Source organism: Acyrthosiphon pisum, chromosome A3 (genome assembly GCF_005508785.2).
Source record: "Acyrthosiphon pisum isolate AL4f chromosome A3, pea_aphid_22Mar2018_4r6ur, whole genome shotgun sequence".
In the NCBI taxonomy this organism is placed as follows: Eukaryota; Metazoa; Arthropoda; class Insecta; order Hemiptera; family Aphididae; genus Acyrthosiphon; species Acyrthosiphon pisum.
The window spans coordinates 17336139-17480317 of NC_042496.1; the positions used below are offsets into that span (position 1 = coordinate 17336139).

At 27.6% G+C, this 144179-nt stretch overlaps 3 protein-coding genes across 4 annotated transcripts; 2 read left to right on the forward strand and 1 right to left on the reverse strand.

Annotated features, from left to right (window-relative positions):
* Positions 1–2379: 2379 nt before the first annotated feature.
* LOC100162640 (chaoptin-like) lies at positions 2380–85548 on the reverse strand. Its single transcript, XM_008189611.3, has 7 exons — positions 84861–85548; positions 70200–70298; positions 11600–11747; positions 10814–10961; positions 5789–5899; positions 3093–5565; positions 2380–2955 (listed from the first exon to the last, which is right to left on the reverse strand). Exons 3-7 carry the CDS (start codon positions 11745–11747, stop codon positions 2419–2421), a joined length of 3417 nt encoding a protein of 1138 aa, XP_008187833.2. The 5' UTR covers positions 70200–70298; positions 84861–85548; the 3' UTR covers positions 2380–2418.
* Positions 85549–92206: 6658 nt separating this feature from the next.
* LOC100164722 lies at positions 92207–95009 on the forward strand. 2 transcript variants are annotated; one of them, XM_029491718.1, is made up of 9 exons: positions 92207–92289; positions 92381–92553; positions 92878–93074; positions 93125–93225; positions 93282–93438; positions 93782–93963; positions 94348–94544; positions 94601–94690; positions 94785–95009. In XM_029491718.1, the coding sequence occupies exons 1-9, from the start codon at positions 92238–92240 to the stop codon at positions 94956–94958; spliced, it is 1323 nt and encodes a 440-aa protein (XP_029347578.1). In that variant the 5' UTR covers positions 92207–92237; the 3' UTR covers positions 94959–95009. The 2 variants fall into 2 exon arrangements, with proteins under 2 accessions (XP_029347578.1, XP_029347579.1); XM_029491719.1 differs by having other exon boundaries at positions 94601–94722; positions 94785–94889.
* Positions 95010–116839: 21830 nt separating this feature from the next.
* On the forward strand, positions 116840–123705 carry LOC100573113 (facilitated trehalose transporter Tret1-like). The gene is made up of 3 exons (XM_003247714.3): positions 116840–117007; positions 119499–120241; positions 123000–123705. Exons 1-3 carry the CDS (start codon positions 116953–116955, stop codon positions 123555–123557), a joined length of 1356 nt encoding a protein of 451 aa, XP_003247762.1. The 5' UTR covers positions 116840–116952; the 3' UTR covers positions 123558–123705.
* Positions 123706–144179: the final 20474 nt, after the last annotated feature.

Genomic DNA, 144179 nt, shown 5'->3' on the forward strand with positions numbered 1-144179 from the left:
GTGCTATGGTTCAAATACTATAAGTGCCGCAATATTGTATTAATATACTAACTAGTAAATACCTTTTACTAATATTATGCTATTAGGAATTGAGTAGTAGCTTACATAAATTATTAAAATTACTTATAAATTTACGATTCTTATAATTTAATTTCTGATTCCAATGACATATTTTAACATTTGTAGAAAATAATAATTTTTGGGGTGATACTGAACAGTATTAATAAAATATTGATAGTTTTAATTGTGAGGTTGTGGTTATGTTTTTTTCAAAACAGTAAGCCATATAAATAGAATAAAATAAATCGAATGCGCTAATCCCTCAGGGTTTACTCGTAATAGAAATAGAGCCAAGAAGACAAGTTGTTTATGTTTTTAAGATTTAAGCATTGGTTTATTTTGAGCCGTTAAAAGCTCGTGCAATAAAACTGTCACAATTGAAATGTCTAGTAAAATATACATTTAACATTTCCCTCAATAATGACGAACACGTCTGTCCCTTAATCATACGTTACACTGGCACGATTATAATGAAAATTGTGATTGTTATCGGGCATGTGTCAATTGACCCGCCTCTAGTCATCATCGATATGAATAAATTATTAACAGTAAGGAATGAATATTACATTATACCTACTATTTTGATAATATTTTTTATTTACATCGACATTAGAGACGCTCGCACAATATAATATTCTCAGTATTAAATGTGTTTAACAATAATAATAATAATATGGTGAAGACATATTTTTAACTTGTCATTTCTACAACTCTTTGTGGTCGTATGTGTGTGTGTGTGTGTGTGTGTGTGTGTGGGTGTGTTTGTGTTTACTCATATCGACCAAACGGAAAAGCAAAAATACGCACACGTGTATAGAGGAGTGAGAGAAGAAGGAGCGACCGAAAAGAAAATCGCGGTGCGACAAAAAGTCGTGCGTTGGATGCCGTGGGGGGTGGAAAATATATCCTACCCGACACAGATGTGCTTTAATATAACCCCTATTCCTCACTCGCCCCAATGCCACCACATACTCATTCTTTTCAAGCGGCACTTCGTCAGCACTTCAGTTCACAGTAGCGAACACAGCCATTCTGGAGGAGAAACAAAAAAAAAAAATATAAAAATAAAATAATAAAAATAAATAAATAAATGTGAAAAAAAATACAACACAAACTTCCGCACACTAGCACTCTTGTCAGCCTAAATACTCGAAGTGCTTGGTACTTTTTTTCCTCTCTTAATTTTTTTTATTCCTGTAGACACACACATATACACACAAAAAATACCATTATGTTTGCATGGCATGAACAATGACCGGTCGGCAAATAAACCGCGTGTGACATTGTTTAAATTTATATACATATTATATTATAATTCTATGGTCACCCAATTTGCTCGAATCTCATGTTTTCTTTGTATTCCTGTCTTCTTTTATATTCCTTTTTACACTCGTCAGACCCAGCACAAACGTATATAAGCCGTTGTTTTTTTGTTTCTTTTTTTTTTTTAATGAACTCATTATGCAGCCAGGAACAAAACCATAAATGTAAATTAGAGTATAAATTTACACGAATGAGTAGCTAAATCATTATCTAAAATGTAGAATGTAAATCATGAGTCAGTATAAACATCTAATGAATGAAAAAAGAACACTGTCACCTGATAAAAATAAGGTAGGTATGAACTATTCTGATAAATGTTGAAGTCGGCATACCCAATGAAAAGGACTATAATATAATATATCATATTTTAATAATACAATTATTTACTTTTCAGTGGTACTTAAATTTGTTGATAGTATTTTACAGTATAATAGAACAATTTAATAATAAATATGTAATTAACTTTATAAAATTATATTAGGACACATGTTAGACTTTAGAAATTCTAATGTTATTAGAATTGTGAAAACTGTGAAATGTGACGAGTAACGAATAGATTATTGCTTTGTCATAAGAAAATGTATGTGCATTTAGAATACATTTATTAGGTATTAGAATTTATATATATTAGTTAAACAACGAAATTAGTTTTTAGTACCTATTTCACACGTTAAAATTAACAATTATATTATTATATAATATTATATGATATTCATACTTCATATAATATTACATAAAATACATATTATATTGTAAATATCAGCATTATTGTCACTCGGTCTCTAAAATAGGTGAATTGGTAATGGAAAACGTATGTTGGACCTAACCTTTCACAAGCTATAGAGAGTAAAAAAAAAATGCCTGAATGTAAAATATGTGTGTGGGAAAATATTTAATATATTATTTTATTTTATACAGTTAATATATTATATTACCTATAAAGTTATAAAATTAATGTTTTATTCAGGTTGAATCATTATTTTAAGTATGATTTCGTACACACATTCATTATAATATGAGGTCAGTGTAAAATATTTAATTAAGAAAACACTTGCCTTTCAATATATTTGTCCCAGAGTTTTCCCATGTGGTGTAATTGGAATATATGGTCAGTGGATTGAACGATGTAAGCTTGTTACCAGTCAAATCCAATGCGAGTTTTGGTACGCCAACCAGTGGTAGCAATAGATCGGCAGGCAAATCTTCAATTGCAGTGTGCCGTATGCTGATTGTTAGTCGTTCACCGACCCCACGCTCTAGACCTGAGAATACCTGCCGGTCAATGAATTGCAACTTTGATCCCGTAATGGCCACGGATTCTAATTTGGGACCGCAGGTGTCGACTATTGGTCCCATTAATTTAGAACCTTTCACGTGAACCGATAGTCTGCGGATTGACTTAACAGCAGCGCATACGATTTGTCCAAGGTTGGGTCGCCAATCAGTGGCTAATGACCGGAGCGTGGACAACTTGGATAGTGATCCCACATCAAAACGATCTAAATAATTGAGTTGTTGGACTCGTAAATGCTGCAAACGGGACAAGCCCGAAAAACTTGCTTTGGTTATTGTCTGAAACAAAAGTATAAAAAAAAAATGAATTATTGAGAGCGAAAAAATTTTTTTCCAATTAATAATAATAGTTACTTAAAATGTATGTATTTTTATGTTCATAAAAAATTGAAAATAGTTAAAATTGAAGGAATTACTTTTATAGGATTTGAAGATAGATCCAATGTTTTCAATGATGGTAATAATGACCAAACGTGTGACGGAGAAGAACTTAATTTATTGTCATTTAGGAACAATGTCTTGAGCCGGGTCAACATTTCCATTGAAGATCTGGATATTTTTTCTAATTTATTTTTTGACAGTCGAAGAGAAATTAAACTGGGAAGTGGTAAAGGTGGCGTTTCGATTAGCCCCGTATCTTCCAGGTTTAAATGCCTAACGTTTTGTACATAGTGGAAAAGTTCTTTGAAATTTGCTCTTAGGGTATTTGAAGACAAATCTAATGAAATAAGATTTGAGAGTCCAACAAAAGTGTTGTCTGGAATTATTGTCAATTTGTTATTTGCCAAACTTAAATTAGCTAATCTGGGCACATCAAAAAACGTTGTCCCATCAACATGATCTATCCGATTACCAGCCAATAAAAGATGTCTTAGAGTTGTACCAGTTTTCAATAATACACCAGCTGGCACTGCGAGTAATTCATTATTGGATAGATCAATATACTCTAATGGCGTTCCTGATAATACATCCCAACTTAATGTGCTTAGCCGATTCCGGGCTAAAGATAATACTCTAAGTTTTGGTAATGTTGCAAACTGTTCGGACGATAATTGTTGTATCTTGTTACCAGATAAATATAGTATTTGCAAAGAAGTTAAATTACTAAATGCTTTTGACGCTATTGATGTCATACCATTTTCGGTGATTGAGAGTACTTCCAAGTTCGTTAAATTTATGAACTCAGAGTTATATATTTTGGTTATCCGATTATGATCTAAGTATAAGTTTCTAAGTGAGCTAGATATAAAATACAACAATTTAAATGGTAAATCTTGTAAACTATTATGACTAAGGTCTAAAATCTTTATGTGAACGGGCGTCAATGAATCATCAATAGGCGTTCTTTCGATACAATTGTTGGATACGTTTAAAGACAATGGCGTTTTTGAATTAGTGCAATTTACAAATGACGTCATTCGCAATTCCTTCAGTTGATTTCCTTGCAAATCAAGACGTTTAAAATTTGGTAAACTGTCAAATGCCGATGGCTGAATGTATTCGATTTGATTATATGATAAGTCAATATTGAGTAGTCTTGGAAGTTCTTTAAAGGAATGTGACATTACTTCAATAATTTTGTTTCTAGATATAGTAATTGTCTGTAGTTGCTGTAGATTGGAAAACGTGTTTGGTTCTAAGGACATTAAATAATTTTGATTCAGTCTTACTTCACGAAGATCAGTTTGGTTAGGTGAGCTAAATGTCCTAGGAGCCAATACAGATATTCTATTAGACTCCAAGTTCAAATATTGAAGACTATCTAGCGAATGCAATGAATCAAATGGCACAGATGAAATATCGTTATTATCAAGTACTAACCACAACAAAGACTTGAGATGTCTAAGTATTTTAACTGGAAAGTTGTCGTAGTAAACACCGAAACTAATTTCTAAACTTTCTAATGATGTTGCTAAATCTAAAAATACGTCGGCATCTACGTAATGAATATTATTAAAAGATAAACTTAATTCCCGAAGAGAATTCGTGTTCTTGAAAGGTCTTCCGATGAGTTCTTTTAACTTGTTGTTCATCAGTAGTAAAGTATCAAGGTGCCTGGCCCATTCTCCAAAGTCGTTTTCTTTTATTTCCCTAATGAAATTATATCCTAAATTTAAATGTGATAGTTTAGTGCAGTTCATCAATGCATGGCTTGGAATTTCCGTAAGGAGATTTCCAGATAGTGAAAGTGACCTCAAGCTTGATGACACGCCTGTGAAATCTGCTGAATCTAATTTATTGAGATCATTTGATGATAAATACAAAAATTTTAAATTTTTCAATGTTCTTATTGCTGTAGGTATTATTCCTAAATTATTATGTTCCAAATCCAAATACTCTAGTATTCTTTCAAGGCCTTCAAATGTTTTGTGATTCAAATTTTTTAACTTGTTGTATGACAGATACATCCGAACAGACCGCAATCCATCAAATGCATTAGCATCCAGTGACTCTAATCGATTCATATCTAAGTGTAGATTTCGTACTTCTGAGCGACCACCAAACATTCGACCTGACCAACTCTCTAATCGGTTCATGCCAAAATCTAATACATCTAATTTAACAAATCTATTTGGAATTATTTTTGTCATATTTTCTATATAATTGTCTCGGATGTATAATCTGTTTAATGCAGTTCCAGTTTCTAATAGTGACAATGGAAAATCTTGTAGAAAATTGTTTGATATGCTTAATGTTTCAAGCGTTGGAGGAGTTCTAATATTAGATGGAATAGACGTGATCAAATTATTATCTAGATTTAGTGTAGATAAAGTTCGGAGTTTTGAAAATTGTTCTGGAAATGACATTAAATCATTTTCTCCAATAAACAAATGTTGTAGCGTATCTTGCAAATGATTCCAGTGCGTTTCCACAACCTCTATGTTATTTCTGTAATTAGAAACATATTAACGTAATTAATTCAAATATTAGTTAATTTGTGTACATATGTACGTATTTGATGTATATACACAGACAGCATTTTGTAATGATAATATTATAATAGTATTATAATAACGTTATACTAATATTATTCTATATTATAATGTTATAATAATATTATTAAACAAAAAATTGCTGTCTAACTATATAGTTATGGACATATAATAATCACCCGTGTAAATTAAGCCAATCCAAATTTTTTATATTGGAAAATGATTTAAGTGGCACTTTATCCAATTGGTTATAGCTGAGATCCAGGGCTCTAAGAACTGTGCCGGATGACCTGTAATTATTAAAAATAGAAATATTTATTATACATACTACCAGGCTGCCTATTTATGCGTGTATTTTTTATAATCGACAAAATAAAAATATTCTTCATTAGAAGATATTATAACATCATTACGGATTTATACAAATAATCATTTATGGCAAAATAATTATAAAAGTCAATCTCGTCGATATTTGTAATTTTATATACTATATTAATAGTAAAAAAATTTGAATAAGTACCTAGGTACAAAGATTTTTTTAATTCAAAAAGGATAAAAACCCTGTTATAATTAAGTTTTAATTTTCCTCAGAAGCTAAAACAAAATAGAAACCTTACTGAACGCGCGATAAAGATATATAATATATCTAATAAACTAATGGAAAAACCAAAAATAACCTTTCTGTAGCCGATGTAAAAGTCTAAGAATATTATGTCTGTGTTAAAAATATTTTTACAAAATATTTGTATAAAATATGTTTGAAATTTAATGGTAGCAAAAGCACATATATGTATTTTGTGACTTGTGTATTGTTAATCGTTATCTTTATGTTTAGGTATACATTGATTTAATTTAATATTGTAGGCTATAGAAATGATTTACAAGTAAGATTTTTCCACGTTTATTTTAAGGTAAGACTGATTGCTCAACTGAGTTAAATATACAATCGTAATAACAAAAGGTAAGCGTTTTAATCGAGTTTCAAATGAATCTAAATACCTTGCATCAATATTAAAATTAAAAAAATATATTTGTAAAAGAATCTAATATTGAAATTAAAAAAAAACACTCATGTGTTCTAAAAAATAAATAGTAGATTTCAATTCGTCTAGACGACTAAAAAATAAAAGTGATAACTTTATATTGTTCATTTGTGTCATTCAAAAGAGCCCAATTTCAATTTTATAGAACTGATAAATAATAATATTTAGATCGAATTGATCTTATAGCAGAAACTCGGCTCACTAAAATTATTGTTACCTATTGATATTTTGTAACCTAGTACAATATTTTAAATATAGATAGTAATCTCTCAGCTCTCTAACTGACTGGCATGTTAAATATACGTTGAATGATATTAATAAACATACCTGTAGTAAAATATGTATGCGCCCTGCAGTGACGCCGAAGTAGTATAACGATACCCAATAAAGTAAAAGAATGATACGCACCAAATTATTATGCCCTTAAAAAAACTTCAAGTAGAACCATGGGGGCTTTTCCTGTGAGGGAACAACACTCACTCCACTTTGCTGTGTTTAAAATAATTATTAACTATCCCGTTAGAAAATTAAAGTTTTTTTTATTAATTTATGAATTTGTTTAAAAACTGATGGTCTAGTGACCAAGTACAAAATTGGTACAAATTCAAAAAAAAAAAAAATAAGTAAATAGTTAATTAGCACACTATAAGATAACATGTGTTAGTCAAAGTATGTCATAAAGTTGAAGATCACTGTAATGGGATGTATTAAATTTGAATTCAATAATAAACCATTGCATGCGAAAAACGAATGTCTATATCTCTAAAGATATTTTATTATATATTTATATTTTATCAGTAGTTTATTTTTCTATTAGGAATACGGTAGATTCATTTTTATTATTATTTCTTATAATATTACTAGTTGTTATTAACTTATGACTTATAAGTCAATACCGGCGTGCCGTAGAACGGTGTGAATAGGTAAACCGTGTTTTCAATATTTTTTTTTATTGGAGTATGAACTATGAGAAAGAGCTAAAATATTTTTAAAATTACGTAAAATCTTGAAATTGCTATTATAAATATCAAGTGAAGTAGGTACAACAAAAATTCAGAAATTGGTTTTACGTAAATATTATTTTACTGTGTTTCTTGATTATTTTGAATAGAACATACTGGGAATTTTCACGTTTGACCTCCCAAAATGTACCAACTTAATCCTATTTGCTAACAGAATCTGAAATTTTACTGCTCAAAAATGAGAGACATACACATAAACGAAAATAAAAATTAATTGAAAAATAATCATTCTAAAACTAATGAGTGGGAGTGATAACTAGTTAAATAGCGGAGGCTCATCTAGGACTCTTCATATTTATATTTTTTTATATATTTAGTATTTAATATCTTGTATTGATTTGGTTATATCCCGTGTCATAATAAAAATAAAATAATATGAAAGTATATTAACTTTTTCCACTAATCAGTGTACTTAAGTTTGTTAAAATATGTAACTTGCTAACTACCAAGATGGATAATTGGTTGGATAATTGTATGATATTTTACTTGACTAAGAGATATGAAAACAACAATTAATATTAAACGGAGAGTTAGGAAACTTAAAGCATTCCGCATTAATATATAGGTAGGTATTACATACATGATACATATTACACATGATTGTATAAAATATGTTTATAATTATTATTCTAGAATATCCAAATATTTTTGTGCAATTACCTACTTTGAAATTGCTTAAATAATTATACAATTTTACTACATCAAATCTTTACCTACATCAAAATTTTTTTAAAGTCAAATATGATATTTAGAATAGGAATTTTGCTGTGCGCCTCCCCCAAACGACAGGTTTTTTTGGTGACGGCCACATTTCAACCCACCAATAGAAAACCTATTTTTTTTATAATAATAGTGTTATAAATAAATTCGAAATATCCTTAGAAAATAGAAGTAGAGGCTGACATACATCCTCACTAAGTATCGTTTTTCTTGAGCAATATTTTATCATTGAATTACAGTTGAATACACCCATTACTGTAACCTACTCAATGACATATAAAAAATTTAATTTTAGCTTAAAAATTTACCTTAGAATGAAAATAGTTATAATATATTCATATCAATACCGAGAATAATAATAATAATAATAATAATAATAAAAAAAGATTGAATTAACAAAATATAATAATGTAATAGATATAATAATAAATTTAGATTTTTTTAATTATTTGATTTATTGTGATAACTCTACAATTGTAAAATATAAAACAATAAGATTACAACATTTTTATAGTTTTTAGAATCCAAAAAAGTTAAAAACATTTTTTGTAGGTATTTAAATTAATTCTTGCAGCCATAAATATTTTAAAAATACAATGCAGACATTTTGAACGTTGGTTAAGTATCCTGTTCTAGCTATTATAAGAAGGTGTACCTGACGATACCATAATACTTCTAAGGTATATCAGAATAAAACAATGCATTTGTCTTGTCTCTGATTATTGTAGAAACAATGGCACTACATCAACTCAAAACGTTAATGAAATTATAATACCTTTTAATAATATTATGCAAAGGATCTAATATAGTAATATGTTAATGATAATACCACTTCTAATATTACAACGGTTATAGAAACTGTGTTGAATTACGTGAAGAAATGAGATATGCGTGTTAAGTAAAATTATATAACCTAAATAGTAACTCATTAACATTATTAATTTACAAATTCAGTTAAGAATTTGAATTTAATATGCAATACACTTTAAATTAAAAATGTACATTGATATGAATTTGTCAATTAATTGATAAAATTATTATGATGGTAATCAATATCATTATTCATTAACGTTGAAACACTTGAAACTATTGTGTCCGAAAAAAAAATTAAAAGCCAAATGTTGGTTATTTAAGAAAGTGATAGTTATTTGCTACTATAAATGGTTAAAGCCTTTCTCCATAAAATTAGTATTGACAGCATAAGGTAATAGCTTTGTATTTATGATTAATAAGGCCAGACTTAAGCAAGATGTTTGCAAATAAAACTATATAGCGTTTAATGTTATTAACACTAATGTAATGCAGAAGACGAATGACAACAGATTGTAGGACTACAGTTAAGTTTGGCAAACATAAATGGTTTAATATGCCATAATATTATCATTTGTGCAGAAATGCTAATAAGTTCATAAGTGACTTGACTTTACAAAATGTATAATGTATAATCTCTATATTTTGGGTATAAACTAACGTTACAATTTTATATTCATATTATATTAGATTCTGAGTGGGATGTATAAATGTATTGATATTACAATGTGGTACCTATGTATTTTTATCAGGGACAAACGCAAGAAAATAATTCGGGAGGGAGGGGGAGTCGAAAAAAAATGTACAATGTCCATTGGGTTGAACCCCTCCTCTGCATTCGCCACTGGTTTCTTTATTTTTTGTGTCTATTAACACTTTTTATAGTATAGAAAAAATTCTTCGATCGTCAATTTTGAGGGAAGTCTCTGGTAAAAAATTGGATCAAGTTTGTATTTTGATGGCTAAAACTTTGAAATTACTTTGTACATTTTTAAATAATTAAAATAATAATAATAATCAAAATTTAAGGGGGAAAGTATGTAACCTCTCAACTGCACAGTAGGTGTCGAGTGTAACTCGTCGTCGAGTAAGTCTCTGTAATAGTGTAATGCATGTGTTAAATTTGAAATGTACGATAAACAATTGCATAGGTACGAAAAAGGTTTTGAGTGAAGATATACCGTCAAATAATGATATTTTTATATTGCTGTTAAAGTAATTTATTTGACTACTGAAATAATATGGTAAATCGAATTAATTTTTACCAAAAACATTGCTTCAAATATGTCATTGTGTGTACAAAATATGATGATATACGTAGTATAGGTTTCAAGTCCATACGAATAATATTTTTGAATTATAACAAAAGAACGAACATTTTTATTTTCGTTCAAATATCTGATTTCATCCAAACCTAAAAATGTCTATAAAAAACTGTACTTTTATATGTTTTTAAATTTAAGTGCATCATGGACTACTTATAAGAAGTACATAAATATTATTAAAATTCGTATGAATATTAAACGTTCATATAATTTAATCAAACACTAGGTACATATTTTACATTCAATGGTTATTATAGTTATTATAATAAATTGTTTAAACTTACGCGAAGGCCCTTTCAGAAATTATTCCTATTTTATTGCTCATCAACCGTAGTGATTCGATGTGTGTTCCTTGTAATATATCATTGTCCACAGCCTCGATCTCAGATGACATGACATCCATATGACTTATCCGAGTACCAGTTGCTACTTCTGTAAAAAAAAAAAAAATGTTTCGAAAATTTAAATATAAAAAATGATATTATTATATTATAATTTATAAATGCGTTTGTATCGTTTAAATTATTGATGTGCATTATAATTGATATTTATCCATGATATTAGGCAATTAATATAAAAAGTTACACATATTTTGATTAATTTGTTAGAGAATGTTTAGATGTTTAGTTAAATCACTAGAAAACTGATTTTGGATTATTGAATATAATAAATAACATAATGTATTATTATGTATTTTTTAATAAATAATATTCAACTTTTAAATTATTAATATAATATTTTTATTACTAAAGTTCCATAGTACTCATGCTCTAGTAATCTTTACTGGAATAAAATAAAATTAAAATAGTAATTTATAGAGCACAAATCATAAAAAAATCTATTTAATTATATATTTTTTTACGGTTCTAACACCACTATTTAGATGGTAGCTTTGTAAAGCCATATTTCATTTATTTTAATTTATCCTATAATATTTATTCGAAAATAAATACTAGGTATAAAATATGCATATTTTACCTACTTTCTCGGTAAAAATTGTATCGAGTTGGTAGTAACTTGTAATTATTTTTTACTAAAGTTTTGGATTGGATATGTATATTTTTAGTTACCTGGGATTGTGTACAAAGGAACTGCAACACATGCGATGTGCATTCTTAATGCTTCGTCTGTTTTGCATGTACACATGCTGTTGAATAAACAAGGCGTCGCTGCCACTGTAGTGAGCATGATAACTAGAAGTGGAAAACATGATAACATCTGAAAAATAAATTGATCGATTAGTGTTATTATATTATGTCCGTTTAAACTATCAACACGGGTAATAAAATGTTTAAATGATTTACTGCTTACATGGTAATGCCCCAATTTATAACATATTATATAGGTCCATTATATAACACGGTATGCATTCCAAAGTCACCACCAATAGTCGAATTAATTGATTTTTATTTATGCAGGTTAAAAATGTCGTTATTATATTATTAAACACAATGGGTTGAACACAATAGGTAGCTGATTTTATACAATATCATCATTTTTATATTATATAGTGGTCCTTATTATCACCGCCTACGCGTTATAATATTTTATTATTCATCTCGCCGTGTTAAATATTATATAATAATATACAGTTCCACCGGTACCTACATAAGGTTTTCACTACTGTATTATCCAATGCAGCTAGCGGAGTACGTAATACATATCGGCTTAGGCTATAGCGTTTGAGTTCTATCACTCAGTGTTTCGACGTAATATAGACAGACCTATTCAGCTTCAGTACGACAGCGTTTTTTATAATAAACTACAGTTGTAGAAATTATAAACTTGCTTCCAGAGTAAAATTTAAGGGGGCGAGGAATGCTCCTATAGTTTTGACATTTTAAAGGCACGGCAAATCGTAATTAAGTGATTTAAGTCACCCAGCGTATTTCAATTTTAAATGTATGAAACTAGTTTTATTTTTTTGTTCGTTGACGAGTTTGAATAAAGAATAGTAAGACGGTTTTTTTTAAATTTATAATTTTGTCATGCACAAAAAAAAAAAAAATAACTCGACAATTTGTTATGACAGTGGACGTGGGGCGGCTCAGTTCTGTGATCCCCAAGGGTGAAAAGTCTAAATAACAGGCGCCTGTTGAGATTACAGCTACAGCCTTATTCAAATATATATATTATACACCCACATTGGCGTTGTCATTATGTGCAATCACACGCAAATTGGAGAGAAGAAAATGTACTCACGTCGCGCCAACGACATATAGCTATGAATGCTAATGATGTTTTGCTACAAGTATTTACTATACAGGGTGATTTACTAATAATTCATACCTCGTATATAGCACCTTTAGTTTAATAATGCGTAATATTTTATTGTAATAATTATAGTCGTTATATTTAATATAATATATTATCATCTAACGTGTGATACAAATTAATTTTTCAAACGAGAACCACCCTTTGTCATCGCAAGCTGGTAAGTCGGTGACTTTTTCAAAAATGTTTATGTATTAATTGAACTTTAAACGATTAAAACGTAAAAATGAGTGCTTTGAGGATAATTGTCCACGGTAATAGATTAAGACATTCGAGCAATGATTATTTTAAATTTAAATTTCTAAACAACAACTCTTATAAAAGTTTTTATTTGTTTAATTTAAAACGTACAAGAAGTTTGCATTACCGCAGAAAACTCCTTAAATGGTATAACAATCCAAGAGCTTAAAAATATATGGTCTCTTAATATATTTTAAAATTTAGAAAATCAAAATATTTGAACAAACGCATTATATAAGGATAACAGAGTGCAGGTGAACATATGCTTGTTGAATCACCTCGTCTACTGCACTTAGTGGACGAGAGTATGAGACTCAACAGTATAATATTCATTTATAGCTGACGGTAGATACGCACAGTAGACACTACCGGAGATTGGGTGTACGCGATATCGCTGTTTGTTGCCGGAAGACGGAAACATTTCAAAGGTCGCTTATTCACCCCATCCAAAAGTCGTATGGACGAAAAATCCATCGTTCGCTTGTGCGTTGAAGATTGCTTATAATCAGGACATACCCGCATGTGACATTACGTTTGTCATAAAAATAATTACGAACATGACGTAGGCGCGGTACTCACGAATAAGAGTACAAATGGTAAAATCTATACTAGGGGATAAATTAATTTGGGATATTAATAGGACATCGTTATTTTTTTTTTTATGGCTTCAATTACAATGTTTATTAGCCAAGATATAGTACAAACTAAGAGTATTCAATATTAAAAAAGAGAAAAATTATGTATGGAAAAAAATTGTTATAATATACACGAGTACTATAATTTTTTACTAATTGGCTTAAAAAAATTATAAATATTGGCGGTGTTGTTTTGATTGAGGGGTTCTTCAAGTGAAGTTGCATTGTTGAGGCGATGACTTGAGAATGCGAATTTGGGGTAGTTGATGATTATAATATTGTGTTCGATTGTAAGGGCGTTGCATGTGTCGCACGTCGGTTTGGGTTCCTTGGCGATTAAGTAGGAGTGGGTAATATTGAAGTGACCTATTATAGCTCTTTTTATTATTATTTGTTCTCTCCCAGAGTGCATCATTATTGTATCATCTAGACTCTAGAATAATAAACCTAGCAGATTTTCGACTGTTATATTAACAGTTTATTATTTATGGGGTATACCGTATGTGTACATATATACATTATATAACAGCAATAATACTTATCGAGATCGCATAGAAACTTTTAGTGTAATATAATGGTATTTTGTAGTTATCAATAAAAAGGTAAATATATTAAAATAATTACTTAGATAGTCCTCACAGTATGATATATGATATGTTATATTATGATATTATCATATAAAACCTGCGAGAAAACTATTTTTTCAAGTGTATTTTGCCACTGAGCATCTGCGCGGCTGTCGAGTTGACAGTTTTATTTTTATGACTTAGAAGAATTAAGTATAATTGTACGTTATTTTTGAACCTGAGTTTTATTTAAATATATCCATTTTTAAGTCTACAATATTACTATTCTATATTATACTTTTAGTATTCAATAAATCTCAATACACGTCGACATTTGTACAGGTCGATTGGCGGGCCGCAACATATAATAAGTTTGAATGGAATTGAACTTGAACGTTTATACCTAACAATAGAATATTGATTATTTTACTGTACTTAAAATCCGGCACAATTAATATTATTTCATCAAAATTCTTTTTTTGTATTTTGCATTTAATTGAGAGTTTGCGGAGTGAACAACAAGCGAAAAACGATAAAACAAAACTTTACCATGATTATATAACAACTGTTCTATCGGACCACTTATTGTTTTCGCCACAAACACCGCAACGAACAAACAATTTCATAAACTCGTCGTCAACTTACGCATTTTAAAAGATAGGTAGTTGTAGACAGAGGTACACGACAACAATATTTGGATCTATCGGAGTCATGTGTACATCGTACTAACGTAGGTATTCACACGTGGCGCACGGGGACGGATATAATTGGCCGTTGCAAAGGAACGACGGATGAAGTCTTAAACCGAGTAAAAGTTTAACCATTTCCGTCAAAGGCTCTTAGAGAGCGTATTACGCGGGAGAACGGCAAGTGCTGTTATAATAATAACGTAGGGCAGGTAATTGGTATACTAGATAATAAAACATCGCGACTTTTTTTCCACTAGACTATTATAATATTATTATCGTTCGTACGCAATTTGTACTATATCGCATTATCATAATACTGTGGACGTTAAATATTGTTAAAAATATTTAATAACGACAATATTTTATACTTCCCCCCCCCCCCCCCAAACATATATCAGACACTTAAATTATATAATTAGACGATTGTGTGTACGGTGTATCTACTATAGGACCAGCTGGAATTGTATGTATAAATACTATCTATGATATTATATTGTCATACACTCATACCTCGTTCAAGTTCAGAGTTATTATTTCCGTTCAATTGTCGACTATTTATTTCTATTCGAAATGTTCATACACACACATTTCGAATTTTTATTATATTTTTTTAGTCGGATGTGCAACAAACACCGTTACGCAATAACGTAGACAGACGCGAGTAAATCACTATTTATTTCCTGTTAAAATATCGAGGAAGCGTCGCCCCATTTTTCTTTCCAGTAATAATGATATAGTTATGTGACAAATGTTTGTTATAAAAAAAAGTGCATCACTATAACAACGTTAAATTATAAGACCAATCAAAGGATCATTAATGTCGAATATTCAGTGTTTATTACGGTTTTCTGTATCGAAAAAAATATAAAATTGTACACAAGACGATAAATTATTTTTTACGGTAAGTAATTCGAGTTATTATTAACTGACACATCAATAAATAACATTAAAATGTTAAATAAAATTATACAGAGATTTTTCGTCAGAAATTGAAAAAAGACATTCGTTGTTGAAGTATAAAAAAATATTAAAAATAGAATTAGTATTTCAGCTTTTAAAGTAGATTGGCTTGAATAATAATTTTCTAGCCGTTATTTTAATCTTTATAAACTCTAAATACTATGAATTTTAATTTTATCTTTAGTCTCATTAATTAAAAATGATTTAATAAACACTACAACTATTTAAAACAAATCGTTTGAAAATTATTATATGTGATTAAATTAAACTTTATTAAGTTTAATCTAAATTTGTTTTTAAAAGTCCTTTGATTTACTTACCTTTATGAAACACTGCGGTGATGTGATTAAAACATTTAATCAGTGGACTTATATTTTTATTAGTTTAGTATATAAAAAAAATTAGCAACAACGAAAATTATAAAATAACTAATAATTAATAAATTACTGTCAATTTATTAATTTATTTTAATAATTACATTTTAGTTTTTACAACGTGTCTGACTTTCAACTTCAAATTTTTTTTTTTTAAGTATTTGATTAAGCCAAAATGGTTATACTGACTTATGAGTTATGAAATTAATATACAGTAATAAGGTACAATGGTTTATAGTACCTACGATTATGATTCATTAAATATATGTTATATGAGATTGTACAATTTAATTAATTCTAAGTATTTGAGCATTTTTTTGGTGTTTTTTTAATATTAATATTTTTAACATGATGAGGGTAACTGTAAGAAGTATTTTAAAATAGCGAAAAATAAAGTTTTCAAATATTTTCTAATATATATTGAATAATAATTTGTTTTATTTGTGAATAACTGATATTTTTTTTCTATTTTTCTTTAATTTAATAATCGAACTATTTTGTTTGTACAAGCATATTGACAGAATACAACTTATGTTTACTGGAATACCTAAGGCTTTTGAACAATTTGAGAATTATTTTGTGGAAAGAGGAAACATAAACTAATGTAGACTTAAATCAGTATGTGGTCCATCGATATCTTGAAATTTGTATTGTGTATTTCTAGAACTAATAATCCAACTTCGGAGACAAGGTCTATGTGCTATTTACAATCGACTATCACACATTATGGTAATATATGTGTATCTGAGAGAAATTTGCACTAGAATGAGTTGCATTAATTTAAATTTGATTTAATTGGATCAGTCATCTAAATCAGGCACCGGCAAACCGCGGCCCTGGCGAACTTTTTTCTGCGGCCCTCCAAATATATTTCATGGTGTTTAAAATTTTAATTTCGAAAAAATAAATATTGTTCACGATTAAGCGACAAACACGTGGATACAGATTTAAGAATATCAACATCCAATATGAAAGCGGCTATAAACGAACCAGCGGGAAAAATTCAACCTCAAAAATCACACTAGCAACTAAATTTTATACATATATATTTTTTAATTAAATTTTTTCTGTAAAATTTGTATTTTTTCATACTTATATTTCCATGTAAAATAACTAAATATAATGGGAATAAAATTATTAGTATTATATCATATTATGTACAATTTGTTTTATTAATGCGGCCCTTGATGAAAAATTGAAAAAAAAATATGGCACGCATGGTTAAAAAGGTTGCCGACCCCTGATCTAAATAAACAATGTTTTCAGTATAATGTATGGGTTTTTAAAAGTATTATTAAATTTTATAGACCTCAAAAAGGGATAAGAATATTAATAATAATTGTATTGAGTAGAACAAAATGTTGTGACCAGGATGTGTCGTTTTCTAAATTGAACACATAAATAAAATGACAGAAAAAAAAAAACAGTTAATGGCGTTGAAAATTGTATCGTACTGGGAGAGAAATTTCAAATAAAGGAGTCGCGGTAATATTTTCACTTTTCGCTCTTATTACAGTTTTGTTTTTTTATATTACATTCCACATTTATTATTAAGTAATTCTTCCAATATTGCCGTTGAAATTCTCCAAAAATGGTCAGTAATATATTATCTCAGTTGAGCTACGTAAATGCAAGTTTCATTTTCTGTACATATTAGTAAGGGATTTCATTGGTCGTGGAATTTCATAGAACTACTTTCTCTTGTTAGTCATTAAATACCCTTACTGTATAAAAGTTTGAGGAACACTGCGGTTGTATCCGTCATAATACTGTAATTGTTTAATTTTTACTAAATAATCCTTTCCGATAAGCTTCTAAAAATATTGATTTTAACATATTGTAGATGTAGTTTTTAAGCATGTTCAAAGGCTTCATGTGTATTATGTCCACTCAATCTACCTATCCATAATTCATTTTGAAACACTTATTTATCTATATCAGCGTTTTTGCAATGTTGTTGTTAACATTTTTAGTTTGTTACACTTCACACCAAGTCAGGCGTGCTGACATTGTTCAATGAATGGAACATATTAAAAATTGTCCATTTATACTAGACTAAAACTAAATTGTACCGTTAAACTAATGTATTTTTCAATCGTGTAGGCCATATTTAAGAACTGTACGACTAAAAATGGCACATTAAGTAATAACTAATTTCAAATTGTAAATAATATGAAAATCTATTTCATGATATTATATAAAATATGCATAAGCTAAAAATATATTTTGTAATATTGTACACAATGTCGGACAATATTTACAAATAATAACCACTAAAAGTTAAATTTATAATGAATATTTTATAATTTTGTTTTTAACTATTGCAATTTAACCTATATGCAATTCAACCTAAATGTTAAGTTTTACATTCAGATTAAATATTTATAATAATTTAAATTTGTATAGTTATACATAGTTATCATATTGACATAATTTACGAAGAAGTTAGCAAAATTGTGTTTACTATTTACAATATTAGATTTTACCTATATTATTCTATACCTTTTAATTATTTTTATATAAAATTGTTTTATTTTTTATTAGGATTTTCAATAATAAATGAAAACAAATTTAAGTAAAAATATTTTTGCGCAGTACAGGAAATTGTCAATTATACATAGTAAAAGTTGAGTTAATATGCTTGGCATAAAAAGATAAAAACGATTATATGAAAACTAGCTTGTTATGACTAGGTACCATCATTATTTTGTAAATTAAAACAAAATTAGTAGAGTATTTTTAAGATCTCAAGACATGCGAAATATAGAGGAATGAAAAATGCATCATAGTTATTTTAAAGTAACTTCAGTTAATGACGTACAATTTATTTTAATAGTCCGCGTCTTTAGTCATACTGAATGTTATAACTTATAAAGTATAACAATAATTATTATTATAAAAACTTTGAATTAAATTATATATACGTAGTAGGTACTTTTCAAACAGTTAAACGACTGAGTCATGTATAAATAAATAAATGTTCCATGCTACGTATCATACAAACGTTTTCTCATATTTAATATATATCACTGAAAAAAAAATACAATTGTAAATGTTATTATAAGTTGACAACGTTCGTAAGCACAAATGTTTCAATTAAATATTTTTTATTAAGACGTATTTCTCGTATAGCACATGTTGTTTAAATACCCAGGTAAGTACAACGATATTATTTTGGTTTAAACAGTTCGAGTAAGCATGACGAGTGAGTTTGTGACTTTGTTGGGTTATTTAGTGCATAAAAAAGAATATCTAGTTAAAAACAAGTATATTAAAAATCATTAGAAATTTAATTTAATACAAGGGTAGACAAACTGTAAACATCATAAAAATCATAAAGGTTAGGTCACTTAGGTGTTTACAATATTATCAGTTCTAACTTCTAACATACACGGGAGTTTTCATAATTCATAGTTTGTGCACTGAAATCAAATATTTACATTTTATACAAATGAAAAAAAACGCAGAACAAATTAATTTCTGCTGTATTAAAATATAATATGTACTATTATTAATTACGACCAATTCAAGTATATAGGTAGGTATAATCGATCGTTTTAAAATATAATCCATACCGTTTGTTTTATTAGCAAAACATTTTCTCAGATTGTATTTAACGATTACTATTTACGTTATTTCTTAAACATAAATTTGTATGTTGATTAACACGCCCAATACTTGTATGCAACAACACTAAGATAATAATTGTATTTCCTTTTTACTGATTGCATTTTACTTTCAGGATTAGAATGTGTGTGAATAATTAACTTTTAGTAAAGTCAATATTTGAACAAACATACATTATCCACTCAGAGTCCAGGAATATTCCCAGGTTAAGTAACTCTTCGCCTACACGTATGAAAGCACAAAGGGTTTTCAAACCATTAATAATATATCCTCCAAGAACACTTTTGACATAAAGACTTTAATTTTCGGAGTACCGAATCGAGCTTTACTCGTTTATTGATAAAATCCGTTATGCTGTTGATCCAATTATTTTTGTATGTATAAAAGGATTATATATTAATTCTCCTTTATAGGTGGGTACCACATTTTGTTTATAGGTATAACATAAAGGTACCATGTAGGTATATTATATTATAAAATATGCCATATATGATTATATTATGTAATATACTTGGAAAAGTGGTATTATGCCTATAATTTATACCTACTTTGATGTTATTTTATAAAAGACAATGTTCTATATTATAATTCGTCAAATAAATATTTTAATTAATATATTTACTGCTTTCTTGTTTTTAATGATGAACGGATCTTTTAAATGTTACATAGGTATATTATGTAGATTCAAATTTATTTTAACTGTGTTAAAAAATTTAAAAAAAGTAATTCTAAATATTTTATCAAAAAATAAATATAATTAGAATATATTTTTAAATATTACTTTCAAAATATTTGATTAAATCATTTTTAGAATAAATTAATAATTTATAAGTTATAATTATAGATCTATGATGCAATTATATCTGAATGTAAATTGTAAATACTTACCATATTAGTAAACCACTATTATTAGAACTGAAATCGGTAAAAAAAATATAAATATAAATATAAATATCGGTAGACTGATTTTAAGAAATTCGGTTCTAGCAATAGTGGCTGGTAAAAATAAATCAAACGAAATCAGTGCAAGTTAGCTTTGGCATAGGCATGAAAGTCTGAAAATTAAAACAGTAAACATACTTCCAAACTATGTTGTATATAGCTACAGGCGACTCCGTGACCAATTAACCTAACTGTAGAAATCCAGAGAGTTTCAGAAATATCCTCAAAAACCCATCCCAGGTAATGCAAATAGCAGACTCTCAAAAGAAATTGGCCTGGGAGAACATCTATCGCTTAAAATTTAATCAAAACAAACAACAACCAACCATTGAAGTAGTTACTATGAACGGATATAGATTCTTCAATTAAATAAAATTCAATGTTATCATTTATCAATAATCACGATCCATAGTTTTTCATATTCTAGCTTATATTGTACATAGATTGTTAAATTATTTTAAACAATAAAAACAATATTTAAAAAAAACGAAAAAAACGAAAAGTGGCTTAATGAAAACATTTTATTTTCTAATTCGACAAACCTGGACTCAACAGGCATTTATTGTCCGTGTAAAAGTTAGATATTATATGTGACGAAAGTCACACCTATACTTTTATTTAATTGTGCGTTTAAGGTTCTCTATAAGTTTGATGAATGACCAGCTGATAATATGACCTATGCAATTACGATGTGTACAAACAAACTGTAATGAGTTTAATACTATATCACATCCCGGAAATAACAGTTTAAATAATTAATAAAAGTAGGTAAATAATTATTTAGCAAGTCATACATTAATCCTTAGACAAAAATACAAACCATGACGTGGTTAGTGGACATGTACAATTAATATCATTTATTATTTGGTCTTGAAGTTTTGTTTGGCAGCGAAAAAACAAAATCAAGAATGTGAAACCGTTCGATGCAGAAAACACAGAACTTATATCACAAACTGGATAACAATATGACTATTATGGTGAGTGTGTCAGAGTTTTAATGTTCAATGAAACAAATCATGCTACGATAAATTCATTTTTATCCACGCTACATTACACATATCCCGATGATTTTTTTACGTTAAAAGCTCGACTTGAATTCTGAGAATAGATTCTTTCGGCATTTTATTTGTTAGACAACAAGTAGTTATAGTCGACCAGTTTTATAACAATAGTTCTGTGATCGACAGAGAATATAGCACAGTCATTGACAAACATTTTTTTTATTTTTTTTTTCGATTTTTCGCCATATTGGAACTACGCATTATTATACTTCATTGAAGTGCTTTGATAACGCGTACGATCAACAATAACGTTACTGTTGTATTTCGTATTTATTATTAATTAAATATTCAGCCTTATTGTTTGAAATCTAAAAATCAAATGTAAGTCGTTTAAAATCAACGTGAACAACAATATGAGATAATTGTTTTTTTTCCTGGTATATTTGTGCTTAATTTTCACTGAAAGTCATCGTATCTAATACCAATAAAAAATAAACTTATTGTTAAAAAGCAATAAAGTAACTAAATACATAACAAATAATAAATACGTTCTTTACTAGGTAATTCATGATAGTTCATGATAATACATATTGCTTATCCATATCGTGTTTATTTAACTAACTTCGTGTTGACTTGATACATATATATATTATATATATAAGTACCTAGATCATAATATTTGTGTTTTAACGTTGGCAGTCAATTTATCTAGATTAAATTTTATTTTCAGATCAATTTTAATACCACTGAACACTTTTAACATGTCAAACAGTCACAATGTCAGTAGTTGATCTTATACCTATTTACGCACATCAAATTGTGTATCTATTTATACACATGAAAAGACATTTTAAAGGTCGAGGAACACTGCAAACTACAATGAATGTTATAAAATATTATATTACTCATTCCTGCGGTACTATTTTCAATACCAACAAATACAGCAGTAATAATGCCCCTATACAGCCACATCAATTGAAAAGTACTTACCTATGTAGGTAATTATGCCAATAATTTATTATCATATTATGTAAAGGCACATTATAATACACATCCCATGTATGTATTATACATTTAATACTTGTTAATAATTAATTTTTAACATAAATTATTAGAATAAAATCCTATTTGTTTGAATTTACTTGATGAAACAATAATGTCAATTTACCTTAGTCATCCAGTTCCACGATATATTCTTACTTAAGATATATAATCTACCCAAAGTTCTATTTTATGATTCCTATCTATTAAATTACCCTCTCCTGATTATTTCAGATTCCGGTTTTGTTTTGTTTGTTTAGTTTTTTTTATGGCCCTTAAAAATATAGAAAATATTTCAAGATTTTAAAATTTTTATTTTAATTACATAGGAATGAAATAGATTGTAATTCTTCATTAAAAAAAACTTAATTGTAAAATCAATTTTTAGTAATAATAAAGTCTCTTTAATTATTCTAATTAATTCACCGGCAAATATGTAAATATTAATTGTTAATTCCACTCATTTAAATATTTTTGCATGTAATGTTGATGATATTATATGCATGTATAGTTAAACTTAACATTATGATATCATACATGTTATTCTTTTTTTGATCCGTTTTTATTTAAATCTCGATATTTTCTCGATAATATATACAGCTATTTATACAAAATGTTATACATAATATATTAATACATTTTAGTAATTTATTCGAGTAGGTCCTTAGGTACATATAATGTACCGTACGTATGGTATAATATTGTCTACAACCATTTTTTTTTTAAATATGGTTATCCATATAATATAATTTTTTTTTGCTTTTACAGACTATCTATAGGTCCTTTGCAGTCAATACTAATATTGCTTCCACTCATCGCAATTATACCTATAGTAATTATTTCGTAATAAGATAATGATTATAAATATTGTAAAATGTATGTAGAATACATTTCAAACTTAAAATAAAGCGGTTGTATATATCTGTACATGATCTCTTCATATGTGAGGCAGAAATGTGGACCATTACATATTAATGTTGGTCGAGGCAGTTGGTTTGTTCGAGACATCCAAATTGTAAAGCTATATCTAGCAGTAAAGAAAACCGACCTCTTAAGGAATATTTTAGCCACAGGGAGTTGCCATGGTGCACCCCAACCATTCCACTCCTAAATGAATGAAGGCGTCTTGTCCGGTAACAGAGACCTCATACAATATTCAAACGCATCGTCGCATTGGTCTTGTACCAAAGTCGTTACATTGAGAAATTATTCACCACTGTAGACCAAAGTAACGCGTTTGTAGATATAATATATTGTATTGTACATGATTTATTTATTTTTTTTTTTACTGTGCAAAAAGGCGCAACGTGTAAAATTACAACAATTAATTAAATTAATTAAATAAATATAATATAATTATTATATATATATATTGTATTATGTAAAAATACGTATTAAACAAATTGCTGTTAAATTTGACGAGTTCTATACGAAAACTTGCAAAATATTTTGTATAGTTCAAAATACACGAAATTAATAGTTTTAACACCTACGGTTTGAAAATGTAATACAAAATTAATTTTCATTTAAAATTTTCAAAATATTTAGGTTGATTTTAACTTTGTATATACATATCTTAAATTAAAATTGAATTTAAATTTAACACAGCCGATAATGTGACCTCCCCAATGCCGAGGTTCACTCGAAAACTACCTACAACTATACGGCCGCGCCAGAGCAACTTCTTCGGTTTTGTTTATATTTTGAGTCGGTCATCGCCTTTTGGAGCGGTAAAAAATATGCTTCAATCTTTAACTTTGAGTGTACAGTTTCTTGTAAAAAATTGAATCAAGTTGGCCCATAAGATATCAGTGGTCTTAAAAACCACTTTATTAGTTGAATGTAATCTTCCGCGACATTTTGTGAGTTTGCATATTACACATTTCCACACATCTCGAAATTATTTTATTTTCAGTATTACGTTCTTTTTGGAATACGGAAGAGTTAAACTTCAGTAACTTTTCGATTTTTGGTTCGAATAATAATATGGTTCATGACGATTATTACGATTGTTATTACTAGTTATATTTCAAAACGAATACTTGGGTTAAATATGTTTAGAGAATCGATGTATACCTACATAATGCGATAATGGGATAACATGGCGCGAGACATTAATGACGTGCGATCAAGTGGCCGCGACGTTTTTAGTGCGATCAACTTACCAGGCCATTATTGACGACATATTTTGACGTTACATAATTTACCTGACTTGAAAATTATTTGATGTGAAATTGCACAAATCGACTACACGAGTATTTCTTAGTTGGTTAAATGCTCGAAAAACACATTCATTATAATATATTGGTACCTACCTGTTTTTTCCAAAGTAAAATTATTCATTTATTATATAATTGTATTGTGAATATCTGCCAACATAACTTTAACTCATTTTAATTTTAAGGATAACCCGTATATATTTACTTGAATTTTTACCGAACAATTCAATTGTTATATTAATTAAGTAATTAAATAGAAGGTATAGGACGTATATTGTAACACTTCATTTTTATTTAGATGCTTAATAAACAATTTATAATCGTCGAGGAAAAAATGTGGCCATATTTAATTATATTATAATAATGTTGTATATATTATACTTTATACAATTCAGCGACTTTAATCAATTCGCTTATGATAAATATTTAGGTATATATATATAAACAGAGCAATTCACCAAGTATTCTCACCTCCATTTTTTTCTTTAATAGTGAATTTATTTAAATTCTGATTTTAGGAATATTTAAGTATTCATATAAGGAGTAAGGACCATATTATTTTCAATTATTTAGATTGGTTACATCATTTAAGGAGTGTCCTGTGGCTATATAAACTTCTTATTTTAAAAATGAGAAACAACCTTTTGGTTTTTATACAGGTCCTGTAACTTATTAATCAGGTGTTTTTATTGAAAATGTTGATATATTTATATCAACATTTGAACGAGTGGTTTCTGAGTTTTTTTTTTCTGGGCTAAAATGTGTTTACTAAAATGATTATAGTTTTTAAAAATGGTTTTACAAAAGTATAAAATCGATGTAATATAAGGTCTAGTATTTATTATATAGCACAAAACACAGACGATTTTTACCAACTATAAAATGTTTATAAATTAATATTAATTACTAAAGTTTTCTAATCATCAAATCTCCCATATACGTATTCCAAACCTATTATCATGAACCCATTATCCTTAGTACACAAAGTTAAATAACTCAAAAACTACTCGTTCGAATTTCGAATTAGATACAACAACATTTTCAAAAAGTTATCTGATTAAAAATGTACAGGGAAAAGGGTGATTCATGTTTGAAAATAAGAAGTTTGTGATCGTAGTAAGTATGTATATATTTAAAATTTCCAAAAATCATAGTTGGAATATAATCATTACTTAAAAAAAATTGGGGCGAGAATACTTGGTGTCTGGTGAATCACCATTAATGTAATCGTATAGTTCAATATGACGTAATACTAGTTAATTGAAGTTATAATATCATAAATTTAAAAAGAAAAGAATAGGCAACCGATAACGGTAAGAAATACCCAATAGATACCTTTATGACTATGTTGCGAATTTGTTCCGGTGATAATAACTCTGCAGATATTACGACGAATATTATATACCATAATATTATATTATGTTAGGTATATCAAAACTTAAATTAAAATGTTCATATTTGGCAAATGTTTTCATTAAATACCAATATATTATTATGATATAATATGCGTATTATCGATCCATTTCAATAAACAAAATGGAAACGGGTATGATGTATAGGTACTTTGTGGGTAGATAGGTACACGGATGATTACAATAGTTCCGGACATCAGTTTAAGTACGTGATTATGGTTGTACAAATAATGTATACCTACTTTAAACTGTTTACATATATAATCCTTTGTTAAATAAAATTATTTATTTACTGTTACGACGATGTTGTAGTGCAGTGCTATAAATAAAATATTATCATAGTCAAAATGCCTACTTAAGTATGTAGATTTCTGAAATATTATAGAAATCTAGTAATAGATACATTTTAATAAATAATAATCATAATATTAAAAATACGTATTATAATATATAATGGAAAATATTGATATCACACTATACGCGTTGTGTTTATAACTGTATTTAAATATTTTAAAATCAATGTAATATTGTTATTTAACTATCTACATAAACCATAGTAATTTGTTAGGTCATAGCATTTGATATTGTTTTATTATGTGTAATATACCGTAACCCCAACAGTGGCCTTCGACAATGACCACCACTATTGTATATGATAAGCGAGAATGGTTATAGAAACGCATATTATTTATACTATAATAACATTAAAGTTGTACAAAAAAAATAACATTAGAGTCGTTAAAAATTCGCAGAAACTACCCTAGGTTATGTTGTAATCTAAAACCTAGATCTTAAAATTACGAAACTCTATAATGGTTGTGGTTAAAGAAAAAGAGATCATTAGTGACCGACTAAGTTAATTATTGAGGTCAACTTTTTAAAACTTTTTTTTTTTATTTACCTACTCTTATTTGGGGGCGGTAATCTAGTTCGTGTATATTTTTTTTCTTAAAATCCAGCTTATATGTTTATTTTTTTTTTACGTGCGGGATATGCTGAGTATGCTTATTGCGACTAAAGTAAAGTCATGTAGGTAAAGTATAATATTATAATCTATATTATTGAATTTAGTATATATTTAGTAAATTATTCAATCGTCAAGAATAACCATCAGACTTAGATCTATTTTGTTCTGTTATAACCTCGTATAAATAATAATATATTTTATTTATTAAAAATAAAATACATCGATATAAAATTAATGAAACATTTTTACTTATCTTTTTATAGTAAACATTGCAATGGGTAGGTTAGTTAAATTAATAGTACCTATTTTAATGAAAATGATTGTATGTATAATTATTTCAAATATTATTACAGGTGAATGTAAGACGTTACGTTTATTTTGATGTGGATGTTTAAAAATGTACCTAATCAATTTAAGAAGTTTATAACACATTTGCAATAGTATTATTCTTATATTTAACTAAAAAATAGATATTAAATTTAAAACGAAAAAAATGTACTATTAAAACATATACATAGGGTATTTAAAAATAATAATTCCTATTAGGGACTTGATTAACAATACAATATTATTTCATAAGTCAGTGATATAAGTGTTAATTAAATTTAAGTTTTGTTTGTATACTAAATAAATATTGTATTTCATAATATTAGGTATGTAACTTTATGTAGTACCAAATGTTTTGACTATACAATCATTTATTATATCTGTAATACTTGTGTGGACCTTATGTATTTGTAGTTGAACATTAATTCAAAAACTTTGAAAAAAATGTGCTAAAACTTTGTTTAAGACGAAAATACTAGTTAGTATAATACTAATCAATGGACTACAGATACAGAATATCGAGGTAATATTGTCTGTTTATAATTTTACACAATACTAAATAAGTTAAATTATGCAAATATTAGTAGTTGTATTAAAAAAAAAAAATACTCACAAATCAATGTAACTTCTCGAGTGAATAAAATAGTCATGTATATAATATTTAACAGTTGTGTACAACATAAACCGGAGATGAATAAGTTTTACACAAGCGTACAGATCGTTAACGGCAATCCAATTAAACACCGTAAAATTTAATAAATCTGTACTTTGAATCTTTTTTGAATACTGCATACATTATATTGTTACGTGAAAATATTGTTTGTTTGTTTTACAAATGCCACGTTAACTGATCCTCTCGGTGTGTATACCCATAACTAACTATTTTAACAAACCGAGAAGTTTTTGAATAAAGTTCCAAACTGTTTTTTTTTTCATGAATGTGGGTACCTACCTAACTAACTTTGTCAGGATGACATTCAAAAAAAGGAAGAAGGTTACCACTCGAATTTTAAGTGTGACATTATCAGTCTGATCACTTGTAATATTTCAACACACGTGGTTTAGAGGAAGCAAAAGGAGATTATCCGTTTAACCGGACCTTTCCCTATACGTACCCCTTAGGGGTATGGGTGATGCGCTAAAACTTCATGGAGGTATACATAGCTACTGTATCGGTTAACGATAAGGGAAAGCAATAGCTGGGTAGATTTTGCCTCAACATCGGGTATGACACAAGGGGTGGAAGACATCCGATCGATACTGGTGGTCGGCGTTACTCTAATCTGGTACATTTTCAACTTCCTGTCTCCTACCCTCGTCTTTCGTGTATGACCTGTCGCCCTCGAGCCGCCTGAACTCGACTTGGCAACCCCATCCCCCCTTGGAGTCGTTACAAAAGTTTGTTTTCATAGATATATCGAATTTACTCACATTTTCCGCCTATATCTCCACTGGGAAAAGTGTTAGAATGGAGCAGCAATCAATCAACTAAACATATAACTAATATCTTATAAAATATTCTTTTGGGCTTAAATTTACAATTTACTTTTCTTAGGTTGTCAAAACGAACGAACAAACATTGTCAATTGTTAAACTTGGTCTGTACTAAAAATGACCTATACATTGGTTTCATTATTTTCCCAACGAGATGACATTGTTATAGTTGTATATTCTAGTAAAACTGATTTTTACTTCGTGAATAAAATATGATGTCCACTTTAAAACTTTAAAAAGTGTATTGATAAATTCTAAGAAACTCGCTACCAGCGTGAATAACATTTTTATGTGTATTTAGAGTTTATTTATCAACTTTACAAACTCTTTTACCTCTTTCTTAAGTTATTTTTATTATATTGGAAGGCTTTTAGGACTTAGGTAGGTACAGCATTTTTATGGTCAAATAGTATTTGATATTTTATACAGTATGGATTTAAAATCCAGTTTATTGTGAATCAATTTATTATTGTTTTTAAATGCGATTATAATATAGTATATTCATATTTAACATAAAAATTAACCTGAAGTGTCGTTTACGACAATGGTAACATTGCTGTTGATAATATGATAGTGTAATTCTACTATTTGAGAGGCGTATAATCCGCAAAATAAATTTAATTGATTTATGATTTGGAAGATGACCTAAATATATAAATAAACCAGCAAGTATATATTATTATAGCTGAATATGATTCATGGAAATTACATGTTATTAATGATATTATTAATTTAATATTTTTCATGTAAATGTAAGATTTTAGGAATTGAGTAAAAATATTTTATTTACATATAAATAAAGGCGACAACTATGTTCAAAAATGTTAAATATAAATAAAAAATAAAATTACTAGTATCCAGCAAAAAAAAAATGCATAATATTTACAAAGGAAAATGTTGGGAGTTAATGATCGCCCCTTGTGCACGAATAACCGTAATTGTTATACCGGACTCGTCTGAGTCATAACATGTTACCCTAAAGTCCCTTTAGTTGTAGTCTTATAGATAGTCGCGTACTTGACACATGTCCTCCTTTATTTCATCATTGGGTTGTAGGGTAGAGAAAATGACACATACTGTTGTTGTCCTGACGACGGCACATAACCACTAAACCTCTTTGCCGTCCCACCGAAACCAAACAAAAAGTTTCCGAAAAATAAATTTTCTCTCGGTCCTCCTCTATTTTTCTGCTAGGATTTGTCAACGCCGGCTTCAGTTAATCCGGGTTCTCGATGTTTTGATAGGTTTCAGTGAGATGATAACATATCAAACTCGCTGCTTTTCTTTTCACCGCTTAGACTTGCAAAGTGAATAGCGCCAGAAATCAGAATCCTTTACCGGTTTTTATCATTGTATCCGCTGGCTCAAGTGCAGTTTCTAATAAAGAAGTTTATCCGTCTGCCAATAAATTCTGTAACGATATTGAAATACACACATGTGCTCGCCAAAACAGGAAAATAAAATGGTGTAAGATTGATTGGTCGGCATCATAATGTATAAAACCATTCTTATTACATCGTATAATACGTAAATAAAACTATGATGAATATAAATTATATACGTTATACTTTATGGAAAACAATAGAATAAGTAGATAAATAATTATGCATTGACGAATGTGTAAAAATATAAGCTTTTCATAAATATTTTTTGTCGGTTCAAATTAAATATAATTTGTAATAATTGTAGTTAAAAAGTGTATATAAGTAGCTATACTTTTGATTATTTAAATGTGCCTACTGAAATAATTAATCGTTATATTTTCGTATGAAAACAACGTTGTTAGTGAAATCATATTATACCAATATTATAAATTGCATAAAAATCAATTGACCCACAGAAAAGCCTGTATTCTCTTTATTATAAAGCTATAAATCTACTAAATATTTTTGCCATAATATAAGCGTGATGCTAAGTCATTAAAATTAAAAAAAAAAATACGCATACATATTTGTAATAAATTATATTTTATACTCGTCTGTATAAATTACGTAAAAAAGACCACGTGTGGGATACAATACCTATATTGCGTTCAAACAATAAAATAACAATAAAATAATAATAATATATAGGTACCTACGTAATATATATATTTTATTCCGCATGTTGTCCATGTCGTTTCGTTATAATAACAAAACACGGGTTTCTCGCAATTTTACGTTCACCCAGAGTGCAACTGATAAATTGGGGAGAGACAAATGTCTTATTATTTATGCTTTGGAGAATGGAAAGGATAGTGGAGGTCCACGGTAAAAAAAAAAAAAAAAAACGTTTGTGGTGGCAGGAAAGAGAACTACTACACAGGTTGTTAAGAGTGGCAATAAATCAAGACAGTTTTATGCGGGTCGGCGGCAAACCCCTCTAGTCTCCCTCGTGACCGTCATTGGGGCTGGAGTGGAGCACCTTCCGAACAAAACTAATTTCCTGCGGGAGCTTTCGTGCAAGCTCGGTTTTATTATTTTATTTTGCTTTTTTATATATACGAAAGGGAGAATGTGTTATGTTAGCGCACCATCATTCACAGCCCAAAAATACGAATATCGTTACGTTTTTAACGTGTATCAATTATTTATGCTAAGATGCTGTAAAGCGTAAATTATTGTGTTATATACGCATCTTGTTCACGAGTAAATGAAAACATGACCCTAAAATTGGTCTTTGGTTTTTGAAAATATGAAATACTCGTAAGATGAACATTTAATTTAAAATAATTAAAAACTGTACTGGTTTATTACAAATAAAAATTATTTAGAAAACTACAAACTCCAATGGACGCGGTATTGGTCGTTGAGTATTTCTCAGATAATGTGATGAAATAATTTGGTATAGGTATACCTACTATATAACCTATCTATGACTAAGTTTTATATAGGTACCTTGTATAAATACATACCTACAATACAATATATTATCTTACAATACAGAAAACACAATTAGTAGATTACTATAAGTTTTTAGACATTGAGATGAGTGATAAATGTATTTATTTTACTATGATGCAAGTGAGATTTTTTTTTTTTTTAGTGTGGAAACACGATAAATAAGTACAAAAAATGCTTCGTTTTTTTACTTTGGAGTTGATTTTTGTGGAAAATTAGATATAGTTCTTTGAGAGGTCAAAATTAAAAATTACAAATACTTTCTTTCAGAATTCAGATGAACAAAAAAAAATGGGAAAAATCATGATAACGCAAAACCAGTTTTTACAAAATTGATTTAGTTTTTTTTCGCATAACTTACGTAGTTTTAATGATTGTTTGAAGTTAGAATTTTGTAGTACCAAATTCTTAAAAATTGTTTTTTTTATCTTAAATAGGATTTGAAAATTTAATAAAATATTCTTCATAAGTTTACTTATCTATAGTAAAAATAAAGTTTACCAGAAAGTAACATTAACTTTTAATGAGCGTTTGAAATTCAAATTTTTACGACATTGGATATTCACGCGTAAAATAACGATTTTCTTATTTTGTTGTAATTATTCAAAAACGAATAACCATAGTCCATAGTTGTAGTAATATAACCATTTGTAGTAAGTAGATACTTTACATTTTCACTAAATGTTTATATTTTTACAGATGGTATAATTTTAAAAATATATTTGCTCTTTTTGAGCTATAAATATTTGACCTTTTTGTTTTTTTCTATTGATTTCGATAAAACATTTTCACTCGGTAAAAAACCGTGAAAATTGAATATAAGGTTTCTCATAAGTTGTAATTGTGAATATTTAAAAATATTAATGATACATTAGCTAAAAAATTAAATTATCCAACTTATAATTATTATGATAGTAAAATAAATTACTAATATGATTAACTAATATATTTAGTGTGGTTGGCTGATGGGCTGTCTCTGCCCAGAATCCTTTTTCGTGTAAAATGATATATCATTGAATTCAAATTGAACACATCTATTACAGTGACCCACCTGATACCTCCTGTACAGCAGAATGGTACCCACTTTACCCATATTTTTAATATCTCAAATAATGATTCCATAAATATTTTGATCGTATAAATATATAAAAATAGGTTAACAGTATAGGTAATGGCTGTTAACTACCCATAAACATGTAGTATATAAGCATTTCTGATTTATATGATATAATCTAACCTAACTTAAACATGTTTGAACTAAAATATGGAGTTTTAATGCTCATATGCTTATGCTAAGTCCTCTTTTATCTAAAAATAATTTACTGAACAAAATTACTAATTTATAGGACTTTCTTTAAGCCTATTTGGACTTATGGTCTATAGAGGTCATGCATGACAAAAAAAACTAATACAAATAAAATGCAAGATTTCCATAATATAGCACTTGACGGCTCGTGAATGCTTCACCATATAATATATCCAACCTAACTCTGCATAATTATTTAAATATGAAGAATTATGCTTATTTTATTTGTTTTTTCATAATCGCATTCAAAGTTGGAAGTTAAAACTCATTCCAATCACCTTAAAGAGGATCTTTCCAGAAAATCCTCGACACAGGTTGAAAAGGAGATATGGTGACCCGTTATCAAAATAATAATATTTAAACCTATAACAAAATAAGTTTAAATTTAAAAGAACAATAATATTAAGAAATATAATTAATCAAGTTAAGTATCACTCATGGGTGACTCCCTTTCATATCTATACCTAGGTACTATTACTTATATATATACGGTTATTACTTATTGGGAATATTTTTTTGTGTAGATTGTTTATTTTAAATAAAAAAAATATATTTATATGATATTATATACAAAATGACAACAACACATTTTCTTAAACATATGTATTTAACTTTGGCTGTATTACCCTATGGTTTGTTTTATTAAGTTCAAAATATAAATTTAGTCTTATCCATATTATATAAAAAAAATAATAATAATAATAATAAAGAAGTACCTATGTTTTATTATAAAAAAAATAAAATAATGTGGGCCATATATTATTATATTTTGTTACCATGAATATAATATTAGATTTGATGTTATATTTAGTATACGACTGATAAAAACATTTAAGTCAGACATTTTATTTTTTGACTTACTCGTGTTATTGTGTTAAGTTTGACTAATTTCAGCTGTAGAATGGATAGTAAACAAAACAATATTATCGTGACTTCGAGATTGTATGACGAGGCCGACGACGGAAAGAAAAATATGACATCGGATGTGCTCCCACCGAATAACCCGCTGGGAATTTGGCACAATGGGGTTGACATTGAAAAAGAGAAAGATTAGTTATAGAGTCTTATTCAGTTAACGCTGGCTTATCAGGAATTTTTAGAAACGGTGGCCCATGCCCAGAAAACTGAGCTTGGCTCCCACAAAAATTAGGACAACCGAGAATAATACATCGGGTTTCCGGCAATTGAGTATTGAAAATGTGCCAGATCTACAACAACCGTCTACGGCTGTAAAGATTGAGATTTCCACGTGGAAAATCAAACCGGTCCTGCCACGGAGTGGATGTGGCGTAAAAATCTCATTCAGCATTATAGTTGTAGACGGATGTCGTAGATCTGGCGCATTTTTAATACTCGCTTGCAGGAAATTTGATGTATTATCCTCCAGTGTTATAATTTTTCCTGAAGACGACATCAACATTGATCCGCAGAGGGAAATTGCATGTGGCTGATGTGATCGGAGAAAATTCTCATAGAAAAAATGTTTGATACTATCCAAATTGGTCTGCCGACATCGACGGCGACAGCCGGGAAGCTGCAACAGAATATGTTTGCATAGACTTTGGGCAGGCGGTTCTTTAGGGTCGGTAGTAGGTTGTGCTGTTGCATGGAGTGTACCATCCTCGGTACGGGAGTGATATGACTCTGTGAGACGACGAGTATAGTTAAGATTTGGTGGATGAAAAATCCGTGTTGATCGGGTTTATCCAGTGCTATTGATCAAAGTAGTAAATAGTAAGTACCCTCCTAGCCGACGTTTTATAAATATTTACGAGATAATATTTTGTTACCCATTAGCATGAAGTGCATAATAATTTCGTTCCATGTATTATGTCAATAATAAAAATATTTTTACACCAATCACTTGTTAATTTAATTGGCAGGTATACATTTATAATTATTATTATTTTTTAATTTCAACATAAGTATTTTTTTTAATTACAAAAAAAAACAGTATCAGAAAGGCCCCCTAGACTCCAATTGCCCTAATGCAGCCGCATTCCACGCATTCCCGTATTTACGCCACTGTACCTATACATAGGTAAACTTAGTTTTCAATAAAACAATTTGAAAATTAATTATAAAATTAATTGGTAACATACCGTGTTTTGAGAAATTATTCAAATTTCAGTGAACTGTTCCAACACAGCCGATTCTTTTTTGATAGATAAACAAAGTTTTTGTTGTTTCGGATCATTGGAAACTTTCACCAACGGTAATTTATCATTTAACATTTAGCTTTGCGCTTTTGATATTAGGTTTTTATATTTAAAAATATATGTAGAACTCATTTAAGTAAAGTTTCGAAAACTAAATACTTTAGGTAGTAAAATTATTCACATACGGAATACCAAAAACGAAAAAATATTTATACCTAGCTATATTTATAGTTAAATATTTTTATAAAATTTTAACTCAAAATATTATGCACATTTTTGAAATTTTAACAAATTTTGTCAAAATTCTACATTCAGACGCTTTTAAAAAAAATACTGTGGATTATTTTTATTTTTTTGTAAAATTAAATTAATAATAACTTACGATCAATAACCTTGTGTTAAATTTTCAAGTTTTTTGACTCGAGTGAAAATTTATTTATCGACAATAAATTTTTAAAAAAATCAAAATAAATAAAATATTATTCATGCCTATATAAAGTTCATAAAGAGTCAAAATATTATGAAAATTGTATGTTGTATGGAAAATGGTCATATAAACATTTTGTGATTTTTTGAGGTTATTGTGGTTTTTATTTTTGAGTTTCAAAAAAAAAAAAAAAAATGATTTTGAGTAAACTGGTTCACATTGCATTGTAAAATTAATACCTTGAGTGCTTCGCACATAATTAAAAAATATTTTTTTTAATAAGAGAAAAGATTTTGGGACCATGCGCCTTTCCCCCTGCATGATACGACTCGACATTGCTATATAACACTTTAAATAGGTACAGATTATACCTAATATTAAATACCAATATATTTATCAAAAAAATATAACATTTAGTTATATTACTTTAACTATTTACATGCTTGTACATGCTTAAATGTACATATTCCCATTATGGGACGTCTATGATGGTGGTATATGTAGGTAAGATCCACATACGGCCCATTTATTTGAAATACATTTTATGAAATAGTGCTGTTTATAAAAATATTTAAAATGTAATATTGTTGTTCATAATGGTCATAATTTTTACGTGTACTCCATTAACTTAGATATATTTTATGAAAATGCGAGTAAAAGCGTTAAAAATAATTTAAAACTCGGAACAATTATATAAATGTAAAGGTTCAATTAAAAACTTCGAGTTTTTAAAGAAGTATTAAATATGCAAATCGGTATTTGTAACATCTTTCTCTGGAATTGTATGACAGACAGTTAGCAGATATAATATGCAAATTTATATTTATTTACATTATTTCGAAAATAAGTAACGGGGCTCAATTAGTGTGTATAGAAAAACTGTACACAACAACTAAACGGACAAAAATACATACCTATAAGGGTACTCGTGAGTATTGTAATATAAATTGTATATTATGTTCTAAGCGTTTTTTAAAGATTATCTGTCAAAAAAGTTACGTAGCTGTAGGTGTATTGTGTTTTTGCTTTCATGTCATAGTCCCACTATAATCAGTAGATATTCATAATGATCATAATAAAGTCACGCATGGACGGGTAAATTATTTATGAAAAAGGCTAACTGTTTTTTGTGAATAAAATAAAATGTTTTAGATAGGAGTTATGTTATATAATATTATTATCATTGGAGGCATGTTACTTTTTCACAGACAATAATACTATACAATACGACATATTATTTCATACTAGGTTGGTACTCATAATGATAATATATATGATATTGAGATTGATTTTTTAAATTATACAAAGAAATTAATAAATGTATATTTATGTAATATTTTTTAAAAACACTTAATTGATAATGTTCTGATACTTAACACATAAACACATAATATAATATTATGTAGGTATCTCATTATTATATCGAAGACCCAAACCAATGGATATTATAATTTTTTTTTTTTAAATTTAACATATAGGTAATGAATATGATAGAGATGCCAGTGTAAAATCCTTAAATACCTAAAATTGTAATAATAAAATATTTGTAATTTTATTTCTTTCCAAGAATTAATAATAAATTTCGTTTTATTTTTGCTCCGTCTATAAAATCGTACTTGGATTTTTTTTCTCGTGGCAACCAATTAGTGTACGATAATTAATATATATTTTTATGATTTTGTGAATGGCCAATCGTGTTCATAGTAAGTATACGTAAAAGTAATCGAATACTATACTGGTATAACCGGAAACGTTTGGAGAAGTCATAAACAATAAGTGTTATATAGGCTGTGTACCTATAGGCTATAACTACAACATTACAAAAGTTTCCGCAGACCGACGCCACCTCAACTTTCCTAGGAAAATGTTACACGTCGTCCACTTTACAGTCGAGACACATGATCGTAAGTACCTTCATACGAACTACCTAAAGCTGAAAACAGATTTGTTAATTAGAAGTCTGACACCTGTAAAATGTACCGTATAAATTTGTCCTCTATCGTTCAATGTCTTTTTAATTAAAAGTAAACCAATAAAACGGATTCTACCGTCCAATTTGATCGGCACGACAGTTCGGTTTACCGGACAACTGTACCTATAAATATAAAAAAATAATCCTTTTATCCTTAAAATAAATAATAATAATAATAAAATAAAAAATAAAAAATACTGCGTCATTCTATATATTTTTGTACTTACTCTAGGTTTACGGTTTTAGACAAAAGGATAATAATATAACAGAAAAAAAAACTTAATTTTCCTTTTTCGTGTAGGGCACGATCGCCCAACCGCACTCGAGTCATTATTGTACGCCAGTCGCTATTGTTTTACACGATTTTTTAGAAAAATAAATTATAGTCTATATTATAGTCGAACAATTAGTAACACGAGGGTCACACAAAAAAAAACTTTTTGTCACGAATTCGAAGGAATTCAGAAGTCAACAATGACGTGGGTTATGTAAAAATGATTTCAAGAATCATAAAATATATATTATTATATATATATTAAATATTATATTAAATATTTCAGCACAGTTCGTTTTTTGTTATGTTATTATTTAACTTATAACGATTTAGAATCAATAAGATATATTTAAAAATTAAAAATTTAAATACGTAGATGTAAAATATTTTAATTAATGAACCTGATAAACCGAGTACTTATAATGCATTATTATGTTGATATGCAGATGTTTTCAAAGTAGTTTTAACGCAATTTTTGAGGTAATGTAAATCACTAGTAAATGTTAAATTACTTGACAATTTAAAGATTCTCAATGTTTAAAAAAAAAAAATGTTATCTTCTTGAAACTCAAGTGTTAATTTTAATTAAAATTTAAAATATTAAGACTTAAATTAATTTGATGACGTCTAGAATTCGCCTTACTCTATTTTGACGACGAGTTTTTGCTACTCTACTATGATAATATTACCTATGCCTATTATCAATTACGTGTTTTACTGCATATTTTCTTTAGTTATTCGTTAAAATAAAATGATATAGGAACTCAAGTTAAAAATAAAAATAGTACAAGACATTTATTTTATTTTACTTAACTAATGAAGGCTATATATATATATTTTAAAATAACTATTCTAATGCGTAGTATGTCAAAATTCATTTACAACCACTTTGATTATAAAAAATTCCCAAGAGTTCCATAACATTTTTATTGCTTTAAAATGCATATTTATGTTTGAATATATTATCGAGATGTACCTACTGAACGACCCATTACTTATTTTCACAGTTGCAAAATAAACCTAAGTTAAAATTGTTATTTCAGTTTTTCCCAAATAAATGTTCTCAATAAATCATTTAAATATAAACTGTAGTCTCTGATTACCTATTTTGAACGTAATTTTACTTTGGTAATTGTATGTACCTACGTTTGAAACTTTAATTTAGTTTTGTTAAATATCTGCAAACAACTGGATTTGTTTTAAGCTTTGAATATATAAAATTATTTAAAAAAAAAATTAATAAATAGTTAGGTACATCAGAAATATTATAAATGTATGTTTTAATTTTCTCAAAGGATATAATATAATAGGAAAAACAATAACTATGCAATATTGATGAACAACGTTCTAAACCGGCGATTGTAAACTGCGAAATAAGTATAAGTAAAATGAAATCACACATAATTTAAACTCCACGGGTTATAATCTAGGTTGGAAATGGTATAATAATATGTTAACTGGTTATTACCATGTATACACAAAATAAATAAACTAATAAAGTATAAATATAAACAAATAATATAATTAATGAATAGGTATAATATATTTGTATTTATAAGTCGTAGGGCACTTGTTATGAATGATAATAATAAAAATTTTTTCGCAATTCCATTATTAAGACGTATAATATGGTAAGTAAATTATATGAATACATTAATAGTAAGATATTGTTCCATATTAATTATTTTGTACTCTAATTTTGATATTTAATAGTTACTTAAATCTGTTTGTTTTAAAGTAATATTAGTCTCTATTTGAGTTTGTTTTAACTTCTCTATAAACATCAAAAATCAATATATTTGGATGGGTTGAATAAATACTATAATTATTAATAAAGGAAGTTTGAATCAGTTCACGATAAGTAGGTGCTTGCAGACTCATATCATAACAACCATGGTTTTGGCCAAAATTAATATTTATTTAATTACTAATTATGAAGTTTACTCTCATTTTTAATATTTGTTTCAATCGCAATATTTACAATTATATTTTCTACCGACTATAAGATACTGGGCACAATTTACATTTTACCTGTTTGGCCTAGTGAATAAACCAGGCCCATTTTACACTAAAAAAAAGGTAATTTGGACGCTGTTTACCTATATATTTCTAAATGATTTGAATATCCATAATATTTATCGGTATGTGGTACAAAACTCTAAACTATACACATTACTTTAGATCCCACAGCAATATGAACTGCGTTGTTCTATATAATTATTGGTGGGAATGGTATAATAAAATTATTATTGCATTAATTTTCTATATTATTACTTTATAAAATAATGTTGTTTCCTATTAATGTAGATGTCCGAAGAAAATTTAAAAAACCCACATAAATCGGGTTTTGTTTATTTGTCCCACTTCTCTCATATCGATGCGCGTGTATAATAATTATTGTAAATTAAAAACCAATAATTCCTTAACTCATTTGTAAGACCGTTCTGAACAAAGACCGGAGTCAAGTTAAAATCACAATTTATTGAAATGTTATTAACATTTTGAGACATTTTCAAAGGTGCTTCTGACTTTATCTCTATTCGATATTTCGATGTGTGGTACAATTACTTCATACAACTGCTTTACTAAACATTATACTATTATTATTAATAAACCAATACATTCACACAAAATTTAAATATTATTAACCGAAAAGTTGTTTATTTCGTTTGGATACACTACACAGTGAGTCAGTGACAATTTTCAACTGCGATTTTTTCTTCAAAGGTTTGGGATTTTTATCCATAGGTACAACTGTGATTCATTCTTTCTGAACTAATAATATAATTTGTTAACGCTTTGTAGCTGGTAGCACTTAATAGTAGATTAGGTATTAAGAAAGTATTTCAATATTCTATAGTTATTAGTTTTTGGCATTTTAATATATTATATATATTTTTTTAATAACAATAGCAAGTTATTAAATTTTAATTAATAGTTTATCAAGTATCAGTATTTTTCCTTGTGGATATAACATAAACGTGTTTGTTAAAAATATTTAACGGCCGAATCAAGCCAGTAGCGAAGTTTGTAAGTACCTATATTATATCTACATTTAATAATTAAAACACCATGCGTTTCGTATAGTCCTTTTAACACTTTTGATTAGTGTTATAATACACGGCTCTATGATTTGGATACAAATTTAAGTTCTAATATAAATTTGCTAATAATATGTCAAAAGGTTTTAAATTATTAATTTTGATAATTTCCTCGAAATAAAACTTCCACTACCTGACTTGGATTCATTGCGACTCAATATCGTCATTGTATTTACAGAATTACCATGTTTATGTTTTGGTAGAGGACCAGCTTTATCAATATTTGTACGAAGTTCACCAATACAGCAATACACTTCAACAAAGGATTTTCAAATACTTCACTTTATTTTAGTTTTGCCAATAAGCCTCAGCGTTTAACCATTGTATTATAATTTTATATAGTTTATACTAGCTGTAATTCTGTATAACCAAACTTTACCCTTGAAAAATATGTGCAAATAGAAAATATAGTACTTTAAAGGTGTATTTCGGTTCTGGTGTATTGACCTCAGTTAACGGGAAAACCCGCATCAATGTACCGTATGTATGATATGTGCAATCCGCCTGTGGTAACTTTGAACGTTATTCAAACTACTTTCTAAACAGTTAAAATATATAAAAAAACAATCTCTAAAGCTCTAGTTGAAAAAATCGAGCAGATTTTGATTTCATATAACACAAACATACAATCATTGCCTTTTTAGGTACGTACATTAGAATATTAACAACAATACATTAAATATAATTAAGTTTTTATTTAAAAATAAAAATTCCACATCGACACATTGCGGGTCGGATAATCTACACAGTATTCTTTTTTAAATTTATTTCTGTAACCAATGGCAACCCTAAATAAAATAAATAAAAAAAGTGGGTAAGTGCAGCGGAATGTCAGTGGTGTTGGAAGTTTGTCCATCGTCCCTTCAGGCCTCGGACAGGATAGTGTATTATAACAGTATTCTATTTTAATGCAATGATTGCATTCGATAAAAAATGATTCTGAGTGGAAGATCAGCGTAACGGTTTTTAGCGGTTATTTAAAAAATGTATTCGTTTCTATGGTGATATACAAAGCGTTAAAAAAAGAAATTGTTTTGCAATAGGGTATTTTGGTGGTTTTTCCCGTGGTGTTAAAAAAATATTGAGAACATCGAAAAATGACCACTTTAAAATACCACCTTGATCCAATTTTCTAAAAGATAAGATACTATATGTTGAAATTGAAGCAATCTTTTTGTTAGAAATGTTGTTTACAGAAAAAAAAAATTATTGTAAAACCACTAGCTCTGCTCAGAATCTAATATTAGGTTTTCGTGAGCCAAAACGATGTTCATGTGTGAACCACCTTAAAGTAACCTATAGGGGTTTGAGAAATTAAGCAAAGAACGATCCCCGGGTCTCAATGGATATGTATACTAAATTTGATGCTGATTGTTTTAGTAGTTTCCAAACCATTATGCCCCATGCATACGTGCATTCGTTTTTATATATAATATAATATAAATATGAAGTATTGTATCTAAATATTAATACTTAATTTAAGAGTTAAATTTAAAATTTATAATAATGTTTTTATCACGACTGCACCGAAAGTTAAGTTTCAATTATGGTTGATGCGTTGGAAAGCTACCTTTTCCGTCCAGTGGTCGGTAAAATGAGAATCCCTGTAGTGCCGGACGGTAAAATGGAAATCCCAAAAAGTGCTGTGCGTATCCCCTGCACAACCTTACACTGAAATCTATACCACGGTCCTTAAAAAACATAATAACATATGGTTACCTACATCTTACATTCATATTATAACTTCCTTGCATGGTGCGTATGATGGATGATATTATAATTTTGTAATTCACATTAACAATCAAACAATTAAATATATAGTTTTTAAATGCAATTTAGTATATATATATATTTATCATAAATAGGTAAACGAAAAATATCGAATCAATATTCCAAACATTTTAAAATTAATTTTATTTGTTTAATCTTCGTATACAGAATTATTTCTCAAAGATTAATTTACTTTATATTATTTTGTTTCTTTTATAGTTTCCAGTTCACCGGGCTCCACCGATGCCTATTAATAAATTCATACCCATTACAAACAATGGTCTAAATATCATTACCACTTGTAGAATGGCTTTTGTCACGCAAACTACGCTCATACATAATCGCGACTACAACTCTTTATTCCCTCCCTCAGATCGCTATTTAAATAACTTAAATACAACCTTTACAAACATAATTTTCGATTTACCCGCGTCTTTTAAATTCCTAAAAAGTGAAAACATCCACCGTAAATAATTATTGTCATGTTATCACACCATTGGGATCGGTTTAAGATTTGTTTTAAATTTATAACAATTTTTGAACTTAAAAGTTTATCTATGAACCCAAAAACATTATTTAGATTTTTTTTAAATCTTTTAGTTTAACATTATGACATTCATAATACTATATAGTATAGAGTTCATAGTAATTTTGTACTATACAAACTTGAAACTTAACATTTTTAATAACATATTTTATAAATATTAAATTGAATATTGTTTAATATATTATGTACGAAGTTAAATTATTGTATTTATTTGTTTAGCAAGAATATAATATTATAAACCCTGAGCTCAAAATTAATTTTACATACAATATACAGCGATATTTTATTAAAATATAATAATTTGTGATTTTATTGTTTATTTAATATGTATTACACAATATGTCTTCATCAGCAAGTACAACAATACAAAATAAAAAGAACCATAAGATACAATACCTACTTTATACTTTTGAACATTAATAATTTTGTTTTTAATTTATTCCAAGTATACCTACCTACGTTAATTTACTTTGACTAATCTCATAAAAGTTATCAACGGAATTGTTACAAAGATGAAAATATTAACTCTTCGTTGTTTTATTCTACAAGTCAAGTAGTAGCATCAGTAGGCAGGTGGGTAGACGATCTTTAGACTTTTTACCCAAACATCTTTGAAATCTAAATGAAGGTCACATTAAAATAAAAGCGTAATAAATAAAAAAATACAACTATTATTTTTAATAGTGGTACCTGTCCCTGTGTATTTATTTTAATAGTTTACGTTAGTAGGTACCTAAATAGCCATTTATCTTTTTGATGTACCTACTATTATAATAGTCCGTACCTATATTATAATAGTATACTGTTGCAGCTGGGGAAATAACATTTAATTTGTTTTAATATACGAGTACGCAATTAGACCGATGAAAAAACAATAAATTACACGACGATTTCAGTTAGTTGTTTTACGTTTTTTATACTATTGCATGTGTCTTAATCGGGTAATATTTTATCATACTATTTCTTTTACTAACCATCTGTACAATGATACTTAACGTCTTTTCACAAGAAACGCGAGGAAAATTCTTACTCGTCGTCTTCTCCATAAAGTATCGTTCAGTAATATTATGAACACGGTATTATTATTGTGTAAACATACTAGGGTCATTATAGTCCAAGACAATTATATATTATATATAGTATGTTTTCGATACACAGGCTAACTGGCTAAGGGTCGAAAATCCACTGTGCATCATACGCGTGTTTTCAGCTGGAATATAAATTGAATCAAGTCCCGATGATAATGGTTAGAAGTGTTGGAACAAACACGGAAAAAATCGTAGTGGACGTTTATTAAAATCAAATGATATCCATGATATATCTGTAGTTGAATAAAAACGAGTTGTTCGTGCTTAGCTTGAGTATATCAAGTATATCAAAGAACGTAAATAAATCATAAACGTTATTAGGTATTAATAAATAAATGATCTATATGCAGTATTATTTATAATACCCTAAGATAATAAATTCATAATTAATTGAGTACCTATGTATTGAATATATTAAAAATTTTATCAAACAACTTTTTATTTATAGCTCTTAAATGTTCGTGTTAGTTTCTATACGTGCGGGGCCCTCTTATTGGCCTTATTTTTTGTGTGCTCCCGTTTACATAATTTTTCGACCGTTTCCCCACAATAGGCTCGAGATGAATCATACTTGCGGGTAGTCGGGGGTCATAGGCTTATAAATTAAATACAAACTAGTCCCGAGCAAGAAAAAAAAACAGTGAGTAGCTGTCCGTGTGTGTGTTAAAAATTAAATCGATTAGTCATAATTTATCACTCGTCGTGTATTACACCAAATATCACATTGTGTCGCGTACCTGGTACGTATTTGTTCTGGAATTTTACTATTGCATTGGTTTGTGGATTTTTTACTCGAGCCTACATGACACGAATAACACTACGCATTTATGGTTCCGATATAATACAATAACAATTACGATAACATACTGATAAAGGTAATTTTGTCGCTTGTTAGGTATACATATACTATATACATATACATATATGTATATTTATTCTATTTATTACGTATTTTTTCATTGTTATGAACGGCACGTGTATTATGTACAATAAAGTATAAAATATAATGTATAAACATAATATACGCAGTGGTTTTATATAGGGTCAAGAATATTCGAGAAGTGCATGAACAAAATCTAAATAAAAATATATTTTCTAGTAGAAGTACTGAAATGTAATTTAACCGGAAGGGAGGCTAGCAAGTATATATATATATATATATATCTAAAGTGTTATACGCATACAAGTTATCAGACATCGACCGATTTTCATCAATATTTACACGTCTATTATTTATAATTAGATCCGAGTTCCAAAATCGACCGTCACTACGTTTTGGAAAATACTACGGTAGATATGAAAATCGTTCCACCCTCGAAACCACGATTTAGACCGTATCGTTTGTATTTTTCCACACATTACAAGAAGACATTTATGTCAAACAGTATTAAGGTTTATGTCGATTCGTGGACTTCCGGTAGTTCTGCGTCGTACACTATATGCGTGTACCATTATTATGACGTGAGGGGGACTTACAGCGCTCTTTGTCGAGTATACGAAATCGAAAAAGTCGAAAAAGAAGTAGGTAAGTAAGTAGGCGCCTATACCGTAAAAATGCGTAATATAATACGTAAGATCACGGTGCCAGTTTTTACTGCCGGAAATAAATACGGAACATATAATACATAATAATATAGTAGGTACATTATATATATTATTATACAGTGGCGTCACGAACATTTTATCCGCATAAGGGCAAATTTTGAAGCTAAAGTGCTATAGCCACCCACCACCCGCACGTACAATTAAAACCTGCCTACGTGTATTATTTTTTTACTATAAAATAAATATTGATATTATTCTACAATATCAATAAACATTAATGTAACCTATAACTTCCAATAATAAGTACCTTTCTGTGCATAGAATATTATATCATCTTTTCAGATCCTCTTTTACATATTATAACAACAATCATTCTACATCATGGGTTTTGTTACCTATACGTGTCGACATCTTGAGTAAATCACTAAAATACACCTATTGTTACGGCTAGTTAGTAAGTAATATATTTAACACACCGGATTAAAATCAACATGATATTACATAATAAATAATGATAGTTAAATATATAAATATATTTACACCCTAACAAAATTATCTTCCGGCCTAATATTGTTTGGGGCGAATGGCCCCAAAAAATATGTTCGTGACGCCACTGATTACATAGTTATACATAAATACAATGTAATATATCATAGGAATAATGAATCTGGACGTAAAACAAAATGTTTTTAAACAATTTTGCAAAAAGTTGTATTGTAGATTAAGTACAAATTACTAGGTAACTGATAAAAAAAAAAATGAATATTATATCTTGAATTATGATTTAAAATAGTCCGTTAGAAAATTACATTTTAAAACTACCTATTGTTAACTTAACCGCAATACTCGCCCGGTACCAATAATATAGTTAGATGACTTAGTATGCGATTCATTAAAAGATGATTATTCACGTGGCTGGTGGAAACTGGAATAATTTTTAGTATTATATTATAATAATGAGTAATGAATATTAGACGCACGGCCCAAAACTTTAACAGTCGATGACTATTATTGAATTGAAATTTTAACGTGTTTACTTTAATAGAAAGTGATTTGTGTGGACATTTTAGTGGAATTTTAGTGGAATTGAATTTTATTTATTTCGAATAAAATATTTTTTATGTGCTCGGATATTTGATTGGTTGCGATCGACTATGGCTTAGAAACGTTTTATTAATTTATGTAACATTATCATATACCGAAGTGTTAAGTAATTCTTTCCATAGGTCAAAATAATAATATATTTCAGTGCACGTGGTCTGAAAACCAGCTGCAGGAACAACGGCACGTCTAGCACGCGTCAGAAACCCAAGAAACGGCAATGTAATAATAATAAATATTATTATAATATTATTCAATATAATATATCGTATGACTTTGGTTCACAAATTGTTTTATATTTGTCAACATATTATATTAACGTACCTATGATTTGTTTCCGATAACTCTTCTTTAGACAACGTATCAATTGCATACTCGCGTATCATAATCAATCATAATAAAAACGTATAATAATATTATATTATATAGATCAATAAAATACTCGCGAACGCATCGCGCCTTAACCTCTCGTCGATAGATCTTAGTAAAACCGTGTATGTATGTTTTTTTTTTTTTTTTATTAGCTTTTAGTTACAACTATTATAGCTCGACGATTATATATATAACGTAGTTAATTAACAATAAGAAAATAGTAATAATATCATATAGAATTGTCATAATAATAATTAAGGTACTGATAAGTAAAGTTACCGAGATAATATAATTGATTGGGAAAGAGAAAAGAAAAAAAAATCATAAGAATACCGTGTATGTTATATTATACATTTTAATATCTGGTGCCTGGCGATTATTGACACGTTTTTTTTTTTTTTGTATAAAATTACCTATTAAATGAGTTTTTATTTTTGTGTAAATGTACCTATAGGCTATAGGTATACAAAGAGACGCCATAATTGTATAAGCAAATGATATTAATAATTATAATAAATGCGTACATGTTATTATATTTTATATTATGTGCGTGTCCGAAATTATATTGAAAAATGTGTCGGTGTAGCAGAAAACATATGATATTACACGTTTATATTGCCTGCAGTTCAGAAGGTAAGGTATATACCTACACCACGTCCGCCGCTCGTACGTGCTCGCGACTATGGTTTTGGTGAAAATCGTCCATTATGAAATGTAATTATTGTAATCCGTTGATGTACTGCAGTAATGAAATCTCGCTGACTGTACGCCAAATACGGTAGGTAGACTGCAGAGTTCATTGCCTAATTGTATTGTGTAAATAACGTATAGAATATAGTGTCAAGGTCTGTGCAGATCATGGACGGCGTAATTTGGCTGGCAGGGTTGAGAGGCAGGGGGCGAACAATTTTCCGACTCCAAAATAAATAAGGACTACATTATATTATTATTGATAACTATAACTACGCATAGTACCTACTTATATTATGTATGACCGGCTGTAGTGCTTCAGGTCGAAAATTCTAGCTTTTTTTTTTTTTAAACTTTATCCACTGATTTTTTACAGTAAATGAACGACACATTTTAATACAAGATTTCAGGTCTATACTATGACGAAACAACCTAAAATGTTAATAATTAACCACATTTCCATCTATTTTCAGAATTTTAACAACGACATTTTTAGTAATAAAGAGCTGTTCAGTCAGATGATCTCAAAATTTAAATATACGTCATCATAATATAACAATGTAAAAAACAATGTTTAGGAAATTTCGTTGTAGGTAACGATTATTGAATAGGAAATTGAAGATATTTTTTTTGGCGTGGAACATTTCATACAGTACCTATTCATAATACTATATTATTATATATAATATAGTATTACGTTATAAGTAATATAGGTCTATATAATTTTCGTGTGGATCATCTGAGGATGGCTATATTCAAAACCACTATTCTACTTTAAAATTATTAGTCCCAAGGTGTCGATTTCGGTCATTATTTAATCCAACTTGTTCACGGAAAACTTTGAATTTCAAAGTTCGAAATCTGTTACTAGATGATGGATGCTATAATGAAGTATCCAAAACCCCAACAAATCAACCTAAATCTACTGATTTTCTATCCTTTAGTTATAAATAAGGTACGTATAAACATACTTAATATTATAAAAGTTATACTTTGCTTAGTTTTTCTAAAAGGTACATGCAACTTTTAGTTTTGCTTTAATTATACAATTATTGGTGTATTATATTAACTTTGTGCAGATAACTATTAACTGAATGGTACAAAATATTCTAATATAATAATAGTAAGCAGCGTTGTATATAAATTACACCATAGTATATATTACATTATGAAGCTTTCAATATATCAATAATGTTTAATAAGTTATTTATATTTATAATTTAGTTTCTCTGTTTTATTTTTTAGATATTTAATAATAATATATTCTGGGGAATAATAAAGGTAGGTTTTTTTACGACACCCTTCATATTTCCTTAAGTCAATGCCATGAAGTTTTAGTAAATGGTGTTTGGCATTCTTTAGAAAAGTTGGTCACATAATTGAAATATTTAAACTTAATATGACTATCATTTTTTTTATTTTGATAGGTAATAATATATACAATATGTAGAATGGAAATTTTAGAACTTATTACCATTAGCTATATATTGTTTATTTGATATTATATTTGTTAAGAATAATAAAGTGATAATTTAAAATTGTATTCTTGCAGATTTATTACTTTTTTGTAAAATTTATGTATTTTTTGTAAAATTTTTAATAACTATTACAAATTTACACATTCTTATAACTCAAGTAAACAATCGTGGATGAACTAAACAATATAATATTATAAAGGCTAAATACTAAATGTACGTATACATGGGTATTATTTTCAAACAAATATTTTTTTATGGGCTTTCTGCATAATTAAAAAAGTTTCATAATGTTTTTTATGCTGTTTGTTATACAACTTAGGTTTTATTTAATTACATCGAATATCGTTAATATTTTCACTTTATGATATTAGAAAATATGAATATTTTTTTTTATCATAATTTTCTTTGTTGAAGAGGTTCATTTTTATGAATATATTAATTATTAATATTGAATGATACCAACAATTATCTATTCAGATTTTAAAAATTTTCAAATGCGTTAATCACTCCTAAGTAAGTTGTTCAATATTGCAATATAAAATCTTAAATATTGTATACCTAGATAAAGAGTAAAATATAAAACTTATTTTAATTAACGACATCATATTATATAACAATAGAGAATATGAAAACTTGAGTTATTATCTAGAGTAACGACATAATAATTCAACTATACACGTATTAATAAATATTTTAGAACGTTTCTGTTATATTATAATACATATTAATATTAACATATTATTTTTAATCAAAATTATAATAACTATTAAAATCATATGTACATTTGGGTTTTATATTGTACATAATATGTATGAACTTCTCATTTGTCATTCAATAATCGTTTAAAACTGAACAAATTATTTAAATAAAAACTTTGTGTTTTTCTTGTAAGTTATATACTTACTACTTACCTTGTTTTGTTAATATTTGTAAATGCAAAATGTGTTCGTACTTTGCTAACCGAATACAAATATAATACAAATATATCTATATAAATCTTCAATAAATTTATATTAATAAAAAAAAATCTTATTAATCTTTTTTTTCCAAATCCGTACGTGACATTGATAGATGGGCATTGGTCATTACTCATCTTTATGTTTGATCACATCTGTACGAGTCCAATATAATATACAATTAAAACTTAGCTTTACCTTATCAGCTATCTTGCAGACGGATAAAATCTCACTTTTGTCTAGCTAACCTTAGTAGCTGCATATATATATACGAAGTTATTAAAACGGAACTAAAAAAGTCACCCCACGGAAAGTTTAATTTTCCATGAAATTTAAAAGTTGAGTACATCTTTATTTTTACCGCTATTGTAACCTGTATCTACGTAATTTATTTTTGCGCGCTTATTTTTTCAACAACCGCTTTAACGCTCACAATCTCACTCAAACTCGGACTCACCGGAAAAAGGCAACGACATTTTTCACCCGGGACTTTGATGGATTGTATTGAAATCAAAACGTCGTCGGTGAAAGACGATTAATTATACCGCGTGCTGTGCAATCAGAAATCACAGAATAGATAAATATAATGCAATAGATAATCACTGAAGCGTAAACGTTCTATTTTAAAATGAAAATAAAAATGAACCATAAGTTGTCATTGTAAATAATTAGATACCTATCTGCATTATATATTATCTAAAAACAAATCAAAGTAATTTTAAAATCGCATTTTATGAGCTATCAATGAATCGTAATATTTTCCATATATTTAAAGGTTAAAATTACGAATAGATTGTGTTTTTTGAGACCAATGCCTAGTTATTTAATATTACAATACACATGTATTTATAGTTGCATATAATTTCAGCTGTATAAGAATACGGATTCTCGGTTAAAACGAGTTGTAGTTATTTCATGCCAATTTATTCAAAAATGGTATGGTAAGTATTTAGTACTATTTGATATATATTATCCATTTATAATGGATACCATCACGTAAAAACAATTTAAGGGGAAGTGCTACTAAATACTTCTATATTGATAGAGATAAATGATAAAATTACGTTTAATTAATTAAACTAAAGCCCTCACTTTGGGGTTTATATAATAGTCCTATTTACTTATGTAAATTCTAATAGCTCCTCGTTCAAAGTTTAGTTGATAGTTGATAACATATTAACATTGCAATTTATTTATATATGATTTGCTTTTCATATTTACGAAACAGAGTTATTAGCATTGCAAAACATGGTTGTGATATATTATATATTACATCTTTGTATAAACTACACATTAGATTATTCGATATTATGTTTAATATAGTACAAACTATTAACACTACAAATAGAATATTGTTTTTCAGCAGTGTAACAATAAATTTATCAATACCAAATAAAACCATATAATAGATGTAATATTTTCAAGCAAATTTATCTGGATTTTTGTTTGATTCCTCATGCTAATAAATTGGTATGTTCAATGGCGATATACGTAATTGATACGTTATCGAATCTTAAATCGGTTGTTTATAACTGTAATTAGTTAAACAGTTAAACAATTTAAAAATGTAAATTGATTTTTAAATGTCAAGGCTATTGCAATTATTCTACCTATACAGTGGCTCATTTCTATGATAGGCGTGTAGGTAATCGTTGGGGGTGGTAGGGTGGTGAACTGTGAACAAACATTTTTTTACAATTTCATAATTTTATAATTTTATTATGCTTTATATAGTTAAATTTTGGATTATTACAATGCCTCATGATGTATACAGGTGTAAAAATAACTCACTCAGTATATGTAGGTTCAATGACGTATATTTTATATAAACTATTTAATATTAAGCACATATACAATTATTCATGAACCTAAATCCCAATACACTTTTTGCGCAACAAGTACGTTATCCAAATTGGCGATTTAATGAAAAAAGTTAACTCGACGTTAAGCTATCAGTTAATTGGTACCTAGTTAATAAATAATATATTTAACTGTGAAAGTTTAAATTTGATATGTAGAAAAACATTAATTTAACTAAGTCAAAAATAAGTTGATTATTTTTTCTCAAAGGAATTTCGTATGTTTTACTTAATGATATTTTATTTTTTTAATTTTCAAGTGAGTCGTATCAATGTAAATTATTACAATTTTAAAATGTCTAGAACACACAATATATAAAATCAAATATAAATTTAAGTCTGCGATATGTCCAAGATAATATTATTACCAACACATCCGCATTGTGATTTTCAAGCCGAAAGACCACGCGATATGTATTAAGACTTAATAATATAAGGCTTATATATAAATTGCAACCAGGTTAAAGATTTTCTGCACTCAGTAAGCACTATGCTACAGTACCTACCTACTATAATACTATACTACCACTGATTATAATTAAATTAATTTTTTTTATGTCGGACATCAGTGGCACATACTTGTTGTCTTCTTGTCCATTATACGTACCCACCATAAATTATTGATTATTATGCCCTCTTCCTAGACAACAAGGAAAAGCCGCTACTGACCGGAGTAATAAACGACTGTAATAGTATAGTATTACTAAATTTTGCATGCACATGGCCCCATATAGGACCGTTAAATGCATATTATATGATTCAAGATCACAAAGTTGGTGTTCAAATAAAAAAAAAAAATAAAAAAATGAACTTATACGATATACATTATGAAACTGCATTAGCGGAACCAAATTGACGGTTTGGTTATTATTGACATAATTTTTTTTTAAACTTAATACTAAAATTCTATTACTCTCAAAAAGGAATCTCGAGTTTATATAATTATTATTTACCTATTAAACAATATTGATAAATTCAACAACAAAAATAAATTGGATATTGTTCTATTTTTTAGTTGGTGCACGCCATACCACGATATTATTGATAAGTTCCGTTAGGTATATAAAGGCATAACTAAATTACAATTATGTTTTATCTAAAAGCATAATACTACATACAATGTGTTATCCGATATTTAGGTTAGGTTAGAATAAATAGTTTATCTAATCATAGTTATATCTTAGCCGTCCTATATTTAATACCTTACATAATAAATAATATGGTGTAATCTGTCAACATAATATTTAGTATTTTCATGTCTAGTTTTTATCAACAAATTGAAAGAATTGTTATTAAAACTTTTAAAAATATTATACCCTGCACTCTACAGTATAACATTTGAAGTTTATGACTTTGCGGATTACTGGGATTCATTATTGAAAAATATTTTTCTAGTAAACTTTATTCGTTCAAACTACACATATTGTGACAGATGCTTATATTTCATATATTTCGGTAAAAATACATTCAATATATTTCTTTAGTGGTTAAATATATTAAAAATATATTTTTCATGTTTGTTGTATTATTTTAAGTTTTAACTGTAGTTATTTATTGTATATTCAATTTTTTGTAATTGTTTTCAATAAAAAAAAAAAAAAACTGTCGCAGACATATTATATTAAAGTGTGAAGTTTTAAACTTACCTTTATAAATTACTTGAATGTAGGAACTCAAAAGTAGATAAGTATAGTTGTGTTAAAATTAAATTTTGTTCATTTCCGGTTTAAAAAATAATAATAACGCAACTGTTTCTAAAATAACAATAATAGTCGTTGAAAAACTTTATTATATGAATTTATTAGAGAGACTCACGAATCACACATCATTTATATTCAAATCTCAAAAATTCATAACATTTCATACAAAAGTCTAGAAGCAGTGGATAAAAAAGTATTTTTATTCGGTCAGCACGAAATTCCTGAATTGTCGATGATGAAAAAAATTTTTTATTTCAATAGTATGGTAAAAATAAAAATAAATGATGAGAATTTACACAACAATAATGTAGTTCAAATAGTAATAACATAAAAAATATATAAATATTTACATTTTTGTATATAATACATATTTCGTTGGCGAAATTCTTAGTTTTTTTTAGACAGCGAATCATAAAAACACGGAAATGTTGGTGTTAATCATTTCACACAGGCGAATTATTTTTAAAATGCGAAAACTCAGCATCTTACATAATAATAATACACCAGCTGCCAACAAGAGACAATTTTTCTTAATCATTTTTTTTTCTGTTCCGTCATTTTTTCCTTGGTTTTTATAATATATTTTTTAATTCAGTCCTATTGTACACGCACAATATGTCTTCACCTTATTGATTTCGGTGGAAATGGCTTTATAAAGTTTTCAATTTTAACCGGGAGCTCAACTGAAGTTTCTATAGCATTTTTTTAATTTATGGTTATTTTTTTTTCTTGCTAGATTAATTTAAGTTTTCGTGCGTGAACAATCTATACGACACCTGTGGCTACCCTGAGAAAACTTTTTACGCCTTCCCACAGCAACTAGGTTGGCCTTTAAAATATCGTCACGTTTGATTACTATTTTCTGCCAATACACTTTCGGTTCAATCATGTGATCAACACATAAGTATAAATTATATTTATACTTATATAAGTTAAAAATATGCTTCAAAATACGTCTAATTAAGGTAGTAGATATCATAATTGTTTCTTGTGTTACATATTGTTTGGTTAGCCTCCTGGGGAAAAGACCACTCATCACTACAATCTGAATTTATGATGTTAATAAAACGTTATTCCCTTATTATGATAATATTATAGCTACATTTATAATTCCACTGTCATAATAAATTAGACTACTGTGAGATTATATCAATGAAATATTTATATTTTTTCAACAATCTTTTTTAAAAACTTTTCAATGTGTTTAAGTAAATATGTTTGCATCGTTTAAATAATATTTGTTTAAATCTTATTTAAGTGATAAAAATGTAAAGTCGTTTTATTCAAATAAACTAAATTATCGACGTTGTAAATATAAACCTCTCACAGAAATGTATACGAAGCTTAACATTTTTATACATCATAGTCCGTAATAATTTCAATTTTTATGCGTTTATGACGCAAATGTATTATTTAATAGGTGTATAATATTATTGATACTCCAATAAATTATAAGGCTGTGGTAACGTAATGTAGTATGTATTAAGTATAGTAGAGTACCTAGTAAGTATAAAAGAATTTCATTTTTATATAAAAATCTCTTACAGATACACACAGTGAAATTTGAAACACGCGTGAAATAAGTTTATTTTATTCTTCTAAAAATAGAGGTAAGTACATGTCTTAAATTTCCACGCCCACAAACCTTGTTGATTTTCGCGCAGTGCTTAAAATTAAGCCGATCAATGACCGTCATCGTAAAACATTCTCCCGGTAAACGTTCCGGCCATAAACGGTAAGTGTTTTAACAAATTTTGAAAAATAAAAATAAAAACAGGAAGGGAAAAATATAAGATTCTTTATGTACAATATTCAATTTAAATTACAAATTAATGAATTTTATAAATAGTAATGATAAATGATAAATGTTAACATTATCCAAGTGTTCATATGATATAAACCACCTATACGTGTTATTAAAAGACAATGTTATATCATTAACCAGATTATAATATAACACTATAGGGTACCTAGTATTATTAATATAAATAATTCAGTGTGAAAAACCATAGTTTATTTTTCTAATTGTACCTAGTACAGTAGTACGTATAACTATAATAATAATTAATCTAATTTAAAAATCAAATATAAAATATAAATTTGTAGGTATATTATACGTGTACAATAAGCTAGTAATATTATAGAGTAGGTACCAATGAATAATTGAGGATCGGTTAAATTCAATTTTATGTCGAATTAAAACGGTTTATTTCTGAAAATACAATTTCATATCATGATAAATGTGACTATAAAATAGAGTAATTTGATTATATGTTTATTTTATAAATAAAAACGCTTCGGGAGTTTTAATAAAATAAAACTGAATAAAAAAAATATTAAAATATTAAACATACCTAGGCAGTATCGCATGAAATAATGTTTCATGTTTTAAGTAAAATAACGCAGACAATTGTAGATTAATTCACAGATTTTTTTTTTTTTTGCATAATATAATATTAGACGCGATAGGATATTATATTAAATAAAACTTGCTATTTCAAAGGAACTATTTTCTTATTTTTATATCATTATGTTATTGATTAGTTTCTAACTATTACTTAAATGAATATGTTATTTCCAGCTCTTGACTGTGTGTGTATATGTGTATGTATATATACACAAATACAAAATTATGCCATTGATTATATAGGCTCAAGTGAAAGCTTTTTTTTTTATAGATATATGACGAAAAAGGAATAAATAATACTAATATTTGTAAATTTATTGCAATTTTTTTTAAATCCTCAACGAATAAATTACTTAGCTGCAAATAATATATACAATTTTATATACAACATACACGTATGTAAGATAATGTATTATCTATACAAACAGCTTTAATAAAATATTTTATATTATTAGATATTTGAAAAGTGTATATTATTTAAACATTTTATCTGATGTGATTGGAACATATAGAAAATTAAAAAAAATATCTCTTTGAAATACCAACAACTAAGCCTACTATGCTCAAAAATTATTCAGTTCCAAAACTGTTGATAAATGATAAAATATGCGTACCTATATTTTAAACATACGTTGTGTGTTTACCGAGCAATTTTATTTTTAATTTTTTTGCTAAACGCCATAGACGTGGGTTATTTTAAGTTTAGACATACTGCCAGGAAACTTGAGTTTTACCTAAAATAGAGTACCTAGCTCGTATTCGACTTCGTACTTATAATGAATCGTTACCAATTGGTCCACTGTCACGAATTTCTTTCGTACCTGTGTATATAGGTACGTTTGACATTGAATAAGAGTCCATTCCGACAGACCTACTAGAAATTGTGGTTGATGTTTTTGTGTTCACTTTAGAAGGTTTGGTGGGACAGCTTGTGTATTTAACCACTATTAAATAAACCATGTGGACCCGTCGATGACAAGTGGTTAGTCTCAAGCCGAATACTATTTTGTTTTTCGCGACGCGCCGGTACTTCTACGGGCGTCCCATGGACTTCAAAACCGTCTTTACAAGTAGGTATTTCGCTTAGGGATGAAACAACATTTTCGTTCGATGTTTATGACGAGGGCTTAAACTAATTAACAAATTCCTAGATAAAACACTATCCAATTATTAAATACCTACGACGAATACTCATTATTTTCCATTAACTTTATTTTAATTTAATTCTCGTTGATATTACAGTATATGTCACGGTAAAATGGTAAAATTCCAAGTTCTCGGATATACGAAATAATAGATTATAAGCTATAGTTAAAAACTAAAATAGGTATAAAAGTTTTGTTTAAAAAACAGAATGTGAAAATTAAATGCGATGAAAATGAAATTACTATTTGAAAACATTTTTCTAAATTCATAATATTATTTATATTTAATTTCATTAATAAATATATGGGTGTTTTATTATTTAAATAAATACTATAGAATATGGATGGATATACAATTATAGACTTGCTTAAATGATGTATTATAACTGTTTAAAGTAAATTTAACTATATTTTGTAACTATTTATCTATGAATATTTTTAATTTTGTCCGTATTTAACACTTTAATAAGATTTTTTTTTTAAATTACAAATTTAATTATGGAAATGATTATCAATAAAATCTGAAATAAAAATATAGAAAATTATTACAATTAACTAAATAATTTATTAGTGAATGCTTGATCACCTTGTGACATCGATAATTGCATAAGTCAATATTTAAAAAATACGTATACTTTACTGCTACATAATATAGACATATATATATATAGTAATCAAGTAAGTTTATAATTTCTACTTAATTAATTGTACTTATAAATTATTTTTTTTTTTTTATATATATATATACAATTATCTATATTTATTTATAAGAACATAAGTTATAAATTAAAATACATTAGGTACTTAGAGAAAGTTTTAAATGCTAAATCCCATTTCATTGTATTTGATTTAGACATTTTGTTTTTTTCCCAAATTATTTTCACTTCTAAGATTTCTTTAATACTAGACGTAGGCAGTACTTGAATTGACGGAGGACGGAGTACTCCATATTTTTTAAAAATATTTTAGCGTACCTTTGGCTAACTATATCCTAATCAATAATTAGAAATTGAAATCGTGGGGTACGCAAATTTTTACTACTAGTAGCTGTCTCGCAATAGAATTAATTTTAACATATAATTTTGAGGAGTAGCACACGCATAATATAAGAACCGTACCGTTTACTATTTTACTATAAATTACTGATTCTCATAGTCAAAAACCTACTACAAAATATAAATGTGGAAAATATCTAGAATTATTATTACTATGACTAGCGTATAGTTGCGTGTTTAAGTCGGAATATTGAACTGCACTCGTGCATTAACAATTGTAAACCAGGAAGTGGAGACCCCATATTATATAGCAATATACTCGGATGTTGGCTGCTTGTACCACAATGTATATATATTATAATAATATATACCATCAAGTAACAGCAAAAGCTACTTTTCCCCTTCGACATGATCCAACCGAGTGACATGGTTTGCTAAATCATTTGACGAACTGCTGCCAGAAGACTTGCCAACCAGATATTCACACATACATACACACGCACACATCCGTGACTATCGACGTAAAATATTAAGTATAATATCATATATCATATATGTGAGTAAGGTATTGAAGGTATTGTGCGTAGTATTGATATTCTCTTCAGTGTATTGTAACTTACAGTCATATTTAAACTATGACTATATATATTTATTTATATAGGTGTTTTATCAAAGACACATTTACAAAATATATAAATACGTAAAAATGACAGTACTCTTACAGTATTTTTAGCTGTTTTATATTTTTTTTTTTAATGAAAAATGAATAACGAACAAAATCTCGAAATCTTTAAATTATTTCTTAGAAATCCTACAGAATCCGGATGGGCTCTTTTAGCATCATATTGTGGTCAAAAATATTTAAAATTTAAAATAAATTGAATTGCTCTGCTGTGTAGTGACAAGTGTACCACCTCGTCAGTCTTCATTATTGAGTAGGTAAGTGAGAACTATTAAGGTAAAGAACTATTTTTGCTCAGTAGTTTCAAAATCTATGCACCGCGTACCAACGTATATTAATTTATATAGATACATATCGATTGATAGATTTCGTCATATGTTAGTTGTTACAGTGGGATTTCAATAAAATGTTGAGTTACTTGTAAAACAAAAATAACATGGTAAATAATCACGATAAAAAAATCGCAACAATATCGCAGTATTGTTCATATTTTATTATTTACATTTTTATTTTGTTTTAAACAAACACTGTTTCTAATTTTTGTTATTTAAATTTTTTAACATTTTAAAGTGTTGAATTAAATTAAATTTGATTATTATTTATAAAGTGCTTTATTTTAGTGGAATTCAAATCAAAACCTTCTGTCATCAATTTTCATATAACAAATAATACTTGAAAATAGTGTTGAATTATACCTTCTACGTTATTTAAAATCGTAATACAATACAAATCACAGTTTTTCAACAAGCAAGAAAATCACTCCAGGGATAGAAAACATTGAGTAAAATACATATAGGTACATAGGTAAGCCATAATAAAAAATATAATACAATTATTCCAAATGGTATTTTTACGGTTTTTTTTTTATATAGACTATATTACTATAAAGTAGGTTAAGAATTATTTTCAAATGTATTATTAATACTTCAAATATTTCAAACCGAAAATAATATGTTTGTCACACCAAGAACAATATTAAAAATGGATAAGATAAAATAATTTTCTTTGTAAGGTAGATATACACTATTATAATAGTCTTATACAACTGATATAATAAACATAATCAAACATTTTAATCTATTATATATACATTTATATTATATATATTTTTAATATTATGAAAATGGAAAAGTTCTTTTGATTTATTTACTACAGATAATATATAGTTGAATGAAACTATATCACACATTTTTCACGTTACTAACAAAGATAATATTATTCATAAAATCAAACTCTACCTACAACTATGTATCTATTGTATCTACTGGCATCCACCCAGCGTAACCAACCAGTAACCATTATATAATCTATAATATATATTATTTAGAACCATATGGCAATGTTATTACAAAATTAAAAACAAATAATAATAAGTTTATTTCAAACATAATACATACAGTTAGATACACGATATCACTTTTTAAACAAAAATAAAACGAAGTCGATGAAAAATTATATGAAGCCGATATGAATATTAGTTTTATATCTCAGCTAAAAGATGATGGTTATTTGATGATCAATTCTTTATAATTTTTAATTTAATATTTAATTTATAATAAAAAATATAGTAAATTACATTTAATTTAGAGTGGGTGTACTTACAAGTAGAAAAATGTGATCAAAAATGGTTTTTACTTTTGAGTGAAAAATTGTTATTTCTTAAAAAGGAACCGTTTATTATTTTTTTTCGTAAGTAATATAATTTATTTGATACACAAAACATTATTCCTTGGAATTAGAGTAATAAATTTCTGTATGTTTTTTTATACATCATTCCTATTTTCATCTCATATATTGGGATTTATCCTAATTGCGACGCTTCTTCTTTTATCTAACCGTTTCAAAGATCTACTGCAAATACATTTTTCTCAAATTTTGCCTGCGGTCAGTTTTTATCCTTTTGAAGTTTCCAATAGCTACCACCGATTCCCCCTTAATATGCAATACTAATATATTTTCTTCTTTAATTCCACCGGACATGAAAAAGGTCCTAGTGCTTTTACCGTAAGTCGTATAAGTATATACGAAGTAGTTTCGAAAACTTCATAACATTTTGTCATGTATTCTCGTTTGAAAGGCTTTTAGGCGATTAAAAAGTGTATATTATAAAACTGTTCGCCTTTAAAACTTAAGAAAATTTTAAATGAGATCTTAGAGCTGTCTTAAATCATTTTTAAATTTAACAAAATATATATATTTTCAAAACACTAAAAACCATAAAATTGAAAAATGTGCTCAAATCAGTTTTATAATCTTTCATGCGGTCATGTCATGTTGTGTATATGGCATATTATAATACTCGTTGATCGAATATCAATTTAAACCAATGCTGCACCGCTGCCAAAATTGGCCATCATATAGTGCTCGATAACCGCTCACCGCTTACCACAAGCCACGAACTACGCTAGTTACTTCGTACACTTATGCCTCGAGGTACCTGCAGTTACCGTATTAATGTCACATACCTACCTAATATATTTGTTTCGGCTTCCGGTTCGTTTGAAATCGATTCCACAATTTCAGAAACCCATGGGTCAAATCTCACAGGCGCATAGTGACTTTAAATATAATCTTTAAATTAATTATAAAATGATAAAACATAATTTTTAAGAGGGAGGGAAGCTTTCTGTTAAAAAAAAAAACAGTCTAATAAATGGTAAAAAACATACTTCCTACCGAACGACTTTAATTTTGAAAACTAGTTTTAGGATGTCATATGAAAATTAATTTTATTTTCTGTTCTGTAACTATTTAAAATAAAAACAAAGTAAGTTTCCAACTATAGGCAAAACTAAATTTATGCTAGGTATATAATAAAGTAAAAAGTGAAAAATAAATCGGAAATATATTTACACTATACAGTTATAGATTCTATTAAAGTTTATATTATATAAATATTACACCAAACGGAAACAAAAGTCATGCAAATTTTTATCAATGTTTGATAATATAAAACCGCTTTCTTACATATTTTTCGATAAATTATATGTCACGTTTACTTTTTATATGGTTGATGTGTATTTTAGGTCAATCTTGCTGGTATAAAAATTATTAGAAAATAATGGTACCTAGTAAATGGTTTAGTATGATCAATGAAATAAACACAATTATTTATAACTGATCACAATATTAGTATTATTGTTCCGTTTAGAATCTAAAATTAATTTAGTTATAATTTATCTATAGTAGACTTTAGGAAAAATACATTACAATATTACATTTTAAGACCTTTCAAACGTGTGTTCACCAACAAATTATCAACTGTACAAAAATATTATAATTTCATTAAATATTATTTTCTTGAATTATTCTAAAGTTGTATGATGTTAAACTATTATAATTTTAAAGAACAACTTGCTTGTCAATGCATTTGTATAGTTTTTCACAATTTTACTGTTTACCTACTCCTATTTTCATTGTAATAATCAATAATTTTTATATTATGTGTTTATGTAATATTGCAGGGAATAATTAATCGAGTTAAATAAATGCAAACGAAATTCAAAACAATTTGTGAATATTAAAATGCTTAGCTCAACTGTTTGTATAAAACGAGGTATTAATTAATATTAAAAGTTTTTTTTTTTCATTTGCAAATAATTTCTTTGAAATCGAGATAAATATACTTATTTTTAATACTTGGAGTGAAGAGTTTTTTCGATTTTATCCTAAATAAGCATTGTATTTTCATAAAAAGGTTGAAAAATAGCTGAAACAACCATTTGATATCCGAATACCATGTACGCTATATTACTCGGTTCAGATTCAGATAATTTGAAAGCAAAATATTTATAAACCTACAGTTGTTGCTTGCGTAATTTGTGTATAATGTATATAATGTATTTCACATATATATATAAAACAATTTCAGATGGCAAAATCCTTTACAAGGAATATGTACAATTTAAACCATATATAGAGCATAAATTCTTGTTAATTTACAAATTGAATTCGTTAATTTATGTAACATTAAAATACCTAATGAAAATGTCAAAGCAGTGACCTTTGCTATAAAAACTTATTGTTTGATATAAATGTAATAGATGCAATATTTAAAAAATAAATGATGTTTTTAGTATATTAATATTAACATAAGACAATATTATAAAGAAGAATCATCATATTTTATTGAATTCAAAAAATTCTATATTGTATTATTGGTCTTTAATTATGTATTTTACTAAGGATACCGTTGCCAAATATATATTATAATATTTTTTATTAAAATTTTAATTTTAGGTAAAACATTTTTTATACTAAAATTATATTTATATTCAGTAGTATCTTCATATGCTTTGTAAATAATTGATATATTTTTAATTGTACTGTAGTTTTTTTTAATAAAAATTGTCAATAATATAAAATATTTTAAATATTGTTCTATTTTATACCTTTTTTACTCAGTTTCAGAAAAAAAATATATTCTTAGTCACTTACTTTCCTTATCGTTATCACCCACCATTTATTTTCATTCATTTTAAATTTTTTTCCTAAATAAATAAGAAAAATCAAAATATTTTATTGTCTACTGGTGTCACTTTAAGATAATGTTTTATTTATGTATCTTTGACGAGATCTGTCTAAGTTGAATACTACATAATAAACTTTTATTTTATCACGAAACATGTACTTTATTTTTATTCCCGGAATAATATTATGGGTTATTACTATACATATATTATTGATTTTTCAATCAAAATATTTACATACAATTATTATAAATATAAATTTAATATTTAATTATTATAACCTATTCATATGTGAATATTATATATTAATATATTATATTTAAATTAAAATTCTACTTTAGTTTATAAACTTAATATAATATTATCAGTTTGATGCATTCATAAATCATATAATTATAATGTAGTTTTAAATATTAATAGCAGTCAACATAAACAAAATATATATCTTAGTAGTAATTTATTTCTAACAATGTATATATTTCTATAAAATGAGTATCGTACTATATTAATTGTTTATGTAGAAAGTAAGTACTATATATATTATGATTATAGTATATAGGTTAAGTAAATATATTATATACTTTACATTTATCTAGAATGATATAATTATTGTTAATTTTATTTTAATTAATGAACAAAAATACTACATACATTTTTTTGTATAATATATTTTAAGCTAAATGCGAACTTAAAGTAAATAATAATTGAATACATTTTAAACATAATAATACTAAAAATAATCCAAACTGCTAATTTTTAATAATAATAATATTAATAAACTGACCTATAAAATATAAATAGCATGATTATTATTATCTTACATACTGAGTTGAATTTTAAGTGGTAATAATTTATACCAAAGTTTTATCCACAAATGACGTAGGCATATTATAGGAATACATTATTATTTAGCATAAGAAGTTAAGCTTTGGGTAATTCAGGATCGAGGGCAAATGTGCAATCAGTTTAAAAAGGTACAAATATAATAACTACATACACTTAAAGAAAATAATGAGAAATCATTTTGCTATCATTTATGTTTAACTAAATTATATATAATGCTCAATTTCGTTATTGATAACTTGGATGACAAAATAAAAAAATATGTTCTCAGAGGGTTCTATTTCCAAAAGTATAATTTACACTGGAAAAATTGTTTACTTATAAGTCTATAAGAGTATCACTTTTCAAAATGCATGTGAAATGCAACACGTCTGCACACGAATAAATTCAACGACTTTATATTATCTATATATTATTGTGTTTTGATGATATTATATTTAAGTCAATGTATTCCGTGCTTGAAGGAATTATTGGTAGAAACATATGAAAAAATCTCCCCAAAACACGCGTGTTAGAGACGTTTCTCATAAATTAATATTCCAGCCAAACCACACACACACACACACATAACTTTTTTGGCCCAGGTATATGTCCCATCGCTGTTTAATACACGGGCAAAAACCTTATAGTATCTATCTCACGGAAAAAGTTAAACCAAAAAGTTTTAGCTCCCCTTCATGATAAATCATTTGTTTTTTTTTTATTATTACCTACTATTATTTCTCGTCGCATACCGTTTTTTCCATACATTAGTATCCAACGATATAATTATAACATATATTATATAAATTATATTTTACAGGGTGATTCACCACTAACTACGCTAACTCAACTTTTTTCCACCAATAATGAATTTATATGAATTCTAATTTTATTGTACCTGAAGTTTATTTTTTTACGAAAGAAGAAAGAACAGAAATTTAATCAAAAACTATTAATGACTTACTATTTACGCTTTACATAATTTAAACCTTTACAAAAAAACATATTTTTGAAAAAATATATATTGATATTTATATAGTTATAACTTTTTTTATTTTTTTATTGTAAACACATATTAAATTTCTTGTTCCAAAGCAAAATATTATTTTCTAAGTACTTCAGATGTATAAAAATTACATTTTTGATGTCCAGTATTATAATATGAATTAAAAAAAAATTAAATCTAGATACACGGAATACACTGTGTTCGGAAATATTTCGATCCACTACTCCGCATACAAGAACTTTGAATATATTATATAAAATTAATTAACTTAGTTATACGTTGTAATTTTTTATATTAAAAATACCCCGAATAATAATCTGCTTCTAAATATGAAATTGAAAATGTGTGTTACTATAAGAAATTAGAAAACTCAAATTGTAAAAATATATATATTTTTTAAATGTTATTTTGTTAATGTAGGTTTTAGGTATACATAATTTAAAAACTATTAATAGTTTTGGGAATATTAAGTGATTTCGTTGAATCAATAATTGATCGACCAATTATTGGTATGTGTAGTTTAGATTAAGATTTTATAATGCTATGTATCCTTAAGGACATGTTTTTCAAAAACAGATTATTATATAATTTAAAGAGTGTGCGGTGATATACTATTTTTTCGATTATTGATAACCATCAGTTTTAATTGTAAACTGTTTAGAAGAATTATTTTAAATGTTGATGTAATTAATTGAAATACGAGCAGTTGTTTCAGAGTTATTTAACTTAAAGTACTAAGAATAATTATTTATACTCCATGAAAATAGTTTAAGAAGAAATGAGGGCTATGGTGATTTGAATTAATTAATTAAAATGTTATAATTATTAAAAAAATTTCAACTGGTATCAATAATAATTATTATTATAATAAATTACATGTATTTTATAATTTATATTTACCATTATTTATAGTACATTATGATTTATGACTTATGTCTTAGAAATTAATTGTTGGAATGTCGATTTAAATGTATCAACATTCAAAAAAGTCATCTACTTAACAATTATTTAGAATGGAAAAGGGTGGTTTCTTATTTGAAAAAAAAGAAGTGTGTTACACTACAGGACACTCTTTAAATGATATAAAAAAATTATTCAAAAATTTAGTATATGAAAATGTCATAAATTAGAATTTAAATAAAATATGTATTATTTGTGGATGGAAAGGTGCAACGTCTCTTTGGTGAACTATCCTGTATTAAATATGGTGCTAATTAAAAACATTTATTTGACAGGAAAATAAAATTTAAAACTTTTATTTGACAAGATGAACTTATTATCTTTTTATATAATATGGATTTTTTATAGATCAAATAACATTTTATTTTCAAATTCCACAATTTCATAGAGAAAAAATAAAGTTTGTCATTTACAAATAAATAAGAGTAATTACGGTTTTCATGCAAAAAGTAGCAAGAGTTTATATAGGAAATTAATTTCATACGATAGCGTATAGTAAATACCAGAGCCCAGGACCATCAGTTAAATTGTGTAGGATCCATGAAAGTTATGCTATTATCAAATAAAGCCAAGACAATTCCAAATACATTTTTGACTCCTTCGTTTCTTGTTTAATATAATATAAAACTTAATTTTAATCTTTTTTGTTAATTCACAAGTTATTTTTTTGCCATTGCAGGAGATTAGCAAGCATAGCAGTTAATCAGTGACCATTTTCCATTGTTGGATATGAAAATTTAATTTACATTATGAATAAACTAGAAAATATATCATCGGTATAATCTTATCTGCATACCCAACAAATAGTAAATTATACGATGCATATGGTTCATCGAAAAATAATTATAGTGTTATATAATATTAAAGTCGTGCAAACGCCTCGAAGGCAAATTTTTAAAATTGCACCGCCGTCAAGAACTCAATTAAAAAAAATAAAATAAGGAAATAAAAGGATATAAAGGAAAAAAAAAACAGAAAAAAATTAAGCTTCCTGTTTATCTATACATAAGATGCTTTTGTGCGTATAATAACGTCACGTAGCGAATAGTAATGGGTATAAAAGGGGAAAAAAACGTACTGTTGTCTAAAAATTGGAACGTCGTGCACAAGACATTAGGCATAATCTTGTTGTTGGTTCGTTATAATAATATATTAACTTTATCATTCTCCAGATGTTTTTCGTTTGCTACACCTTAAATACAATTTTTCGTATATTTTAGAACTTAATGCCAAGGTAAAAAAAAAAATGTTATCCATCTAAAACGCAGTAAGTATATTAACAATATAACACTATTACAGTATATAAGAATAAAATCAGAAGACGGCGTTGTGTGTATGCAATTTAACTACATTATTTAGGTACAACAATAAATATTATTTTTAGAATGGTGTATGATTTAAATTGTTTTTAATCATAATATTATTTCATTATAATGAAGCGCAATATTGAAGAAAATAACAAAACTGCACATTTTACAGCGATGATATTATTATAATGTAATATTTTGTTTTTTGTTTTCTTTAACAATGTGATTTTTTTTTTGTTAGAATATTTATGTTAAGGTTTTTTGTATCATTCTCCACGTGGTATTGAATAGTTTTTTTTTTTTTAATAATAATATTTTACAAAAAAAAACCCTTTGCCTATAACCATTTTTTTCGCCTCATCCGGACGCATCCTCTGAAATGCATGGTGACACTATTTAAATTAAATTTTAAAACTGCGTATGTCTTCTTTGAAGGTTCTGAATCAAACGATATTAAACTTTCAAGAGTTTTGACGCTTGGCTGCTTTAGGAAATTCTTCACTTAGCAGTAATTCGTGATTATTTTTAAGTTTTCATTACTTGCACGGTAGTTTATATTGAATTTTAAGTAGTTTCTTAAATTTCTTTCTCACATTTAGATATATACAATTTAAAAATGTGTTAATTTTAGTAGGGATTTTGATTGTATAATATCTAGGAATATATTTATAGTGTACATAATATATTATTAGCTTAATTGTTTTTTTTATTTATTATTGTTGTTGAATAATGGTTTGAAATATGAATGGAATTTATAATTTATACTATATCTAAGACGTTGTATGGTTTCGTATGTGCTATATCTTTTTGAAAATGTTAATATAATAACTGCAAATTATACTTATTTTATCTTAATTAAAAAATCTATAATATTGAGTAAATTTATATTTGATAACTTTTTAAGACAAAATAAAAGTTTTTCACTTATTTTGTTGAAAGTTACAGCAACAGAAAATTTATTATAGTATAATATAACATATAGTATGATCTATAGTGTAGAAATCAGGATTTGAATAAATATCTAATTCCTAATCAAAATTATCTTCAGTATAATTTCATATTACAGTCGAGTGTGGTTAAGTAGAAGTTGGAGGGACTGGCCAGACAATTTGAATTATTCAAGAATTCGAGTTATCCAACGATATTACAACTATGAAAAATTCTAGGGACCAGGGAAAAAGTTTGAGGTATCGGTGATTTTGAGTTAAAGAATTTCAAGGTCAGCTGTATTTTAATTATACATAATATATTATATTATGTGTTGAATTCTATTTTTTTTTTTAAATCTAAATTAAGTGGCATAAAGGGTTAAACGGTTCTACTAAAAACGACTGTATGGTCATTTTAATGTCAGATAAATTACAGATTTAACTGCTTTTGGTTTTTACGCGAAGTAGGTGATCTTTATTTCCACTGTGCGATTGTTTCTGTTGGGTTGTTTTACGAAAGCTTTCACGAATAAACCGAGAGGTCAGTTGCGAGTTGTAACGTGGCAATGTTAACAACATGGGAACGAATAAACGACTTTCAACCGTATATTATTACCGTATCTATATTTACTCATAAGTATGTACAATGTGCACACAGACATTTACGTGTTATATAAAATTATTATAATATTTATATTTATGTAAAATAAAAAATATAATCACGTTATTTTGTTCCAGGAATTTATGAATATTATTAAAGTTACTTTCACTGATATTATAGTAGTACAGTATATTATTCACTGCAGAGGATCGTTTTTCAAAATTATTTTCTTTATTTTTTAAACATAAACGGTATCAAAGACTGATAATAATAATAATAATAATAATAATAATAATAATAATTCGGGTTAAAGGATTTAACTATCCCCGAAAAGTATAAAAAAGTTACTTACCTTCGAAAAAATATTTTTGCTTTGTCACGGTTTCTTTTTCAATAATCTTCTTTCCTCTGTCACATCATGTAGTGTTGAGTCCTTTTCAAAAATCGCCCCCTGTCGAAAAACAATCTTTTGTATAATTCTCAACAAACTAGACCTACATTTATTTTTTATATATGTATATATATATTACAAAGTTATCGATACATGTAGGTATATTTATATTACGCGTTATACATCGAATGCAAAGAACAATATAATCTATCCTGTAAAAGGTCCTTCAATTTTGTACAGTCATTAATCTCGATTAACGTTGATTCCCAAACGTTTTCCCACCCGAACAGTTTTCGGGTATTTTAACAAAATACCCGTCTCTTTACTGAAAGGAGCACCTCCCTTGTCGTTGTCTCATCCTTGCCTTTACGATGCCACCAAAAGGTCGGCTCATTAATTCAAAGTTGTCTTACGCCCGTCCAAACGTTAAACAAGCGACCAATTTACGGTGTGGCCAAATCGTGAAAATTTAAAATCGGTTTATTGTTATCAAAGCTAAGGTATTCTCGGTGTTAGAACTAACGGAGAAGGTAAAGCGAAAATGTCTAATTAACACATGAAAATCAAAACCATTAAAATTGTTCTACAGTAACTACATTTTATGTCAACACATATGCAAATGTACACAATTAAGATACTATGATTTTTATATTATATTATGCAATATTATATAATGCATATTTTAATAAATTATCACGCAGCTTTTAAATAATACAATTTATTAGAAATCTGAATAAGATTGTTTTCTCTATTGCTATTTTTTAATTAAATATTTTAAATAAGTAATTAAGCGTGCTTTCTAGATTAAAATAAGTATTTTTATTTTATCATAATAATATAAATAAATACGTAATTAAAAATAAATGTTAATACTTAATTAATAAAGTTATTTAAAAAAAATTCTATGATTAATTCAGATAATAAATTATTGAATGGATCACTCATCCGTCTCTAGACTCTAATCAGTCTAAAGAACGTTAACTTTGTCAATTTAAATATAATATTTTCTTAGAAATACGGTCATTTTTAAACTGAAAAGTATTAATTTTTTATTATAAAATATAAGTTTATGATTTGTATTAAACTGCATTTCAAATGTATTTTATATTAACTAGTTACATCAATAAAAAATTATCAGTAAAATGTAATCATAACACCACCAGTACTAGTGTTTATTAAAGAGCAGAATAATGTTCCAAGATAAATTGGCACATATCCAAAATGCTTTGATTAGGGTAAAGGATGTATGGTTTTCACGCAGTAATCTCTAAAGTTGTTAGTTGGCACTTTATTATATTAATTGCGTACCTACGTTGGAGTTTTTTTTCAACTATTTGGTGAGAATATCATATTATTTTAATAAATTAATATGTTAATAAAAATAAATGCATTATTATAATAATATACTGGCACAGTATTTTACTATATTCCGATACAGTGTAAGTGCGTAACACTGAAAGAAACCGGAGAATTTTCTCTACTGTACCTATATGGTAGGACGTTTCGAGTGCTCCTTGTAATTGAATATAGGCCAATGTAACGGATGTGTTAAATTTGAATTCAATGATTAATCGGTGTACCTATATACGAAAAACGATTTTGAGTGGTGACGATCTGTTGAATGTCACCCTAAGGATATTAATTGATTATCGTACATTTATATTTTTATTACTTATTTATTATGTAGGTCAAAATCATTTTTTCCAAAAATATTGCATATATTATATTAATAATTATTATATTATCAGTATGTCACGTATCGCTCTTATTAACTTATACGTCAAACCTTGTACCATGTAACGGCGTGAATATATGTTCGTGGTATACAATACCTAGTCTAAAATTAGCCTAAATATTTTGAAAATGTAATTGTGTACCAACCTATAGATAAAGATAATTTAAGTAATATTGAAATATTTTAAGTTTTTCATCTAATACTTTTTTAATTAAAACTAAATAATAAAGTGAATACCGAATCATTTTTTATACCGTAAAATGTATCGTCAGGTACACACTCCGAGTTGCGAATGACGGAACCTAAAACGTAAATATTAATATGTTATTTTCTCGTCTTTAACATATTGACTCGCGATAATAAATTACGTATAATATGATGTTTACCGATCGTTATTGTTTCATATTGGCTTTCATAACTTTTGGAAAAAAAAAAAATCTTTTTTATACTTTTTATAATAAGTACGTAGAATAATATCAGTTTTATTAAAATGTATTCCCGCAAACAGTATTTCTTAATATATCGATAAAATGTAGCTGATAATATTATTATTATGATTTCAGTTTAATTATTATTTTCTGAAAAATTAGTATCAACACGAGTCTATATTTGGATAAAAAACGAATTGCAGAATATAAAAAAATAAATAACTTAACACAATATATACTATATTCTTAACGTCGTCACACAGTACCTATTCAAATTTCAAATTGTTATTATGTACTATTTAGTATTTTATTAGTGTATGAATTAATAAGAATGAAGAATGAAAATAATTTCAAACAAGTAAATACATTTTTTGAATCCTATTAGATGTTATAGGTTCTTAATTTTTTTATAAATCTCATTTATGTAATATTTATTTACATACGTACATTTTCAGTTGAGCCCATTATATTTTCGAAAAAATAAACAATAATACATATATACATCAAAAACTATAATGTTCATGACTTACTTTTCATTAAAAACAAAATACACCGTACAAAATGCATAAAAGAGTTTTGTTAAAAAAATAACAGTAATTATTTAATATTTCTTAATAAAAATAATAACATAAATTTAAAACAGGATACAAGTTGATATTCTTAATATATTTTAATTTTATACAGTTTAAGTATAAAATTCTACACCTATTATTTTCGATCTCATTGCACATTTTAATGTGATTACTGCTGTGTTATAAAGTCGTAAGGTTGCGGTCATATAATTTTATTTTTCAAAAATCATGAAATATCGAAACTTTTTTTTTTTAATTCGTGACTTAGTACATATTATTATATTTTGTTTCAGAATTTTGCCTCACTTGTTTTCTATAACATCACTGTATTGCGTGTGCGGCTACAAAAAATAAACCTACCTGTGTCATAACAGTGGCAAAAAAAAAAGGTTAGTGGTCAATTCGATAAAAATTTTCATTTATTTTTGTTAAACTTCAATACACTTTTATTAGGCATACATATAATAATATGTAAATATGTATTTGTAATATTATATAGGTACCTACCCTTAATTTATCCAAAAATGCCGTGACCATTTGATTATAATTGGTACCCAACCGGGTCAATGGTACCCAGTTTTGGGAGTTGTACTCATAATTATACGTGTATTGACTTTCATGATGTAATCTAAAATTAAATTGCTTGACCTAAACGATTAATTATTCAGTGTGTGATACAGATGCTATTAAAAATATTACGCAATTTATAAGTCAGCAGTAAAACACAATGACAAATCGAATTAATTAATAAAAATACCTTCTCAACCCTGTTGGCCTGTTCAACAGGATCCGACTAATCCCCCTCCCCATAAAAAATAGTGTTTAGTAAAGTTATTAAATTGTATCATGCATAGTTCTATTATAATGACATAGTTTAATCAAGATATACTTGTTGCTCAAACATTTTGTTTTATTTATTTTGATAATATAAATTATAATATTTAAAATTATTTTTTTTATAAGCCATTCAATATAGTTAATTAAATTATATTTATAAACAATAACGTATAGTTTTTAACATTTCAAACATAGTCAGTGAATTGTGCATAATATGTACTACATTCTGATGATTCTGTATGTAGGTATTACTCATAATATATATATTTTGAATTTTGAAAAATAAAACAATATGTAGGTACCTAAATAAATATAAACATATTGGTATATTTTTAAAACTCATTTATTGAACAATAAAATTGTTTTAACATATTTTGTTATATAAACGTGTGGTAACAAAAGTAAATATAGAACAACGATAGTCTTATCTAGTCTTAAAGAATACAATTATTATTCAATGCACTGGATATTGGATTTTTGACATATCTTTTCATTTTTAACTTTGCATTACAAATCAACGAGGTGTGAAGAAAAAAATTATGCAAAAGTTCATTGTAAAACTGTTTCGTATAGTTAAATTTAATTAGTTTCAAGAAGAAAAGCTATTCTGGTGCATTGATTCAATTACTGATTTTCCAGTAACAAATAGAGCACACAGTTATTCCTTAAGATGTTATTATTATAATTGTTGCTTGGTGCTTTTATTTTTAAAATATTGATCATATTGACACAACAATTATTTAGAGAGGTAAGTATACAGTGTAGAATCGTACAAATATAAAATACACAAGGAGAATACTGAATATTATTAACAAAATTCTCCAAAATATAAAAAAATCTACTTTAATTATATTATGCAATGATATTGAAATGATTTTATAAAATATGCTGTACCATTATTCACAACTAGTTTTTAAATTATATTATGTACCTATTGTACCTACATAGCAATATAGATTATAAAATAAACTACCTAATATTTATAATTAATGCTAGTACCTACATAATATTTTCATAAATATTTAAAAATATTCAAATCAGTACAAATTGTAACGAAATATTTGATGTTAAAATAATAATTTGTTACTTAAAAATTCTGTTTTCAGCGTCAAACATATTATTTTTATTTTTATACTTCATAGAAGTAAAGAGTTTAGTTGTATTATCGATATAATATACAACAATGAACTGTGAATAATTATTTGGATTATTGCCATATTTTTCACCCCTAAATCATGTTTTGCCTTCTTAATTAACGTATGTGTACATGCACATTAAATAATAATTATTCTAGTGAGTGAGAAAAAACTTAAAAGACTCAAATCAAAACAACTTACTCTCTTGCTAATTTTAGATTTGAAATAAAATGAAAAAAAAATAAATAAAAGGAAACACATGCTTTGAACGACAGTGTAAAGCTTTTATTTGTTCACCCAACGTTTCTGGAAACTAATTAAGTTTCCCTATCGAGCCAAAAATCTCAAACTTTGTACATTTCAAAACCAATCGTACAATAAAATGTTATACGCTTGACGATTATAATTTTCATTACAATTAAAACCAACAGTAAAATTGGTAGTTCAAAATTTAAGAAAAAATATACTTGTCTAATTTAGAAAACAAAAGAGAAAATATAATATAAACTTAGAATATTACAATACAATAAAATATGTAAATATAAAACTTATGTCATTGAAAATATCTTGATATTTTAATGTTCAACGTTTAATAATAATAATTTTGCAAATTACTTCAAATGCCACAGCTGCTGAGGGTAACCATAATAATGAAAATTTGTGTACAAAACAACTTTAGAAATTTGGACTTTGGAGGACCATTAATTACACTTAATTTGTCAATTTCATTTTAAATATACTTTTGTGGTACAATAACAGGAGTAACAAAATACTAAAGTAAAAATAGTTTGATAACGGCACAATTAAAAATAAATAATTGAATATTGATTATTATTTATGAGAACGTGTTTTATTTCAAAATAGAGTTTATATTCATAAGTGTTTTTTACGATTAATTTTTTTTTTAATTTGAAATACATCAACAGGGTATAGGATTGTATACATAAATATAAAAAAATCTATGCAATATGGATTTTACAAGCAAAAATTTAAATATTTTGAAAATGAGTAGATCTTTTTTAAATTTCTTAGTTAACAGCTGAACGTTTTTCGGTAGTTAAATATTATTTAACATTAATTTGAACACCATCATATATACTTCTTTGATGTTTCTAAAAGTTATAATTATATAACTATAACTTATAATCATCAATTATTATTCTATTACGTAAGAATCATGAATTTTATACAGTACGATCTATATTGTTTTATAGTTGTATGAACTAAATTTTTAAATAAGTGGTCAAGCTGAAATGACAATGGAACATTTAGGACTTACATAACTATAAAACGTTGAATTTCTAAAAAATTATTCTCTCAATGAATTAAAATCAAAAACATTTAATTAAATAATTGTATCTTATCTAATGTATACACTCGTTTAGACTGAGATTTTTATCTTAATATCTAAATTTATTACTATTCCAATAATAAATGTAACTGTGCATAAACTATTGATATAAAACCGTGCATACTTTTAAACTTTTAACATATATACTTATCAAAATATTTCCATCCTTAATTAATTTAATAGATACGTTAAAATAAATGTTGCACACTTGCACTTCCTGCCACCTGGGCACTTTATTAATGATATTATAGACGAGTAGAGAAATATCAATGTTTTGATAGTTATTATAATTAAGCACATTAAATTCAGAACATAGGTACATTACTCAATGAATTCAGCCAAGTCTAATATTTTGTAAAATTTACTGTATCCTCTAAATCTATTAAAATAATCAATGAATAGCTTGAGTGTGTATGTAAAAAAATCATATTTTACTTAAATTTAAAAATAAATATAACATTATTTATTTTCGGCTGAAAGTTGGTATGTCATGACAGGAAACACGGAATAAATTGTAATATACCTATTACCAGGTATAGGTACCTATATTTTAATGACTAATAATATCCGCATTAAAATGATTGCGATTATTGTTGTTTGTATGATAAATATATCGCAGAGAAATGGATAATTAATAAACTATATAGTAATTTCTGTTGAGTTTTACATTCATATAATAATATGTTCTGACAACAAACTGCAATGGAAAACTATAATACTGTCATAAGCACTTTACACCATCGTCATATAATGGTACCTACGCACAGTCTACCTACACATTGGCTCAATATTGGGGTGGAATCTGCAAATATGATTTAAAAGTTCTATATTCTACTTTAATTATAATTACAGCACCGTCGATGTAACAGCACGAATAGCAGGAAATTGCAGCGTACAGTCTCTACGTTTTATATTATATGTATGTGTGAGTGTATTTTCAATTTTGTACCACTGTACACATAATCGCGTAAGTAATGGCATTACATAACGATTCCCATAGAAGATTCACCTAGACGTAATGTTTTAACGTAAAATTACATTTCTATAGGTAACCGTATTTATCATGCCAGTTTATCAATAATTAATAACAATCGATTTTAATGGCAAATTAATAATATTCTTTCAATTTCCTAAACCTATTTCGTGATATTCAGTGATTACTTCTCAATTACTATAATGGGGCCTTACGCACTAGCATTTCAACGGTAGGTATTTTCTTATTTTATTTATAATATAACTATATTAGCCTGTAACTAGTAGACACTAGACGGAAAATCTACATTGGTTGGTGTATAGAATATATTCCTATTTCATAGGTTCAGTAGGTTAAATTCTGTTGAATTAAAGTAGACATTTTTCTTAGTCATGAACTAATACTTATGTGTTTCAATTTCTAAATGACAATTTTAAATAACCTGCAATTGCATAAAAATGTATTGTTTCTCTACAGTTAATAGATATAAGTAATTATTAATCTAAAAAAAAAGTAGAAGGTGGAGAATGTATGTGTGTATAATATATTATATAATTATAGTGTAATGAGTAAATCAAAATCAAAACCAATTCAACCGTTTTCCAAAGCAGTTTTTTTATGAGTATACCTATCTTACATTTAAATTAAGAATTGACACAAATAATATTATACGTTTAATTAAAATAAATTATACAAAAATTCCTAATATTTTAACTGTATGTCCAATTTCAAATCGATATTATAAAAATAGTAATGATTTAAGGTGAAAAGTATAGGTACATAATACGATAAGACATTCACCACTTTTGTAAAACAAATTTTCGACCCCCCCCCCCCTCCAACATTGTTATATTTTATTATATTAACTATGTATACTAAAGTGAATTCCCTTGATTAATTTGTGGTTAGTTTGTTATGAATCTATTGTGAAACACTGTTGCCCGAAAATTATCTCTCCCTCGTGGTACATAGTTTACAGGTATAGTCATGCCACTGTATCGATTCTCTCTCTCAACATAAGTTTAGTTAGCTATACGCTGTGGGCATTGGCCTTATAACTAAAATAATTGACGATTTATAAATATTCATAGTATTTTAATATTATATTCAAAACCTTGTAAACCAAAACTTGTTATGATGTATAGTAGGCTTATCTAATGTTCAAAACATTGTTCCTAAACATTTTTATCAATACGTAAAAAAAACCAAAAAGATTCGAAAATTTCAAATATTTATTTAAATAGTTTGTTTTGCTTTTTATAGCTTTACAATAATAAATAATTTCTTAGTTTAAATATTTTGAAAATGTAATTGATTTTTTATTTCATTCTGATAATATATTTTTATAAGAGGTATAATAGGTATATTTGATATAGAACTATTTACTTACATACTTAAATACTCGTATTTTTCGGTTTTTTCTTTTAAAATTTATCCAAACAAATTTTTAAAAAAATGTAACGTTTTTTTTTTTACTTTACGAATTTTGTCAATGTTAGTAAAAAAAAATATTATATTTCTAAATCACTCCACCATACTTTCATTGAGTATCTAAAACATAAATTAGTAATTTCAAAATATTCATAAAAAAAACTCAGAAGATCTAAATTTACTAAATATGTTTAAACACGTTAAGAGGACGCTACACGGCCGTTCGTCAAAATTAATTCCTGAAAATGATAATATTCCTGCCCAACATCGTTCCCGGGAATTTCCAGGAGTGCCAACCCTGATTGGCAGGTATAGTAGGTATATTATAGTATTAGGGACAATTTATTCCATGATGAAAGGTCTTACACTCTAGTATTATAGTCGGGGGTAATCAGTTATCAGGCAGTTGTAGCGATTTAAGGTAGATAACTTACCTACAACATTTACAAGCGTATATTGTACATTAATTGCACTGCATAAGCATAATGCATGCCAGCTCTGATACCTAGTCCATTAGTTAATAATTAGAAAACTATTAATTATTTATAAAACATAACATAAGTAAGTACCTAGGCTACTTTTTCCGATATATCATTTACAACAAAAAAACCAGCGTTATCAATAAAGTAAGTACTTACCAGTTATACTACACGTCCCGTCAGTGAAAAGGAGCGTTGCCATTACATAATATTTGGTTACCAAGTAATTGATGACTATAATTTATTACTAAAATTGGTTATACTTAACTGTTATGTATTAGTATTATTACGATGGCTGTGGTGGCCCTTAACACGGTTACCTGCTTATAGCCGTTATCTCGCGATTAACTTAAACCGTCATACACCCTGGCAGACACACATTATCTAAAACTGCTCCAAATAAAACCACGTAAATAATACAATAATCTCGTAAACATAGTGTGTCAACGTATAATACCATTCACTATATCAATCTAAGCAAAATAATGGGTTCATCACTACTATATACGCGAGGCTTCTGAATGTCTTATTTTGACGTCTCAATTACTAAACACAGCTTATCGTCAAACAAAAACAAAATACATGTAAGTCTCAAAAAATCGCTTCTCCCGATAACCAAACTGACAAAATTGAATTAGAGTCTGATTATCATCTCAACCAAACTTCTTTCCCCAATCTTCATTCGCATAGGTATTATAGTAACTGGTTTCAATTATTTCTGTGGTACACTAATAGGCGACATTTTTTCCTGTATAGGTTCGACAAATTATGTTAAATGATCAACCAGTTTAGTCTTAGATGCTTACTTAGTGCCATATGCTGTTTTATAGAGTCTTCTTATTCGGAGTCTTACTTCTCAGTTATTAAACACTTTCAATCTAACAGAGTAGACTTTAACATTTATCAATTCAAAGAAGACATATCGTGTGGTACTTATAGAAATATTCATCACCCTACTTATTGATAAAGAAAGTTAAAAATGAATTACTATCACATGGTTACCTCCAGAAGTATAAACAATTACCTACAATGCAACACAATGCTTCCTCGCAAACTTTTTTTTATTTTTATTTAAAGCCTGGCCTTAACATCTTTGAAATAAAATGTACACACTACATCAAAATAAAAACGCCCCTTGCCAATAAATATACCATATAATGTCTTCGTTGTTAAAAATATAGCTCGGGATATAGTCACACTAAATCCTACCCTAACCCTCCTTTAAAATGCAATCGTTATGGTTAAAACCATCAGTCCATTATGTCTGTTGTCGGTGCTGCTAACACTGTCTGCTCTACAATAAAAAAATCCCTGTCCACCAATTCACTAATATTAACCCAAATATTGTAAACGCTACTTCAAATTCAACTCCAGCTCTCTCTAAAACCTGTGTTCAAACTACCATTGAAAATTCAAGTAACCACTCCAACTCAGTACCCTATTATCTCTTGAATTTGCATCGCTCTGTGAACATGTTGAAACCTTAGTTAGGGCCTAGTCTCTCGTTTAATTGGGTACCGCATTAATAAACTTATTATAACCAAACATGAAAAATAGATGGGTAATTATTTTTCATTCAATATCCATCCTAATTCGGAATTACTATAGCCTTACGCATAAAATAAATTAACTAAAAGCTCTTTTACTGATAAAATATCGAAATAATTCTGAGAAGTGAGTTCACCTCACTTCATAATCTACTTTTGAATTTCAGTTATTCAACCAACCATTTGTAATCCATACATATGAAAGTTTCGATTTTTTTTTTTATTTATGTATCATAAAATGATTATCAGTCAAAAAGTTTTAAATTTAATACAACAATACTTATAAATTGTTCTTATAACAATTAATAAATATGGAAAGTAAATATGAATTATTTTTTGTTTTACTATATGGATATTTGAAGTTGAAGTAAAATTATTTTTTAGTTAAAAATTATTTAGCACCTATTAGTTTGGAAAATGTAATACATAAGGTTCCTCGTGAGATTAAAATTTAAACTCAGATAAACTTCAGCTGGTCAATATTTAATTGGGTTGGATGATTCCTAGACAACATGGATTTCAAGTTATGTCTGTTGTGCAAGTTTCATAAAGGTTCAAATCATGATTTGACAAAAAAAAGACATACATTAAAAACACATATTATATAGGTATTTAATTGTTTCTTAAAAATATCAATTAGGTACACATATTATTTTAATAACATAAATTTAATTTGAAAGAAATTATTTTTTTACTGAACGTCGAATGAAGGATATTATGATTCAGTAGGGCGAAACTAAAAATAACTTTAATTAGAGCGTTATTACATTTGTATGAACATTTTATTTTCTATGAATGGTGATGGTAGGTACCAACAAATAAAATAAAATATATACGTTCGTTTACATGTTTATACTTGTTTCAAAACTGCATAATACACTAAGTGTAAATAATACAAATGTGTAATTTTATAAAATTCGATTTTAAGTAATTAAATATGTTTATACTTTTAGTTTTGCATTTTGTGTTGCAGAATAAATATCAAATATTGTATACTATAATAGGTACTATATATTTATTATTGTAAGTACCTTATGTGAACATAAAATACCTCTGATGAATGATATTATACATTGCCATGAATAGTAAATTTATTTAAGATGAATAATTTACTTATATATTATTCATTATAATATTAGTACCTAAACATTCATTAAATCAATAGTTTTTAATATAAAATGAATAGCTTTTAAAAAATGACCGCTTATTACTATTAACAAGACAATAATTTTCATACAAATCTTTAATAATAAGTAAGTTGTATAGGTGTCATAAACATATTTAGAATAATATTCATGGTATAGGTATCAACGACGATTAAATTTATGAAGGTACAACAATAAAATTAGTTAAGACTTAAATGTACGTAGGTATGTGCATAGACTATAGCTATTCAGAACTATTTAAACGGATATATTATTATTAACTTAAATTAATATTAAATAATAGTTCAATATTTAAATTTAACAAAATATAATATTAACTATCAGTTATTTTATATGGAATTTAGTCGTCCTAAAAATTCTTTAGTGTTCGTCTAAACACCTTCTATAATTATTTTTACTGAATTATATAAAAATGAAAATACTAAAATGTCCATTCACGCTATTATTATGCTAATTTTGAATGTCTTAATATAAAATAATATATAAATGATATTAACTTTGTCTGTGATAAATGAAAGAAAAGTAAGTAAGTTTATTTTTCTACTGCATTATAAATACTCACCAGACCCGAAAAAATATACGGTTGACTGAACGATGAGATTTTTTTGGGGTATTTTAAAAAAAAAAAAAAACAGAATCGTTAAAATTATGTTATAATTTTTAACGTAAATAAACATAATAAAAAAGAAGTACGTTTTAAAATTAGGTTGACTTGCATTTACAGCATTTATTGAATTATTATACACACTTTTATTGCAGATCACTAACTGTTTATGCAAAGGATAAAATTCGTTGAAATATAACTAATTATTAATTTTGTATAAAAACAATATTGTTTTATACAATTTTAATTATGTCGATTTCTTATTAATTATTTCGAATTCAATTCACAATAAACAGAATTTGAATTATTATAATAATTAGTATTGATGATAATACATTGCAACACAAAAAATAATAACCATTAAAATAAGTATTGTTAAAAGTAATAAAAATTTAGGAAAAATACCGTAATAATGTCAAACGTCAAAAATTAAAGACATTTTATCAGATATTTATCTACATTATAAAAAAGTTCTAATAAAAGTAACGGAACATTTATAAATTAAAAGAGTGAATATCGTTAAAGTTTCAGGTAGCAAAAAAAGCCATTTACATGCGAGTTTTCGCGCTAGTTTATTTACGTACGAGAATTAACTCGTTTCCACCAAAAAAAAAGAACGTATCGTGAATAGCACGTGTCTACACGTAGGTACATCAAAAAATAAACATGTTCAAATATCAAGAAATCGTTATATTTTACCTACATAATATTATTATTATTACGGATTTGTATCATTAATCGTCATTCGTCTTGTCGGGACGTAGATTTATTGCTGGTGTCACTCGCATATATTATTTTGTATAATGACATATTATTATTATTATCACCAATAGTTTTACCTATATACTTAAAATAAATTGTATTATATATTTTTATACGTCACTGAAGAAGTATATGTAACCGGTAACAATAATGACGAAAGTCGAAAATTCTGAAATCTTATAAGCTATTGTACAGCTATCTTACAGCTATTTTCGTAACATAGTAGGTACCAACTTGGCAAATAGACGATTGGTATTATTATTATTTTAATTATTATTATTTAAATATGTTAATCAACAACCCACATAAAACGTAGTGTTTCAATAAATCACTTACAATTAATTATAGGTAATATGAATGTGTTTTTTACTCGGTTAATGACAACCACTGGTAAGATCGAACAGACAGAAAATGAGTGGACACACGCGATATTCAACGTTGGGTTGTTGGAGGAAAAATATGTCCGATTTCGGGGGGGGGGGGGGGGGACAATTACTTATTAATTACTTATTGCCTATATTATGTTTCAGACTAGGTAGAACGAGAACTCGCACAGACTACGTGTTCAAAACACTGTAGATATATTGCATAAACTAACCCACGGACTTTAAGTTGCAAGTATGACTATTTTTTTCTTCAAAATCATGATACAAGTAATTTTATCCTATTGCCAAATATTGTGTGTCTTAAATTATTATTTTCCATTTTTTTTTTTTTTTAAATATTATTTATGTCTACTTGGATCTAAACACGTACCTATTACTAGAGTGCAAATATAATAATATATTAATATTCAATGTATATTTCATAAAAATATTTACCCGGGCGTAATCATAAAACGCAAATAAATATACACTCCAGACTTGTTTTTTTTTGTAAAAATATAAACGATCAATTTGGACTTTTTATGTTTTATAGGAACACTTTTTTTACGATCTAATAGTAATAAATAATATTTACATTTATTATTATTATGTTTATATAATATTATATAATATTTATGTTGATAATTTCCCATGCATTTGTATTTTGTAAAGTAAGTCTTATCCTACGTACAATCAAACTGTATTTATTTTAAAATTATTATTTATATTGCATAATAGGTAGGTAACAATCTTTAGTATGTCTGTCAAAATATTATCAACCAATAACTAATAATATTACAGGTCCTAATTACAAAAAAAAAACAAATATCAAGAATTTAAAAACGAATCTAATAAAAATAATAAAATATTGATACGAAACTATTAAAAAATATACCTAGGTAAGTATTACATTTTTACACGCAAATTGTTTTTAGAATTATTTGCCATACCTTGAAAAAAATTGAAAAATTGAAAACATATTATAATAAATTGTACATTTCGAAAGTGTTTGGGACACACGACTACCAAAATATTGTAGACTGCAAGAGACGTCTTGCGGTCTGATACGTACAACAGCTGATATTTCAATCCACACGTTGTGAACATAATATTTTAATAATTATATCGTTATAAATATTACAGTAATATACTAAAATAATAATCGAAAAAACTCAAAAAAACGATGACAATAGCATTGTTATAAGGTCCAGACCGTCGTCGGACTATACGACTTACCTTCTGGGACCATCGCAGACGGTGGCGTTAACTCTGCAGAAGTTTTCGAAAAACGTTTTGCTCTCGGCGGACGAACACACGGGACTGGACCCACGCGCACACACGGACGTAAATACACGTCTGGACACGTATAACAATTATTATTTGTGTTGTGAATAATGACGACGACAACGACGCCAACGATATTATCATATAGAACACGCCGGACTGTGACACTCGCGCGCGACCAACGACCACGGCGACGGCGATAAACACGGCGCACTGCCGCCGGTAGACGTTTTACCGCCGACGCCGCGCCGCCGCGCATGCCGCTGTAGCGTCGCGGAAAACTTGCGAGTGGACTTGCGGGGAAATGCACACACGCGATTATGACGAAGACGATGACCGTCGTCAGGTGGTGGTGGTGTATGATGATGTGACAGCATGTAATAATAATAATAATAATACGTTCGTCTGGGTGGGGGGAAGGGGTACAGACTCTTATTGTACTCTGCAGGACGATTTATCCCCATCCCCACAATTATATTGTGTTATTCACCTGATGCAACTATCGACTGGGTATACAATATGCGTTCAGTCAAATTCTGATTTTTTTTCTAAAGTTTCTAAAGTATACTTAAGACCATATTTTCAAATACTCGTTTGTTTTTTTCCAACGGCGTTCAAAGAGGGTGACGGATGACGACGACGACGCCGATGGTACAAACTTTAATTTTGCAAATGACAACTTCCATTTTTTACTGCAAAATGAATTTAAACAGAATATGATTTTCACGAAAATCAGTACATTTATACAAATATACAACATATACAAATAACTTGACAACATATTGTTATAATAATATTTTATGTTTGATATATTTTATTAATGACTCATGACCATCAGATACAGGTACCTACTTAATAATAATTATTCGGTAATTGAAATAATTTAAAAAATCTTAATTGAATCGTATAATTTAGCAATAAAATGGAGGAGATCATACTTGGTGTATCACTCACTATATTCTGCTTCTTTTCATCTTTGTATTATTATATTATTATTGTGGTCCCCTGTTTCGCGGCTCTTTGGCCGGTAGAAACTTACTAGTTTATAAAAAAAACTGTTTTTAATAAAATGTACGTTCGTTTCGAAACGCGCAAATAATAAAATATCCATATAAACTGTAGCTTAGCGAAAGTATAGTAGTTATACACGGAAAGAATTCTAAAACGGAATCGGATTCCTTATAAGTTAATTTAGTTGTTCTACCCGAATCGGGTTTCCAAGAATTCGACTTAAGACTTAACGCATTTTAAAGAATTATGTTACTTTGTCCACTATTGTTGTTATTACTGTATTTTCGCTCCTTTACAAAACTTGAAACTTCGTTTCAAATATTTCAAGATATCTTAGGTCTTCAATGTCTGAATTTTTAGCCACTTGTGTATATCTTTGATTAAATGCCATTAACGGTATTTAATGAAATTATTATGGTTTCAATAAAATTTAATATAGTACAATGAACGTTTAATATTATAATTTATAATAAATACAAACAGAATTTAATACATCGATTTTGCTCAATTTAATATTGTCTAGAAGTCTTTGATTCGTCGTTTTAGTCGTAAAATCATATTATATAATTAGTGTATTTTAGTACGTTTTATATATTAGGTCAATAATAATTAATGATTGGTTCCTGTAATGATGGCAATAAACAAAATTAATTTAAAAATTAAATATTGTTATAGAACTGGGTATTTTGATAGTACCTTGACGACAATTAGTTTAAAAGCGATAATAGTAACGTCGCTTTTTTGAATATCTAATTCGATGATATACTATTGGAAAAGTTAAACGTTGAGGGGAAATACACAAATAGTTTGCTCTCGACGAAAAGAAGTGATTCAAGAAATATGTTGGAGTGAAACATTGAGTAAAATTTTAAATTGACATTTGGTTTAAAATTATTTAGAAATAAAAATTGGATTGGAACTTGAGCCACTTTAATGGGAGCCAGAGACCGTCTAAAAATGTATTGTAGTATCAGTAAGCTCAATGATAATTACTGGTTGGCCATCAAAATCTAAGTGGAAATGTACCTATGAGGTGCTAATCAACGTATAATGTTATGATTTGTGACAGTGGATAATGTCGTGTGGGGTGATGAATGAGAAGTGTTTATAATAACACTCTAGGTGGTTTCGATGAATTATTGTTCTATTACCAATATATGAACTATTATTGCCCTGAGTATATCGACCAAATTGGTATTTGGTACGTACAATTATTCTTTTTGTTGATATCAAGAGTAGATTGATTATTGATTATATTATGCAGTAGATAAAATTTGATTATTGAGATTTTTAATGATATTTAAGGTTGGCGATGGAACTTTTTTCTGGTCTTCCACTTATTGAAACTTAGCATGGTAGTTTGAAGCAAGTATAAATTTAATGAGGAAGCTGCCTTCAGCCCATTGAAATTTGTTAACTTTTAATTAATTAATAAACACGATAACTACGATATGATTAACTGGCAGGTAAGACGACTGTTAACGTCGAGAAAAATGTCGCGACTGGGGCCAAGTCATTAAAAGTTACAAAAGTCGTAAAATGCTGAAGATTTCTTGGACCGCGCAAATAGTTGTGGAATTTAAAAACATGAACTTGTCGCCGTCTTTCAGAGAAAGTGTAGTACGCCGCTGTGCAATGGAGTAGAGGTAAAGAACCTAACATTATATTATTAAGAAATTAGAAATTAGAAGGCTTTGCTTTTCAGAAATTCCTATTCAAAAAAGTTATGGTTATACGAAATGAGTGCAATTCGTTACGTTACAGTAGGGCACTGGTAATTATTATAAAGCTTTATTACGGTTTGTATGAGTTTGGAAGCAATAATAATTATTACATTTGAAAATCAGTTTAGTATGGATGAGTGTTTACCTATGTGTAATATAAAACGATAAAATAATGATGTGGTGCTCAAAAAATCTCTTGTCCATTCTAAAAATGTTGAGATTGAATTAATATAATAAGTAAATTCTCCACAGATAGGTGGTACCTAGCTTTACTATGAACTTCCTCCTTGCCACCCTGTCATTATTATTTGTTAATCTACCGGCAATTTTATTTATTGTACATTTAGTATAGATATATATTATTATTAATAAATGTAATTTTAGAAAAAAAAATTAATTATCTCATCATTTTTGCTTTATACGGAAATATTTTTCAACAAACAGTTGTTAATGGTATATGTCATACGTACTACAGGTAGATTATACCTTCATTCAATATTACATCATTTGAGAAACTTGAGAACATAAGAACAAAAGGAAAAATCTATCTAAATTGACAAGTTCTTATATCAAAGCAAAATAACGTACAACCAAACATGTTTTCTGTAAATTGCAGCTAAAATTCAACACACAATGACAGAAATAAATATAATGAAAGAACAATTGTAATATGTAGTGAATAAATATAATGACCTATGGGGGATTGAATTTCAAACATTTGGATATTTGGCTTTTGTTGGTCTCGTTCTGCGGTGAAACAATTCTATAAATATTATTCACTGTAATAAAGCGCCATAAAAAATATCTACCCATAATAAAAATTAAATTAAAAAGGGACAACAGTTCATTTGGAGGCCATACAAATATTAAAGTGAAGGAGTTTATATAATATATAATATAATGTATGGATAATTGCCCAGAATATTTTCGGTTACATATTCAAAGCCAGTTCATCATAATAATTGAAGGACTATAATGGTGTCTTGTGAAAAACTGCTACGAAAATAAATATGAATTGAAAGAGGTACTGGTTTGATGAAAAGACATAATATTATTTTACATTGTTAGAGGCATCATCGGTTAAAAACTTTTGAATACAAATTGTCAATTCAAAACGTCTTTTTAACCTAAGAGTTGTTATGTCTTTAATAAGAAATAGGTTATTAAAAAAATAAATTGTTACTAAATGTTACATATTATAAGTACGAACATATTAAATTCTTGAGATTCAGTTAAACACACTTAGATATCCTTAAAATTAGTATAATATGCATTTCATATATTATATGAATAAACACCATTTATCTTAATGTTTGTATTAATAATATTATATTTATAATATTAAAAAAATAATTTTATTATACATATTATGATAAAGTTAGTAATATTATTTTTAATCTATTATTAGCGAAGTACTATTTAAACAAATACCAATAGACCAATAGTACAATATAATAATACAGAGAGTTTTTTAACATCGTTATTACATATTATATTTAATACCTCTTAGTAAGTATTTTCTTGAGGTGTGCTCCAATCGGATTTGTTTAAACCTTTAACGAACAATGTTAATTTATTATAGGTTATTTATTATATATTTTTAATTTACTATAGTCAGTCGAGGGAATCAATATTGTTTACCACAACGATCTTTTCTATTTTTTTTTTTTTTTGTTAACGGTTCTTTAGACCAATAAAACATGTTCATACTATACCTAAACTAATTCAAATTCAAATTTAAGTCGAAAAAAGATGTTCTGTATAAATTATTCATATTTCGAAATATCCGTGAAGTATTTATATCGATGAGTATAGCTACTCACCAGTAATCATTTTTAACAAATAGAGTGTCTTGATCATTATTGTATAAATTAAACATAGCTTTTTTTAATATCATGTGTTATTATATCATGTACAAGTTACAAATTATTCAATTATTGATTGAATAAAAACAATTCTATTTAATTATGCCAGTGATATTTTATTTAATAGTAGTCAATTATAATATAATATAATACATTATTTATTATTATTGTTTATTTGAGTTGTGCAATCTATAAAATGTAATGTAATAAAGTATTACTAATAATCAAAAATTATGTCGTTTTTTTCGTAACCTGTGACAAGTGGAAAAGCCATTAAAAGTCATAAATCCACACACAACCCACGGCCGAGACTCTTAGAATTATAATTATTATAAATTTAGTTTTATTTTATTAATATAATTGTTATAATAAGTTATGCTTATGTAAAACCATTTTTAATTGTTGTAATTTTCTAACAATTATCAATTCTTATTAATTTAAATAAATATTCAGTAGGTAGTTACAGTGGATACATACATTAATAAATCGGGTTTATTTTTATTATATTTTATTAAGCTTGACTTTACACGTATATAAAACATTTTTAAAAAAAAGTAGGTAACACAAAGTAAGGATAATCTATAATAAAATAATTATTTAAAGTTACTACCTAGTATAGTTACATAACCTTAAATATTAATGTTTGAGCTTATTTTAAATACGATTTAAAGTTATTCGTAAGTTGTATTGCCTACATAGTTTCGTGTGTAATATAATTTTTACAATAAGTTGTTGTAGCAGAACAAGTTAATAAATATTGTAATATATTACAAAATGTCAAAGGTAGTTTTTAATTATTTAGGCATTGGTTATTTATGAAACAATAAAATAAAGCGATATGTTATGTAAATATATGCATAAACCCATATAATATGTAAAACACAATTTTGAATATCTAAAAACATTTTAAATAACTAATATGAAAAAAAACACGGAAAACCAAAACTAGGTAATTTACTTTTAGTATAGAAAACTTATAGTGACTTTTGTTATTAAAAATGTCCTTATATGAAATATTATAATAATTTTAATTGAAAAAGAAAAAAATGGAATTTAAGAATAAAGTGATTTTATAATATTAGGCTTACGAAATTGAATTATTATATATTTATATAAAATAATGTAAGTCGTGTTAGTGGTAATTTGAAAGTACAGAAAAGGAAATGAAAATTGTAGTGGCGCCGTGTGGTCAACTCGTTAGTCACTTAGTCGTCGTCTGAAGTATGTTTATTAAGGCGTTTCTTGGCCAATTTCGTTTTAAATCTTATAGAGGGATTTCCAGGAATAGTTGGAAATGGCATCTAGGAGATAAGAGGATTTTTGTAATTATAATTAACTATAATTAGCTTATTGTAAAATCTTTTATAATATTGGTAGGCTAGTTTTTTGAGCGTGAGCATATGTAGGTAGTTCACAGTAGTTCACATTAAAGTTGGAGGCATGCAACATAGGCACACATGGGCATACATGGGCATCTAGAAATAAGTCGTAATCTAATCGCCTGAAATGTCCCCACTGGGCCAATGTTGGACGATTTTTCTTGGTCTGACATTTGTGTGACGTATGATCAAAAATAATCTAAAATAGTTTTATAGAAGACCATTTTGTCTTTGATACTAAGTTTGGACTTAAAGATTTTTCGCAGATGGCGTGGGAGTGAGTTAATTTTTTTTTTTAATTGTTAGTATGATGTTTCCAGGTGAGTTATTATCAAGTTATTCAAAGTTCAATGAACGTGTTTTTGGGTTTATATAAATGAAATATTCTGTTGCTAGGGATTTCAGAATAATTCCAACATACAATATACATAATATGTAAATATTATTATGTACAATTTTATTATATTTTAAATATTTATAAATTATAACTTATGGAATGTTTGTTCGTTGATTTTAATAACTGCAAGGGTATAACGTACTCTTATAAGTTATTATGTTGGTATCTGGTATGTATTTTTAAAAATACAGGTAAACCCTTATTTCTATATTATTTGATTGCGTTTATATACTATGTACCCACAATTATTGGAATTTTTTCATAACAAAAACAAACTCAGCTTACACTGAAATGTGAATATATAAGCATCAATCTCGTTAGAATGTGATTAAAACTTGGATAATTGGTTAGTTAACTCACAATATAGAAGTATTCTGTTCGTTTTATAAAAAAAAAAAAAGATAAAATCTACAAATATTTTCCCTTGAACTCTGTATAAATGACAGAACAATTTCTAATAAGTTCCAGTGCAATTACCTATTCAAATAAATTAGATTACAAATCTGTATACCTTACTGTCAGCGCAATCGTAAATCAGAACCTAAGAATTTCTATCCTTCTGACATAATATTTAAAGACGTGCGCGTAATTTTTTACTTTTAAATAATTTCATTACTATTTTTTTTTTTTGTTCTAGTTATTTCCCGTTCTTTTTTATTGATTTAAATATTAATAATAATAATATGTTAATCATATTGATTGTATTCAAATATGTAATTTCTAATTATCCTATTGATATACATACAAATATGTGTTATAGATATTTTATTTAGAAGAATACAATTATTTTATTTTTATTTAACATTGTTTACCAACTTTTGATAAACCATGTTAAAAATAAATATATTTATTTTTATAAATAATAAATTTGTTTTACGTTTCCATAGACATCTTATTATAAGTTTATAATATAATGTAAAAATATAGTATTTAATTTTGAATTATCCAGAACGATGAATAATTGTCAAGCTAATGAAAAGAAAGTACTCGCCAATAGTGAGCATGGTGAGACGAGGAATTATACATATTTTTAATTTATTATAAACATTTTTTAAATAATGTTTTCACTATTTTTTTTTTTATTTGGTTTATGTAGAACAGCTGACAAATGGATCGATATGTGTCAATCCAAAGAAATTTATTATACATTTCCTGCCTGGACATACATATATGCAAACAATAAAATTGTTTAACATGACTGATTTGCCACAAGTCATTAAAATAAAACCTTTGGAATGTAAAATATTCAAATTTCCCTATCTAACTACCGTAAGTTGTGTTCAAAATTATTAAATTTGTGTTCATTTCATCGTAGATAATTTATTGTGTATTGCACTCAATAGATATTTTAAGGTGGGATTCAAAACTTTATACCTACTACAAGATACCGACCTAAATGATATTAATCATAACACTTTCTTTAATGTCATCAAGAATAATGTTTTGCTCAGTATAGTTATAATAATAATAACAATTATAATAAGAAAGCAAAATTATGAAACCCCCCTCTCCCCTTAAAAAAAAAAAATTAAGGGTTGTGCTTGGGATTATATAACATTTGATTTAATCTAATTCTAAATATTTTTTTTTAAGGTGTCTATTCTTCCCAATAGATCTTGGAATTTACAGTTTACTTTCATGACTTATTTAAACCAAGAGTTTAAAAGTTATTTACATTTAGAAAATCCTACTGGACAAGGAGACTTGGCTATAGAACTAAGAGCTATTCCAAAAATGGATTCTTGTTTACCCAAGACCATTGATTTTGGAAACGTAAATATAGGAATGAGGTTAGTATAGTTAAATTTTCATAAAGAATCTACAAAATGTTATTTTGTAGCGTTACGAGGAAGTTGAGTTTGGCTCCTAAATCAAAACCTTATCAGTTTCGCATATTTATCCCGCACGGTTTAGAGAGCTTATGTGTAAATCCAACTTGTGGTTCGTTTCAAATAGTCGTAAAAGGGATTGTTTGAATAAAAATTGATTTTTTTCAGGTGAAGTATTTTGTGATTATCCAACAAACGTCACAGTCGTTTACACGCCTCAATCGTATATTACTTTGTGTATTGATTTAGTACTGTACCTCACGGAATTTAATCAAAAACCACAAGTTATTACTTTGACGGCCGTTACAAAACCTAAGCCTTCCTGGTAATTCATTCGAATAAAAAGTTTAGGTAAAAAGATTGATTGCATTTTTTGAGAACACAAATGTAATATTAATTTAAACACTTGCAACAAGTTTTGTGTTGATATCAAGATAATATATTTAGTCTAATCAAAATGTACGTAAAATATTTAAAATACATAAATGAGTGTTAGTCAGGGTTGTTATAAACACAAGTAATCAATTATTTATTATGAAGACGAAAGTTGAGAAAAGTGCGTACAACGGAACACAGCGTCTTAAATTTATTATTTCTTTAATAAGAATATAATATCTGAAAGTTACATTTGTTTATTACCGTTACATCGATGCAATACATTTTTATAGCATCCCAAGTATAAAAACGGAGGTAACAATTAAAAAAAAAAACCATTTGCGTTTATTTCATAAGACACGTCATTCAGATAAGACAGAAAAGGATATCATCGTTTTTAACCGACTGACATTGAATAAAATATTGACGGCTAAACCCAGCTCCATTTTGGCCGACGACTCTTATAAATGGCTCAGTTAGTATGAATAACAATGAAAAACATATTGAAATTATTATGTTCTAATATTAAAATAATTGTATCATTGACATAATATAGGCAACCTATAGACAATAACTATAACATTTCCGTATGATTATTACGAGTATTTAACCAATTTTAAATAACAGTATGGTCTGTGTGTATTTTATTTTATTACCTATTGGTTCTAATGAGTAATAATTAGAACCATGTCAATTTAAACATGATTTTTTTAATTATAAAAAAATATATAGGTAGTTAAATTTAACATAGTAATAAATTGTTTAATTAATGTTAAGCCATGATTAAAAATCTAACATTGTAGATTATATAATAACTATATCTACCATAAGTTTCTGAAATATTTATCATGATTTCTAGATCCTCTTGGCGAGTTGGATAAAGTGTATCGAGATGCGTACATACAGAACTACAACGATTTTATGGTAAAAGTAAAACGTTTCGGCGATGAACATAAGAAAGATTGCTTTGAGATATCTCGAAATGAACTAAACAGCAATGGCGAACAGCAAAAATCTGTTTACGACAAGCGAATAACTGAATGGAACACTTATAAGGTGAGATGTACACATTATACGAATTGACTTATACAACAAATAAATATAAAATATAGGCAAAATTGTATTCATATGAAGCCGTGTCCCTTGATGATAAATTTGAACCATTGGGACTTCGTGAAAGGAGCATTCGATCGAATCATATTGTAAGTCGTGAAAACGATAACAGATTTCATTAGTATGCGCTGTACATAATAATATATTAATAATATATTGTACCAAGAATTTTTTTTTTTTCAGGACACAAGTGAATTCGTTTTTGATCCAATTCCCGATGATAACTGGTGTATACGATTTCAAATATATAACAAATTCATCAACGCTGTCAAAATAGTTATAGTCAAAAATCGTTTAGAAAAGAGATTGAATCTTTTCAAAACATTAATAGCAAATGACATAATAAATATGTTGTAACGCAATATTTCAATAACCACAATAATTGTATAAATATTTGTGTTTATTCGGTTATTATTGTATTTGGTTTTTTTTTTATGCTTACAACTTACGAGTCACGAATAACTTTTACAATTAAGAATAATTTAATGTTTTGGAAATAAATATTAAAAATTGTCTTATGAGTATGGGTTTTAATACATTTATAACAGTGTTAAGTATAATAACATATTCCATTATTTAATTGATTAATCAAATTTTAATTATCAACTAATTTATGAACTCATAATACTCATATAGACACATACCTACATTGTATGCATTATGTACATAAGTACATCGTTTGTACATTGTTATCATATGCCTATATCGTGCCATATTCTGTGCGATTTTGAAAAGCTTAACGTTGTGTCTGCATAATTCTACAATTTTGAGTGGGTATTATAATATAAGTCATTATATAGTTAATTAATCATAAATGTAGTGATCACCATACGGACATTTCGTACCAATGAGAATATAGTCGATAGTGATAGAACATATAAGAATAAAGACAAGCGGATCGTGGTCCGATGTTTTGCGATGTTTATCGAGTGAAAGCATATAACAATTATAAAATACATCAAGTATCCGGCAAGACAGATATAATTAGTTGAACGCAGAAGAATATTTTAAAGTATACTTTATGCAAAAAATTGCAAACTTTGTCTTCGGGAATGGCAAAAACTAAAGAACAATATAATGCCACAATCAAATTGGCTCACTGTCCAATAACACGTAACTAACATAAATAAATATTCCATTTCATAAATATTATTCTTAAAATTCATTTTTGTCAATTCCCGTCAAAGTTTTATAATAGTTGCGAAACTACTTTGTTTAAGTGAATTTAATAATACATAGTAATTGAAGTAAGTTTATAACACGGACATGTGCCCTGCAGTTAACATTTAATGGACATTTTATAATTTGGTTTCATGTATGTATCATGTATGCGTATACGTTAATTACTTTAGCATAAACATACATGACAAAAGGTAATTTACTACGACATAATGATAATATACATTTTAGTATATTGTATTTCAAGGAACTGCATTTTTAAGTGCAAGTAAGTCACGAAGCTACACAGACGTATTTTAAGTAGAATATGATCCAGTAAAAATAAATGTTCGAGCTATTAAAGAAAATAGCAAATGTATGTATTTCTAAAAAGTTGAATAAGAAATATAAATAGGCATTTCTTAAAAATGATTTATTCACGTACAATTACATACAACTACTATACAAGTACGGCTTACGAATCAAAATAACCACAAGTTTACATAATATCACTCATACGTATCATAAATATCTCATGATAATTAATACAGACGCCCGTTTAAGATTTAATTGGTTTTATTGTTAAGACATTCATATTATTATTTTTCAGTCGATGATGCTTCTAGCTCATTTGTTGGCAGCGAGTTCCTATTGTTAAATATATTTTTATAATACTAATATAATGGAATTTTACAACCATTTCAATTAATTTCCATATTGTATATCGATGGATACAATAGAAACATTGTTTATAAGGTAAATATTATAAAAAACATTATTAATATGTACATAATATTTTAGTACAGGAATTTAAATTAAAATTATTTTAATAACGCTCAGAAATTTCTTGAATTCATTTGGCCTAAATATTATTTTGTAAACTAATGTAGTAATATTAGGAATTTTTTTGATTATTGTTATAGGGCTGTGCAAAATGAATGCATTTAATAACTTTAAAAAATGCACTTAAAATCTTGAGCATTTTAGTATTCATTATAAGTATACTAAAAAAATCATAATTTAAAAATATAAAAACTTATTATGTGAAAAATATTTTAAATTAAATCTATCATTGATTAAGTCAAACGCGCGTACAAAACATGTAAGATATTTTTAACACGGAAATAAAACAATAATTCATAAATTGTGTGTAAAAATTTTTAGACAGCGCAAATTATTGAAAATATTAAAATAAATTAAACGGTAATACTAATAAAATATAATAATGATTTAAAAACTCCAAAAGCAGACCTAAATATCAAAAATAAAGTTTTAAAACCGAATGTATTAGGTAGTATTTTATTCAAACTTTGAGTTAAAAAATTATGCTTTATAGTAAGCTAGGAAAATAAATTTTTTGTTCACATATTTTGTATATAGTACCCTACCCTACGTAACCGGTTGAAGATTGCACCATAGAACAAATTGCACCAAAAACCAACCAAACCTATAATCAAAGACATAAAAGAGTTATATTTTGCATAAATACCGTGTTTATTAGTGATCATTTGATTGTGTTTAATTTATTGTATTGATTTATTTATATACTAAACGTATTCAATTTTAGAGACAATAGATAGTTATTGTTTTTTTGATGAGGGGGAAATTTTATATTTTAGTTTAAATAATAAATTGTAATTTGTAGATAATAATATATATTAATTAAGACAATTGTCGATGTACCATACCTATCCAAAATATATTGAGAGATTAATGAGGCTAGAAGGTAATTATAACAAAGGTAATATATATAACAACAAATGAGTAATATTACCCGTTCGTATCATTAAAATTAATTTAGTATTATCTTTTACATTATATTTATTATTGATCACACTATTTAAAATGTACTGTTTAAAATATTTACATGAGTTATAGTTATACCAAACTATAGCGCTTTATAGTGCAAATGTTTTTTTTTCTTTTCATAAATAATGCTTAGAAATTAAACACACACACACACACATTTACTAAGCAACGAAAAGTTGAATCAACTAGTGTGGTCAACGCTATTATATGGTTATATGAAAGTATTACTATCACGTACAACCACTTAGTTGATTTTTTTCTCGTCAGACCATTGCAATTGGCCCGTCAAAACTTTGAACGACAAACCAAGACCATTATTATTGTTATCGTGAACGATTTTGCGGCGATTAGTTTACCCGGATGAGGGCTGCAAAAGAACCGTTTCTCTCCTCCATAATAAAACCTTTATTACCTTATTGTTGCGAACAATCGACCCGAAAAGTGATCAGCCCCTAGTTTCAACCTTTATATATTGCTATTATTATTATGATTATGATTATTATTATTTTTTAAAAAAATGTATCGTGGTAGTTGAACAATATGAGCAGAGGGTTGAAACTTTCCACATAATATTCTATTACGGAATTGCACTATTGTGAAATTTTGATAACTATATATCCGTTGTATAATACTAGCTATATTATTTAAATTTAAAATAAAAAAAAATGTATTTTGTTTACGACCGTTTATAATAATCATCATTGTTGTGTTTGATTCATCGACCTGCCTGTAAATTATTATAGGTAGGTAGAATTGTCGACGTTATAAAAAGGAAAAACAATAATATTTACTAATTATCATAACTTCACGGTGGCCGCCTACCGTTGCAGATAATGTCAATTTGTTCATAACTTCTGTTGTCATTTCAATCGTAGAATGACCCTTCAGTTCCATACAACAGCCCCTGACCCCCAGGAGAAATGCAAGTTTCAATCTCATTTGTATTTTTAAATGGAAAAAAATACGTTCTGTGAAAAAATTATAATTAAAGTTTTAGTTCGGTTGGAGTCCAGTTGTAGTTGTTGGTTGTGGCAAATTGCAATACTGTAGGTACATGTTGAAAAACTTTCCTAGTAACATTGCGTGGTCGTACGTTTACTTACGAATATGTATTAGTAAATCACAAACAGTATTTCGAACATATTTCAAATATTCTGTGGTATTATTGATAGTATAGTATAGGTATGTACTTAAATTTCAAAATGTTTATCACGTACCTACCAATCTACATGGCAAAATATTTTGGTAGGTAATGCATTATTACACTTGGTTTGCATCGTTGTCGACAATCTGTCCGACGCCAATGTCTAAAAAAATATTTATATTTTATGATATTGAATGCATATACGTTGATAAACACTTTCACGTAAAATGTTATGGATTTTAAAGTTTCAAAGTAATCCACATTTTAGAAAATGTACGCCACATAACGACTATCGAATAATGGAACGAAGCAACGAATAGTTTTTCGTTCAATACTGTAAATAAGAGAATTATATTAAAGGAAAGGATACATTTTCACTTTCCATTAAAAGCTTTCTGACAATGTATACATTAAATGTATAAGAGCATTAAAATACGTCAGTGCAGTCTCTGAATATTAAAAAAAAAAGTGTAAGACTAAAAATTCAGTGTTAGCCGTTAGATTTAATGTACTTTAAAATTAAATTTCAATTTTAATCATAGTTTTAGTATGATTTACTTCCTAAAGTAACTTTTTAGTATTTATAAAATTGATTTTTTTTTGTTGAAGTATTGTTATGGTGAAGGGTTCCTATAAACAGAAATACTCATTATTATCAAATATCAATTTTTTTTTTTTCAAATGGTTATAATTACATTTCAAACTAAAATATGTAAATAATACAAATCGATGCAAATTCATCTTGCTAAGATGCTAAACATAATTAAATATTATATAAAGTATGTGGGTGCTTAAAAGTTTAAACATTAAAATCAGTATACCTACTCAGTATAATCTGTTTACTTGATTAATTTTTCATCTCTTATTTTTTTCAAAACTAAATGAAATTTGCAGTTAATTTACTAACTACGTAATACGTAATATTGATTTATAGAAATTGTAATTATTACATTATTATTAAATATAACAAAGCAAAATAATTTATGTACCTACCTAATATAATATATAATAATCACCCACCTTAAAATGTCATCATATTATTACATTTAATCGTCGCTTATACGTGTAATGTTTCAACACCTTGTTACTTATTAATGATAATATTAATCTTATTTACATTTAAGGTAAAATATAAAATTTCATTATAGTAGGCGATTTTTTCTTATATTAATTTATGTCTTATGACAAAAAAGACACGGCATTAATTCTGTTACATACATAGAATCCAAAATAAATAAATTACCAACAATAGCCAATATGATTCTGACTAGAGCAAGGTAACTATCGATTTTACAATGAAGTGTTCTTTTACCCATTTTCTTCCTTCGTAAAATATATTTTGGGACAATAAAAATGATCAGTAACTTTCATGTAGTCATATAAATCGATTATAAATTGAACGCAGATGGTACATAGGTCATTTTTTCGAATTTTCTAGTAGTAAAAAAACACATTTAATAAACGGCAAAATAAATGTAACATAATATTTTATTTTACATTTATTTTTAACAAAAGCTTGAAAGTTTATGGGAAATGCTCGTTGTCTCCATATTCAAACTATGTATTTTTCAGTGTGGTTAACGGATTATATGAAAATTAGATAATATTTGTACGTATTCAAACTCAAGATTTATATTTTAAAACAAAAGTTTCACCAATTTTAATATACTTGTTAATCTGGTGTTAATTGAGCCGTTTTATTATCTTCATCAATTTTTACTCATAATAAAATTTATCATCGTAATATTATAGATTATACAACGATTTTATAGATACCTATTCTAAATAAAAAATCTAAAAGTTAATTAGTTTATTTATAAAATAATTTTGAACAGACTGCCAATCAAAACTCTTGAACACCGTTATTGAGTTTATTTTACAATGTTTCCAAACATTATGAGCCAATAAGTTGTAGTATTTTCATAAATATGCGTTTTATTTATATGGTTTACATAGTTTCAATTATCGTAGTCGTATTGAGAAATTACAAAAACGACCATAACTCACAATCTTAATAAATTAACTTCCTTCACATATCTATTGTAAAGTGCCTACCTACAAAAATATTTCTGTTTTTTTTTTGCTGTTGTTGTTGTTGTATATTGATATTTTGTTTCCATTCGTTATGTCTATTTAGGGATATGACATGCAATAAAAGTTTTTCCTCGAGTTTATATAAATCGAAAAATTGACAAAACGTCATACAAATATATATTGGTGTAATACATTATCCTTATATTACAGTAGTAACATTTAAAAGGCAATTTCATACATAACCATCGTGTAGAAAAATGTGAAATAACACGACGGCACATCGATGTGAATCGATTTCTCGATATCACTTACCTTTCGTTTATGCGTTATCATTATTTCCATCTCAGTTTTGTTACCGGACAATTAGGCCCTTCAAGTTGTTATGGGAACCACTATTGCCATTTTATTTTTTTATACACTTCAGATATTGTTTTTCCACGTGAAACAAATGTTCGAATTTATAGCGTCTCGTATTCAAACACGTAAGTTAAAGTACCCCCACAAATACCTACGAGTATTTATATTTTATTTTTTTTTATTACCTACTGATGATTCATATGATAACCTGTGATTATTTTAAATGCTTTTCCTATTTATAATTTATCAAATATCGTTTAAATGGCTGCCTAATTTAAGTTTTAAAAATATTTTTGTTGTGTTTTTTTTCAATTAATATATATTGTGTTTTTTTCTTTTGGTTATTACAACAAAAAAATGTATCCAGGAAAAACTTTGATCAGTAAAAAGTGATTGATGGCATAAACAATGGCACAATTTTACTTTGACACGGAACAGTAATAACTAATAATATGATATATTATAAGTACTATTAACTTATGTCGGAACTCAGGATAATAAATAATCATGACTCAAAGTATATTCATTTTCACAATCTTTATTATCTTCGAAATTCAGAACAAATAGCAGACCTCGCACTGTATTCAGGGCTCCATTCACACATAACTCACCACGAATATAGATTTAATTGTATTATATTTTATTATTTTAGTTTACCACTAACCGAGAAACTGACTAAGGCTCGTATAGTCGTATCACAAGGACCACTTTTCGCCAGGAAATCCATGCTGTTTACACACAGCGATCCTTAGAATGTATCAGTATTTGCGTGACAAGATATGACACGATATTATACATTAGTTTATCATTATTTGTAAAATATATTTTCATGTATTTCCTATTTTTAAATATATGTATAAAGTTCAATGCTAAAACGGAAACCGGTGAGGATATAATTTTGACGTTTTGTGTCTTATGAGTTTTACGTGAAATTCGTACACGCAGAAGACAAAATAACCACCGTTATTAGACCATCTCTTAAAGAGTGTTTTTTAACTAATGACCAGTCTTATAAGATACATACCGATTTAAGAGTGGACCATTCAAGTTTATTTTTGAAACTATTACTAATTTTCATCTAATACGTTACATTTTACATTTGTCTTTAGAATTATCTGAATCATTTTTTTCAAAATATTTTTTCATGACATCTTGGAATCTAAGCTCAGAAAATATAATGTCACATTCATTTCATTTAAACTATCAAGGAATTGCATTTTATGATTTAGAATCTTGCACATCACGTATCTGTTAAATCGTCATGGTCTTCACTTAATTTACCTGTAGTAATTTTGATTTGATGTTGAATGCATTTATTCCAGATTTTTTTGATGTTCATTGACATCTAAGTTTGACATGGTGGTTTTGTTTGTATACGAGTGGCAAAAACTGAAGTTGGTCAAAAATAGACATGCCTACCATCTTATGTTTTATTTTGGTAAACCAGATGATAATTCTTTTTTCTTTAGTACATTTTCTCTTTAATAGAAATCTCTTAATCTTTCTTTGTAACTATCATGCTGAAAAAAAAGCTTATATAAAAAAAAAAAGTTAAATTGTTTATAGCAAAATAGTAGGTATTTACTAAGAATATAACACTTAAAACTATAATAAGTACTTACAGTAAAACATTGAAAGCTGTCATTAAATTCACTTTAAACAATGCTTTTACTAATAAGAAAGTTTTACTTAGGTATTTCTAATTATTTACTAATCTATTATATTTAACTGGAGTATATTGTTTATATCTTTGTAATATTTTGCATGTCAGAATTTAAAATTAACTTAGGTAGAGCCGTAAATGTATAGTTCTGGGTTTTGATTAAGGCCCCTGAAAACCCTGCAAACCCCATTAATTTTTCATCATAACGACCTTAGTGACTGACAAAAATTAAAGTAGGTACTTCTATGGTGGGTAGATTTATAAAATTGTAAAGTTTTTTGATTTGATAAAGAAGTACACTTTGAATCGGATGGAGCATATATTTTGTTTTTAATATATTGAATAAAAAAATTGAAAAATATTTCATATGTTTATGACCGTAAAGAATTTTCTAAAACTGAAAAAGTGCTCTGGCCGATGCAAAGTAATCTTGTTGATTCATTTAGACATGTTTACATTTTTTAAACAGACCTTTGGAAGTACTTACATTTTTGTCAAGCGTGTAGACTCCTTATAAAACTCCTTAAAAGTATTATACATTTGCAGAGGCCATAATGAACTGTTTAAATTAAATAATATACAAAATATCAAAATGATAGTTCGTTTATATAACTGCTATACAGTTACAAATTAGGACTTAGTAGTATCAACAGTTTCAAAGATTGTTTAAGAAGTATGTTCAGCTATATAGTGCCTCATCCTATCGCTCTTAAAATTACGTTTACTCACATAACTCATCTGCAGTACAATGTTTTCATGTAATTTGATTGATTCAAAGTTAACTACAACTAATTGCTGATGTGGTTTCGTTGCGATCAACGAATAACCTAAGATCACATATTCACATTCATATAATAAAAGAATTTTGGCTTGGTGCAAGAAAGGCCAATGTCACATTTTGATGAAATTGAAATTATTTGTCATTAAAAATGTATTATGTTACTTGAGTTAAAACGACCAATGCCTCTTATATGCAATATGACCAAATTAGATTTGACATTGGCCAATTTGACAATAATCTATAAACGTATATTATGGACCTATGTTGACATTGGCCACGTATTATCTATAGCCACGATATTGGCCATTTCGAAATCAATTAATAAAGTTTAAAAATGTAAAAGTTACTAACATTATGCTCAATTGAATATTATTATTAGGTTTAATAAAAAAAAGTAAGTAATAACACAAGTAAATAGAACTAAACAGTTTACGTTTGGTCGGTACGGTTAATTGCCTCTTTATACTTAAATTATTTAAATTTCATTCATTTTTTCTCAACGTCATGCAAGTAAATACGATTTAAATAATTTGATATAATTTGCTAATTGTTATTTAACATGAATTTGGTATGGTAAAATGTAGTTAACGTTGACATAAATAATGAAACACCATATTGATAAAATATTAACCGTCATTATAAAAGTTACCTATTCAAAGAATGTGAAATCATTTTTTTTATTTCCACTAGAAATCAAATAACTTTACTGATATTAAATCATTTTCGTATTGCTAGGTATTATATTTAGACGTTTTAACTTGTGCAAATGACAATATCACCTAGTTAAAATTACCAACGACTAATGTATTCAAATACTTAAACAAAATAATTATACTCAACACGTCATCCTATAGTTTTACATGAAGCAAGTACATTTCGGTGGTTAGTGGAGTTTCATATGAAGTGTCATTAAGTCATTTCATTAGCCACACTTGAAATTTTCAAGTTGAAAACAATTAAACTGTCTCTGCTCATACCTCAGGTGTACGTAAAGCGAGTAGGAGAAATGTATGGTGTAAAATATAAATGTATACAATACATAGATGAATTATAATAGTAAAAGGCAAATGTTCAAAACGCAAAGGATTAATACCTACCCCGAGGTTAGTAGCCAAAAACACGATAATACAATTAGATATTATACATGACACATGAAGTACAGATTAATGTCTTGTTACACGAGAGTGCTTACTTTGAAGTATGCTCACCAAAAACATATAAAATCAATCCAACGTGGGACCATTATAAAAGTATTCTGAAAATTATAATCATACCTTTATTCGTGAAGTATAATTGTTTTGGTGAGTTTCTGTTTTGTCAACACAATTTCGCTAAAAAATAATTACTTATTGTTATTGAAAATCTCGATTTTGGGAGGCAAACTCCACGAACCTGTCGTATTTTGTATTTTCTTCGTTAAAAGTATATATGCGACAGCTAGATTTCTCCATATTCGCTTACGGATGATATTAAAAATAAATTATTTTATAATCAAATAATTTTTGAATAGAAAACTCGACATTATTAATATGCATGCTCAAAATTCACATGTTATTATTAGTTACACGTGTACATGAACGATAGGTAAGAAAAATCGAAAAAAAGAATGATTGTAGTGTCGCATTTATCTTACACATTACCTATACCCTTACTATTTTAATGCATATGAAATATATTATATGTCCCTTGTTCTAAAGTAATTTGAATTTTGTGCCTAGGTTCACGTAAGATTTTCACAACAACAAAAAAACACAAATTCATTATTTATCATAATTAATATGATTTAATAAATTCATAAACAATTATTTAATACGTAGTAGATTTGAGAAGTCATCCGCCAAATGTTAGTGATAAGTGCTTTCGGGATACACAAAAACAAATATTAGTACTCCCCCTCCCAAAAGAAACCGAGTAAAGTGAGTAACTTTCTGATATTTATCATAACAGAAAGGGAGCACGAAAAATAATAATTTCCAAATTTTAGAGGTCACTAATCAATTAGTGTTTTCAGGACCTACAAGAACAAAATTTCAATTTCAAATTCCCATATAAATCACTTAACGTTTAAACTCAAATAGTGGTTTTAGGATGGCCTAGTATAAAAATAAAAAAAAATACTGAAGAATTAATAAAGAACTTTATTCTATATTATTTACCTAGTACCTACCTAGTCGTCTAAGCGAAAAATATGTCTATTTGAATCAGCGTCGAAGATGTTTGCAGATGCTTAAAAAATGATATACGACTGGTCCGTGGATATGGTTCGTTAGCACTTATATTATAATATGGACTTTGGCTTATGATCCTCGCCATTTTGGTGTGGATCTGTTGTACTGAATGTTCAGTAAATACGATACGTCCGTATGTTTGTATGATGTATATATATTTTAGAATACAGTTTCGGGGCGTAGAATGTTTTGTGATATTTTGTAAAACCTTGGTCTGTGAAAGCAGAAATTTGTTCATAAATTCATAATCATTTATCAGTGCTATACCAATATATATAAGCGAAATATTCGAGGAAAATCTAAAAAATTAGATAATTTTTAATGCTTGTAATAAAAATAAATGAAAATAATAACAAGTCTAGGAAATGCTATTGTTAATATTTGGTGACATTTTAAAATCCCTACGACCATTAAAAATATTTATTTTTTTTTTTAATACGAAGGAAACTTAATAATAATAACTATGGGTATATGTAATTTAAAAAAAAACGTTGTTAAATAAATTGGGAACATTTAAACATACCTCTTTAGTATAAAATTAACAAATGTAATCAGTCATAGTAATTAGGTAGTATCGTTGGTTAAATATTAGATATTGTAACATAATATAACAACACGACGTGTCTAATATATAATAATATATCGTATAACTAACAAATAAATGTAAAGTAATTTATAAATTAAAATAATAAACCACTTAAACACGCAACATTTATAACGAAATCGATTCGATAACTATTTGTTATTTATTATTAAAAAATATATTGTATTATATAGCTGTTGAATTTATTATTCCATTATAACATTGACAGCTCATGATATAATACGAATCTATTTATTGTATCATACGGCGAATGTTATATACCTTTGGCTAGTCTAGCGAACTGCCATGCATCTTTGAGTAGGTAAGTTTAATTCGTGCATTTCTGTCATATTCTGCTGCGAGACCGTTCGGTTGTAAAAACAACATTTAGAAACATTTAAACAACATTTAATAACATACGGACAGGTGGCAGACAGCCGTTTAAAACACACGCGGCTTACAAGAGATCACCATAATCATCATATTATTATCATTATTTTATAGCACCTAAGACTAATATTTTTTTTCAAAAATAATTCGATGATTTGAGTATTATGTATTTTAAAATGTACATTATCGCAACAGTATACCTCAGTGATTTAGGGATATAATATAAAGTAATAAATTAAAATGAAACAAGAAAACACGGTGAGGGCCGGAACCACACGATGAAAATCAGTTTTATTAATAAGTTATCGCAAGGCAAATTAGACTCGAGCCATTCCAATAAATACAATGTTAAGCGTTGTACTGAGTTCTTAATAATATTATTAATATTTTCCGTTCGCTGTAAATTTTCTACTTGGAGTTTAGCAATACGTGCTAGTAATTTCAAGGAGAGTTTATTATAATAACCGTTTTGTTCTCGGCAGATTCTCAGGAAGTTCAACGTGATTCACTTGGTGGAATCGAGAGCCACGTGACACACGATACTGCAGCAGTTATCGAGTTCCTGCTGTAACAAATTACCAACAAATCGAGAAATTATTTCGAATTCGAAAATCACAATATTTGTGCGGCTAATATAAATTGTCGTCGTTGTCGTTACAATAACTAACACCGGCGCCAGACAGTTTGTTACATTTTAACGAGTGGAGATGAATGCGTTGGTTTTACAACACTGCTGTTAGTTTTTATAATTTTTATTTTATCATCACGTTTATATGAGTGGTAAAAACGTTTCAATCTTCGACTTTAAGTTTAGTTCCAGAAACTAGCAGATTGGATGTAATTGATAACATATAAATTCCCAGTACTTTTAAATTCAATGGGAAAAAAATATTTAGTATTTTTACTATTATTTATAGGTGCCCATTATACATCCAATATTACGTTTTGAGCTATTTAATAACAATAGCAATTTTAGACGTTATTTTTTCCACCTATATTTTTTGATAATTTTTATTTTTCTAAGGCATAAAGCTTGAACATTTTATACTACATTTCTTATCGCTAAGTATTGATATTAAAGGAACTAAAATTTGTCTATAAACGATTAAAGTTCAAAATTTGTCAAAATCACAAAATATTTAAATTATTTTATAGTTGAAAGTTCAATCAAAGTTTAAAAACAATATTAATCTCATGGAATTGAAACTTTTAGACAAAACGTTTATTATGTCTATACAAATTGAAATTTTGAAATATTTGGTTTTATTTTTATGCTATTAAGGTATACCACGAAACCACATTACGTCAGTATTGACATATAACTTTTTAACTTAAATATTAAAATATATGAAATAATCTTACAAGTTATAAGTTTATGTGTTGCATGTATTTTATAATAAAATAAATTATAATATGCGATGTTTTTTAAACAGTTAGTTTAGCCTACCGTATTATTTAAAAAAAAATATTAAATAAGCAAAAATATTTTAGAGAATTTTTTAGAAAATATTTTAAGAAAATATTTTTATAGAGGCTGACCTACCAGCTTTTCTCAGAATATTTTTTTTGTTTGCATTGACAATCATTGAATTCCAATTTAACATATCCATCGCAGTAACGTACTCAATAACGATGTAAAATCTACTAAACAGCATAATATTTTTTTGGTATTTTTCATTGATTTACTTAAAATCTATTGATTAATTTATAAGTTTACATACATGTAAACATGGTGTTAATATGGCGTGAGTCGCGTGTGGATTCATGATTGTCGACTAATGAAAAACATTTTTTTTAATAAAAATATTTTAAAGGTTGTTACCGACAAATCCTCTTAAGGGTCGAATCAAATGTATAATGGCTAATTTGACATTGCCTATATATTATTTGTATAAAATAAAAATAAAATAATAATTAGGAACATATAATGGAAAATCTAAACAATGATATTAATAAAAATAGAAATCGATGTAAGCCGTTTCTATTTCTAGTACCCTTCAAAAACTATACGGTTAAATTTTATTATTTATTAAGCACTTGTTCAATTCATGCATACGTTCTGTAAAATGGACTATGTTCACTAGAGTGTTGTTCAATAGCTGAACTCATGTTTTTGTTGTTACCAAAAACGGGCCACTTAATAAAATATTATGCCACTTTATTATATGCAGATTTTTGTTGCTGTTTTTATTCAAACTAATTGTAATTTGTATGCAAAAAGCATGTTGAAATGTATATCATGTTTTCAATTACATTCCAAAACAGTTTAATTTGGTGAAAAAAAAAATAAAGAAAAATCAATAAAATAACTTTTTTCTCGTTAGTATTTTTTTAATTTAATATTTTTTTTCGTTGTATTTTACTATTTTTATACTAATTAATTGTATATATAGTTATGTAAGTTATATTTTAATTAAAACACAATGATAATTATCAAATTAAACTTAATCGCTTGTTTACATCGATTATGATTGTATAATATTGTATTGTACTAGGTATATTCACCATATTATGATTAGTGTTTACATAATATGACTTACCAGAAAACGTCGAATATTGTATTTTTTTATGCCGAACTATTTAGTTTTACATTTAATCAATAATTACAAATATTGTTAAATGAAACTTAAGAACTTTAACTTAAATGTCATAGTCCATCAATTTTTATTTTAAAATGAAACGGAATCTGGGTAAAATTTATAACTTACTTAGTATTTCTTACATGTTTTCTTTTGTGAAGAAAAAACACCACTTTTTGCCATTCGAGATGCTTGAAACGAACATTAGCTTTTTTATGATCAAACGCAACAACCAATAGTCAGCAAAGTCCCGAATACTTGCTCAATATTATTGTCTGTAAGTCCAATACACATCGTAATAACAGATAATTTAAGTGACTATTTTTCATTTATTGGCTAGAAACAACATTCCCAGACAAAAGCTCTCTTTTTTATTATAACGTTCAATAAGCTAACGGATATTATATTGTCGGTATCCAAAAGATATGAATGACATGCATTATAGAACCTTAACAAAATACGAATCGTCGTATATGTGTTATTAGTTATCAGCTCATGTTGTATAGGTAAGGTTTTAGTAACAGAAAGTAGGTTAACGTATACTTAATTTTTTTTTTAGTTTTAAATTCTTACGTCATGTGTAACATGGGCCAATAATACATTTACCTAAAATAAAATACTGAGAAATCACTAGAAGAATATAGTGTACTTACACATAATAAATAATAATATTATAACAACGTATTACACATGCCAAACCTGGGATTTAAAACAAATACAAATTTCCTTGTAGTACCGATTTAACTTCTATTAATATTCAATTTGTCCACAGCAAATACTATTGATTTTTCTCGATGAAAATTACTGTTAAGTAGCCATATGGAAATTATATGCATTTCCAGAGTTGATACTTGATACACAAATATACAAATATCACTAGGTATTATTCGTTATTTTTTTATAGAAACGTAGACAAACAAGGCTCGTAAAAAAACAAACACATAATTACCCATTGTAGGTATTAATTTTAGTGGGAGTTTACCAATTGCGCTTAAAATTACCTTTTCATATACCAATTGCGCTCTAAGCATTTTACAATACCTAAGGAAAAGTTATAAGTTAGTTATAATTTTTTTATGTGAGTATTAATACATAATATAATTTAAATAAATAAACATTTTTTTTCTTCACATTTAATAAGTTACTTTTTGATCGTAAATTATATAAAATGTATGATAATGATAACTTGTTTTCATCTATCACTCAAATGCATATTTCCGTGATCAAATGTCCGTAATAATAATAACGTTTCATAAAATTCCCGATACCGTAATAAAATGTATTATTATAACCAGTCACTCTAACCAGTAATCAATTGATCAATAAATACATTTTTAATTTTCAAGCATTTTAGTGTGTTTATGTTGATGTTGATGGAATTAGATCAAAAAACAATATTTCTAAATCTGAAGATAGCCGCCAGGTGACAAATTTGAATACAAGCGCAATTGGTATATTTATCGTACAATATAATAAGAGGCACGATTGGTACACTGACCCTAAAATATAAGCTGCACAATTGGCATATTGACCCTAAAATACAAATTTTGTTTTGGCGCAATTGGTCCATGCCCATTTTAATTATGAACGTAGGTAATATTAGAAGTCATGAGAATATGACTTACTGGTATTTAGTATGTAAGTATACATACTGGTATTACTTATATTTAATTTAATGCATTTAAAAAAAAATGAATAACTTAATAATAATTATTATTTATACTATAAGACTTATAATAATTTTAATAACTATTTATTAGATATCATTCATATAATATATGTTTACGAATAAGGAATTAGCAATTTAGCGTTATCGATGAGTAGTTATGACATTTTGATGACATTAAAATACCTACATTAATTCATTAATTATTATATACCTATTAACGTTTTTTTTTCATAAAAATCTGGAATTTGAGAGAAAAGCTAAAATTTAATTTTTACTAATTAGATGGAAATCGTTGCTAGGGTATACCGTAAAACGATGCGTTTTTATTATTCATCAATGAAAAATATGTTTCATTATATTAAATTCTTAACGGTCAGAAATCTAAATTTTATAACACAAATTTGTTTTTGAGTAGGTACACGTTTTTTGTTTCTGACTAGTTTTTTGTAAGATTTTCGTTGTCATGATTAATTATTAACAAAAACATATTTATGATTCATATATTTCCATTGTAGAGGAAAAATATCGAGTAGCGTGGTATGGGTTTTTTTTTAACTTTGTAATCTCAGAAACTGGTCACTGTTACATTTTTCACAAATTGATAATATGCCTACTAAAAATAATATACTTTTGTCAATCATAAAATATCATAGTCAAAAATCACAAGTAAATTTGTTATGTGTCACATTTATTGGGAATAGTAATGGACGGTATCACGATCGCAGTACGTTATTATAATATTATGTAATCTGATAGAATATGTAATTTTAACGAGTTGTGCACACTTTTGTCTACCATCTAGTGGAGTTTTTGTCATGGGTGGTACTAGATAATTCTGGTGGAGGATTAAGTATTTGTTGTCTCGAAGAGATTGTTATTAACTGGCTATAGCTATTATTGTAGCGTGCACGTAAATCACATCGTGTGAACGTCTTGTGATTTTTCTGTATGTCAACGTAATAGTTTATCACCAAAATAGGTACAATATATAATATCCAAAAGTAGTGTTAAAAAATGACACCTGATTTTTAGTCGTTGGATCTATTTTTGGCTGTTATTTAATAATATATTCAATACAACATCAGTGGACATTTAATTTATAATACGTGCTAAAGCTTCGGATTCATTAAATCAGTTTTACTTTTTATGAAAATATATTCTTAAATCCCATTTATAATAATATATTATATTACATCTGACTAAAATTTATATTTATTTTGTAATAAAGTATTACATGGCAATTGGCAAGTATATTATTGTACGAGAGTGAACAATTATCGGGTTTGAAACATTTTTATTTTTCGAGTGACATATAATTGTTAGTTAGACACTGTAGGTACCTATTATCCGGATATAGTTCATTTTTTTTTTTATTTAATATTTCAGACTGTTGTAAGTTTGTAACTTTATTAATTATTTATTGCAAGCTGCTTATTAATTTATCCCTCGCTTAAATACAAGCTGATACGCTAAATCTTTATTGAAAACAAACTGTTAGTAATTTTTAAATATTTTCCACGTTTTATTAATAAATAATAATAATATAATATTACTATATATTATTATATTATAAACAGTTATTACGAAAAGTATTTCATAAAAGTGTTTTTTTTTTGTTTTTATTGTATCTCAGATACGTATACTAAATACTTGCATTTTTAATCAATGGTATTACGATATAATGTACAGTGGATACGATTTGTATTCAATAGATAATAATATATTTTGTATTTGATAGGTATTCATCTAGGTTTTTAAGTATATTTTACAGGTAGGTCTATTACCTATAGCACAATACAAGAATAGTAAACGCTCAATTTGCTAATGGTTGTAACATATATTATGCATACAATTATGTTAAAAGCTGTTTATTGTGGTTACCTTACACTTACTTAGTCAAGCTGAACATATTGCTCACTCTAACATAATCTAGTTGCTCGTTTCTTTCTGTTAAAGAAAAATACACTACTATTCATAATATTATATTCTTAAGTGTATTTTTTATAAAGACAATTCTGAAAAATATGTTACTAAAATTAATCGAAGAAGATTCTATACAAAACAATGATTCCTTCTAATTACATTATTAATTATATTGAGTATGGACTATAATAGATATTCTATATTGCGTGTTACTATGAAATACCTACGTTATAAATATATCATATATTAGATAGGTACCTATATACTTAATATTATATCCTTTTTTAATTTATAGTAAAATAAAGTTTTTATTTTATTAATTTTTAATTTTAACATTGAAAATAAAAAAAGATTTTTACTATTTACAACCTTAATATATGACGTGTACGAATAATTATATAGCAGAGCAATTTCGCCTGTCTTAAACATTAAAATCCTGATTATTTTAATAATTTGATTTATTTTAAATATAATATTTGTGATATTATAGAACATAGACCACGGTAACTGAGACCTATGATACTTATGCGAATATCCATGCATTATGTATTAGGATATGTAAGCCATGAGGATTACATTTTGTTCACTGCGTCGGATCGTCTTCGGTTTTAATACTCTGTAATAAAGAGAGAGCATTTTCAGGAATATAATAATTGAAGAATAACAAAACAAAATAAAATATGAATTATTAATATACTTAAAATAAATACTAAAATTTCTATGAATAAATTATATTTGTTTTTTCATTGTGTTCTTTTTCATAACTTTTAATAAACCTAAGTATATATATTTATATTTAAGAATAAAAAAAAAATATTTGATTTCCAAATGAGTAAATTTCAACTTATAGTTATTATACAAGTTATAAGTACTTATAGAGATATTTATCAAGCAATTAGTACTATACTATCGAATATATTAAATGCAATTGAAAATTATCTTAAAGTTTAAACTATAAAGCTATACAAGACGTACAGGTACATCAATAGACAATTGATACATATATTATTATTATAGATAGTTTATTGTAATTAAAAATATGCGTGTTGATTGGTTTCCTTCAGCAGCTGTTTTGACCTAACCTTTAAGTTTTATAACAGGTCAATTCACTCTAATTTGTAAAATTATGAACCTAAACGTGATATGCTGAGCGTAAAATGTACTATGTTTCGCAATTGTAAGACGGAGACAACAAATGTCGGCGTAACGTCCTCTTAATCCATCCTATTATTATCGTCAAATATTATTATGTGATACAGTATCTTCGTGTCTTTTTTAAGTTCGTTTTAGTAGACAAAAATCTCTGAAGTCGGTTACATGATGGACATTATTATGTGAGTGTCTGATGAAAATAAAAAATTGTATTAGCTTTAAATAATTACGCGTTTAATAAAGATCGAATTACACAAGCGGATATTAAATGGAGATGAACAATATTGAAGTCGTGTACTTCAAAGCTGGGTATAAATGAAGATTAAAAGGTTCTTTTCAAATCGGTTATCGAACATAAACATACGTAGCGTGAAAACGTAACGAAAAGAAACTATTTCTAATTCTTTAAAACGAAAAGCTGTGGATGGTATTTTCTAAACGTTCATTAAAATTAATACGCCAAGAAGTTCAGTGTAGTGTTGCAGATGTAACATTGAACGATTTAAACTAGTATTCGTAAAAGTATTTATCGTACGAGAAGATAAACGCTTTCTCCATTACCAAAATCTATTTTTGAAGTTCAATGGGCATTACAAACAATTGACTTATATAATTTATTATAATGAAGGTGAGAAATTGCTATTACATAACAATGACACGAAAAATGTAGTGTTGCTATATAACAGTATCAAGTTTGAAATAGTTTGGTTATGAGATAAAAATTTCGTAGACGGAACATTTGAGTACTGACCGAAATTTTGTCTGCAACTTTCTACGGTACACTGAGCAAAAAATGGATATTATATTTCATTTATGTATTCATTACTGGATATCAAATCATCAACAACTTCCAATTTATTATTTAATGTCTACAAAGGAAAATGCTCTAGCGTTGGGCTTTGATTCGAATCTGTTAATTATATTGTGACTATTGCATCTGATTTCGAACAGTGTATTCATGTAGCTTTCAAAGTCGTTTGGTTATTCATTTCAATCGTTAGATGCAGATTTCATCTTACTCAGTCATAGTGGATTCAAAATGTAGGATAAAAGCCTGATTATATGGATCCTAATTCAGAATTTGGAAAATGTCTTCACTTAATTGTCTGTCATTCATCACTATACCCTCTCTCAAAATAGGCTATTGTCTTACTGAAGATCTGATATTAATTCAGCCTTTATCAGAAAAAAAAATAGTCGACATTTCCGACTATTTGGTTGGCACATATTATATTTCTTCAAGCTTGAATTCCCCACCTTCTCTGTAGACTATGAATTCAATCGATTCAGGTAGGACCGCCAATGCATGCGAATCATTCCATTCGTAATATTTTCAAGGGACTTTAGCATTGCACATCTGAATATTTTAATTTTTATGAATGTTCTTAAATAAGTACAAGCAAGTAGGTATTGTAGGTATCGCTATAAGCGGTTTACACAAAAATCAAATATCACCAATCGCGCATACTTAGACAAAAATAAACAAATCGATGATTTTATATTGTATTCAATTTTAATAAATGTCAGTAGATTAGATTTTGTAAAATCTGTTTGTCTTTAAACTATCAAACATAATTTATAAATTAAACATTTCAAAATTATCAATTTTTTTTGACACAGGTATGACATAAAACCTAAACCGTTTATTACTATAAATTAGTATTAATTTATTATATACATTTTTTTTTATCTTCACGTATTTATATATTTACCTACCCTATTTTACGACAAGCGTGGTATCTAATCTTGCGCATAATACGTTGAGGGCAACTGGTGCTTTTTTTCAAGGTAATGTTTTTTTTTCGGGGTTGGGAGGTTGATATAAAAAAAAAATGGTTATTTTGAGGGCAACTGGTAGATGCACAAAAATACGTGGAGAATCGAATAATAATAAAGTAATAGGTAAATTAATAATTATAAAATAAAATATTAAATCATACGTTATTTATTTGTGAGTGTAACAACAATTTTTGATGCCTACACATTATCACTATGTAACATTTAAATTATTATTATATCATTGTTATTGATGCTGCGTTTTCTGAAACTTAAAATTGATTATTTACCTCGGAAGAGTAGTACAACATATTTATATATTCATGTACTGATATATTTCATCATTTAACATATATAATAATACACTATTGTGTCAATTTTTTTTATGAACATACCACAGGAGAGCCCTTGAAACGATATGCAGTAACTTTATATTTAAACAACTTTTAAAAGTCTGAACAAGCGTGCGGGACAATAGGCATGGTTATCATTGAACAATAAAGTATATGTTGTTATCATTATGAAGGGTTGAAGAAAAAAAAACATAATGCCTACATTTCTACTTGTATGGTTCTTACATGTAACATTATTATATATATATATATATATATATTTTAGAAAGTCTTTTTTCTCTAAACATATATGATAATATACATTATTTACTTTATGTATAAAAGTTAAATAATATAGATTTTAACATAACAATTAACATTACATTTTAAATACCATTTAATGGTTTATTTTCGCATCACTTATCTGGCCTTAGCATTTTGGTATTCACTAGTTCCTTTTATCATTTAAAAATCCCAAGAAACATATGCAACAATTTTTTTTATTTAGTTTAAAAAACTGCCAATTTAGATCAATAAAGATTGTGTTTAACAGACAGGCTTTTAATTATCCGTACAGTCTTGTATAATTTATTTTACTGGTTATTAGATAGATATTGTAGATTAGTAATCAAACACAATTTTTAATAATCATAACGTTGCCATCGAAATTAAAAATAAATATTTCGTTTATCGTTTTATGATTTTCACATTAATATGTAATAAGTGTACCTATATATTATTATTAATCAGTTAATGTTTTTTTTTCTTATAAAATGACTGAAGGAAGATTCAAAACAGTGTTTTTTACGTTTTCAATTGCTCTAATAGGTATTTATTATTCTTCATAAATAATTTATCAAGACCAAGGTAGGTATAGAAATATAATTATATTTGTTATAATACCTATATAGTCAAGACTCGATATCTTGAAAACCTCGATAACTCTAATTTTTTTCTTGCTCCTAGAAGTGATTTTAAGTTTTATTTGAGGTATATCATTTGAAAAATTCATACGTTGAATTTATTTTTATCCTCCTAGAGATTCGGATTATCAAGACTCAAATTTTTACTATAGTTCATTAAATTAATTTACATAATACAATATTATAATTTGACATTATAAATAGAAATGCATTAATTATAATGATAAAATTCATTGATATATTATATTATATTATTTATCAATGCAGAACATAGCATGTACACGGAAACAAGCAAAATGTAAACTCGCCTCAATTATGATTTTTTTTTTATTTACAAAAAACATTCCTAAAAAACACAATATTAAGCAGCATAATATTATAAGAGTATTTTTTTTTCGAAGCGATCATAGTTTTACAATTTTTTTGATTTAACAAATATTAGAGCATTGTGCAAAGACTGACATATTTATGTAGTTTCATTATATTTTACAACATGAAGGTAAAATAACTAAAACCTGTAGTGATTTCAGGGTTTTGAATCATTTATTCGGGTTTCGGGTGCTGGATGTACTCAGGTATTCAACTACCGGATTAAAAATTGAATAATTATGTCGTTATTCGGGTTTACATGGGTTAATACGGGTGTTAAATCTAAGAAAAATTATAAGGGTGATCACTGATCAAATATGATATGACGTAAAGAATAAATTTATACTACAAGGAAGACATTATTTGGATATCATAAAAATATCCACATCTCCCTGCACAAATTATTGAGCACCTTTGTTATTACTCTAAATAATTAATTCCTAGTTAGTAAAATTGTTTCTCTTAATAATTTGTAAAATAAACAATATTGGGTTTTGAGTTAACCGGGATATTTTTTTCGGGTTTCAATTAAATCGGATGTTTTGAGAAAGAAGTTACTAGTGTTATATGGGTTTCAAGGGTTTGATTTTTAAGGGTTTTAGGGGTCTTACGGGCTCGAATTAATTCGTATGGAAAGCTCTGAGTAATTTTCAAGTTTCAAACAAAGTAAAATATCAACTAAAAGGGCCAATTCTCATGAATTTAAATAGTTCGGTAAACATTTAGTTACACAAAATATATCGAAATAACTTTTAATAAGCTGTTTATTTCGTATTTTATTGATTTCTCAGGAATTTATTTTGGAAAGTTTATAATTTTTTTGTGGCATGCAACAGCTGTGAAAAAGTTAACTGGCATGCGGTCTTATTATCTCTGTATTATAGTAGAAAGAAAATTTCAACTGCAAGGTTGATTTAATATAAAGTGTACCTATAGAGTTTTGTGTATATATTTCGTTAAATTGTTTGTTAATGTGGGTTATCCAGATTCATTTCTCTTTATGGTGTATCCCTTTACTATGGTGGAATACTTACATACAAAAATTGAAATATTTGTCTTGAACTTACTATTTTAATACAGCTTTATATAATCGTTATCTTTTATAAAGCACAAAAACCGTGAATTCCAACACTGTCGATATGTGTTTTCCTATTTCGATTTTATGTCTATATACTAGTAGGTATAATATTATTATTATTAATACAGTCATGTCTGCGATGTCAATTTAATAACAGAATGCAATAGGGTAAGCATTCTTGTAAAGAATACTTTTATTTTGTATTCGAAAAAATGGGCAAAAAAGTGTTCAAAATATGTATTTGAATACTTTTTAAAAATGTTATTCAAATAATTTTTTGAAATAGTCGGAAATTAACGTCAATATAATATAAGCATATTAATATCATACAAACAAGTATTTATAGAACAAATAATAATAATGTTCGTAACAATTATGCAAATAAATAGACTATAATATATTTTTTTTATCATACATTTTAAACTATTTTTTGTGGTCGGAAAAAACTTTTTTTAATAAATAAAATAATACGTATTTGAATGTTTTTTTCTTAAAGTGTTTTAAATATCATTTTAAATTGTTACAAGGCTGCTGTTAATGTTAGCTTATAATAGTAGAAAATAAGCCTACAAAAGTACAAATTGAACTTCAGGTGAATCATATTAACAGTAAACCATAAACATAAACTAATCAAATCATCGAAAAAGGAAACAAAATACAATACCGATTAACTTTTAAAAATAACCGAGTACGGATTCAAAATCAAATGTCCACCACTATCTTCATCCTTAATTAAGCTTCAGAATTAGACAAACAAATTAAATATTTAGTATAAAAAATCGTATTCTTTTCACTGATGAATAATTGTACATATTTAAAGAAAAAATATAAATAACTAATACTATACGCATAACTGTGGCCTTTGTCCTAAAGAAACTCTTAGTTTAATAATAATTTCAATAACGATGATGATTGGGTGTAAGAAGTATATTATTCGTTTCGTTTGCAGCATGTATGGGTTATATGGTATGTGGTAATTGGATCGGATGGTCGTCGCCGGCCACCTACCTGATGAAGCACAACCATACTGAATTGGATGTGACCAATTACGGTATGATGGTCGCCATGTACGACTTGGGCAACCTGATCAGCCCCATACCGTGTGGTTATTTTCTGGGATTATTCGGCAGGAAGCTGACGATCAGCATCATCGGTCCGTTGAACATGCTCGCCTGGATCGCGATTCTCGTCTGGCCGTCCCGGTTGGATGTGCTCTACGCGGCCAGGCTGTTCGCCGGACTTGCCAAGGGGATGACACTCAGTTCCATACCGATATACGTGGGTGAAATAGCCGAGGTCAAGTTAAGGGGTTCCGTGTTGTCCATGTTTCCGATCATGTTGGCGGCGGGCATGCTAGCCATGCAGACGATCGGCCGGGTGTTCGACTACCGACAGCTCAACATGCTGGGTCTGTTTTTCTCGACCGTGTTCACGGTTCTGTTCTTCGTGATGCCAGAAAGCCCGTACTACCTGATGCAGAAAGGTCGACGGGATCAAGCCGAGAAATCGCTCAGGCGTATCCGAGCCAAGGACGACGTTACGGACGAGCTGGAGATGATCGAGAAGACGGTCACCAAGCAGATGCAGTCAAAAGCAACGTACAGTGAGTTGTTCATGAACAAATCCAACCGGAAGGCTTTCGCCATTACGGCGGGGGCTAGCGTGTTTCAGAGGCTGAGCGGCATTAGTCCGGTGAGTAGTATATCGTGATACATTTTTCGTAGAATATTATTATTATACGATTATTTAGAATAATTATTATTATAACGTTGGAAGAGGAAAAATAATTTTACCGGTAGAAAACAACGCGGTGAACGATATCAACATCACCTAAGTTTTAGAGTGTGTAGACGTTATAATATTCATTAAAAATAAGATATATCGTTTGCCCTCCTAATAGTTACCTTTTTGTTTCAGTATTTTATATTTTGGTATATTAGTTGTATTCATAGAAACAAATATTATATAGAATATTATGACTAGGTTTTTTGGGTCGTAATTGCCAGGACAAGGTTTTTACGAAAGAAAATTTTAGAAAAATCCACCGGAAAAGTAGGAAATTTGAATGAAAAAATACAACAGTGGCGCAACAGTATATTATAATATTTAGATTACTATCGGTTAATCCGGCATGTTTGTTGATTCGTATTATTATTTTTTGTATACATTAATGTTTGTGTGTAGATTAGACCTCTGGGAAGAAGACAGGTAAATTTAAAGATGGTTAAATTTGTCTTTTTTTATTCATCTGATATTAGTACGGTTAGGTTAGATTAGGTTAGGATTTTGTATTAATTGATTATATTAATCCACCATAGGTGGAATACGACAAACTTGGTATAACTTTGATAGGTACTTTAGAGTTAAATCATACACTTAGGTACAAACAGCAATATACTGCTGCGACTCAGAATTTCTATTTCGGGCCACGGAAAAGTTAAGATAAATTTTGAACGCCATACTCCGAATATTAAATAACGAATTGAACAAAGTTTGAGTCATATAGGGTTGGTACATTTAAAGGCAAAAAAGTGCATGGGGTCAGCTAGTATTATATTATATATTTTTTTATTCTAAGCTTTAGCTTTCAGAATAAAACTAGTATAGATCTACAATTATAATTTACAAATATACAAACAAGGAACAAGAAATCATTACAATTCAAAGGTCGGAAGATAACATATTATATTAGTAGAATAGGCAGTGAATGTTTGGTTCAAGATATTGAATCAAAATCTAACGCGTTAATAGAGTATAAATCGACACAACACTTGGACACATAGAAAAAATGTATTTATGTACGTAACAATAATTTTACCTCGAAAATCAGAGAACGTTTGGGTACACACACAAAAGACACGTATTGGGCTACAAAAAAAATAACTTTTACATTAATAGATAGGTATTACACGCGTACTGTTATCAAATAAGTTGCAAAAAAAATAAACAATACAAAAAGAAATATTTTTTATTTTCATAGATTTAATATAACACGTAATGATTAACATACTTTTAAATTAAGTTGCGAAAAAAAGTTTTTGGGAGATTAACTATTAAGAGCCAACTCGTGGTGCCTCCTGGGTAACACTAATAGGCTCTAAAAAGTAAAATAGTAAAAAAAAAAATGTTTAAAAACTTTTACTCAAACGACCAACCAAATTTTTTATCTGAGGTATTAATGATGCGCAAACGACAAACTCCAATTAATTTATGGTATCTGAAAAAAAAAAAATGTGTAACTAAAAGTAACCTACCCAATCGTTCTCCCATTTCAGTGGTAAAAATATCGTTATATATACCCAAAAATTTTACGGCCATAATATGTTGTGGATAATTATGAGTTATATAGTTTTGAAATAATATACTAATATACTATAATATAAACTATAATATGCTGTAGGTGGATGAAAAGCAGCGGTAAGGAGGGAACTTAGTGGTGTAGTTAAATAATTTAAATTTGAAATCAATATTAACACGGTTAAGACGGTTTCTGAAGGTGAATTTTGATTCGTCAGTCGTCATAGTTTCTGCAAATATTTTCTTTCTAGGCTGGTTAGGAGAATCTGGAACGACTGGAACCTTGGATGGAAGTTTTTTTTTGGTAGAAAGAAAATAATTTTTTTTTCGTAGATGATTAGTTGTAGCATTCTATAGGATTATATTGTATCGTTCTAATTATTTATAAAAAATTCTTTTGATACGAATATTTTGAAAAAAGTATTATATTTTTTGCGAAACCAGAAATTATTTGCACAATTTTTGAATAAATGTAGGTGCCTACGTATGGATTAGTAATCGAAAACACATACATCTACGATTTACGTGATTTTTAACATCACGTCGCATCACTATTACACAGACATAATGCACCTAGGCGTATTTTTATATAATGTGAAAAAAACATTATATTATATCCATGACGTTTTGACATAACATAATATCCTTCAGTCGCATCCCCGCAATGTCACAATGACATAATATTCATCTTGAAATTCGATTGAACCCTATATTTTATACAATACTTCCGTAATATATTTGATATTTAGTCAGGGAACTATACCCGGGTGGATAATTCAAACATGTATAGTTATTAATGATTATATTTTGTATTTTTTGTATTCGGAAATATTTTTAATGAGTAAAACAATTAGTGATATTCTGACAATGATTTATATACCTACTTTTTGAAAGATTGTTAACCTAACCTATTGTTTCAAACCCGTCCGAGGTTTGTTATGAAATCGAGTAAAACAAAAATAAGTTATTATGCTCCCCCCCCCCTGAAAAAAAGAGCCAATCTCTACAAAATGTATCGCATACAGGAAGTTCAGAATAATGACATTATAACAATACTAAGAATAATAATATTATAATCACTATCATGTGTTTCATATTAATTGAATTTATACATTTGCTAAATCACCGTCATAACAATCTAATCGGTGCGCAGTTCATACACTTCAGCTCGATCACGCTGCCGTCCACCCACTACTGGATGAACCCGTTGGTGGCCGTCATGGTGTTCACCCTGACTAAGAGCGTCGGTAACTTTGTGCCGTTGGTGTTGGTGGACTGGATGGGCCGGAAGCCGCTGATGGTGGTGTCGCACGCCGCGATGGCCCTGGTGACCGCCGCGTACGGCGTCGGCCTGTACGTGGTGGCCAACGGGCCCGAAGACAAACCGTTTGCGTGGTGGCCGGTGGTGTCGCTGTGGGCGTACGCCTTGTCATATTCGCTGGGCGCCGGCACGCTCACGTACACGCTGCTTGGCGAGATGTTCGCGGCCAACGTCAAGACCAGAGCGGCCCCGCTGTGCGTCATGATGTTAGCCGGCGGCTCGTTCGTCCTCGACGGCACCTACACCACCATCGCTCAAGCGTTTGGCGTCCACTCCAATTACTTCATGTACTCCGCGTTCAACCTCATCTGGGCCGTCACCGCCGGCTTCGTCATGGTCGAGACCAAGGGAAAGACCTTTTTGGAGATCGAGGAGATGCTCGCGTCCTGATCGGCGCAGTACGCCATCGCTCGTCGCCGGCGCATGTGCACACCGAACAGTGTTTCACTACGCTCTATACGATGAGTCGACCGCAGAATTGACGATATAATAATATTATGATGTAATGTGAAATATAATAAAATTTTATGGTATCCTATGGGCATTATGGTAGTAGTAGTAGTAGCTGTTGTTGTTGTGCCGCCAGACTTCGCGGGAAAAAAAAAATGACGATAAAATACGACGCACGTGCATTTCGGTTTAAGTGCAATAACTTCTTTAGCAAACGGCTTAGTCAGTTCTTAGGCACGCCCGTGAACAAGAACAATACAGATTTTCAACGCGGTCCAGTGAGGATAGTGGTTTGTAGAATTTTCTTTTTTTAAGTCGCTATAAAAACCGCAAGGTTAACGCCACGGGTTGTGTGTTCCTATTTCCCAGCTCGATTTTCCGGGAACAGGTGATGAGTCTATGCGACTTTGATTTAAACCTCCACTGTAGTGAGCTGTATTATTTTTAAAAGATCAGATTTTAAGATAGGAAGAGAGGTCGCAGAACTATCCCATGACAAAAATATGTATCCATTAAAACTATTAATGACAATCATATACTTTTTTAACAACTTGGACTTGTTCAATATGACTCTTAGATCTTTAAATTGTTATTTTTAGATTATTACCTACTATTATATTTAATTTAATCGAATTGTTATATAATCAATTGTCTAACTTTTAATTTCTATATAATTACATATTATATTTTAATTTATTTTTTTTCTCTCGTTCTTATATCATTTGTTTTAATGTTGTAGTATAACACACACCTATGAAACTGTCATTATTTTTATTATTGTAAGTTGGAATTTTATTCTGTTAATAAAATATTATTATTATATGTATACTGAATGTATTATTTTTCCCCTAGTGTCAACAGATTTTACATCCATTAAAATAAAACAATCTAATATTATAGAATTTAGTTTCCTGTTCAGTTAATGAGTCTTCGAAGTAGGAGTCGTGATTTCTTATTTAGAATATTTCACTACGGCGATAGAAACTATACTTTATTTAATCATAAAGTAATATCGCCGGAGAAATTTCATGACATAATATAATTTAAATAATACGATGAAAAATAAAATAAATATTTTCTGATCTTATTAGACACTATTAATAATAAATAAAACTTGATTGATAATTTTATTGTAAATACTAGTAGTTTTAAATTTAAAAATGAATCACATACATGAAAATGTGGAATATCTAGTTACGAAATTGATTCAATAACTTAAATTATATAAAACTGTTATCTTTTTTATAAAATATTACAAATTAATTGTGCCTAGCTGTCAAATATATTATTCCATTATAAAATTGGTTGGTCATACAATTCAATTATATCGAATGGTATCATACGCTGAACGTAGTTATATCCGATTTCCTAGTTATATCCGTTTGGCTGTATAACCCGGTCGCTTAAAGTTGTACATGACAATAATCCCGTAATCGGCCAATTGCCAATGATCTCATTTGTATTTCGTCAGAAAACCCAATCACAATCTAATTTAAAAATACATTAGAGCAGATACATATTATAACGGAGAAAATATACCTGTTCTTTTAAAAATAAATTGATGGCATTTGTTCGTTCTGTATACCTAGGAATTTAATTAACATAATATAAAAGTCATCATAAGAAATGAAAAAAAAAACGAAAAATACCATCAGTCATTTTTATTAATTATCACAAGACAATAATCGAAGCTATTCCGATAAAAATAATGTTAAGCTTTAAGCTGCGTTCTTTATATTATTAATTTGTTCAGTTCGCTGTACGTTTTTCACATCCTACCACTTTGAATTTAACAAAAGTAGGTAGGTACGTGTTTGTAATTTCAATGACCGTACTAATACTATTTTATTCCCAGCTTATCCTTAGAAAGTTCACCTCGTTCAAATATACTCGATTCAATGGGCGGAGTCACTATACGTGGTACTAACTGCAGTAGTTATCGGGTGCGTATTACAGATTATAGAATTATTTAAAATTCAAACGTATTTTGTGCCTTTTGATCTATGAACGTTGTCACTGAACGCTAACGAGTATTTTAACTGTGCCTACCTAGTAATAATTCTCAGACGAAAAACGGAACAACTCGTCAGACACGATAAGTTAGAAAAAATAAGAATTTAACGTAAATATGTATTACTGCAAAGGTGAAAGATCAAGGATTTAATCGACTTGCATTTATATTTCAAGTTACATAATATGATTTTGGACTTACTGCCGTAGGTGTGATGTATGTGCGATGGAACGGATTGAAGACGTGTTGGTTTGTTCACCATAATATTATTTAGGCGAAATCGGTACTCGACGCTCGAGCACCTCTAAACTATATTATTATAGGTATGCAGTTATTCTTAAAACATATACTGATTAGTTGGTTTGTTGAGAATTTCTACCGTTTGAGTATTATTTTAAATGTTGAACTTTATCTTACGAAAACGTTTCATGTTCTTACATTTCAAACAGCGTCACCCTCGAAAACTGGCTAAAATAAATATAGTCATACGCGTAATCAAAAAAGCTCTTTTCAAAATCACAAATAAACTTTTGTTATTGATAATTGATATGCCCGCTGTAGAAACTTTTCCGTGTACGTCAATAGCATTAATTTTAATAATTTATGTTATATTCCTATGACGTTGAGATGTCTAATTGCAGCAAACTTACCACGGTTACGACTTACGGGCCTGATCTTAACATACGTAGACGTACCTGACACATTCACGTTTGAGAAGCTATCCCCTTTGGCTGCTTCTGTAGGTATAATGTGTATAATAATAGTAATATAAATTTTCTGTTATGTTTGGCGTGATTTATCCATATTATATACAATGTTAACCAAATAATTTACATTTTTACATTACCTATAAATACATACTTAAGTATTTCCTCCGAGACTACAAATAGGTAGCTATAGTAGGTACACTAAATTCATTATAAATATAGAGGAAAGTAAACTGAAGAATCGAATTGTATAATAAATTGTAAAACTGAATATTTTGTTTTACACATAAGTAGGTTATAGTTGAATTAAATTAAATAGGTAAATAATAAAACAAGTATAATATTGCTAGATATTCATTGAATTAATAATATATATGCACAGAATAATTTCCCTTATCCATAGCGATTCAAAGATAATATTGCATATTGACAAAAAATAAAAAAAAAATGTTCAAACGTTCCAAAATATATTCGAGAAAGATAATAATATAGGAGTTTGTATTTTAATATATTTTATATTTTGTCAATTTTATTACGTTTTCTCTTTCAAGTTTTATCATTTTAATTTTACACGGTATATATTTATTTTTTTCGAGAAATATATTTTATTCACACAGTACCAATGTATATAAAGAAACATTTATTTTACATATATAGGTAAGAAAAATAAATTTATTAATCAAATTATTTAAGATTCAAATAGAGTAGCGAGTTACTATTGATTTTAAACAAACTTGATCTGTACATTTTCTGCATTGCCTATTAACATTTGAGGAATAAATTGCTTAAACGTTTCATATTATAATATCTCTGTGGGTTCATCGAAAACAGTAACTATTATGATAAATACACTTTTTTGGAATAATCAATTTAAAAAAAAAAACTCAACCATTTTTCACGGTTAAACCTATCATGAATATTTTATAAGAAATCAATAAATATAGTTTTTTTCTTTACAGAAGTTGATTATTCATAAAAAAATATATATTATTCATAAATAATTTATTCGAGTGACCATCTGTATTTTTAAACATTTTAAATTACAATCCACATTATATCTATAAATTATAATATATATTATATTTATACTAAAACATAGTATTGTGGATTATAAATATAATTGGTAAAATAATAATTTTTATTTTAGCTCAAGAATAAGCGTACATAATATTTCTCTCTATTTACTCGTTGATAGTATTATGCCATTGATTATAATATCATAATGGTACAAATAATAGTTATACCAATAACATTCATTAATTTTGTATACAAGATGTATTATTATCATAAGGTAAAAAAGATTTTTATTCAATCTATACAGCGTTATATCTGTGTTTAATCGCAGTTACTTAATAATTATACTATATAGGTTGAGAACTGGAGTACTCAAGTGCATAGTATAATGTATTAATATAACTTGATATTATATCAAAATAACTTAGGGACAGTTATAGATCGTTATACATATTATATTATCTAGCTTTATGTTGCTCTGTTCTTTTATCGAAAATAATTATTAATTTTTTAAATTACTTGGAAAGTTAAAATTCAACACATTTCTAGAACTTGTATGTATCTAAGGACACCAAAAGATTTTGAGGAAGTTTTAATTACTAACGTCGAGCAGGGAGGTAGGTACATAAAAACTTTTAAAGCCATCGACTTTTCATATTAATCCAATCCCATATTGTTGTTAGCCTTCGATGAAAATCACACATCTATTTTATTTATAAAGTATAATTCCCCTCAAATTTTACTTTCTACATTTAAAAAAAAAAAAAAAAAAAAATAATTATCATTTTTAGCTATTTAGATTAATTTTCAATTAGGCATTAAAAATACCATATTTTTTGTACTAGGTATATCGCCGATTATCGTTCATTATTTTTTACTGTCAAAATAATACTTAAATTTTACTTGAAGTTATATTAATTTTTCCTTAAAATATTTATCTAATCAATGTGAAATCGTTATTGTAACGTTACATTAGTTTATGTTATACTAAATATTATTAAAGGATCTTAAAAATTAAATTATGGTTTTTTTCAATAAATCTCATTTGCAGAATTGAAGCCGCTTATACGAATTGTTGTGTACTATTCAGTTCATATATTAAATGTATGTATATTTAATAAGTATACAATACTTTCAGTAAATTGTTTCAGGAGAACGAAAAGTGCAGTAGTTCCCAAACTTTTTCATTCTACGCCCCCCTTGTAAATTTACTAAAATCGCATTCCCCTTAAAATAGATTTTAGGTGATTTTTTTCAAAAAACAACAACTACCAATTTACTTTTGTTATTTTCATCATTTTCATCATTTTAAAAATGTATTATATATCAACTTATGAAGTAATAATATTAAGAATACAAAAAGCAGGTAAGTGGATATCGCTCTGCTGTACAGTAGATTACAAGTGGGTCATTGTATAATGGATTATATTAGACTTGAATTCAATGATATAATATCATTGCATAAGAAAAACGATTCTGAGCGGAGTCAGTTTGGATATTTTATATTGTAATTATTTATTATATGGTATAAGTTGAATTAACATAATATTATAATTTTTTATTCGTTTCTATGGTAATAAACAAAGCGTTGGAAATTAAAATCCCATTTTTAGCGTTTTTTCGTAATTTTTCGGTGGTTTTTCCCGTGACATTAAATAACTATTGATAAAATCGAAAAATGATCTCACTAAAGTACCATCTTGATCCAATTTGCTAAAATATAAGGTACTATATGTTGAAATCGAAGAACTCCTTCTGGTAGAAATTTTGTATATAGGTTATACATAAAAAAAAAAAATAATAAACACCATTGTAAAACCCATAGCTTCCTCGCTTAGCTCAGAATCTAAATAAAATTATTGTATATAAAACAAAAATATTAATATAAAATATAAATAATATAAGTAAATTTAACTTGTATAGTGATTTCAATTTTACACATTATAAAATAACATAATTATTTTCGTAATTCCATCATCACTATATTGCCCCCGGGAAAATTCTAAATTCTCCCCTGGGGGAATTCCCCCCCCCCATTTGGGATCCGCTGGCCTAGTGTATCCTAAAGCTGTGCAAGTCTTGGCTCACAACTAAATATTCGCGGTCGTGTCGATTATTACGGCACGGTGTATTCATATTACCTATTATAGGGTTCAAATTAAAAAAAATCAAAAAAAAAATCTGTAAAGGCACCGCAGAGGTACGCAAGCATTTATCATTAAGCCGAATCTCGTCCGATTTAGATGAATCCCGTCCTTATATATATATATACAAACACACACAACTAATAAATATTTTAGGATCTTAAAAATGAAATTATGTTTTTTTTTTAATAAATTTCATTTGCAGAATTGAAGCTACTCGTACGAATTCTCGTCTACTATTCAGTTCATATATGTATGTATATTTAATGTTCCATACATCCAGTAAATTGCTTCGGGAGAACGATTCATACAACAATAATATTTTACTCACATACTCACAGTGTCGGTCAAAAACGATCGTGTCTGAAGTCTATATTTATCTATGATGATGTTTTTCAATTGATATCTCTCAAATGGGCCAAAATACGACGGCGGGGTACTTACGAGTACCCACACTGCCTATATAGTGTATACTAAAGCTGTGCAAGTCTTGGCTCACAACTAAAATATAATATTCGGTCGTGTCGATTATTACGATGTATTCATATCATTATACCTACGGTTCAAATCAAATTAAAAAAATAAAAAAATAAAAAAATCTATAAAGGCACCGCAGAGGTACGCGAGCGTTTATCATTAAGCCGAATCTCGTCCGATTTAGATGAATCCCGTCCATACAATATAATATAATATATATATATATACAAACACACACACCTAATAAACTTTCAGTTGTTGTTGCCAAGAATCCTATATCCCGTGTGCCTGTTTTGTTTGTCCGTGGTTTTTACTCGTATCTCCGTCACCCGCCCCTCGTCCACCCACCCCATCTCCGTCCTCCGAACGATTGATTAACGGTTCCGATAATGGCGTATAGGAGTGGTTTGAAGTCGCATATAGTCTGTCCATAAATTTCTCAAAACGTCAGTTGTTTTTGGATATCCACGGCGCAGAACAATGAACACGTCCTCTGGTTTATACCGCGCGCGTATACGGCCGGTAAACTTTTGACCTTACCGCCGCCGCCGTCGCATTCAACGGTAAGTATATTATATATATACCGGAAGAGTTAAATCCCGTATTCACAATGCACACACTCCGTATGTTGTATATACGCAATATTATTATTATTGTACCGTAGGGGTAGACCTCTCCACTATAACAATATACTATAATAATATCATATCATATTATTATATTATATTATATATATATGATATTACTTCTGCAACTAATATTATATACCTAGGTACTAGTGCGTCATTTACTACTACTATACCAATTATTATACTTTCGTTTTCTTCTCCTTTTTTTTTTTTTTTCATAAATCGCCGACGAGTGAGACGACCCCCCCCCCTCCTTCCCTAGTAAAACGCTCGTCTTTCGAATGACAGCCCCGGGAAAAGCGGCGGCGGCTTTGTTTATTATATACGAGCCACAAAAACGCCACAACGAATTCGAGTGGGTATTATTAGACATGTCCGTAAGACTACAACCCCCTCGCTACCATATAACACGACCGCTGTTCCTTGATTTTGATTGCCGTGGACATGAGATAACAAATCCCCTTCACATCTCGAGTGCATTTGTTGACATTATGTTATATATTGTGGCATACATTTTTTTTTTTCGTCATACGAACGTAATGAAAATGTGAAAACTTGAAAGAGCTGCAGGACTACAGAGGCGTATGAAATACGGAAATATAGTTTCATGCATTTTAACAGCTAGTTAATTTTTCCGGACGACAAAGACAACACGGATGTTGTTTAAAAGCGTACACTTCAAACAAATAAACTCGATAACGAAAAATGAAAAAATTTTAATTGAATTACCATAATAAACTCTCATGCTCGTGTAATATATAAACGATAACACAATTGTACGAAATTGAATAATGCATATCATACAAAATATTCCAAAATACGTATATGTTGTCGAATTGTCTTGTTGTATTAGAATTGACGATTATGTTTCATCAGTATAATGTATGTATTGACTAGGTATAATATAAAGAAGTATACATTTTAATGTTTACATAACTGTTATAATAGTATAAGAAATAAACCCAAATAAGTTTTGCTTGTATTTTATTTTTTATTGAAGGTGTTTATTTTTTTTTTGGCTAAAATCTGATATTTCACAGATCGAACTGATAAAAAGGAAAAAAACTTTGATATAGTAGAGTACCTATAGGTAAGTAGATAAAATATATACTTACAATAGTAAAAAATAAAAAAGCAACGGAGAGCAATTATTCAATCCCCGATAATCTTCTGGCACGAACCGCACACGATAATATCCGTCGTTGTTCATATTGCGATGCATCATTCATTTTAATCGACCGAGTATTGTACGTGTCTTGTAATATTATATTTCAAATAATAAATTTACAACTCAACAGAATATTCAATACATTATCAAATCACGGTTTATTGTAAATATGTATTATGCATACACATATATATTATATAATAGGCACGCAATAATACATATATTGAATAATATTAAATACAACCATTCAACGGCAAATTAATTATACAAATCCTATACGCATTTATTATTTATAGAGTAGTTTTCAAAGTATAATAATATGAATAATTTACGAATTCATATTATATGACGGTCCGTCTAAGAATTATTTAATAATTGTCGTTAGCCAAACGGTATTGATTATATTTTGTGTTTCCTCGATTTAACGTTCAAAATTAACAATGTACATAGAAATCCAAAAGTACGAAAAAAGAATATAAGATAGCAATTTTTCACCGAGTATTCATACTTTTGTGTTTTCCAATGCTATTAAATGTTAAGTAGTAATTTGGTTTCCATCATATTTGTATAGCGTAAGTATTTCTGCATTTTACGTGTGAGTTTTTAACAGAAAGCTGAAAGACCACTAAAAACCAACTTTTACAACTTTTTTCTTTTAAAAAACACTCTGTAATATTTTATTTACAACAGATTACAAATTAATATTAAAATATTATGTACCTTTACATTCGTACAACCAAATAAAATGTTGTACACAATTCAACAAAACGAATTTTTATTGAAATAAGTAAAAATATTAAGTGCTTTAAATATCCTAGAAATAATGATCATTTAAAAATGTAAGCAGTAAGCACTTACCGTAAAAGTACGTATAAAATGATAAAAGTTATATCATGTTATGTTTTTTTCTTTCCTATAATAAACACTATCAAAATATGATTAAAAACAATTCAATTCGAACCACTAGTAGTAAAGTGAATTATTTAGGGTACAGGGAACAGGTATATTGGATCGATCGTTAATTTTTTATTCTGACGGTTAAAGCTAAACTAATTGAATGTGATTACAACGCGAAACCTATTTACGCATTTACAATTCCTCGTATGTCAAACATTTAAAATCACACGAATTGAGAGAATGGACTTTGAACAGCATTGTCACTTGTTAGGTTAATATTAGGTTAATATTCAAAACATTTTTTTTTTTATTATTATTTAGTATAATAAATTATGCAAATTAAACATTTCAGATTTTATTTGTATTACAAAATAACAGTATTTTATACTCATCGTTTCAAGGGGGAAAAAATTGTATATTGTTCATACAACAAGTGTTTAATGATCATTTATAACTTCTTAATCGAATGCAAACAGCCTGATGAACACCTTTCAAATACTCAATGGCGTCTCCTCGGGTCTGAGTAATTATTGTACTTATTCATTGTTTTACGCAATTAATTATTAAATATTGACGTCACTATCAATTGTACAACGCACCCATTAATCAAAACTCAATTATACAGTTGAATAAATACAAAAATTAATTAACTAATTTCAGACTTCAGGATATATTAATTAACACTTCTAACACTAAATTACAGGGTATACGCGTTCCTTATACTACCGGATGCTTGATATTGTTGTAATAATATTAGCAGTACACATAGACGAATTTGAAATAATAATATATAGTTACCTAATTGAAATGTTTAATGTGAAACAAATTTGTCGTATTATCTGTGTACGATGTCTAATACAATATATTAAGTTTCTGTATCATCCGACTTCGTCCGGGAAAAAATTGAACACACCTAAAATGCGGTATATCAATGTATCTCGATAATATACATAAAGTCATAAAGAAAATAAATATAATTAATCGTTATAGGTACAGTAGTGTAAAATTTGAAACTAATTTTTTTCGTAAAGCAATTTATATAATTCAGCTATATAGGAATATAATTATAAATAAAATTACGGTATTTGGAACAACTTTGTGAAAAAAAATCATTAAATTATTTAAATGATACCCTAAAAGCCCGTAACCTTTAAATACAATGCAAACCCCCCCCCCCCACACCACCCTCTCAGACAAAAAAATTAAATATCGGGTGACGTGGTGACACTCAGGAAAATATTTGGAACAACTCAGTGAAAAAAATTGGAAAAAAGTTCAATAAAGGCTTCAGAAAATTTGTACATAAAACAGGCCTGTGGTTTTATTTATACACAAGGGTTATAAATATGGCTTGGAAAAAATTTTTCGATAGCAGTTCATACAAGCTGGTGAACAAAATACTAGTGTGAAAATTCGAATGTAAAACATAAATATACTTACAAACGAGTATATATAATATATACTCAATGGTAATATGTTTATTACAATGATTGTATATTTTTCAAGTCAAGTGTACCTAACGGAATAAATATTTATTATTTTAATAATTCGATTACGTTTGAACAACATTAATCTGACATATTATTAAAAAGTACCCAACGTAAAAAAAAAAAAAAAATCCGTAGTTTTATGACAATATATTTAAATGCCACTCGTGGATAATATTTCCATGCTTTAATTGATATTTATAATTGAATTATATCTCCCAAGATTATTTAAAAAAAAAATTTTAACTACCAATAACTGAATATTAATTATTATAATATTAAAAATTATTTTAAATATTCATGTTAGCAATAAGATAGACTGTATAGTATTTAAAAACGTTGTTTGACGATGTTTATACTATTATTATGTTAAATTCTAACTATACTCTCTTCTGATATATTATTAAAACAAATGTTTGTCCTCTATAGACTAAAAATGTCAGGACCATTTTCAATAAAACTTATATCAATAGACTCCCTGAGATCATTTGTGGAGAGTTTTTTATTGTCTTTTTTCAACCTTTTTAATAGTTCGCTAATATGGTGGATCATAATGTGGTTCATGTGTGCATTGACTTCGTGTCGGCTCATGAAAATCAAATACTGATTTGTTTAGATATAGCCTTTATAGGGCTGACATAAAATAAAATATTATACTATTATAATTAGTAAATGTACATTGTTATAAAAAAACATATTAAAAAAAAAAAATTAAAATCAGGTAATTATAATATGAACACAATGATTACTATTATGATTTGCTTTTTTAATTCTATAGGCGTCTATTTGTTATAATATTGTACCTAAGCATATAAAGGCCTTTACCAACCTTAACAATAATGGATTTTCGATGACCATCTCCATTTATTTATGTTTGTGTCAAAAATTTGTCCATAGTTAAAGAGTGGAAAATTATAAAATTAATCATAGTAATTGTGTTAGTGTTATATATTTCAAATGAAGCAAAACGATAAATGATAAAAATATCATAAATATAGTCTAATATTTTAACCCCGGTGAAGTCAAGTAATACAGGTATATAGTAGAATATAAGATAATACAAATATAGGTACAATAATATGATAGCAATACCGGATAGTATATACATCACAAAATAATATTTACGATAAGTGAAATAAAACTACAAATAAATCAATAGTAAATACGCTGTTGGTAGATGATGCAATTTATTCATGTCATAACTATATTTAGAGTCGCATACTCACGTAGTTATGTTATATTATGTTCTAAAATGAAAATATTTTATTGATATCCAAACAATGATAATGCGTTTGGAGATTGCCATCTGAACTGCACAAGAATCTTGACGGTATACCAATATCGATGTAAATAACTAAGAAAAATATCGCTCTGCTATGATATTATTGATACCGAAAATCGATATCAATAGTGTACCTATAATTTGTATTTCGGTAAAACTTTAGGTTGTACAAATTGTTGTGAGCTACATATCTTATTATATTATATATATTATACTATATTATTACATTATTTAACTATTCATTTTTCTAATATAATATCATATTAATATATTATACTAGATGTCTAGACATTGTTATAGTTTTAATATTATAATTTATATGTAACATATGGTTAGAATGTACGGTCGAATGGTGTGAATAGGTTCGTGGTATATTCCGGTATAGGTACATAAGTTAAAGTTAGTCCAAATATTTTAAAAATGTCATTGTATAATGTTAATCTAAAATAATATACCTCAGTAATGGCAAACATTTTCAAAAGTTATGTTTGTATAATAACAAAATTATAAACGTTGCGTTGGATCAAAAATCATTGTTTTTAATTGAAAATTATTAAATATTGAATTTCGACAACAAGTGTCTACAAAAAATAATTGTGAACAGTATGTATAATACATTATGATGGTTACATGCCAATAGCCAATTCCTAAAAATTTTTGATATTTTTTAACTGCATAACAACAAATTACGAATAAACTTCCAAACTATTTGACCTAGAAACGAAAATGCAGTTATCACAATAAATAATGGTGGAATGTTTCAAGTTTCTATAATTGATATATTTTGAGTTTAAAAACAATAACTAATATCATTACTACTGCTTAAGTGTAAAACCGTTATTTTACTAGTGAATATTTTCCAGTTTCGTTAAAATTTGAACATCAGTATTTTAATAAAAAAAAATGATTGTGAATTTATATCTTCAGTATATTTTGTTAACGTAAATGTTTATTATATTATTTCTAGCGGTTAAACTTGGCGCCGGCACGGGAACCTAGAGACCTCCTTGGACCTTGACAGTGAAGCCCGGAAGTGCCGACCGGAACCACGTTTAAAACTGTTTTTAATTCGAACTACCGTACAAACACCAGCAACAGCAGCAGCACGGCGGAAATGCTACAATGACAGTGGTGGCATATAGGTTGCCAGTGACGTGAAAATGATATTATATATTATTTAACGAAGTTCCATTATTTATACGACGCCGAGAGGGAGAAACGTCTGGTACATCGGTGACTGTCATTCATTTTAAATTAATTCTTAGCCAGATTTTACGTCATCGTCGTCGCACAGTCGAGAATTTATCGCATGCGTTTAATCGTAGGTCACTTTATAATAATACTGCGTCGGTATATATAAACTATGACTACTATACTCTAGTAAAAAATGTAAATTATTTTTATATATATTTGATATGTTTAGGTATATATAAATATATACATCCATGCGCACGCATGTGTACCTACGAATAGTTAAAAAAAAAATCATACTTTTGCACTTTTGCAAGTGCGAACATGTCTATTAGTATTAGTTTATATACGTATACAACGTATCGTCCAGTGCAGGTGTGTGTATACTGTATACCTACCTAAAATATATATAATATTGTAGAAACAAACTTTTTCACTAATTATAGGTAAGTAGTTAAACATTTTCTTAAACTTGTTGAATTCAATTTAAGTATAACTTAATTTTCTGATTACCTTAAGCTTAATAGATATGACCTAACATAACTCGGAAAAAAAATCAGATTTTTAAATTCCAAACTATTATCTATCGTAAATTGTATTACCAAAAATATACTATTATAAGTAATAAAACATTTTTTTCTTGACTAAAATTCAATGTAGTTATGCGCTGACATTGATACGATTACAAAATTAATTCAATTATAATATAGTTTTTTGAGTTTTTTGAGTTGATACATATTTAGGCTAGATGGAAAATTAGAGGCAAATCAACCAGAAATTGTTTTGTGCATTTAAAAATAATTTTTTTGTGAATGCGGAAATGGAGAAGTTCAACAGATTTCATTAAACCTACCCAGAAGTCTGAATTTGATTTTAAATGAGACATTAGAGAACACGTTACTAGCAGACTTCCTTTGAATAATTGACGAGTTGGAATCGGAATGCGAATCCACTGATTGCTAACCATTTGGAATTCGAAGGAGAGAAACGATCCAAAATATTGTTGACCATACTTAAATTAATTGGATTATTAATGTTACTTTCTTCAACGTTAGGCATATCCAAAGTAATAGAAACTTCAGATTAAGTATCATTATAACTTATAGTTGGTAAATGTATATAACTATCGATGTGACAATATCTGTACCTAACTCAACGCAAGTATGAGAAAATTGTCGATATCCAAGAGCACTCGTAGGGGTGGGGAAAAAGGAGCCATTGCCCCCCTGATAATTTTTAACTAAATGTAATTTAATATCAATATCCTTATAACTACTATTAGATTATAATAGTAATTCTGATATCTTGCCTCTGGTAGGATTTTATCCTGCGGTCGCCCTTGTCTATATCCCTTAGATATCGTTCTAGTTCCGAAACACAACTTGGTGGACTTGAAGTGTGTAGGTACTAGAATATTAAATGACTGGCTTTGATATATTTGGTTTTTATAATAAAGATTAAAGATAAATTTCAATCTCATTTTCAATTTCAGAACTGTCTTAATCCGATAGAGTGAGTCCAGGTTTCAAAATCCATCGGTTTCGTGGCCTTATAAAATAGCTTCTCCCCTACCTAGCAAAAAAATGTTTATACGAACATTATTATTTTTTTTTATAATAAATAAAGTTTATTAATGTATTTTTTTTAGATACTAGCGGTGGACACAATGCTACACAAGGTATTGAACATTTTATTTTTTTAGATTTAACATTATATACGTGGGACACCAGGGAATAGTATATTTTTAGATACCTACAAAGTTTTATATGAAACGCATAAGTATTGTATCATTTTGAGTAAGTACATCAAATTTCAATTGTAAAAATATGTATATATTTAAGCATTATAAAATATAATTTTAATAATATATTAAAATAAAATGAGGTATAAATATTATAAGTTTCACATTGATATTACCTAAATGGCTAAATTCAATAATTCATAAATCATAAAAATACTCAAATGACACTGTCTGAATAATAAACAGGCAATATAACAGTAATCTACGTGCGAAATAAATTGTGACAGCTTAATCAATTCTGCTGTGATTAGACGATATTAATATTATACGTCATATAGACTGTTTGAAATATTTTGTGAGATTTACATGGGGAAATAGATAAGGTAATTATCAACAGACATCAGCCACAGCCGTCTTACACACTGATATTTCATGGCAAAGGAAGAGAAACCTAGGTGCAATACTTGTGGAATTGAACTCTCAGTCAACCACATAATTTCAGAGTGCCTTCAATACGAACTCAGAAGCCTCAACATACCCAACAACCTAGATGCACCACTCGGATAACACCCTACACAAAAATTGGAGTTCTTAAACAAAACCAAATTGTATAACCTATAATTTGACAAAAAAAAATTGTAACTAATAGCCATTTTCACCGATGTTAATTTATTAAGAACAGTAAAAAAATAGCTTGCCCTTTCCCTGCTATGTTATTATTATAAAATCAAATCAGTGAGTTTATGGTATGTACCTATGTAAGATTAATGTTACGCATAGAAATGCACCCGTTGCAGGAGACACATTTTACTTTTGATTATATCTAGCCTTAAGTAAAGTTTTTTATTTCCTATTATAACTGTCTCCATTATGTACACAATTGTTAATATTCACTTGATTTTTAAACTGTCTGTATCATTGTGTCGTACTTATATTTTATACTAGTGGGTGTATTATTTCTGTAAAATCTATACGGTAGGTATAAGGACATAATATACCCGTTAAATTAATAATACATAGATAGATAATCAAATAAAGTATGTATTGTGTACCTACGCGCATTTATTGTTATTTAATATGATGATAAACAGCATTTGTGACATATCTAATAACATTTCGAATTGGAAATGTCATCGTGTGTGTCTGATTTTTTATTTTTTTTTATCAATCCTAGACACAGCTCACGCAGTGAAAAAAATATAATAACAATAACCTATATATACACGCACATGACGGGGTATTATTATATAATAATATTGTTTAGGAGATAATATGGCTACTGTCAATTACAGTCGCACACGTTTCGCCGCCTCGCCGGTCGCTGGTGGGGCCTGTGGACACTTTTGCCGCCTGTCGCCTTATCGAAGATAATACCACCGTAATATCGAGCAGAAAATAACGTCATATATAATTCAAATAATACTATTACGATATTATTGTCTGCGGCGTGCAAGCTCGTTGGGTTTGAAAGAAACGGACAGTTTTTATTTTTACCATTGTGTACATATTATTTAATAAAAGAAGTAGTGAAATAATGATTTTGTCGTAATACAAATTTTAGATAAAGAAAGAATACAAACAAAAAATTTAAATGAACGAGAATTTATGATAAGTATTTGCGAGCTTATATTATAAATAAATAATATAATATATGATTTAAACTGTCGGTAATTAAAAACTTGATATAACTCTAAAGGTTCCAACAATAATTTTTTATGAGTATTGTGTTCAAAATAATCGTTCTTCTTTTTACATAAACACTTGTTGCATTCTGACCGAAATCTATTCATTATTTTTTAATTTTTTTAATTTAGGCAAATTAAAAAGTATCGTGCGAACAAAATAAGAAACTATATTTTTATGTAAAAACCAAGATTACTTTAGAATAAATAAATAGTAAATGTATACCAAACAGTACTCTAAAAAAAATAATTTTTTTTGTAAAAAAGATACTATGGTTACAGCCGCACTTCTCAATCTATCCGTCCATCCATAATCACTTATCCCAGCACGGAAACTTTTAATTTTCTGTAATCAAATCTTTATTAAGAGAATGGTACAAACGTACGACCTAGGTAGGTACCACATTTTTGTTCACTAGTTTCAATAGTGTGCTGTTAGTTTTGATATAAGCAGAGCGAATTGACCTATTATCAAACTTTTAGGAAAGAACATTATTTATGCGTCGGCGATTTTTGCGATATTTTAATTTTTAAGCATGAAATGGGTACCTACGTGAAATATCACAAATAAAAAATGTTCATATCTCACTTGAAAATTAAAACTTCTGACACTTAATCACATATAATATTCTTACCTAAAAGTTTGATAATATATCAATTCGCTCTAATATCAAAACCAACAGCACACTATTGAAACTAGTGAACTAAAACTTTGCTATGTCATAAGTGTGTTAAGACGGATACAACAAATTTATGAGTAACGTCCTCTTAAAATGCGACAAAATTCTTTCACATGTCCCACATTACGGCATAGGTAATAACTGGTGGAAGGAGAAAATACTGTGCAAAACTGGTATAATCTCTTTTGAGTATAGTTTGTACGAAGTAAATAAAATGTTTAATAATTTATAACTTTGTACTGTCGAAAATTTGACACTCCGATGCCCTATTGTTCTGTTAATAAAACTGTGATTTTAAAATAAAATAAATCAAATTGGAATTCGTAAGTATAGCTTTTTCTATCTCATACAAAATTTGCATGAAATATTTATTGACGATATTACATTTATTTCCATCTATTGATAATTCAAATTTCAAAGTGTATGCATTATAATATAAAAATCAGCTATAGATAAATGGCTATCGACACTTGTTTTTTTTTATATTTAATAAAAACAAATTCTAGTAGCTACTGTGTTAATTAGTTACATGTCACACTGCGTATAAACGATTTATTTGAATTTTAGATAAACTGTTAAAAACTAATTTTAATTTTTTAGTACTTATCCAGTTCTATATAATATTGTTTGCCAGGCATGCTGTATAATTTCTCGTTGATAAATCGATGATCCACGCTATTAATATCATTATCAAAGTTATTATTTACTCATTCAGATAAAATACAAATTAAATTAAACACTCTTTGGCCTATGGGGAAAAATGAGCCGAAGCGTGACGGCTGGCAGATGTGAAACATCGAAAATATTTTGTATAGAAAATATGCACGGAAATTTAAAGGATGGTTTATTAAAGGAAATAAACATGGCATAATCAAAAACGAAATATTCAGATTTTTTTAAGATAAATTATTCATTATTTTAAAGGCGCATTAGATATTTCGCGCGTGTGAGGCCACACCAACAGCCGGTCAGATGTTTCACATCAAAAAAATATTGCCATTTGTTTTATCAACCGAGGTTAATATTTTATTTACCATGCAATGTAATATAATACCATGCTATAGGTAAATTGTTATCAATAATTAGGTTTTTATATTGATGAATGCTTACTAGTTTACTGTTAATCAATATATTTATACAATATGATTTTAATTTTTAGCTTTTAGTTTCTTATCAAACTGACATTTATATAGGTATGATATAATATGTACCTATTACAATGATTTTTCTCACGACACTATCGGATAATTTTAATTTTTTCCAACTATAATATTATGACAGGTAGGTAATTAAATATGATGTTTAGAAGTTAGAGAGTACTTATAGGCACGGAATTTTTTTATTTTTTAATAACTAATGTAGAATGTTCTTGTTAATCTTGTTAATCGTTCATGTTCATGTCTCGTGTGTATATTCAAACGTGTTAGAATATTTGTCATCGCTAAGTATTATTGCGCATTAAGTACCTAGCCAACGCTCTTTATGTTTCGTAAATTATATTGTTTAAAACATTTACCCGAAATATTGTTGATTAATGCAACATTTTAATTTTGAAAAAAAAATACATTAATACTCGTGCAAGTATGCTAACTAGATTATAATCGAATCGAAATTCTGTATATTATATTAACTTTCAAACAGATACATCTTTATTGCGATTTTTGGTTTTTATTACATTACTTGTTTTACATTGAATATTATGAATAATGTCTATTTAATGTACCTAACTATATATTATGTGATTTCAATGTGTATTATAATGTATAATATATTACCTGTTTTCTCGACATTTTACTAAACAACTACATACTTAATACCGGATTATTCCTCATTGTCTGTAACAATGTAAGTATAATATTTAGGTATTGTATATTATATAATATGTACAAAATATTATATGCTTGGTAAATCTATTCTTCTAAAATTATGTATATGTTGTTGTAAATTTGCGAGCATCTGTTTTTTATACTATATTGAAGTACAAAACAAATGAACATAAAATTATAAATTTTGTTTTTCATGAGTAATAATCACAAATACCTTATACATTATACATTATACCTATTTATTTTTATAAATTATACATTCAAAACACTTTGAGACGATATTTTTCCATAATATTATATAGCATCTTTCGTGATGTACTATATTTTCTAACTATAAATACTTCTATATATTATCTTTATCAATGTCTAAGATTAATAATATTATGCAAACTAAACGCGTAAACTTCCAAAATATACTTTATTATACATTAATATACTTAAGTATGAGTATCATAGTATAATATGCTGCATGTTTAATTAAGTGATGAGATGAATACTTGACAAACTTTTAGTCATCATAGACTCTCTAGTCTCTATATATGATTAGTATTTAAAACATTTTAAAGTGAGATTAATAGTAATCGTTTCTTAGTAGGTAGTTTAGACTTGAAAGTACTCACTGTATATAATAATGTTATCGCAATATATTTAATAATTGTAGATTAATAGTGCCAGTAAAAATCCGCATTTATCAAAGATCTCATATAGGTACCATGTTATTACCATAATATGACCCTCCTCGCGGTCACACGGCATTATTCCATCTAGTTGTTGTAATATTGTGCATTGTTATTCGGTCCTTGTAATCGTTGTAAGTCGTTATAGTTGTTAAATTTTCCCGAACAGGCCAACATTTTTGGACATATTATTAGATGTGCACTAGTTGCTAAAATTTTCGAAATTGTATATAATTTAATATAATTTACCCATTTTAATGATGACTAATTTTGGCGATTTTTAATAATTAGGGTAAACATTACGCCGCCCGTAAATTCTATTGACGTGTTGTCATTGACATATTGTGTCATATTTTGTGAATCTAAGTATGTATAATGCATTTATATATTTTTTCATTGTGTTTGTGATACCTATGCGTTCCGGATAATATTATATGTTATGACAGCTGGAATGCTATGTCGCTTGTCGGTTATTATTTATTTGTATTCGTTTTATAATAATAATAATAATAATAAAAGTTCGGCAAGTTATATTGCTATATACCTAAAATAATTTAAACTAGTTTGAGTTAAGGTATTTTCAAAAATATTCAAATATAAGGCCAAGTTGATTGTTTTCAAGTGTATTAAACAAGTAACTAGATAATTGAAACTAAATTAATTCGAGGAGCATAAATAAAATAATATAATAATAATTCTTCAATATTGTTTTGAACAAAATATAATTCATCATAGTCCATAAATATACCTACCTATTATTTTGACGGGTCTCAAAAAATCCCAATTACTTATATATTATAATATATGTATATTTTTTTACCGATATTGGTCAGTGTCTAGAATCTAGTCAGACATTCGACGATTGGACAATATGCGTTATAACGCGGCACATTTATAATATTTTTATTATTTACATTGAATAAAATACAATTATTTTTCCATACATTAA

Bases quoted from the DNA above. Each gene is read 5' to 3' on its own strand.
- LOC100162640 (XM_008189611.3), bottom strand. From the start codon at position 11,747: ATGTTATCATGTTTTCCACTTCTAGTTATCATGCTCACTACAGTGGCA. The intron at 5,900-10,813 runs GTAAGTTTAAAC...TAATAATTACAG, and splicing joins ATTTCTGAAAGGGCCTTCGC to GTCATCCGGCACAGTTCTTA. The intron at 5,566-5,788 runs GTGATTATTATA...TTCTAATTACAG, and splicing joins GATTGGCTTAATTTACACGG to AAATAACATAGAGGTTGTGG.
- LOC100573113 (XM_003247714.3), top strand. From the start codon at position 116,953: ATGACTGAAGGAAGATTCAAAACAGTGTTTTTTACGTTTTCAATTGCT. The intron at 117,008-119,498 runs GTATTTATTATT...TTTCGTTTGCAG, and splicing joins GTTTTCAATTGCTCTAATAG to CATGTATGGGTTATATGGTA. The intron at 120,242-122,999 runs GTGAGTAGTATA...ATCGGTGCGCAG, and splicing joins GGCTGAGCGGCATTAGTCCG to TTCATACACTTCAGCTCGAT.
- LOC100164722 (XM_029491718.1), top strand. From the start codon at position 92,238: ATGAATAATTGTCAAGCTAATGAAAAGAAAGTACTCGCCAATAGTGAG. The intron at 93,075-93,124 runs GTTAGTATAGTT...GTTATTTTGTAG, and splicing joins AACGTAAATATAGGAATGAG to CGTTACGAGGAAGTTGAGTT. The intron at 93,226-93,281 runs GTTCGTTTCAAA...GATTTTTTTCAG, and splicing joins ATGTGTAAATCCAACTTGTG to GTGAAGTATTTTGTGATTAT.